Source organism: Euleptes europaea, chromosome 6 (genome assembly GCF_029931775.1).
Source record: "Euleptes europaea isolate rEulEur1 chromosome 6, rEulEur1.hap1, whole genome shotgun sequence".
Classification (NCBI taxonomy): domain Eukaryota; kingdom Metazoa; phylum Chordata; class Lepidosauria; order Squamata; family Sphaerodactylidae; genus Euleptes; species Euleptes europaea.
Genome location: NC_079317.1, coordinates 51058043 through 51202221, shown reverse-complemented (window position 1 = coordinate 51202221; position 144179 = coordinate 51058043). Strand labels below are relative to the sequence as shown.

Genomic DNA, 144179 nt, shown 5'->3' with positions numbered 1-144179 from the left:
AGTGATGTATTAAGAGTATGAAAATGTTATAAAAAACATCGCTTTAAAAGGGTTTTTGGATGCCATGGCTAAAAATGGTTGGAAGATGTCTTCACAGCTAAAGGGGCCAAACAAAGTGTGAACAGTATTTTTTATAACAGTTTCAAACTCTTAATACATCGGTGGGAATACATAGAAAGTGCTAACAGTATTTTTTATAACATTTTCAAACTCTTAATACATCACTGGGAATACCTAGTGCGGTAACAGCCCTAGATGTAGGCAAATGCAGACTTCCCATTCCCTTAATGAGAAACCACGCTATGTACTTGCGTTGGGGGTGAGGGGATCCCTCATGTGTTACCTTGATTAGAGTGGAGGCTTAAACTTTGCAAGAGGCTGGGTAACCAGGATATCTTTTTGCTAGCAATGAGCCCCTTTTGGAAAACTCTTAATGAAGAAGCAGCTTGTGAATAAAAATGAGTGTTTGTTGTAAAAAAAAAAAGTTTCAAGTGCACACACAGCAAAAGCACACAAAAGCTTTTTTAAAATAATTTTTTATTAAAAAATGTAACGAAACATCAAAAACCAAACAAATACAGTATAAAGAAAAAAGAGAAAATTTATATATATATATATATATATATATATATATATATATATATATATATATATATATATATATATATATATATAAAATTAAAAAAAATACAAAGTACAAAAAAGTGTAAAAGGGTATTAATATATCGTAGTTAATACATTCATAATTATTGTATTGTACCAATTAAACAAAAATACCCTTTCCCCTCCACCCACCTAAAAGTGACCCTTCACCAGACTTCCGAAGAAGTGTCTAAACAGTATTTTTTACAACTAATAACACAAAAAATAAAATTGTTAAAAGACGTGTTTCTATATCTCATTAATTAATACAGTAAAGTCCATTTTTGCCAACTTTCCCCAATATGAGGTGGCCTTAAACCATGTTATTTTAAATCCTTCCATATCTTTTCCATGTAGAAATTCCGTTAATTTGGCCAAAAGCACACAAGAGATAAGAAAGTAAAAAGGATGGAGGAGTGGGACTATTAGGATGAGGTGATATTTACCATTCTAGGAGATGCGACGTTCGGATGAAAGCAGCGCTGTAGATGGGGAAAGAGAAGGGGGGGGGCAACACATAAGTGGGGTGTGTGTGCAAGGATCCAGGACACACACACAATGAATAGAAAAAAGGCCAATATTTATAGTAAAAATGAGCCCTGAGGTGGCATGAGGTAACAAAAGATTTGCCAGGAACAAAAGATTCTAATTACTCCTCTGGTAGCCCGGACAAAGATTATGATGGGTATGAGGTGATGTCAACATGTTGCAGAATGCCTATGATAGCTTGAATGATGAATGATTTTATTATTGCGGCAATAGCCAGATAAACTACAAACTTTATCAATTAAAATCGATTACGAATTTAAATAATTAAATTAAATTAAAACCTCTCTATACCAAATACAGATAAAGTTATAACAGTTAATAATCACGATATTCACAAGGCATAAAGCGATTAAAATCAATTAAAATCAATTAAAATCAATTAAAATCAATTAAAATCAATTAAAATCAATTAAAATCACTAATACCCTTCTCCGACCGAATTTTAATAGCTACAGAGCAATACTTGGCTACTTGCAAAGATCGCTGAGAGTCTCCCTCCCATAAGAGGAATTTAATTTTCTCTTCCTCTGAACTGGACTCCATCATGTGAATAAGAGGTGAAATTAGATTCTTACGAATTCCCTCATAAAAGGTACATCTAAATAGAACATGACTAGTGCTTTCCATTTCGCCGGATCCACAAGGACATGCCCACTTGGAACTTGGTAATTTCTTGTACTTCCCCTCCAGAATTGCTGAGGGCAAAGCCGACCCTCTAGCCAGAGTAAATGCTCTCCTTTGGTTATTTAGCACAATAGCAGATAAATATTTGGCTGGCGCTAAACAAAAGCGTGTTTTAATAGGGGCCAGGTACGCTGGGGAACTCATAAGCTCTGTTTGTCTCTCAATATCAAAGATCCTTTGTCTAATCAGGAGCTTTGCTTGATCTTTTTTTTGCTCTAGGAGGAATTGTGGTGCAAACCCTAGACTCTCCATTTTTTTTTCAGACTGCATCCACCATCTAGATCTATAATTGTCCAAACTAAGCAGTGGTAAGAATCCCTCTGATGCCTCATGGGCTTTTAACCAAAGGGAGATTGAGGCTAGAGTAATTTTTGCCTCGATTTTTAACATGCCTGTTTCCAAGCGGACCCAGGAATTCGAAACAAGGCGGGGGACTTGTAGGATCGCCCGAAGGAATTTGGATTGTACCTTCTCCAGAGGAGTATAACTGGATTTAGCTGAGCCTAAGATTGTGCCATATAGCATTTGGCTAATTGACTTAGCCTGAAAGAGTTTTAAAGCTGCCGGAATGCAAAAAGCTCCTTTCGTCCTGAAAAATTTTAATATATTATAGGCGGATCTCTCAGCGGTTAACGCCACCTGTCTATGATGTTCTGCTCGGAGGCCATTTGCCTGGAATGTTACACCTAGATATTTAAACGACATGACCTGCTCTAAGCTATTTCCATCTATCGACCAATTGTACTTTCTTCTGTGGCTCCCAAAGGCAAGCACTTTGGTTTTCTTATAATTTATATGAAGAGCTTCAGATTTACAAAAATTGGCTAGTCTCCTCAATGCTCTTCTCATGCCAACCTGGGTTCTAGAGAGGATCACAATGTCATCTGCATAGAGAAGTAGAGGGATACTATGCTGTGCTATTTTAGGGGGATGCAAATCCTCGGAACTTAAAAAGTCTACTATGTTGTTTATATAAAATGAGAACAGCGACGGGGCAAGCAAACAGCCTTGTCTAACACCTTTAACTGAAGGAATAGGATCTGTTAGACACCCGCTCCTATTACATCTTATTTTAATAAATGTCTGCCTGTGCAAGGCCTGAATAAGGAACAGAAGTCTCCTGTCTATGGAGGATTCTCCTAATTTGGTCCAGAGGCGGGTCCTGGAAACTGAGTCAAAGGCTGCTTTAAAATCCACGAAGGTGGCATAAAGGAATGTTGCTTTTTTAGAGCTGTATTTCTCTATAAGATGTTGTAGTATTATACAATGCTCCATCGTACCTCTCCCTTCTCTAAACCCTGCCTGGGCCTGTGTTATTATCATTTCCTGGGTAAGCCACGCTGTAAACTTTTCCAGGAGGTGACTGGCATAGACCTTCCCAATGATGTTTAATAAACTAATCGGTCTATAATTGCTGGGATCCTTCCTATTCCCTTTCTTATAAAAAGGAATCACCACCGCATTGTCCCAGCCCTTTGGAATATGACCTGTAGAATCTATGTAAGTAAACATAGACGCCAAAAGCGGAGCCCACCAGTCTTCATGTTTTTTAAGAAGCTCAGGTGGGATTCCATCTTCACCAGGGGCCTTCCCATTTTTAAGTCGTCTTATATGAGCTCTAACTTCAGCCTGTGTGACAGGGGGCCACTCTGGAGTCCCTGTTGGCAATTCCATAGTGAAGGTCTCATGGGGAGAGTCATTAAACAAACTATGAAAATAAGAATCCATGTTCTAGGAGAGATAACAGAATCTAGTGGGGTATAATCTGACCTAGAACGGTTCGAGGTCATGTGCCAGAAAAGTGTGGAGTTCTTATCTTTAGCTGCCTTAATCAATATTGACCATTGCTCTCTGACGAAGCCCTTCTTTTTTTGAGTAACTAAGAGCTTGTATTTCTTCTTATACAGCCTCACAGAATTTAATGCATCTTCTTTTAAGGGCTCTGGGGCTTCCAGGAAAACCCTATATATCGCCTCCAATGCTTTCTTAGCTCCTAGGCACTCCTTATCAAACCACGGTTTGGATATTATTGGTTTTTTGTCACTATTTTTAGGTTGACAAAATAAGATAGACCTTAAATTGTAAACCAAATTTTCATATAAAGGCATTGGAGGGTGCTCTAGTGAGGGGTTGACAAAAGCTTCACAGATTGATTGGTGGTCCTGCCTCTCTAAAAATTCTTTAAGCCTCTCAAAAAGTTGGGTTGACCATTTGGCCCTGCACTCGGTATGATTGCCAGGGGTTAAATTTACTGGGTTCCCTGGCTTAAGATGTATATGTTTTGCTGGGATACATAAATGCAAGAAAAGGGGAAGATGATCTCCCTCTAAGTAAGGAAGGATTTTAAATTCTTTTACCCCCCCTAGTAGACGGGTACAGACAAGAATATAATCGATGGTGCTGGCTTTTGAACCTGCCACAAAAGTAAATTCTCCTGGATGGTCATCGGGCCAGGAACCATTTAGAATATGAAGACTAAATTTCAGGGCAAGTTTGGCCAGACAGAGACCCGCTATATTGGAAGTTTGATCTTTAAAAATTCTTGATTTAGGATAGAAACATAATTCGACTTCAGGGTCATGTATTTGAATTTTAAATTTCTTTTCTAAACTGGCATCGTCTGGCCCCAACCGGGCATTAAAATCGCCCATTAATAAGACTCTAGCCTCCGGATGTTCTAAGGACAGGAATAGTATATACCTTTCTAATTCTTGCCAATTGCCCTCTACTTTTGCTTTACACTTCTCCGGAGGGAGATAGACATTTATAACCAATATCTCGCAGGTTTTCCATTCTATAAGTACAGCCATAGCTAACTTTTTAAGCGGACTCAATTCTTGGCATTTAACATCCATGGCAGTAGAGATCATAATACCCAACCCTCCCTTCAATCTCCCTGGCCCTTTCCCCCGGGAGGCAGCTAAGTTAAATATATGGTATCCATTCAGAAAGAGTGGAGTGTCCGTCCATGTCTCCTGCAATGCGATAATATCATATTTTTTACGATAGAAAGGGATGTCTGAGCTGTCAGAGAGGCATCGAAACCAACCAGCTACATTCCAGGAGAGTACATTTAAAATTCCATCTGGCAGACCCTCTCCGGAAGAAAACTGTTTTAGTCACATTGCTGGATTGGAGGCCTGAGAACATCTGAAGGTCTCCTCTTTTCTCTCCTTCACAAATCCTCTTGGTGAAATAGTTGGTGCCGCAGTCTCTCCCGACTCAGAAATCTCAGAGATGGTATTGGGAATTACTGAGGGCATCTCCTTCAGGAGGGAGGGAGTCTCCACTTGCCAGCCAGCTTCATCGCTAGAGGGAACCTTGACAGGACTTGGGCCTATAGTTGTTACGTAACTTTCCTCTTGGAGTTCTTGCGCCCATGATTTCTGAACTGGATTCTCAAGTAGGTCTTTTTTAGAGTAAATATCAAATAAAATGATGGAATCAAGGTCACTATCAATTCTTGCAACCATCTGGGCTAAGGTTGACTCCATAATGCCTGACATACTTTTCTCCTGTAAATCGTCAATCCTTGAAGCGATGCCACCATCCCGGGCTCTGTCTGAATTCTCATAGCTTCCTTCAGTGGACATAGTCAAAGATTCAGGTGAAGGTGATGGTAATGCTGGTTGTGACCTGAATGAGGATTCAAGTGAGGGCATGGAGGTGGAGGGGGATCTGAGACATTCCTGGGAGTCCTTTATTAAATCAATTTGGTCTCTTCTCACACCCAAAGAGTCCCTTCTTTGTGGAGTGAGTATTGGTGGGGAGACCAAGATACTCTTTCTCTCTTTTAATTCCACTGATACAGCTCTTGCCACCCTTGACCTCTTACAAGATTCTGGGGATAATTCGTTTCCATGTTTAAAATTCCCTTTTGCTTTTACACTTGCTTTTTCTCTCAGCTGTGTTGTTTTCCTGTGGGGATCACCGGCATCATTTGCTGTGCAGTTTGGTTTGTTAAATTGAGGAGAGTAGTTCCACAATGGATGACATGTCGGGTCTTCAAACACTCTGGTTGGATAAATAGAGTATCTCTTTAAAAAGTCCTTCTTATTCAGCAGTAGGGAGGGAATTCTACTTTGTCGGAACGTTAGAACCAGTCTTTTGTGATAATTCTTAGAAGGAAGCCAAAATAAACTTTCTAAATCCACCTTTGCCTTTTCCCATTGTAATAATTGGGATAGAGACTTCACTACATCTCTCTGATGATCCCATCTGTGGTGGTTAATTCTAGAATCCCCAATGAACAGGGCCACCTTTTTCCCCTGTAAAAAGCGATTTTTCTTAATGTTGTTCAGGTGAGGGAAGATTTTCACTGCAGAGCTGTCGCTACACCTACTCCGTGCTTCTTCTGTGAAGTTATCAGTCGCTGATATACCAGAGGTCGTTTTAAGTTGTTTGTTGATGCTTTTGTTTATGAGACTTCTGGGACTTAAACTTCCGGCCCACACTCTGCTTTGCTTCTCGTGTTGTTTCTCAGCCGAAGGGTTCACTACATTCACTACATTCTTCAGTTCATCTAATTTGATGTTTATTTGGTCAAGCTTCTCATATAAGTTCATCAGGGTTTCCCTTATGAGGAGAGTATGCTTTGCTAGCAGCTCCAATTCATTTGTCTCTCTCCCTGGGCTTTGAAGCTCATTAAGTGGGGGGGAATTCCTCCCTAATTCTTTACTAGGCGTAGGAGAGCTTTCCTCTCCTTCAGTTTCCAAAGCTAGGAATCTGTTAGATAACAACACTGGGTCTCCAACCGGCTCTATTTCTCCAGCTTGCAAAAAGTTATCTATTTTAAGTTGATTACCTGCTTTGAAGGACATCTGCTCTTCTAATGCCAAGCGTCTCCGTTTCTTATTCCCCATTAGCAGAGTTTATTGCTGCAAGCTCAGTTCTTTAATTTCCAAACTTTCCAAACTTTAGTCTTTGAACTTCCGCAGTTCAAAACAGCCAAAAGTTGCTCCCGCAGCTTTACCAAAGAAATTAGAATAAATTTAAAAAGATAAAAGCATAGTGGTGGGAGAGACTCAGAGCTTTGCTGCTGCTCCGTCAGCCATCTTGTACCCATCCCTATGGTAGCTTTATTAATGACCGGTGATTGCTTTAGTATAGATTTTTAAATGAGTGTGAATGTCTGGAAGTTTCCCAGGATGGGTGTGAGTCTGGTGGAGATAGTTGGCTTAATCTCCTCTGCATGTTAGATGAGGCTTGAGAGTGTATCAGATATGTAAAAGGTCTAGTCAGACCTTTCTGAATAGTCCCTAATTGCTGATGGGATTAAGGTGTTCGCTATCAGTTCAGGTGTCTGCTTGGAGCGCTTCATTTGGTATGTGAGGGAGGCGCTACTTACTCCCTATTATTTTCAGCCTTTCACACCTCAAGGCCAGGGAAAATGTAAAGCAACCCATTACTGCCTGTCAGCTTCAAGGTTTCACACAGGTCACAATGTGGATTCCAGGATCCCCTGAGAGTATGGTTCACTTTTGCCCAGCTCTTTGTGTTAGCCATGATCCTATATGCCTCAACGGCTGGGGCAGTTTGGGTTCCAAAACATGCAGGGGTTGTGCTCACAGTGCAAGTGGACTGTGCTCATGTTGTCCATCCTAAGGCTGTGTACATGTATATTTGTTTCCATATAGTGGTACTGATGATCACTGAAAAGTGTTACTACCTAGCAACCTAGGTACCAGACATAGCCCTTGAACTCTCCCAGTGATGTTGCAGCCAAGGCATCCGTAGTTGCTCTTGCCCTTTCTTTGGGAAGCAGGACTCTAGGGGAGCTGCACAGGTGACAGAAGAAGCAGGTAAGAGGAGCAGGGGAGGGCTAAAGGTCTGTGTTAGGTTGTGAGGTGGCATTGAAGTCCTCCAAGAAGTTCATGACTTGGTATATTTCCATGGCAGAAGTATGTAAAGATGGGGAAGGATGAGCGATAATGGGAGTTTTTGTGCCAGAGCCCATATGGGGCAGTGGTTAGAATGTAAGACACCTGGGTTCAAATCCTCAGCTTTGTGACCTTGGGCCAGAAACAATCTCAGCCTCATTTACCTTACAGGATTGTTGTGAGGAAAAAATGGGAGAAGGGAGAGTTAGGTACATGCTGCTTGAAGCTCCTTAAAGGAGAGGTGGGATAAAAATATTCTAGGTGGAGTAATGCAAGTGTCAGGATTTTTGAAGGACAGGGGTTGATCATGATAAATCTGGTTTTAAGCTGGTATCAATGAACCTAGAAAGACCCCTGATTTTTCTGACAGATGCATGGCTGTTTCTGAACTAGAAATCCAGTTTCAGTCCTCAGATGTGCTTGTATATATGCATGTATTTCTTTATGTAAAGTATTTATATCTCACCTTAGCCAAATCTGCTAGAACAGTTGTGCTCCACCAGTTGGTCTCTGAAACAGACCTGTCTTGCGTGCCTTTCTCTAAATGCAGCCATTGAAGGCACCCTCTGCACCCACACTGGTGGGACATTCCAGTCCAGAGGAATTGGACCTACCAGCGAGAAAGCCCATGACATGTCAATGTACTGACAATGCAAGAATATCCAGTGTTCTAGGGTCACTTCCATTTGAGTAGTAAATCAGAGATCCGGGGTATACATTTCTCCTAAGGTCCCACATCTTGCCCAATCATTTGTGCTGAGTTGGAAAAGAGTAAAGACGGGACAGGTGATAGATCAGGAGCAGAGTTTTCTGTCTTCACTGCATCTCTGCCTAACTTTGTAAAGTGAGTCAAACATACAAGTACTTTATTACTGAAAGTCTGAGATGTTATAGTTAGTTATGCTAAAGAAACAGATTGTATTCCTCTTGTTAAAGCCCCCACTGACCCTTGTTGCGTACTTAGAGCTGAATTCACACAGTGAGTAAACAGAGTAAACAATTGTGAGCTCAAAAATGCATGACTGACTTCTTCAAATAGAAATCTGTGAAAATTAATTGCAGTACGGTTTGCAGAAATACAGAAATGCTTGATTGTTCAGTGTAACCAGCTGACTTATTGAGAAAGACCCTCACGTGTCATTTAATAGTTTGGCTTTCTTATTTAAAACCTGGCTTTCTTCTGCTTTCTCAATACTCAACATGTAAATATGATGCACATTAAGCTGACTACTCAAAAGAGCTTTGTAAGGAACTGAGATAAAAGTAACAAGCTAGTAAAATGCTCACATACATTGTGCCAATTTTGTACCAACAACAATGGCCTAAGGCTTCCACGTAGGAACAATTTCTCTAGCATGAGCTTTCTGGCGGTCTTAGCTATGGGGCAACCATGGCAGCTGCCTCGGGCCCAACACTGGGAGGTCCCCCGACCACTGTGCAGTTCTCCTGGTTGCCACTACTATCTCTGCTGCTTCCCCAGCCACAGCAGCAACAGTAAGAGACAAAGGCTCTGCCCCCTCCAACCACCATGCAACGACCAAGGCAAGGGGGCAGAGGGAGAAGGTGAGCTGTGTGGTGCTCTCACTCACTTCCCCATTGAGCCAGCCAGCCCCAGTCATGCAAACGATCAAGATGAGCTGCCTGGCTGGGACTGGATGGTGGATGGGTGGGCAGGTGAATGAGCAGGAGGGGAAACAAGAGGGCAAAATAAAACAAGTGCATCTCTAATTAACTCCACTCCCCCCCCATTGTTATAATTAGTCGATATACATTTTTTTTTCTGGTGAGAAAATGCAGTCTTCATCTAGGAAGGAAACTACCACTTAAAGGTTTTTAAAAGATTACCTATAGTTTGAAGAACAGATCAGAATAGAAGAAGAAGAGATGGTTTTTATATACTGACTTTCTCTTCCACTTAAGGGGAATCAAACCAGCTTACAACCTTCCCTTCCCCACAACAGACTCCCTGTGAGGTAGGTGGGACTGAGAGAGCTCTAACAGAGCTATGACTTGCCCAAGGTCGCCCAGCTGGCTTCGTGTGTAGGAGTGGGGAAACAAATCCAGTTCACCAGATTAGCCTCCGCCGTTCATGTGGAGGAGTGAGGAATCAAACCCGGTTCTCCAGATCAGAGTCCACCACTCTTAACCACTACACCACGCTGGCTCCAGGGTTGCCAGGTCCCTCTTTGCCAGTTGAGGGAGTTTTTTGGGGCAGCCTGGGGAGGGCAGGGTTTGGGCAGGGGAGTGACTTCAGTGCCATAGAATCCAATGGCCAAAGCGGCAGTTTTCTCCAGGTGAACTGAACTCTATCAGCTCAGCTGGAGATCGGTTGTAATAGCAGGAGATCTCCAGCTAGTACCTGGAGGTTGGTAACTCTAGATTAGAATGCTATGATTTGCTGCATAAAGAGTGATTTATTGGTGGGATGCTTCCAGAGACTAGTTTGGCTACAAACAAATAGCAAAAAATAATCTTTTTGTAATCAACTGTTAGGTTGGGCACTTCTTCTCTAAGGGCGTATTAGAGCAGCATGTGTTGTCCCCCTAATTGTCTCATGGTTGATCCAGGAGACTTTTCTGGAGATAAGCAGGCCTTCAAAAAGACATTTGCATCTGTAATGAAGAGCTTGCATAGTTTTCAAAATCTGCAGAATACAATCCATGTTACCATTTTTACTGTGAAAAAGAGAAGTTGGGAACCTACCTGTTGGAACTGTGTGTGGTGGACAGGTAATTAGAGTCTCCAGGTGGGGCCCTTAGATCTCCTGGAATTACCATAGATCTCCAGACTACAGAGATCAGTTCTCTGGGAGAAAAACGGCTGCTTTGGAGAGTGGCATCTATGGCATTATACCCCACTGAAGTTCCTCCCCTCTCCAAACCCCACTCTCCCCAGGTTCCATCTCCAGGAATTTCCCAACTTGGCAACTCTAATACTAGTGAGGTTTGGCTATGCTGGTTTTGAGAATTCCATACAGAAGTTCATTCTAACTTGGTTAGTAAACTTGTGAGTAGCCATCTGCCTAATTGCCTTTGGCAAGAAGGAATCACCCTAGACTAGATAGTTGCAGAGGGTAGTCACGTTGGTTTGCACTAGAACAGCTAGATCAAGGCCAGATCTTGGGGTGTGTGGGGGGGGGCATGAAGAAGAGTAGTGCCACCACTATGCTGCGGCACGGGCACAGCTGCCTGCCCATGGCACAGCTGGTACATGTACTGCCGCCCAGCATCTAGCCACCCACCCTTCCTTGTTGCATGCACTGTGCACGAGCATGTGGCAGTGTCGCAGCGACCGTCCCTCTGGCCGCCAGTGCCTGGCTCCAGCTTGTGCAACACCCCCTCCCTCCCCCCAACCTGGGCGCTCCTTCCCCCAGCTCCAGGCCTGAGCCAGATTCAAGTCCAGTAGCGCCTTTTTTTTGCTGTCAAGTCTCAGCTGATTTATGGCAACCCATTAGGGATTTCAAGGCAAGAGACATTGTGGTTCACCACTGCCTGCCTCTGTGTCATGGCCCCGGTATTCTGTAGAGGTCTCCCATCCAAATACTTGCCAGGGTTGAGGCTGAGAGTGTTTCCATGGCAGAGTGGGGATTTGAATCTGGATTTCCTAGATTCTACTCCAACACTTTAATCACTAAACATGCTGGCTCTCTTAGAGACCAACACAATTTTTTTTGCGGGGGGGGGGGATAAGCTTTCAAGAATCAAAGCTCCTTTCATCAGATACCCCAGCTAGGGTTGCCAACTCCAGGTTGGGAATTTCCTGGAGATTTGGGAGTGGAACATGGAGACAGCAGGATCTGGGGAGGGAACTCAGCAGGGTGATGATGCCATACAGTCCACCCTCCAAAGCAGCCATTTTCTTCAGGGGAACTGATCACTGTAGCCTGGAGAGGAGTTGTAATTCCAGGAGCTCTCCAGGCCCCTCCTGCCGGTTGGCAACCCTACTGCTGACAGACGGCCTCCAGGGAAGCTAAAAGAGCTACTTCCTTTAGGAGGCCATTTTTGTAGGCTAAGAACTTACTTGCAAGACTGCATATTACCATTCCTGTGACATATGCTTGTTAAATGTACACCATCATTTCTGATCTTGTGTCGTTCTGCATTGAAAGATATTATTAACAACCCGATAATTGCTGTACAGACCTACGGATGCTCTTTGTTTCCTACACTATTGCATACTTCATTTTCTGTAATGAGTTGTTGTACTGAGTTTACTATATTGAGTTTAATAAGAATTTTGTTGCCCAAAATCAGAAGATCAGGAATGATGATGTGCACCAAATAAGCATATCTTACAGGAATGCTAGTAAACTACCTTGCAATTAAGTCTTTAACAGTGCAATCCTATGCAGAGTTACTCCACTCGAAGCCCAAGAGGAAGAACAGGCCAGGAACATTTTTCTCACTGGGGAAAACCCTAGGATAATCACAGCTAGGGTTGCCAACCTCCAGGTAGTAGTTGGAGATCTCCTGCTATTCCAACTGATCTCCAGCCGATAGAGATCGGTTCACTTGGAGGAAATGGCCCCTTTGGCAATTGGACTCTATGGCATTGAAGTCCCTCCCCTCCAAAACCCCACCCTCCTCAGGTTCCGCCCCAAAAACCTCCCATTGGTGGCGAAAAGGGACCTGGCAACCCTAATCACAGCACAGAAGGCCCCAATTTGTTTCTGAGATTGTTTACTGAATGTCTTACCCAAACTTTTGCCCAGAAATGTAGTATTCATCCTTTTAAAGAGCCTTCAAGGGCCCAATCCAGCCCGCGAGCCTTATGTTTTGTCACGCCTGGTTTAGGGCGTAAGATTATGAGGGGGCTCCAAATAAAAAATATAATTAACAATGCCATGTCATCCTAAGAAGAGTTATAACCTTGTAAACTCATTAACAGACACACTCTTTTTCATATTAAAAACATGGACCTACTGTAATGGGAGCTGATGAAGTCTTTGGGTATATAGTCACGCTACTGTCAAGTCACTAGGTAAAGGTGCTTATTTTATCCAGTCTTGCCTCTGTCTTAAAAGCCAAAGGGAAGAGATTATACCAAGGCAGCTGCAGGAAAATGACTGCTAAGTTTTTTCAGATTGGCTCTTCCAACTGAATGCTAATGTTTAAATAAGTGTTAATAATTCATGCCATTCCACTCCTTGAATTGCTGAGGGAGCGGAATGTACAGGGGGTGAAACCATGAGGGCTTTAGGACCCATGAGAGTCTCCCAGAACAGGCGGTGGGAATTCTTCTATAAGCCAGCAAGAGCCCTAGCGTTAACATCAGAGCTTTTGCAGAGCCTTAGCGCGGAGGAGTGACACAGAGAAGAGGGCCAGGACAGGCAGCAAGCAGAGGCATGGATTTCTGTCCACAGCTGGTCACCTCCCTTCAGCTGGTGCTCTGGACCACCACACTAGGTAAGACTTTTTGTGGTGGGTTTTCAACCTTTCTGCTACAGAGTGCCCCTGTGCCTTCGACTTGAATTCCTTTCTCATTTGATTTTACCTTTTTGAAAGTTCATTTTCAATCAATGTTGAAAAGGGAGGGAGATAATTATAAGGCAGCTGTCACTTAGGACCTTTGGACCCTGTGCTTATCACCGCCAAGCAGATTTGATCATGGACATTATGCGTGGTACTTTTGATTTGGAAGACAAATGCTGAGTTGTGGGTTTTGAAGGCTGCGGAGAGCTTTTGCGAGCGCATGGTGATTCAGACATGAAATGAATTGCTGTATCTTACACTCGTGCTGAAAATGCTCACTTCTTGTTTCAGCTTTTCCTGGAGTGAAATGAGAGATTGCCTTGGATAGATGATGTATAGCGGCTGAATGCTTTTTAGGGTGAAGAAGAAATTTGAGTAAAATGGAGAAACTTTAGAAAGCAATATCAGGAAAGCAAGGGGAAGCATGTGTGGATGGGAAAGAGGGGAGAGAGATCAGAGATCTGGCAGGAAGGGGTGTGACAGCTATCCGAGGAGTCCGAGGAGTGGTATATAAGATGAGTTTCAAATAGAGGCTTTCTTCACCATTGCCAGCTTTACTTTTGGACCTGCAAGAAATGGATGAAGTCAGGGTGGTTTGGAAGCTGCAGAGGAGGGAAGCAGAACTGGATGAGTAGAAAGATTTTGAAATTCTCTTGATTTGATGGATGGCAGAAGAGGGAATGTATTGTTTTATTTGTTCAGTTTTTACCTTGTGTTTCAGCCAGACATGCTCTCAAAGCTGCTGACTAACAATCCAGTTTAAAAATGCCTAATAAGCTGCAATCTAATAGGACAATAATAGAGTAAATCCGTATTTTGAATATCTCATGGTACGCAATAGCTGCCTTTAAGGCTGGTTAAGTACCAAAACAGCCTGAGACTTGATGGATTACAGAAGATTGTAAACCCCTGAGGGTAGGGGAACACTGTTAATTTTTTTCCTGTGTAAAACACATTAAGTTAAAAAATGTAGCATTGGTATACTGAAAACAAAGAAACTATTAGCAGCCTCTAGTCCTTTTTGTTAGATGAAATAAAGTATTTATTAATACCATTCTGATTTCTTTTCCCCCCACCTCACCTCTGATTTGCTGTTATGCCCGTGCGGCATTCTGACATTGCTTAGTGTTGTTTGTCACAGAGAGAGGATGTTTTTAAAATTATTTATTAGTTTGGCAGTAGGAGGTCCCTGATTTCCGCCCACACTTGAGGAAATACATCTGTTTATTTTTTCTGCTTTATAAACTGTTTCAAGCAAGCCACCCTCTTATTTCTGTGAGGCAATTTCATTTTTAAAATCAATATCACACACCCCAGATAACCTACAAGAACCAATGAACTCTGACCGTGAAAGCCTTCGACAATAATATCAACTATATTTCATAGTTGCTTATGAGATTTTGTGCCTTGCCATTCTGAAGTTGTGATGGGGGCAACTTCATCCTTTAATGCTGTCACAGAGTTGTGCAGAACTCTGTGTCTTCCTGGTTAAAATCTGCCAAACGTTACTCTACAGTACAGAATGTTTGGTTTTTGTGCAGTGGTCCCAGATTACCTGTTGGTTTAATCTGTAGTTTAAATAGCACCAAGGAGGGAAAGTTAAAAGGAATATGTTTACTAAAGAATATTTGAAGAGAGAAGTATTCTATGTCTAACCTTCCGACAAAGCTACCCTCACTCATCCAAGGGGAGAGCCAGCCTTAAAAAAGGCTTCACTAGGGTCATGCTATTGGTTATAGAATTTTACACCCTGAAAATCACAGTGCATAGTATCCTGTTGTTTTTACAGTAAGTTTCTAGCTTTCATGTGGCATAAAAGCTACCCTTGGAACTGGAACCAATTCCTGGTGAAATGGACAGGGAAGAAATTTCTTATGTTAAGTACAACTTCGGCTTCTGACCTGAAGCTCCCTGTGTCTCTAGAGACGATGTTTTCATGGGGGGATGGGGGGATGTGGTCCTCTCTATCTCCATGTTTAAACCCCAGATATAGATTGTTAAGAGCAGTTATGAGCATCCCTGGTAAACTTACCCCACCAACTGATGCAGACCATGGAAGAGAGCCAGCGTGGTGTAGTGGGTAAGAGCTGCTGACTCTAATCTGGAGGGAAGGGAAGGTGATTGCAAGCCGCTTTGAGACTCCTTAAAGGTACAGAAAAGCAGGGTATAAAAACCAACTCTTCTTCATAAACCCAATAAAATAAGCCTCTATAGCATAAGTTCTTCTTCTTCATGAAGTTATAATGGAACTTCACAATGTTAGCCTGTGAAGTTCAGGGTTTTAAATGCCATTTAAACAGGTAGTGTGCTGTGTTATGTGACCAGAGTGGTCTCTACCTCTGCCTTCCACTGACAGACTGAACCCGTGACCTTCTAAATGTGGTTATTTCATATTAGATATCAGGAGAACAGGATTTAAAAACCAGTAAATTTTATTGATTAACAGGGATAGGGGAAATATGGATGTTCAGTAAAGAGGGTTAAAACTATTTTCAGGAATCACACAGCTTTTGTTGGGTTCATTAATTTATAATGTTTCAGTTCTCAACTTCTGGGTGCAGAGAACAGCTACAGCCAAGCTTTTATTGTTGAGGTGAATATTGGCTATCTCTCAACCTCAGGAGTCTCATAGCATAAATGTGATATCCTCCCAGAAACTACAAATTGTCAGCCAGCTTCCCTCAGAAACTGGGCCCTGAGACGGCCACAGTCTCTTCCCAAAGCATTCCCTAAACTAGCTTGGTTTCTCCCAAAAGCCAGACTCTGAGACCAAAATAGTCTCCTGAGATAGGTTCTCTCCAACCTAACACTCAGGAGACTCAAATCTTATCTCCAAACATTCTCTGTTTTAGCCTGATTACACTCAAGACAGAGAAGGGATCCCACCAGCCTTACTCTCTGAAGCCTCAGACCTCTCTGATCTGATCTGACAGTTTGTCCTTTGTTCAGCCATCCATGGGCCCTGATTGGCTGTTAGCTGCTATATACACACTCCAAACAGGCGTATAGGGGATTGTTGACTGACGGAAAGGGGCAGGACCCTTGCCCATCGGTCACAGCCCACTTACTGTTTCACCCACAGAAGATCACCCCTGCTGTCCTTCCTGCCCAGTGCTAGAGAATGTCCCCAATCCCTGCTGTATCCCAACATCTGATTGTAATATTAATAAGATGAATTTATTTGTAGAAATGCTTTGCTTATGCAGGAGTGTTTGGTGATGTATGTTGTCAAAGGTGTCCTGATTCAAAAGGCCCAAGCTAGCCTGATCTCATCAGATATTGAAAGCTAAGTAGGGTGAGTCCTGGTTAGTACTTGGATAGGAGACCACCAAGGAAGGCCAGGGTTGATACACAGAAGCAGGCAATGGCAAACCACCTGTGAACATCTGTTGCCTTGAAAACTCTTTGAGGTTTCCATAAGTTGGCTGCAACGTGATGGCACTTTCCACCATCACTTTGTCAAAAGCCTTTTGTAAGTATATAATGTCTACCAGATCACCCTTATCCACATCCTTGTTAACCTGCTCAAATAACTTCAAGTGTTTGATGCAGCAGGACTATGCTGATTCTCTCACAGCAAGCTTTGTTCCTTAGGGTGTTTAATAATTCTCTCTTTAATAACAGTTTCTACTAATTTAACTGGCTGTGGCCTATAATTCCCTGGATCCCTCCTGAACCCCTTTTTAAAAACTGTTGTGACATTTGCTATTTTCCAGTGGTACTGCTCACAAGGTAATATAAGCAACAAGTCATTCAGTACAGGCATTCATCAAACTGTGTCTTCAGATTCTGTTTGACAGACTAACTAATCATAGTGAATGGCCTGGTCTGCATCAGAACCATCAACTAACCATAGTTACTTTAATTAAGCCATGGTTTCACAAGATGATGAAGAAGAAGAGCTGGTTTTTATATGCTGACTTTCTCTACCACTTAAGGCAGAATCAAACTGGATTACAATCACCTTCCTTTCCCTTCCCCACAACAGACACCCTGTGAGGTAGGTGAGGCTGAGAGAGCGTGACTGGTCCAAGGTCACCCAGCTGCCTTCATGTGTAGGAGTGCGGAAACAAATCCAGTTCACCAGATTAGCCTCCGCTGCTCATGTGGAGGAGTGGGGAATCAAACCCGGTTCTCCAGCTCAGACTCCACTGCTCCAAACCACCGCTCTTAACCACTACACCACAGTGGCTCTCATATGTGATGCATATGTGGTCCCTCTCCTAAAGCAAAACAGGCTATAAGATACTAGAAACTAAGAAAGAAAAAGACTAACTGCATTGCCATTCTTAAAAATGGCATCTTGCTATTTTCCATTTGTGTTGTACTGTCTTTGCAACATTGGGAGAGCTATTCCTATTAGGAGAGCCAGTGTGGTGTAGTGGTTAAGAGCGGTGGACTCTAATCTGGAGAACCGGGTTTGATTCCCCACCCCTAAACATGAAGCTTGCTGGGTGACCCCTCTATGAACTTTCTCAGCCCCACTTACCTCACAAGGTGTCTGTTGTGGGGAGGGGAAGGGAAGGTGATTGTAAGCTGCTTTGAGACTCCTTAAAGGTAGAGAAAAAGGGGGTATAAAAACCAACTCTTCTTCATAAACCCAATAAAATAAGTCCCTATAGCATACATTTCAGTGGTGATTGCTACTGGGTCATTGTATCCTCCTTAAAGAAAGCTCAAAATGTTTCTTATCCTGTGTACTAAAATAATATTCATAGAGTCTCAAGAAAATCCATTTGTAGCAGACAGCACCTTAATGAGTAGGTATAGGAGAATGGATTGTTCTGCTTCATGGTCTCTGTATAATTCAGTCGCTTTGTAGATTATGTTTCAAGAGTCATCCAAGTCACTCTTTCAGCCTTTCTTACTTTGTGCAGTGAAACCTGTGAGACTTGAGAGGAAGATGACTTATGCTTATTATGAGACCTGTTTCTTCCATACATTCTTTGTCTTCACCCCAACTGTAAAAGGTAGAAACTGCCTATCTGTCTTTCCCTGACTGCTTACTTGCTACAGGCAATCTTTGGGCTAGAAAAAAGGGGGAAAATGTTAAAGGCAGACCATACATTAATACATATATTAGAGTGCTTACAGTCTGCATGAACCCAAAGTCTGTGTAATTCTTGTCTGTTAAATTTTTATCACTTCATTTCTTCAAGGACTTCAGGGTTTCTTCTAGGGTGGCCAGCTCTGGGTTGGGAAATTCCTGGAGATTTGGAGGGGGGGTGGAGCCTGAGGAGGGCAGGGTTTGGGGAGTGGAGGGACTTCAGTGGGGTATAATGCCATAGAGCCTACCTTCCAAAGTGGCAATTTTCTCCAGGTGAACTGATCTCTGTCGCCCAGAGATCAGTTGTAATAGCGGGAGATCTCCAGCTGCCACCTGGAGGTTGACAATCCTAGTTTCTTCCTTTCTCCATTTTATCCTTACCAGAACTCCATGAAATACACAGGCTGAGAGACTGCTAAGCTAAGATTGAACTAAGATTGAAACCATTGCACTTTGATGGCTGAGTGAACCAGGTCTCCTCAAGTCCTGTAGTTTGGAGTACCAGGGTATAGTGGGGGGCCTTCAAGTATCCTGTTTTGGGAGAAAATGGGGAATGAAAGGCAAATGCAGTCTTGGGCTGCATCAACAGAAGTATAGTGTCCAGATCACTTGTAAAAGGCAAATGCAGTCTTGGGCTGCATCAACAGAAGTATAGTGTCCAGATCACACGAAGTGATGGTATTGCTTTACTCTGCTCTGGTTAGACCTCAACTAGAGTACTGTGTTCAGTTTTGGGCACCACAATTTAAGAAAGATGTAGACAAGCTGGAACGTGTCCAGAGAAGGGCAACAAAGATGGTGAGAGGTCTGGAAACAGTCCTATGAGGAAAGGTTGAAAGAGCTGGGTATGTTTAGCCTGAAGAGGAGAAGACTGAGAGGGGATATGATAACCATGCTCAAGTACTTGAAGGGCTGTCATATAGAGGAGGGTGCCGAGTTGTTTTCTGTTGCTCAAGAAGGTCGGACCAGAACCAACGGGTTGAAATTAAATCAAAAGAGTTTCCGTCTAGACATTAGGAAGAATTTTCTAACAGAGCGGTTCCTCAGTGGAACAGGCTTCCTCGGGAAGTGGTAAGCTCTCCTTCCCTGGAGGTTTTTAAGAAGAGGTTAGATGGCCATCTGTCAGCAATGCTGATTCTGTGACCTTAGGCAGATGATGAAAGGGAGGGCATCTTGGCCATCTTCTGGTCACTAGGGGTGTGGAGGGGGGAGGTAGTTGTGAATTTCCTGCATTGTGCAGGGGACTTGATGGCCCTGGTGGTCCCTTCCAACTCTATGATTCTATGAAAAGGAGTGCATTGCATAAAAACTGGAAGTGATAAGGCAGGCACTCTAGCATTTTGCAAAAACTCTATGGTAAAACCAGGGCCCACCCCACCCCATTTCCTCCCAGGGACTACTGACTGTGTCCTGGCAACGCTACTTGTAATCTAAGCACAAGTTTAGTGATTGGGTTCATGAGAACAAGTTTCTACAGTTCAAGGATTAAAGGCGGTGCAGCTGCTCTCTATGTCTGTGACAGTTTGTGTATAGACAAATAAGCCTTGTGTGAATCAATCCGAATTCACAGGTTAGGAAAAGAAAATGAGTGGAGTAGGAAGAAGAGTATAGATTCTGACATATTAGAGATCATCATCTGCAAGTTCCTTTTGGTCACATTTTGAGATTCTTAATGGTCTTTTTGTCAAGTTGTAACTGTGAAATAGCAACGGTTTCTGGATCATGTGCTGTAACTTAAACAGGAAAAGAATCTAGTTTATTTTTGTTTCTATTTAATATATTTATTTTGTTGGACAGGCATGCATAACTCCAACACTTTGTTCTTATGATCCACCAACACTTGTGCTTATGATCCACCCCCTATGGTTGAACTTTTCCTCCAACTGAGATATTATGAAGGAGCTTTCCAATGCTTCTCTCCTTCCAGACTGTATGTGCATGTCTTTTAGCAGACAGGAGGACACAGTGCACCAGGATCCCAGCATGGCCATTGATCGATATAGGGTTGCCACATGGCCTCCTTCCATTATTGAAGCTCATCCTGGCATTATAGCATAGAACTTACTACCAGCTGGCATGAGAGAGCTTGTTGATGCAGAGAAATGACAGTGAGGAATCCTCACGTGTTACGGAGAGAAAAAGAGAAAGGCTAGTGGCAGGCGTGACAAGAAGCCTGCAAAGAGCGGCTGATGAATGAAAGCTTTACTGAGGGATGGATGACAGAAAAGGCTTCAGTTTTCTAATGAAGCACTGGTGACAGATAAGGTAGCAGAGTCCCAAGGGCCAGAGATGGCTTTAGACCTGGACAATACATGCATGTCTTAGCAGACAGGAGGACAGACTGTACTAGGAGCCCAGCATATGATTGCCACATGGCCTGCTTTAGCAGGCAACCACGCACCACCAGCCTCCACCCCTCACTAATTTTCAAACTAGTAGCAGGGGCAAAAATGGAGGGGGGAGGTCAGCATCAAACAGTGTTGCAGTGGAACTTTCAGGAGAGTGCTTAAAAGTGACATCACCATGTTGCATGATGCTTTCAGAATTTCTCTAGTATCTGTGGCTTCTACTAGAGTATTGCATGTCACAGTGAGGTCACTTCCAGGTACTTGCCCAAAAGTGACATTGTGGCATTGCATGATGCTGTTTTTGCCAGTCTCTGCCCTCCAACCTCCTGCTGGTTGCCAGAGAAGAGCTGGCAACTTTAGATAGATATAAACCATAATGTATACTATCTATTGTCATGCTGGGCTTCTAGTGCTGTGTGTTCTCCTGTCAGTTAAAAGGCATACACACTCATGAAGCCTGTCACATACACTGAGAAGAAACCTGATAGTAGCCACATTACACTTGTCAGGGTTCTTTCTGTTAGATTGTGTGTGTATATATATATATATATATATATATAAAGTGCCATCAAGTTGCAGCTGACTTATGGTGACCCCTTATGGGTTTTTCAAGGCAAAAGACTAACAGAGGTGGTTTTGCCATTGCCTTCCTCTGCAGAGTTTTCTTTGGTGGTCTCCAGTCCAAGTACTGATCTAGGTTAGCTTCTGAGATCTGATGAGATCAGGCTATGCCATACCATTCCACATCCTCCATGGCATTATGTGTGTGTAAAGTGCTCTCAAGTCGCAGCTGACTTATGGTGACCCCTTATGGAGTTTCCAAGGCAAGAGACTAACAGAGGTGGTTTGCCAGTGCCTTCCTCTGCATAGGAACCCTGATATTCCTTGGTGGTCTCCCATCCAAATACTAACCAGGGCTGACCCTGCTTAGCTTCTGACATCTGACGAGATCAGGCTATACCATGCTGCCTTCCCTCCCTTCTTTAAGATTAGAGCTTGTTTATTAGAGTTGCCAGTCAATGCCTGGCAACTTGCAGGGGATTGTGGGGGCACAGCACTACAAGACAATTTTTTAAAAAGCATAACCTCAAATACTTACCAGATGTCGATAGGGGAAGTGACAAGGGTATCTCTAGGAATCACTGGAAACTCTGGGGTAAAATACTTCACTCACTTCTTGTATCAAGGATAATTTAATAAGCAAACATTCCTCATGCACAATGCAGAAAGAACAAGTTCCAATTTTATGGGCCTGCATTTTTTCTCCATTTGGGGGCCCATAAAATTGGACTCCCTGACCTAATCTTTACTATACTTGGGAATTCATGTAAGGAGAGTCACCAGCAGTTTTGCTTCAAATTTGGTGACTCTACCTTGAAAAATAGCCCCCCAGAGCCTCTCAAAGATCCCCCATTGACATAACATTGAGCTATGTCAGAACTGAGAATCACAGAGAGAAAATTTTCCCAGCATAAAGAAACTATTGGGAAATCTTTGCAGGTCTCGGGTGTGTGTGTTGAGGTAGAGGCTCCAAATTTTCAGTGTTGTTGCTGGTGACTCTCCTTACAAGAACCCCAAAGTTTGGTGAAGATTGGGTCAGGGGGTCTAATTTTATAGGTCCCCATTTTTCTCCATTGGACCCCTGATCCAATCTTTATCAAACTTGAGAGTTCTTCTAAGGAGAGCTACCTGAAGCTATGTTGAAAAATCGGTGGTTCTACCTTAACACCCCCCCCAGAGCCCCACAAAAATTTCCGAGAGGGTTTAATAGACCCAAAAATTTCAGATATTCGGAAAAAACTGGGGGGAAATCCGATATTAGTACGGGGATTTGCCTTTCTTTTTTTTAAAAAGATTTTTTAAAAAATTGTGGGTCTATTAAACCCAAATCTGAGAAATACCAGGAAAAAAATTGGTGCACGCTCCTAGAAGGGAGTATTATTTTTTCCAGTTCATTTTTTGGTTTTCTGCAAGTTCTCTTGCTCTGATTCTCCAACTGGGCCAGTTCACCGTCCTTGGGCCACCTGATGGGCAGTGGCTTCCCATACTGATCCCAATCTTAGTGCAGACATCCAATTTACATAGCCTACTGCAGCCAAGAACTCATGAGTTCAAGTAATCTGCTGGTCTCGTCCTCACCAGCAGCTGGAATTACCGGGTTGCACCAGTGACTGCCCCTTTGAAAGCTCTGTGGATACAGCCGGTGATAGTTTCCAAGGTTTCTCTTGTTTCTATGTCTTCACTGCTGGCTGATACTGAAAAGGAAAATGACTCATGATCAATAGTACAATTGTTGGAGCAGAAAGTTTATCACCTGAAATGGCTGTATTCTCCATTGGTGCATAGAGGGGTAAATACCTTATTTGTTTCATTGTGGTTTTTATTGTCATTTTTTGTGGTTTTTGTAATCCCCTTATTATACACTCCATACTTATACTGTGTCCTCCTAAAATGCAGTTTGGTGTGTGTGTGTGTGGGGGGGTGGGATACTCCCTGAATGACTTTTAGCCCTTTTAAATATACAAGTACCCATATTGTATGAATCTTTTTTTTGCTACCATTGCTAAAAGCAGGGTAGGGAAAGAGTTATTCCCCTATCACCAGCATCATTGCTTCAATCCATATATTCCCCCCCCCCCCGTGTGCTGATTTTTATGGCCAAAATGTCATCAGGGGATCACAAAACTCCAGTGTCCCATGTATACTTTCAAAGAGTACTGGTATTACATGCAACACTGTATTTCTTTTATCTTTACATCAAATATATTATAATTATAAATTTTAGGTTTAAGGCACTACTTCAAAAACAGCACAAAACAAAACATGCATTTGCAAGTTTTGAATGTAGCGCTACCTACAATCTTTTTCTAAATAGTGACAGCAAAAAACAATGTTTTAAAACAAAGTCCCTGCTTCTCTAGATAGACCAGCCACTAGAGGGAGATGAACCATATGATTTCAGAAGTGTGTAATTACAAAAGTCCCAAAGCCAGGGTTTCTTCTAAGATTCCAACCCTCGTCCACTCTATGAACGTGCAGCGTATGGATCAAGGTGTGGAATTGTCTCATCTCATAACTGTCAAAACCTTTTTATGTAGCATACACACAATTTATACAGCTTAGGGTCTAACCACGTGTGCATTACTGAAACTCCCAGGATTTTCTAAAACTTAATTGTCAGACTTTGGGGGCCTGATTTGAACTGGGACCATGGTGTGAGGGTGGTGTTTGTCTTGCACCATTTTCCTGACTTGAAATGAACGACTATGTTCCCCATTGGTGTAACGTATTGATAGGGATGTACACAAATTTCTCCAATGAAGCAAATAGTAACTCACTAGGGACCTCTTAGATGGTGAAACTGGCACTGGGAAAGCCTCCCCTTCAGCTGTGGTCCCAATCCAAATCGGGGCCCTGAACTCCTGATAATTAACTTAGAAAACAATCTGGTAGTTGCAGAAATGTGCATATCCTGAAATAATTGATTCCTCCCTTGTATTACCCAGATCTTTGAAAATTCGTTTCTAAAAATCTTAGGTATATCTTGTTATGACAGAGGAATCCAGGATAATTTGCTAACACTCAGGGAGGCCCTGATCGCAGAGAAAACATTCTTCCTTGGAACAAAGCAATAAACACAGATTTCAGGCTGAGAGGAGATCAGTTTCCTTTTATGGAGGCAAATAGACAGGATGGTGATGGCCATTTGCCCACCTGCTGGGAAGGGGCAAGATAGATGGCTATTTGGGTATCCTGAGTTGGGCCACCAGTGTTTTGGGATGTGCACCTTGATTTGATTAGGGAAGAGATGCAGAGCAATACATGTAGGGACTTAAAGCTAATTTCATGACAGGTCAAAGTGAAACCCTCCCAGCTGGGAGAAGTAGAGTTAAAAGAGCTGGATACCCCGTGAGTAGGGTTGTCAACTTCCAAGAAGGGCCTGAAGATCTCCAGGAATTACAACTGATCTCCAGACTACATACATCGCTTATTTATTTATTATTTATTTATTTAAAACATATATTTAACTTCTTATGGAGAAAATGGAAGGTGGACTGCATAGCATTATGCCCTACTGAGGTTCCTCCTAGGGGTGTGCATTCAGTAAAGCCAGGCCAAATAAATAGCCCAAAAACCCTTACTGGTATTTTTCGGCTAGAAAAAAAAGGTGTTTTAAACTGTAGCCAACAATCCTGATCCTGAAAAAGCCGGAAAAAATCAGCTTTTTTCATTATAATTTCAGGACTGCCAACTACAGCTGTAGAAAGGGAAGAAAACCCTACTAAAAGTGGGGGGGACACCCACTTCGACACATTTGTGCCGTGTTCCACAGGGCTTTAAAGTTTAACCCAGCCCCTCAGCTCCATTATAGCCTATGGGAAATTTCCATAAGAGTAGTCCAGCAGTGGAATCACATGCCAACAGAGGTGGTGAGCTCCCCCTCACTGTCAGTCTTCAAGCAGCGGTTGGATGAACACTTGTTAGGGATGCTTTAGGTTGATCCTGCATTGAGCAGGGGGTTGGACTAGATGGTTTATATGGCCCCTTCCAACTCTATGATTCCATGATGTCACTGCTCATCTACACTAGGGATGTGCATTAGGCTAAAGCTGAACCGACCCCTCTCCCTCCCCCCACAAAAAAATAGCTTATTGGTATTTTCTGGATGTTTTTATTCCAGAAAAAATGGTGGCAATTTTAAGGGAGCCGAAAGTAGATGTTGGAATTGCTAGAAACTCTATTGTAAAAACATTGTGTTTCCTCCAATTCCAAAGCTACTCTATGTCACTTTCAGCAAGCACTTCCAGTAAGTACATATCATAGATCCCCACCTCCGCTGGCACTTGGCAGCTCTGTTGCCTACTCTGGCTTGGGAAATTCTGGGCAATTTGGGGTGGGGTACCTGAGGAGGTTGAGTTTGGGGAGGACAGGGAGCTCTATATATTGCAGAGGACAGAGTTTGGGGAGGGAGATCTATGTCTTTCCTTAGAGTCCACCTTCTGAAGCTGCCATTTTCTCCAGGGGTACTTATCTATGTAGTCTGGAGATCAGCTGTAATTCCAGGAGAAATCCAGGCCCCACCTTGAGGCTGGTTACCCTATGTAGATCTCCGAACTAAAGAGATGGGTTCCCCTGGAGAAAATGGCTGCTTTGTGGGATAGACTCTATGACATTATACCCTGCTGAGGTCCCTCCCCTCTCCAAACCCTACCCTTTCCAGGCTCTACCCCCAAATCATCAGGAATTTCCCAACTCCTAGTTGGCAACCCTAGACTTCTGCTTGAAAAGTGCTCTCTGAATGCTGGAAGGTTGCAAATCTGCCCATGATTTTGATCCAATGAAAGGGGTTCTACTTTTCATGCTAGTATTGGACAGTCAGCTCAGAATTAGCACTCCCTCCAATGAACATATCTATGTTTCTAAAGGAGGATTACTGCAAGGCATGTCCTTTCCAGTTAGCAGGCCACCCATAGAGACTAGAATTTCATCTGTAACCAAAAGTAATCGGATATGTGTTACAGTCTGGGACAGACTCTTCTGTGCCTAGCCCAAATCCAGCAGACAATAATCACTGGTGACTAGGATTTGTATGTGGCTGCTGGTATTAGACTTGAAACTTCATGCCTTTCCTATTATTCATAGTTGGAAATTTAAAATCCAGGTGCTGAGTAAACAGCCAAGGGCCAAACATGCCAAAAAGTACAGGAGGTTGTAAAACTGACAAGAGTTGCTCTATATATCGTAGGCTGCCTGAAGGGGTAACTTTTTCCATAGTGAGACGTTAGAGCATCTGTGGGCTTAAGAAAAAGTTTTCCCCAAGGCATTCTGAGGATCCTTTGCCAATACATGCATGGGCACTTGTTACCTCACAATCTGTTTTGATGAAAGAGCATGTCATTTTGAAACAGTATTTCCAGGTAGGGAATTTCTCTCATAGGGGTTTAGGGTCTGTGGAACTCTGTGACTCCACCTGTCAGCTCATTCTGGGTTCTTAAGGCAGTGGAAGGCATATCAAGATATACCCTATCCTGTCGCTACAAGGTACAGGGATGCAAAATAGAAAAAGGACACATGGGATGCCTTCTAAGTCAAATGGAATAAGTACATGAAATAGTGACTGCGTCCTCCCAAATGATGCTGCTGTACAAAGCATTCAGCATTTGTGCTAATGCTTGGTCTGATGTCTTATCTGTCACTGGCTAAGTAACACATAACAATTTCAAAAACAATATATTCCTTTTCCATTCCAATTCACAAATTACCCCATCTACTTGTAGCAAAAAGAGGATGCCTGATGAGGAGAGGGATTAGACTTTGGTGCCTTTTTGGCATTGCCAAATTCCCTGCTTTGGAAGGTTACTTACATTTTCCTTACAGTGATCTGCAATCCAACTACACATCCCTTTCTTGGCTTTATAATAATGTTAGTGCTGCCTGATTAGAAGGGATATCATAGTTATAGAGTATATGGGTTCAGGCAGGCTGAGAAAATGCAAACTATAAAGGGCAGCATAATGTTAAAGTGTGGGTTTTCTTCCACACCATGCACACACACACAATCAGGAGTCTGGGGGGACACAACATGGGGTTGCCATTGGTGACTGTGTGATGTCACTTCTGGGGAAAACCCTGTGTGATGTCACTTCTGGGGAAAACCCAGAAGTGATGCCACGCCTTTCTAGGATTCTCCAGAAATTCAATGGTAAAACCATAGCATTTCCTGTGATTCCTAGAGAGGACTGACATCATTTCCAGGTTTTCTCTGGAAGTGAAATCATTTCATCATTGGCAGCCTTCCCCCCCCCCCCCATTACTTTTCTCCCACTGGCCACAGGAACTGTGGCGGGATACAGGAGCTGGGGTGGCAGATCCCCTGCCTCCAACAGGAAGATGGCAGCCCTGACACACAAATATGCGCCACCTGTGAAAACAACTTTGTTTTCCTTTTGAGTGAAATGGTAGGCAAAATTGTTACCACATTTTGATCACCATGACTTCACAGCTGTAGCTCAAACTGTAGAACGTCCTCTTAAATGGAGTTTGGCGCAACATTTACCTCTAGGATAAAAGTTCAAAACCCACCTTTTTTGTACAGTATATATACAGTTAATTTTTAGATCTGACTTTTGAGGGAACTGTGAATTTGCAGATTGTTTGAATTTTTTTAGTCATTTGGCTGTAAGATGCTTTGTGTGCAGGAGGGTATTAATGGTGTAAGGTTTTTAAAATGAGTAAGGCTTGCAGTGGGCCAGTCAAAACTTGCTCCAGAGTCTACATCTGGTTTTCTTGTTGCTAATTGGCCATCCCTGCCCAAATAGCTGTATCTTTTGTGAGGACACAGGGACTTGGGGTTTTTTTTTTTGTTGTTGTTCCCTTTCATTGGTATGGCAGCTACTTCATATAGGGTCACTAGCTCCAGGTTGGAAAATTCCTGGAGATTTATTTATGTATTTGATCAGATTTATACCCTACCATTCCTTCGACAAGCAAGGCTTGTGGTGGCTTACAATGAAGTAAAATACAATTCAATGGACAATCTGAAAAACAATAGTAATTATACATATATAATAAATATATAAAAGGTAATGGTCCCCTGTGCAAGCACCGGGTAATTACTGACCCATGGGGTGACGTCACATCTCGACGTTTACTAGGCAGACTTTGTTTACAGGGTGGTTTGCCAGTGCCTGCCCCAGTCATCTCCCTTTTACCCCCAGCAAGCTGGGTCCTTCTTTTACCGACCTTGGAAGGATGGAAGGCTGAGTCAACCTTGAGCCAGCTACCTGAAACCAACTTCCGTTGGGATCGAACTCAGGTCATGAGCAGAGCTTGGACTGCAGTACTGCAGCTTACCACTCTGTGCCACGGTACCTGGAGGTTGGCAACCCTACATAAGGTAGGCTCCCCTTGGCTTGCATGGAGCCAGCTTAAGTTAACAATAAGGAACTCTGAAGATATACACAGAAAAAGTTAATAGAGGTTTTCCCTTGTGCCTGTAAAAGAAACATGTCAGTGCTGAGTGTGAGAGGCTGTTTCTAGTAGCTGGATTTTTTGGTACAGTCTTTGCTTAATCAATTCAGCTACGGTCAAAAATGAAGAGGGGAATTTTCCCAAGAGCCTTTGTTTCTCGAAGACACTCCTTCTGTGTTCCTCACCCTTTGATGCTAGGGCACTGATTTCATGCTGAGGTCAAGGCAGTGCGATGTGACACACTGACACTCATCTGCTGCATGCAGTTAAAGCAGCCTGAAGCATCAAGGGATAAAAAAAGAAAATTGCAACAGAAAGGCCCATATATACTTTCCCTCCCCCCAAAATGGATCAGGCTAGTGCTGGTACAGACTAGTTTCTTCTATGCCCGTAACAAGCTCTGTTTCTAAGTATACATATAGTTGCTTGCTTATGGAAACCAGGAAAATTTGCCAGAGGTTATACTCTTGCCTTTCTAACACAAGGAGAGTGGAAGAGCTTCTTTCATATTGGGAGAGGCACTTATATCAATATCTGAAACCTGAAGAAAAGAAGAGAAGCCAATATGAGCTGTCCACCATTTAATTTTGGAAATATAATTGTAAGTTTAATTTTTAAAGTATCTTCATCTGTAAAAAACAAACAAAAATTTAATCCAATTTGAGAACATTATTCCAAAAATATCACATAACATTACCCCTTTCACCTAGTGTAAAAATGATGGAATGCATGTACAAAAAGAAAGAACTGAGAGGAAAAAAACAGACGGGAAAGTACTGGTGGTGATCTAAAAAGCCACAATAGCCACAATAGTCCATGTATTTTTACAATTTGCTTCTGAGTTTTGTTTGTTGTAAAATTATTTTTTTGTCTTAATGCTAAATCTACCATCTCTTCCAACCACATTTCAATGTGAAGTGTAGTTGTAGCTTTGCATTTTTGGCAATTAGAGCGGCTCGTATAATTTTTTGACCTTAGGTAAGATTGTTTGTCATCATTTAAAAGTTAAAAAAATTCTAGAAGAAGATTCAAAGGTCTGAGTTCCACATTTATGTCTACTATATATTTGTAATAATGGGGCAAGTGTAAAAGCATGTGTAAAAGAGTTTTGTTAGGGGTGTCTTGCATCTCCAGCAATTAGTGTTGTTTAACACACTAAATTTTACAGAATCTATCTGGTGTCCATCATACATGAAAAATTAACTTCTTAAAAAATCAATTGTAATAGTAAATCTAGAGATGATACTTTAGCTATTTTAAGTATCTTCATTGATTATTATCAATCAATAATGTAATGAGAGCCAATGTGGTGTAGTGGTTAAGGTGCCAGACTAGGACCTAGGACCAGTCACACACTCTCAGCCCTTACGCTGGCTAGTATTTGGATGGGAGACTTCTTGGTAATACCAGGGTAGTGATGCAGAGGCACACAATGGCAAACCACCTCTTAATACAGGGTAGGGTTGCCAACCTACAGGTACTAAGGAAAGAAACCCCAATGCTATAACAGTATAGTTGATATGGAAAAAATAGCACTAGGCTCAAGGATATATGCAAATTACAAATTTATATATATATTAATATCAACTTAATTACACTAACTATAGTATGTGCCTAAACTACCACTGATGAAACCCCTAGGGGCAAAAACGCGGAAGTACAATCCAGAAGGCGTTCCTTTTAATCCTTTCTGGCGAAGAAGAAATTTATTCTCAAGAACAATATTGCCAATCTTAGCCTTGCATGCATATAAACAATTGCTTACCAGTCTATTGTTTTGATATTACAAAACTGTGGAAATTGAAAAATTTGTATAATAAGTCTACAAAGAACTGGTATTTTTGTGAAAAGTATTTGTAAAAATGTCTTGTCTGTTTATGCATTCACAATGGTGGTAGTTTAGGCACATACTATAGTTAGTGCAATTAAGTTGATATTAATATATATATATAAATTTGTAATTTGCATATATCCTTGAGCCTAGTGCTATTTTTTCATATCAACCTACAGGTACTAGCTAGAGATCAGCTCACCTGGAGAAAATGGCCGCTTTGGCAATTGGACTCTATGGCACTGAAGTCCCTCCTCTCCCCAAACCCCACCCTCCTCAGGCTCCGCCCCCCCTCCAGTAGCGAAGAGGAACTTGGCAACCCTAATACAGGGGTGTCAAACATATGGCCTGCGGGCCAGATCCAGCCCCTCAAGAGTTTTTATCCGGCCTGCAAGCCAGCCAAGGCAGCCACACACACCCACTCCCGATCTGGGCTTTAAATGTGTCTTCTGTTAAGTTTGTATCTCCGGTACCTGGCATTAACTTTTATGGTACGCATGGCCTGGCCCAACCAAGTGACATTTATGTCATATCTGGCCCTCTTAATAAATGAGTTCGATACCCCTGTCCTAACATCTCTTGCACTACGAGGATCGCCATAAATCAGCTGTGACTTGACAGCCAAAAAAATTGATTGTAATAGCTGAATCATGAGGCACAATTCAGCAGACCATTTTTCGTCACCCTGCATATGAAATTGGAAACTCTGTCTATGCTGCTTTAGAATGAGCGTTTAAGAGATTTTATGTCCCTTACTCCAGCAATTGCACAACCTTACAGTTCTTTGTACTAATCAGGGATCTGCCTTCATGCACAAATCTAGCCTGCCTTGGCAGTGGTGATAACTAATATGCTATCCATTCATTTTTTCCCCTGCCAAGAGAAAACTCTTGAATTAATATGTAGTGCTGCTTTTAGAAATTCCGGTAATGTCCTCCAATAAATAAAAAGCTGCACTTTCAGAGAGAGCAGCTGGCAAGTAAACCAACAGTGCAACCAACTATACTGACAGGGCGGTTTGTTTGGATTTCCCTCATTTTTGCCTCTTAAATGGGGCTCTGGGACAATAAAGCCAGTGATTCTTTAAAGCAGACAAAAGCTAGTGGTAGGGATGTTCCCTGTACCACAGCTGCTACGTTTTCTAATCATCACCATTACGACACTTGCTGCATCTTTACTAATTGACGCTTCCAAACTATCTTCAAAGCATGTTGTTGGGAGATATTTGAGATGTCTAAAGCTGATCTCCTATGCATACTGGTTTGGACTTACTTCTGAGAAAGTTAGGGTTAGAATGTATAGCTGCTGACCCATTCATACTTCACTAAGTTTCATAGACGGGCACGGACCTGGGGCAAAGAGGGCCCAGGGCAGGAGGGGAGGGAGTGTGCCATGTGCGTGTGCGCATGCCTGCACATGCTGAAGCCAGGCATTGGTGGTCCCAGGAGTGGAGAGAAACACACCGGGCTGGGCTTGCAGCAGCTGCCCCCGCAGAAAAAAAGTGAGGGAGCAGTGGCCAGTATGAGCTGAGGGCGGACTGGCGGCATGCACACCAGCTGGGCTGCGGGCAGGCAGCTGTGCCCGTGCTGCAGTGTGGCTGTGCTCCTTCTCCCCATGCCCAAACTCCCCATGCCCATGTTGGCGCTCTCCTTCTCCTTGCAGCAGGGCAAGTGCCTCCACCAGACCCCCCTCCCAAGATCCAGCCCTGTTCATAGAAACCAATACAATCCCAGTTAGATCAGCAGCCCAAATCATACCTCTGGAGATTATGAGGACTTCTGTTTCTCCTCAGCAAAATGTGGCGGGACAACCCCACTGACCATCAGGCACTGCTCCACCCTGCCATCTGAAGAGTCTAGGCACCAGCCATCTGGGTCCCTGACAGGGTCTGCACAACCATCTCCGGCTTTCCACACCCTTGGAGGATTCTCTCTCTCTCTTTCAGTATACCACTGCTGGCTAAGAGATATTTAACTGACAGGATTCAAGACATGAGAGAAAAACAAATAAGAACCTTCTCCATGGGAACTACTGGTGGTGGAAAGTGCAGTCAAGTTGCAGCTGGCTTATGGCCACCCCTCAGGGTTTTCAAAGCAAGAGACATTCAGAAGTGGTTTGCCATTGCCTGCCTCTGCGTAGTGACACTGGAATTCCTTGGTAGTCTCCCATCCAAATACTAACCAGGATCAGCTCTGTTTAGCTTCCAAGATCTGACAAGATCGTGCTAGCCTGGGCTATCCAGGACAGGGCATGGGGACTTCTACTCATGCATTAACTGAACAGATGCAAAGCAACAGACTAAGACCACAGGGCCCAGGGCCTTGCTTCATTTTTCTCTCTCCTAGACAAACTTTGTTGTTGTCTCAGAAGACAGCCTGAGGAAATCAGGGAAAGAAATATTTTTGGTGACATTTTTGTAGTAATTAACAGGATGAGATGCAAAACAACTAGTAGACAGCACAACAATCAAGGTGCTCAATTTGCATCATTAGCAAACATCTCGCGCAATATGTAAATATGGTTACATGGCTTTGGGGAACTTGAATATTGGCATCCCTTCTTTTTCTGCTTTTAGAAGAGTCTGCAAGTGGCTCTTGGTTAATGACAGGAGGAGTCTGTTTTATGATGATGTTGTCTACAGATAGCATATGCCAGGGGAGTTGAACTAATTTGTTACAAGGGCCAGATATGACATTAATGTCACTTGGTTGAGCCGGGTCATGCCTTGCCAGCCCAGACTGAGAGTGGGTGGGGGTGTGTGGCTGCCTCAGCTGGCTTGCGGGCCGGATCCGGCCCTCAGGCCTTACGTTTGACACCCCAGGCACATGTTGTTTTCATCAGTTTTAGTTGTATTTTTAATTGACTGATGGTATGGGAAGAAAGGCAGCTTACAATTGTTTAAATAAATAGCCTGTCCCCTGGCTTAGTTTATGTGGAAACTGCTATAAGACTTTATTTTAACATTACATGTTACACGTGGGTTTCCCTAATGGACCTGACAGTTCCCCCAGGATCATTTCAGGATGGGAAAATGGTGAGGGAAGGAGGGTGAATCCCCTTTTCCACACACCATGATCCCAGCCGGAGTTGAGTACCACATGTGAGGGAACTGAGGAGAACTTGCAGCTCACATCTGACTGTTACACAGGGTGGGGAGCCCAGAATCAGCCTCCAGTTTTTAGTGATGAGAAACAAGAGAGAGAGAGAAGGATGAGGCTAGAGAACTCACGGAGATGGTTTTCTGGGAGATATACAGCCACCTATTGGGAGGGGAGATATAACTCTGGGCGATTATTTATGTCAGGAAATTCTCTTATGTGAGGGAGTAGATTAGTCTGCAATCTTAAACACACTATAGAGCAAGTCCCATTGAACAAAATGGGATTTATTTCTGAATATGCTTGTTTAGGATTATACTGTTAGGCTACAGTCCTAAAAACACTTTCTTGGGAGCAAGTCCCATTGAAGACCACGGAACTTACTTCGAAGTAGGCTGGTTTAGGATTGGTCCCTTAATGTCGCACTTTAAATGTATCTTTTTAAAAAGATACACTATTTGTAATAAATAAAAAGCTCATCACTTAGTGAAACAGACAAAATAGACTATTCTATATTCGCTTTGTATATATCTATGATACCTTTGGAAATAGACAACTGTTCCCAGTAAAGACTGTATTTCTGCAGCGAGTTAGAATTTTAAGCTGGAGAGAAGCCTGTTTGTCTACTAGAAAATGATTGCCAACCTCTAACTTAATTTGGGTACTGAATTTATTAATTTTTATACTCTAGAAGAGGTTCTAATATTGGCATTGTACAATTCTGGTTTTGTACAGTTAAACAATGAGTTAGCTTATATTGATGTATGTATAACCATTGTATGGTCCAATAAATAACCAGAATAAGCCCATCCGCCATCAGGGCTTCAAGTGTCCATATCTCCCCACTTCTAGTTCCTTCTTTGTGGACTGATTTTATTGTCTAGTTTGACACTCATATTCAAAATCTGATTGAGAGGTCAGGAGGTAACTATAGCCAATTTGGAGATTGACAATGGAAAAGCTTCTCATATGACAACAGTATTAATTTTTCATAATCCTGACCTGGGTCAGATGTAAAGGTTGGAGAACACTGCATATTTAATACTGCATGAAGGGCAAAACAAGCTGTTCTAAGAGACACCAAGTCCAACATCTGATCCTACCTTCAGTCTCTATACCAGCTCTTTGTCACTGCCTTTTTAACCCTGAGCAAGTGGCTTGTTGTTATTAGTCACTGTAATAACCTAGTTCCTTGATCTCTGTTCATTGTGACAGAGTGACTGCCATTTCGTTTTATTTCAAAAATGGCTCCCCCCCCCCATTTTCCAAATGATTTGCTTTGCATTCCATTTCCATTGCTGAGGAAATGAGGCACTAGCCACATGTCTTGTTGCCAGCTCTTCCAACTGGATGAACAATGAGGAAATAGGAATCATCCTTTCTTAAGTAACTTGATTAGTAGAGTGGCTTCTTTGAGGAAGATGAATTAGGCTCTCCTTCTTACACTACTAATGACATTTCCCACATATCCTACAGCAAATAGCTTAATAAGGTTAAAAGATCAGGATGCCCCCAGGACAGTTCCTGAGTCTTTGCCACTCAGTTCTGGCCACACTAAAGACAGAAGTGTTCCTGACCCTTTTCCCGCCAAGAAGACCCTGATGTAAGCCATGATGCAAAGTTACTTTGCTTGGTTTTAGCTTGGTCATTGGAAGAGCTGAACAGATACAGCATTGTCCCAGTGCTCAATTTTTACTTGTAAGCCAGAAAAAAAAAGAAAAGAATGATTATCCTCTGTGAGGTCTATGCCACTTTATGCCCACTATATGCCCTGGGGGCATCCTGATTACAATAATTCTCAGCTGCCCTAGCTAGAAGAGTTTCCTCCTGGTTACAGGTGAAGTTCTAGCTGTGTCTAATAAATAAGTGTGCCTTATTACAACTACATGCAAAGAGGTAATTCTCAGGTTAAATTTTTATTTGTGTGCAGATTCTGTGCCGAGGAAAAAGTCATTTATTGAATGTCTGCCCATCATGCATTATAAATATGCAGAAATATACATTAAAAGCTTATTGTCATGTTGTTTGTTGTTGAATGTAGATTATAAAAATGAAGCAGTGATCTTGCTACTCCTTTCCAGATTTCAGGGTTTTTTTTAAAAAAAAAATATATATTTTACTGTAGACCAACCTATCTCATATTTACTCAGTTAATACAGTTGTGTTCATTTGGCATGTTTGGGCCAGCTGGAAACATGAATGTTGAAACATTTCAGGAGAGAGCTCGATGTTGTGTTGTTGTTGGGATTTTTTTTCCCTATTCAAGGTTTCAGACATCCAGATTTTTAAGTTTGCATGGGTTTCATCCTCAAAAGGTTTCTACATGGACATCAAAATGAAAGATAAATAGATGTTTCCTAACTGCTGAGAGGTAAAAATTTGAGCAGATGTAGGCTTTTGAATATTAAAGAAGCTTCTTTAAAACGAAATATAGCCTCTTTATTAATAAGGGCTCTTGCCATCTGAGGTTACAAGGGTGGCAACTTGAGAAGGGGTTTTCTTGGTTATGGAACCAAGATTATGGAATTCTCTCCCCAGGAAGATTTGTCTATCCCCTTTGACCATCATCTTCTGCCTGCAGATGGAGATATAACTAGGGTCATGCAAAATAAATTTGGTGAATTTCGGGTTTGGGTTTATTAGACTCGATTTTTTCCGGTAAACTTAGAATAAGCCAAATACCTATTCCAGTAAAGGTGTATTTCAGCTTTATTTCTGGGTTTACCAAAAAAATTTGGGTCCATTATACTCTATGGGGATTTTGCATCTGAGCAAAGGCTAATAGCCGAACCTGAAAAAGTCGAATAATTATTCAGCTTTTTCGGGAATTGCCTAGTCGGCTTCAGGCAGATTCCCACGTTTTGGTATTCGGTCTACCCAAAACCCTAATATTGCCAAAACGGCTAATTTTGGGTTTATTTTCAGTTTGGGTATATTAATATGCACAACCCTAGATGTAACGGTTTCATTTGGTGTTCCCTCACTGACCCTCCTTCCTGTTTATATGTTACTTTGATTGCTGTTTTTAATTGTTTTATAATATGTATTTTTTAAAGCTTATTGTAATGGTTTTCATAGTTTTTTACCTCGGGGACACTATGTTGGCAGCATAAAAGGTGCCTATATTTCATTTATACTGCATAAAAAGGTAGCATAAATAAAATAAAAAGCTGCTTACAACAGTATATAAAAATCAGGTGAAAACACATAAACTATTGTGACATGCATTCGATGGTCAGATTTGAGGGATATTGTGGAGACAAACATGGAACTCCATCAAAATCATGGAATGTGGACCTTTGAAATAAGATGTAGAAGTAAGGTGGAAAGGAGTTTGAACCAATAACCCTATCAATCTTATTCACTCCTTGCTCCCTCAAAAAGAAAAAGCCACTCCAAAGACCATTAAGGGGCAAGTCAGTTTAAATGATGTTCTTGAACTGTGAATTTAGGGAGGAAAACAAACCAAATTAGTTTCTAGATAAATTTAGATCTGGGGGGGGGGGGTCTTAGTGATGGAAGGGAAGTGTACTATCATTCAGAAGTGTTATGGCCCTGGGGAAAGTGGGAAGAACAAAGGTTTCCCTCACAACAAAGAAAGAAAACAGTCCACTGGTCTGGCAGACATGTGATGAACATTATCAGCAGGATTTACAGACAGAGCTCCAAATAAAAGCTTAAGTTGTCTTTAGAGGAGGATTGAAGAGGGGTAGAGGAGGAAAGTCTTTTAATCTTTTAACAAAACAAACCACTTTTGCCTGTGGGTTTTAAAGAAGGTTGGGGTTTTGGGGGGAGTTGGCTGTCTCTCTGTTTATAGACACAAGACTAAATTTTACCAGTAGAGTTGCTACAGTTATGCAAAATTCAGCTCAGGAGCAATTCTTGTGTACATACATTAAACAGGTCTGCAAATTCACTCATTACAGTTGCCATGGTGAGCATCCCTCTCCCTACTGGTAAATGTGAAGCTGAATGGAATAGGAAAGAGCCTGCACACCTTTTTCTAGCCCAGAACTGAGAAGGTGGTGGCAAGAGAGTTTGTTCTCTTCACTTTCCTGGGTCTTTTATGCATGGCTGTTTCCCTCACCATCATCCCTCCAATGACGTCAGGTCTTTGTTTGGATTATGCATGCCGTTTCCGACCGTCAGAGGTTGCCTCGCTCCCCCTGTGTTTGCCCATGTTTTCAGAGACCTCCTTTATCTCAAATTTGAAAATGCAGGCAAAACGCGGGGAAACGCAGGGGGAGAGCAAGGCTACCTCTGATGGTCGGAAACAGTATGCATAATCAAAACAAAGACCCGAAGTCATTGGAGGAGTGACAGCGCGTGAAACAGCCATGCATAAAAGACCCTGGACTCCAACTACCCCAAATATATGTGACATCACAGACTTGCTTTTCCCTCATGGTAGAGGAGCAGATTAGATGAAGAGAAATTTTTGCTGGTTACAAAAGCCAGACAAAATGAGTGGGCCACCCTGCGTATAATGTCCCCATTATCTTTTACAATGGGAAGAGGTCAACCAGTATGTGAATTTTGTATATATTTTAGGCCATGTTCTCTTACCTTTACTCTTGTAGAACTGTATTTACTATGTGTTGGTGGTTGTATTCAGCTGTCATGATAAACCATGGTTTATAAACTAATGTATTTATTCCAACTGTGGGCCGGAGCCACTGGAAGAGAGACAAAGAGGCAATTTTACTTGATTCCCCATCATGGCTGCAGCCTCTTGTCTGTGGTGCATTTTGCTTGCAAGGATTTTCTGATTCTCCAAGAGGAATTCTGAACTATGTGGCAGACTGTTTTAGGAAGGGGAAGGGGAGAAAGATCCACTCCACCATCACTTTCTGGGAGCTCTTCTGTGAACCCAACTCTGGGTTTGTGACGACATCCTAACCATGACTGCCCAACCAACAAAGATTTCAAATCAGGGTGTTTTTTATTGATTTGCTAATCCTGGGTTGTATAACCATGGTTTATCATCTGAATAAAAAAAAAACCAGTTTCATTTAATTATGCTGCCTTCCATGATTTCCATGACACAAAAATGTCACTATAGAGGGTGCCAGAAACCCTAATCACTCCAGTGGCTTTCAGATACCACAAGTAATTTTTCAAACCGCTTCTTATCTCCATCAACTTTCAGATATTTCCTCCAGACCTACCTCCTTGCTACAGTGAAACTCACAAAGCATTGTGGTGTAGCTCTAGCCATTCCCAAGAGGAGAGGAAAAGAAAGCAAGTGGACTAAATAATTTAGGTCATTAGAACTGTGTTTATTGAGTGATAAAGCCCTCTCCTGTGCTATCTACTTTTCAGTTGCCATAAATAAATAGCTTTTAATTTAGATCGGGGGGGGGTATACAGCTGCATGGCAGGAGAACCTGACTGACTGGCCCATGATGCTGTAACAAATAGCTGCAGATGTATTTGGGATGTGCTTGTTGCTCAGTAGACTCAAGAGCAGCCCAAAGGCCTGTGAATGGGTACGTCCTCACTTTCCCCACCTGCAGACCAATAGTGAGAAGGCTGCATACACAGTAATGTCTTGCCAGGAGCCAGGCAATGCAGAGGCACTTGGGATACAGGAGAGGGGGGGAACTGACAAGGAGAAAATAACCAAACAAATCATGGATTGCTTCATATGCCTGATAGACAAACAGTGCCGTCCTAAGAAAGTCTATTCAGTGGGGCTTATTCCTAGGAATGTGTCCTTAGAATGGCACTGTAACCACTATTTGTTGCACAAACTGTGGTGTATTGAAAGTGGACCTATCAATTTTTCTCCAATCTGATAGCACCATTACAGTGGTACATAGTTTTATGTTCATTTTTATTTTGGAGTATTACTTTGACGAAAATCAAACTAGCCCAGTATGCATATAAAAGTTCTGGGTTACTTTCCTCACCAGTTTTACTGGAAGCTGTTCCTGTAATCCAGCCTGTTCCAGTGAAATTTCAGTAAGACTAAAAACATAGGAGTAAGTTGATCAAGTTCTTGTAATTGATTCAACAAGCCATTCTTCCTGTCCTGAAAGACAGGGCTTCCTTGGTCTCCAGTGATCTCTCCAACAGCGGCCCCTTTCTCGGCCCACTTTCTCCAGTGGTGTTTTTCCAGAGCTACTAACGTAGTCCAGGTGAATCAGCAGTCTTCATTAATAGGTATCGCCTGTCCCAGACATTTCTTGATGTTCAGATTTCTCCCTTTTTCTTCCATTTTCGTGTACCGCTTTATAATGCCCACATCAGCTCGGAAATCTCTGTACCATTTCATAATGCAAGGTGACATCTCAGCAGATTGAATCCTTTGTGTTGTATGAAAAATGCATCCTCTTTTCACCAAAGGAAATTTGCACAGTTAGATCATTTTCTCACATTTTAAGCATGGTAATATCTTTTTCACTGTTATTTCTTTGCTCAAGATTCCACTTTCCTTTTGTACTTCTCCGGCTTTTCCTTGAGTCTCAGGGAGTTTCTCATTTCGTGTTGCCTCCCCTCCCCCAGTTTGCAACCATGTAACTTAATTTGTATTGTTTAGTCAATGCAAGGAGAGCCAGCATGGTTAAGGTATCAGACTAGGACCTGAGAAACCCAGGTTCGAATCCCCACCCTGCCATGGAAACTTGCTGGGTAGCCTTCGGCCAGCCGCACACTTTCAAGCCTCGACCTTGGCAAGTATCTGGATGGGAGACTTCCACAGGATACCAGGGGTGTGACACAGAGGCAGGCAATGGCAAACCGTCTCTCGCCTTGAAAACCCTATGGGGTCGCCACAAGTCAGCTGTGATTTGACAGCAAAAGATGAAGTCCATGTCAATAGTGTTTTCTGGTTATTCTTCTGTTGGTGGGTGAGATTGTTGTTACTGATTGATTTTACTAATGCACTGTTCATTGTTCCATTTCATAATGAAGTTCTTAAATAAGAGCGGTTGTAAATCTTTTTTTATTAATTGGGTGGGTATTCAGACTACAACTTTTATTTAAGATAGAGCAAAAATCCAGGATCCTGGAAGGCCAAGCATTAGTGTTTGTGCTTAGGAAACTGATCTGTTTTTTTTCTGGCCTGTAAATATGGATAGCATTAAAATAATCGATCTTTGCAGAGGTTCCAGCCTCCAGGTGGGACCTAGGGATCCCCCAGAATTACAGCTCATCTCCAGACTACAGAGATCAGTTCCCCTGGAGAAAACTGATGCTTTGGAGAGTGGACTGTATAACATTGTACCCCACTGAGGTCCCTGTCCTCCCCAGGCTCCATCGCCAAATCTCTAGGAGTTGTTCAACCTGGAGCTGGCAGCCCTACTCCCCCAACCCCCTCCAGAGGCCAGGGGGAACCTGGCAACCTTAGCATGCACCTAGGAATTTGACAGCATAATCCTATAACTGGTCTGTTAACTGCTTAGGATGGCAATTAATCCTCAGGCCAGCATAAAATGGAGATATGCTGATGTAGCACCCTGCCAGTGTTGCAGTGGCATAAATCTGATGCCAAAATGAGTGGGCATCCCAGGGGAGGAGCATGGCTTAGTTGGTATCCTTAGTCCCCCATCAAGTACTGGAGGGAGGAAATGGGGGTGGGTGGGAAGTGATTTTACCATAGAGTTTTAGCAAATCTTAGAGCCAGAGTGATACTGGCATGTCGGACCCTACCCTATAATTGTTCCTAGGGGTTGCTGGCTCCTGCCTGGCAACCCTAAGTAAGGGTCAGGCTTCTACAGGTTCACAGTCCCCCTGATGTCTGCTAGTGTGTGATAAACCATATAGGCAACATGATGGGGAGGAGAGTCTGAGAACAAGAGTTGCTGGGATACATAGCAGTAGGCATGAGCCCAGTGAAAAAATTGCTTCATTGGAAGGGTTTGGCAAAATGCTGGGCATCTGGGGCTGTCAGTCAGTATGAGCATCCCAACTACAATTATTGGCTCTGATGGTACAAAATCTCAGCTGTGCGTCTGTCTCCTTCCAGGCTTGTTTAATAGTTAGTCTCAGGTAGAGCTTGCACTGGGACTCAGCATGCTCCAGCAGTGCAGCTCCACAGATCTCTGCCTTTGTCTGCAGTCACTCCTCCCCTGTTACAGCCAGGACCAATGTATGCCCAGTTGGCTGTGTGATCAGAGGAAAGGTCTGAGGTATATGACTCTAATCCTGTCTCCTTCTTTTTATAGACAGTCCCAACAAAGTTGTAGTCAACTCCTTATTTTCTGTGTTGTTTTCCATCTCTTTTTAGACCTGATTTGTGGTGATTTTTCAGAAACTCATAGCATTTGCACCTCCAGAACTTTGTGGACTATCAAAACACTATTGAAGCTTCCTAGGGCTACTATCCCTTTAGAATGCCCTCATTCTAGGGTTGTCAGGTCCCTCTTCACCACCAGTGGGAGGTTTTTGGGGCAGAGCCTAAAGAGGGTGGGATTTGGGGAGGGGAGGGACTTCAATGCCATAGTGTCCAATTGCCAAAGCGCCCATTTTCTCCAGGTGAACTGTTCTCTGTCAGTTGGAGATCAGTTGTAATAGCAGGAGATCTCCAGCTAGTACCTGAAGGTTGGCAACCCTACCTCGTTCACTTCTTCCAACTTAGTTACTTCCTGTTCTCTCCTACTGCCTGCATTAATGAATCAATTGTAAATTATCATCTCTTGTACCCTTGTGAGTTAAATATTGTTTTACACTTTGTAGTCTGCGACAGCCACTGCTCATGCTGTTAAAATTTTTATTTTTCATTCATGCTACTGTGATTTAAAAAAAAAAAACCCAATAAAATAAGAAAAATATGTGCAGTGAGTTTGGCTGGCTACAGTGCAACCCCCCCCCCAAAAAAAAGAAACAGTACTTCAGCTCATCCCCAACCCCCTAATTCATAGGGGACAGAAATTGTGAATTAATTTTGATTTATGATTTCCTGGAGAGAAAAGAAATCAATTAGGCTGAAAATAGATGATAAAAAGAAGAAAAAAGCAGGGAGAAGGAGGGCTTTTACTGAGGGAGCTATAGTAGAAATTTACCTGGTCATAGTGTGACACGAGTGTGTAACAGCAGTTTTGATCAGGAGACATGGGGAATCCTGTCACTACTTATAATACTCAAGGCCTAGTCATGAAAATATATTGGCCCCTCAAGCAAGGTATCACTGGTGGAAGCTCATGGGCCGTGCTTGGAAGAATCTGGAATTTTTTTACCTCAATACCAGCTAATTGGTGGAACACCGTTTTTTTAGTCAGAACAGGATAAAGCTAACTAGTGGGCAATGTCGTGGCAATTTGTTAACTTTTTGGTTAACTTTTAGGGAGCTGAAAGACTTGGCCTAATCCTGTTTTCTTCCACTCCTATAAGAGTGCATATCAAGGCAGTGCCTGACCGCTGGGTTTCCCGCAAGCAAACTACTAGGTTTATTTTACTGAAGTATCTTAAACTTTCGTAAGTATGAGCAAACTACCCAAAGGACCTTGTTGACACTGAAAGCATTTGTAATGGCTTCTGCTGATTCTACATATTCAATACACATTATACCAAAAATGTATAATATTCAGTTTTTTCAAATTAATGGCATTGCTGTTTTAATAAAATTGGATCCACATGTAGTGAATTTGATAGTAAGCAGACTAATTTCTTGAGGTTTGGATCTTAGGAGTTTGTTTATTGGCTTAGATGCAAGAAAAATGGATGATGCAGGTGAAGAATATAAATGGATAACTTTCTGACTCCCAATTTATAACAATCACATTAGCTTTGCTGTAACGAGCAGAACATAGCATCAATGCGACTACTGCAGCATCCCTTTGCTGGTAAGGGTTGCAGGGTCCTTTGCAAGAACGCCTCTCGGGTTGCCCATTTTGGGTTTGGAAATTCCTGGAGATTTTGGGGGAGGAGCCTGGGGAAGGCAGGGCTTGGGTTGGGGAAGGACCTCAGCAGGATATAATCCCATAGTGTGCACCTTCCAGAGCAGTAGGGTTGCCAGCTCATGGTTGGGAAATACCTGGAGATTTTTGGGGTGGCGCCTGAGGAAGGAGGGGTTTGGCAAGGGGGGAGGACTTTAATTCCATAGAGCCCAATTGCCAAAGTGGCCATTTTCTCCTGGGGAACTGATCTCTATCGGCTGGAGATCAGTTGTAATAGCAGGAGATCTCCAGCTAGTACTTGGAGGTTGGCAACCCTACAGAGCAGCCATTTTCTCTCTGTCATCTGGAGATCAGTTGAAATTCTGGAAGATTTCCAGGCCCCATCTGGAGGTTGGCAACCCTACTCTCCACCCCAAACTTTTGGGTATTTCCACCAGGCACTGATGCTTTAGATAAGCATCATTTTTAATGGAGAAAGTAATAAATAACTACATTCCTCCATGTAAACATTGTTGGATCATTATTCATATTTTAATCAAACGTTAAGAATTTCAAACATGGAAAATTGTTACCTGTATGAAAATGAAATCTTGAGCTCTTTCTGTTTTTACTGTTGTACTTTTGCCTTTATTGCAGTTGCTCCTGCTGCATCCAGACAATATGGGGAAAGTCCCTCCTTCTCGTATGCACCTCCAAGGCTTTTTCCAAGCAGAAATGGGATGGTTTCATCTGATCAGTCTTCTCATCCAGGTACTAGAGTGCTTGTTCTCAAGAACTTTTCCAGGGAGAGGAGCTGAGCAGCCTTTCTCCATAGTGAGAATATGGGCATAATGTTGCTTCCATATTAACATTTGGGCTTTTGAAGGTCTGTCTCAGCATACAGAATTCATTTGCACCCAGTGTTTATTTCATGGTTAAAAGCAGTAAACCAAGAAAGTAAACTAGCTAAGAATATGTTCACACAGACGTCGTTTTCCACCATAGGCTGGTTTTGTTTTACTAAGCTCCATTTGGGAGGAGCTGTGGCTTAGTGGCAGAGGAACTGCTGTGCACGCAGAAGGTCCTGATTCAACCCCCAGTATCGTCAGTTAAAGACAGCAGGTGTTGTGAAATTCATCTGCCTGACTCCCCAGAGAGCTGCTGCAGCCAATCTGTGTAAACAATGCTGAGCTAGATGGGCCAATAGTCTGACTGTGTATAAGGCATCTTCATATGTCCATATGAGTGTCACAATGAACTTGATCCAAAAATCACTCCATAGTAAGTAGCACACCTATATGGAACTTCATAACAATCTGTTGGAAACAGCTTAAATTTGGCTTTGGCTAATATGCATATTTTTGTAGTGATTGTCTCTTTCATAGCTACTGGTCACTCAGTTTCACCCTGGACTTCCTTGGTCTCTACACCAAAGACTCTGTCTACAAAAGCAAAAGCAAACACTGGTTACACAAAACACAGCAGGGTGTTACCTTCATCATTAATTACATCATTAATTATTTTGCTGAGTGATTCAGTTCCCTAGATTATAAACAGCAAGTCTGTGCATAATTATAGAGCTGGGGTGTGTATCCCTGTCACGTGTACCGAACAGCAGCACACTGGACCATTTTACTCAGCATGCAGGGCTGGTTTCTTTGCCCAAGTGGGTTGAGGCAAGCCCCTAAGACGGTTAGAAGCACAAGCTGGGACTCAGCTTAGTCCTAGTGTGTCTGTCCAAGCACAGCCTTTGTCTCTTCCCCCAGTCCTTGTTTGTCAGCACAGCAACATCTTCAGAGTTAGACAACGAGGATTTTTTTTTGGCACTTGGACTAAAACAAAGATTGCCCACCTCTGTCCTAGACAGTACTCTGCTAGATCTGTAAAATATATGCAAAAATTTCTTACTGGGACATAGATGTGTTTTGTGAGAATGACCAGTGGAACGTTCAGTCCAATATTATGTTGACCAATGAATAGGGTTGCCAGGTCCCTCTTTGCCACTGGCGGAAGGTTTTTGGGGTGGAGCCTGAGGAGGGCGGGGTTTAGGGAGGGGAGGGACTTCAATACTATAGAGTCCAATTGCCAAAGCAGCCATTTTCTCCTGGTGAATTGATCTCTATCAGCTGGAGATCAGTTGTAATAGTGGGAGATCTCCAGCTAGCACCTGGAGGTTGGCAACCCTACCAATGAATCACTTACTAGTGCCATAGCAGAAGGAAAGTCTGGAGTTTATTGCCATGAACCAAAGTCCTTTTGAAAGTTTATATCGCCTAGTTGCCAGACTACATAGAAGGAGTCAGTGTGCATCTGGTTTGGCATACTGTTTCTCACAGAGGCCAGCCAAATGCTTCTTAGAAACCCACCATCAGAGAATGAATGCAACCTCTTTCTGCTGTTGTTTGCTTCCAAAGATGGACTGACCCTTTAACTCACTGGAAAAGTTCCCAGTGGTCCAAAGCCCTGGAGGGCCAGTGGGAGCCAGACCCAAGCTGAACCAAGTGGCACCCACAGCAAGAGCCTTATCCCATTGTCATTATCACTATGAACCCTGTCCAAGCCAAGCAGACCCTGTCGCACCGCCTGTCTCAAGGGGTTGCTTGGTTGATTTTGCTCCAGAGCTGTTTTACTGTCTCTGTCTGCTATTGATTGTCTACCCTACTCTTCCATAGCAACTCGTATTCAGCCTGATAGTCCTTCTGAACCTGGAGGCGACGTTCTCATTTAGGCATCATGTCCTTGAAAAACCGATTTTCTGTGAATTTTCCTAATCCCTTTCAAAGCCCCTAAGTCAGAGGCCATCTCTATATCTTGTGGCAGCAAATTATATGTTCTGTGAAGAAGTGTAATATACCTGCAAGGCATGCAAAAAAAAAACTTGTGTACCAGGCTAGAGTTACCAAAATACAAGTGGGGGAGGAGTAGACAGAAGAAATTGCAGTGTGCACGTGGAACAAATTATTGGGAAATCCTCCCAAGGGCTTGAACATGCCAGTGTCCCCATCTCTCTGTCCCCTCCTTTTGAGTATCTCTCAGCTTTTCTTAGCATTACATGCTCCCGTAGCCTATTCTATTCACTCTTTCTCTTTGGAGGTGGGGTGATGGTCTTTAGTCAATTTACAGAAATCCTATGTTTCTGTGTTCCTATGGCATCCCTTCAGTGTGTAGTTACAGAAGTGGCACAGAAGCCAGCAGCTTTTCTATTAGATATAGGGGACCAGTGCCTCCTCCTAAGCACGTCTGAGGATCTGATTAGTCGAGGTACAGCTTGTTCCAAGTGCTCTCAAATGGTGTGGGCAACATTTTGCAATCCTGTAATAAACCAGACATGAAAAGCATATAATACAATCTTGCAACAACAACAAAAAAACCCTCTACTTTATACTTCCTCTGTATTCTGTCTCTGTCATTTCCCACTTCTATAAATAATCCGATTGATTCAGCCATATTGCTTTAGAAAAGGATTCATCGGCCACCCGTTTCCCCCTAGAAATCTTTTGTTTGTTCCCCAGAGATCCGTCATTTCAACGAAATAACTGTGCTATGTAAAAATAGACTGTATGGTCTTAATCAGGTCTTACTAGAAATTTGCATTTGTCTATTTTTCAAGCCACAGTCGTGGAGGCTTCATGTAGCATATGTTGTAAATTTGTGAGAAGGCAGGCAGTTTATCTAATGCCTGCATTTTACTGGAGCATGAAATGCCTTAACAAAATCACAGATTCGTATGATGGCATGACATGGTTGGTTTGAAAGAAAAAGCAAATCCCCACTCCCAAGACATATACATTAGAGAAGATATTTTCCTTTCATGTCACAGTCAGAGAAAGAAGGTAATATATTCTTGAATAACTGATAAATATCCAGATATACAATTAATGAAAACCATATTTGTTCTGATGTGGATGAATAGATTTTGCTCAAGGCTAATCATACTTCAGATAAATTGCTTTCTTGCTTTGTGTTCTTTGTGGAGCTGTCTCCACAAAGGAAATAGGCATGGATCGTGTGCATCATAGCAAAACGGGGTCTTGATACTCCTTCTTGAACAGCATTTTTAGAAAACATTCTAGCACCAAAAATGCAACATGACAGCCTATGTTTTCCTATATTATATTCTATTTTATACACACATGCACGCGCTAGCAAGTCTAGATGAAATATTCTTAAACATAATTGCATTGAGGGGCATTGCTGTGTTTCTCCTTTGCCAACCACCACATTTTCATTAGGAAAAACTTCAAGCATGCGATGTTGCTTGAAATATTTCTGAATTAAAACTTAGTGCCTTCTGCACACCAATGCATCTGTACTGTGCACCTGTATTGTGTCCCTCAAAATAATGGATATGTTGGGTGAAAGAAAGTGCTGCTAAATTATACATAGATGATGCTAGACTGGCATGTATGCTGTGTCACTGGAATGTTTCAGAGGGTAGCCATGTTGGTCTGTAGTAGATAGGGTTGCCAACCTCCAGGTACTAGCTGGAGATCTCCTGCTATTACAACTGATCTCCAGCTGATAGAGATCAGTTCACCTGGAGAAAATGGCTGCTTTGGCAATTGGACTCTGTGGCATTGAAATCTCTCCCCTCCCCAAACCCTGCCCTCCTCAGGCTCCACCCCCAAAGTCTCCAGGTTCTTCCCAACCCGGAGCTAACAACCCTAGTAGTAGAACAGCTAGGTATGAGTCCAATAGCACCTTAGAGACCAACAAGATTTTCAGGGTATAAGCTTTCCATAAGTAAAGCTCCCTTCATCAGACTCTCAAAGTTATACCCTGAAAATATACTCTCAAAGTTATACCCTGAAAATATACCCTGAAAATCTTGTTGGTCTCTAAGATGCTACTGGACTTGGGTCTAACTGGTCTCTGGAATGTGGTGACTATAATGTAAAAATCAGCCCTGAACATTATTAATTTTGCATAGCAAACATCTTTGACGCAGCACCTGTGCAAAAGCCACTGCATGTCCTGTGCAATTGCGCTGGAGTGCAGAAAATGCTGGGTTTTGTTGGTGCCCATCAGTATTTGCTCTTGAAAATTTTTTCATCATTTTTCTTTGTTAGCTCTTTTGTGGCACAAAAGATCACCTAAAAGCTGACATCACAATTTAAAGGTGAAGACAGATTAATATATAAAAAAGAGAACCTTTAGAATGTCCCCTAAAGTCATCAGGTAAGCTCAGCTTCATCCCAGCTCAGCAACTAAAATGACAGATGTACACATATTGGTGAACTGAATGCTAGCTTAGCTATCAGTCTTGACCCTTCCCAGTAATAATATTAGCATAACAATGCCCTGTTGATTCTTCTGTGTTTCCAATGACAGAAACCCCATGTAACTTTGGACGGAATTGCTCCTGGGTTACATCAATGGATGCCTCTGGAAAACCAGACTGGACGTTATCTTCAGTGGTTGCTTTGACTTCACAGGAACAGCAGCAGATCATGGAGAACAGCTCATCCAACAGAGATCTAAAAGGTTGTTGTTTGTACATCTTGGGGTTAACTGTCTTTTCCTTCATTTAGTTGGATCCACAGAAGTACCCTGCACTGTACTTGAGAGTGCAAAGCACCAAACAAAAATTAATGGTTGAAAGCGAATTGATTTTTCATATTAGTCAGTCTTTGGCTCATGCAAATGGCACTGACATACAGAATATTTTCCATATGAAAACTCTCCATTCATTACACTGCATCATGTGCTAAATGCTGTTTATGTATTAAAATAATTATAATGGGTACAATAGATATATTGTAGGATTTAAATAGAGCCTCCATTGCAAAGAACTAGCTCTTCCTTCCTTCATGAGAATCCTGCACACTTCCTCCCATAGGAAGTAAAAACCCAGGACCAGCTGACACCAAGAACCAATTCATGTTGTTAGCAGTGGTGTGGGAACTGCTTCTCCAGGGCTGCTTCTTGTGCTTCTCCAGAAATGCTGGCTGCAGGAACTGTGGGACCTAGCCCAATGACATGGTTTGCTATCACCCAGTTCTCCTTCTCCCTCCCCATAACAAAGATGGTTAGTAAGGAACCACATCATTGCCCACACCCATGTGGTGTCTCCTTCCCCTCCCTGACATTTGCCATTGAAGAAGAAGAGTTGGTTTTTATACCCTGGTTTCCTCTACCTTTAAGGAGTCTCAAACCGGTGTTTGCTTCCTCTCCCCATAGCAGACACCTATGAGGTAGGTGGGGCTGAAAGAGTCCGGAGAGAACTGTGACTGGCCCAAGGTCCCCAGCGGGCTTTATGTGGAGGAATGGGGAAACCAACCTGGTCCACCAGATTAGAGTCCGTCACTCATGTGAAGGAGTGTGGAATCAAACCTGGTTCTCCAGATTAGAGTCCTCCGCTCCTAACCACTACACCACACTGGACAGGCATGAGGGGAAAAGGATTTTTTTCATATCTCATTGAGCTTTGGAGCAGGCAAAACCTGTGTTGGTCTCTTCTACTGCATCTTCTGGTTCCAGCACTAAGCATAAAAGGGGAGAAGTGTCCCATGGTTCTCTGTATGGGAGAAGGGAAGGGGCAGCTCATTTGGTCACATTGAGTTATGGAGGAGGCTGCCTATTTCAGAGCTGAACAGTTAGACAGAAGAACAGTTCATTCTGTTTCAAAGCTCAGCACAACAAAGTGAACTGCCCCTTCTCCTCTCCCACTCAGAAGAGAGATAGGGATTTTTCTCTCTCTTGGGCTAAGCTTTTGAAGTAGGTTTTGCCGCTGCTCTAAAGCTCATTGCAAGGTAGTAGGTAGAGCTCATCCAAGAGCTGCAGTTTGCAAATGGAAGGAATCTATGAATAGCTGGGTTTCCTGCCTTCCCAAAGGCCTACCTCTTCTAGGTGACAGGTACTCCTCAGGCCTTGTAATGTATTTGCCTTGTAATCTTTGTTCTTGACTTGGCTATGCTTAGGGTTGCCAGGTGCCCAGTGGTGGCAGGCAAACCCTCGACAATTTGCCCCTCTGCCCGCCGATCACTTGAGGGTCGGCTGGCAAATGTGCATGCGCGCGCCGGTGCGCACATGCGGCACTTCCGGTTTACAACCGGTTTACAACCGGAAGTGCCACCTTGTGAGGGGCCTTTTCCTCTTAGTTTGAGTGGTAAAGGGCTGCTTTACCACTCAAACTAAGGAAAAGGCCCCTCGCAAGGCGGCACCTCCGGTTGTAAACCAGAAGTGCCCCGCATGCGCAATTGCGCCCACAGCCCAATAGCCTCCTGCCAGAGCAAAGGAGGGACCTGGTAAGCCTAGCTATGCTGCCTCATGCTGTATCTTCCCACATGTTTTAAAGCCATCTAATATTTAAAATCATAACGTGAACCTAAGCCTCTCTCAAATTCTCTGCAGGCACTCACCTTTTCAAATATATATACATTTCCCTCCATTTTTAGATGTGGGCCTGTGGCCCAATGTCTCTCTTTGAGAAGAAGTTCAGATCTTCATTTGAGGCCTTTCCTCTCCTGCCTCTTTTCTCTGAGGCAGGAGTGTTGTTCCAAGAATCGTGCCCGCTTTCTTGTGGGACCCCAGTTTTATTTGCCTGGGGCTGAGCCTATTGGTACCAAGTAAAAGATGTACATGCTCGACCAGGCTTTTTGTTGATTCTTGTCTTCCCTTTTCCTTGAAACTACTGTGGGTTGATTTTACATGATCTTTTTAAACTTGATCTGCTGCTTCAAAACTGGCTCCCCCACCCACCACCCACCCAGTGCGTGTAATTCTGCTGCTTTTATCGGTAATCTGGTATATGGGAGTAAATCCTATTGGACTCAGTAGAGTTTAGCTCTGAATTGTTGTATATAACATTATGTTATCCATTGGGAAACTCTGGTTGCAAAGCGTCTCGCTCAATCCTAAATAGAGTTGTACCATTCTAATCCTATTGACATCAATGGATTTAGAAAAGTATAACTCTGCTTGATAAGGCACAGTGAATATATTACTGTTTCAGCCCACTTGTTTCTACCCTATTCCTCCCCCAACTCAATTTCTTTTTGTCCTCTTTGTCTTCCTCTTCCTACTTCTCATTACCTTTCTCTGTGTGTTTTCTTCTTTCCTTCATCCTTAGGCTCATGGTTTTCAGTCAGACTCTCTCTTTTTTGCTTCCTTTTTGCTATAAACTCATTTTTTCCTTGTTTTCTTCTTCTTCCTCATAGGGAGCATTCTTTTGCTGAACTTCAGCAGGAGCTCAGAGAAGTGCAGGTTCAGCCTCCACAGCCCAGTCCTGCCCTGGAGCTCTGATTCCTGTATGTTGGAACTGGCGGCGTATGTGCAGGACGCCACTCTAGCAGGACTTTCTGCGGAAATTCAATATGTGGATTCTAACTACAGCATCACCATGCCTCTGCAAGAGGGCCAGGAAGAAGATGCATGGTAAGATTTATTCTTCCAATTTATTAAAAGTTTCATTGATAGGTCTCCCCCGGTCCTTTTGATTTTATCTAGGGATGACTGTGTTTCTCTGAGCCAAAGTTAATCTGGGAGTATTTATGGAGCAGGTTCCCTTGGATGGAAGCCCTCGTGGCTGTTAGGCACACGCCCAGGATTAGAGTTTTCAGGGGATGGGTTGGACCCTTTAGGATCTTTTCATCCACATTTTGAAAACCTTCTGGTTTCAAGTAGCAACCACAGTGCAGATGAAATAACTGGATCCTACCAAATCCAGGCAACAAGTGAAGTTCAGCAGGGGCACTAGAGCTAAAAGAGAATTTCCCCAGAGTTCAAATCGCCTTTCTTTACAAGCAGAAGTCCTTCTTCCATGTGCTCAGTAGGGTATAATGCCATAATGTGCACCCTCCACAGCAGCCATTTTTTCCAGGGGAACTGATCTTTGTCATTTGGAGTTCAGTTGTAATTCTGGGAGACTGCCAGGCCCCACCTGGAGATTGGCAACCCTACATGGAGGCCATGACAGAAACTTGCCGCTGACATCCAGTGTGTTGAAGAAGAGGAGGAGGGAGAAGAATTGGCAACTATATCCCGCTTTTCTCTACCTTAAGGAATCTCAAACTGGCTTACAATCGCAATCCCTTCCTCTCCCCACAACAGGTACCTTGTGAGGTGGGAGAGGCTGAGAGTAGGGTTGCCAATGACCAGGTAGTAGCTGGAGATCTCCTGCTTTTACAACTGATCTTCAGCCGATAGAGATCAGTTCACCTAGAGAAAATGGCCACTTTGGCAATTGGACTCTATGGCATTGAAGTCCCTCACCTCCCCAAACCCCGCCCTTCTTAGGCTCTGCCCCAAAACCTCCCACCGATAATGAAGAAGGACCTGGAAACCATAGCTGAGAGAGTTCTGAGAGAACTGAGACTGGCCCAAGGTCACCCAGCAGGCTTCACGTGAAGGAGTAGGGAATCGAACCCTGTTCTACCAGATTAGAGTCCGCCACTCTTAACCATTACACTGTGCTGGCTTTAGTTGGTACTGAGGAGTCCAGAGGTTCATGTGGCTCTGACTGTATTTACATGTAAGGAGGAAAAAACAATGATATTTTTAATCCCTGTAAATGCATTTTCAGAGGACACATTACAGAGTGATTTATTAGGGGCAAAGTTTACAGAAGCTTCAGTTGCGAAACCTCATCAGCGCTTGGTGGTGGAGTGCTCAGTGAAAGTAACCAGTAATCCTCAAGAGAAGAGTTTGAATCCAGAGTGCCTGACACAGAATACGAAAGTAATGTAATACACAGAATACTATTTCAATTTTGTGTATTCATTACAGGCTCCTCCCTGTCTTGTTTAGAAAGAAAAACCCACAAAGGCATTCTTAGGCAATCCAACCTTTAAAGTGCATAAAAATCTAATTTTAGAATGTGAAGCAGTCCCTCAGTTTATTTTGCAAAGAAGAGATGCAGAGGTGTGTGCTGCCGTCTGTATTCCATTACTCTCTCATACAACTTAATGGCAAACGTGACTCCCCAAAGGGTCTTGTAAAAATATAATGAGAAGCAATCCAGGGAGACGTTTCTAGTTGCATCAGCTGACCTTGCTTGAACCTGTTTGTGAAACCAGACTTAGCTGTGACTCATCACACTAGTTCAGACCAAAGCTCAACATTCTTACTTGTAGCAAGGGATTGCTTTGCCTTGATTTCTTCTTTACTCTTCCTTCCAATTCAGGAGTTGTCTGTGCTGGAAAGACAAATCCTGCCTTTTTGTTCAAACATAGGAAAGCACGTAAGGCTCCTGTTCTGAAACCACTTGTGAAGAACAGTGGAAATAGCCAGGAGCATTTTCACAAATGCTTCTTGGAATCTCTTGTGTCAGTGACAGAAAACTGCTTAAATCACGTTCCAGTGTTTGCTACATAGTTGCTGCTGCTGCCTTGTAGTAGCACTACTTACTTCTTGCATCAAATTGAACTTTGTATGCTTCTTCAAACTTGTTTTCTTTAGCTTCATTTTGCCCAGAAACCTGTTGAGCCACTCACCGCGACTTTAATATCTGTATTTACAAGTAGAGTAATATTAGCCAGCTTATAGTAAGTTGTGTTCTCGTGACACAAAATCAATAGTAAAAGTATTGCCAGGCTGAGCTTATCTGAATTCTTGCTGCGACAATCCATCTTCTGCTGTGTATACAAAGGGCTTTGTTCTGGGTTCCATTAAGGAAATTAAATTGGCTCTGAATAGCTTCTGCTTGGACTGAGTGTAGCAGAGGGCTTATTTATGGCACGGGGAGAAGCTGCTGCAGTTAAATCTGGAAGATGAGGGTTGCCAAAATCCAGCTGCATGAGGAAATACCTGAGCAAAGATCCATCATACCAGTAGATAGTTCACACATTTATTTTTGAAGATATAAAGCTACTTCTCATTCTTTCACATTCTGTACGCTGTTCTGTAAAGAACTGGGATGATCCAAAGATCATTCAACCAAACAAGTTGTCCCCGTCCTTTTGCATGTCTGCATGCAATCTGAACTGAGTTGGGCTGGGGCAGTGAAATCAAGTGATGTGGCTATTTGGCTTGGGGTCACAGTGGGGTGCTGGAGATTGGCCACTCTCTTGGAATAGATAGCCATCAACAGTGATTGTTCCTTCCAGGAAAATAAGCTTAAGTGAGAGGCCTTCCCACCTAGATGTTGAGGGATTCAGGTGGGATCTTTAGGAACCACAGGACTCCACACAGTAGTGGCCCAATGACCTAAATGTGATATCTGTAAATATTATAGCCTAAACTTGATATCTGTAAATATTATAAAAAGCCCAAGAGTTACTTGGCAGGGGTGTTCTTTGTGTTCTGCAGGGTTGCTCAGGTTCAGTCATGAGCTGTGCCCTGGGTCCAAGGAACGGGACCCCAGTGTGAGAGAGACCCTGATGCAAGCAAATGCTTAGTAAATAGCTATACCTGTTTAATCTTTTCTTTTGAGCTTGACTTCTAAGCCAGTACTCCCTGTCTCCACTGCTTTATTCCCTTTTCTCATTAGAATAAACTTCATATTTGTTTTTTTGCTTTTAATGGGTTTGGCTACTGGGTTTTCACTGCACTTTGCATATGCTCAGGGATTATTCAGTGATGCAATTGTTGCCTTTTTTTTGTTTTCCTCTGTTGTTTGTTTATTCAGTGCTAATCAGAGTGCTGAGGCTTTGGTGAAACCCTGTGCCTAATCCCTTGGGCTTTGGGGAGCATATTCTAGGTTTGGTGGCATTGCTGCATCTTCCCTTTCCCCTATCCATGATTGGGTAGGGGACAAAGTCCACTCCCAAGTCACCACAAAATCGTATCGTGGAGAAAAATGTATTGGTGCTGCTAGGGCCCTGCACTGTCTAGAGTGCTGAGAGTCTATATCCGTCACACAATGTACTCACGATTAAATTTTGGAAGGCTGTTTGATATAATTGACCATAGTGGTAATGGAGAGTGACTCAGTGCTATGAGTTCCTGGCTACAGCAATACACTATAACAAAGTGATCTGACGATGAATTGGAGCTGTTGAGCCTGAGATATGAGCAGCAGCAGCAGCAAAAGCAAAAAAAGGGGGGGAAAGTGGTGGTAGTTCATTACTGGGGGATCTATTGTACTGAACAAACAGATGTAGGATAAGGCATAAAAGATAGGCAGCTTGTTTTCTCTCTGTGTGTGTGGTCTTTTATGCATGGGAATTTAACCTTGGGCTCGATGCTCTCTTGACCCAGCCTTTTCTGATCCGAATTCTCAAAATCCCATGTATGGTGGTTCTTTTCCCCAAAGAAATGTCTAGAGCAGGGGTCTCAAAACTGCGACTCCAGAGCCGCATGCGGCTCTTTGGCCCGTTGAGTGCGGCTCTCCGAACTTGGTTCGGAGCCCCTGCTCTTGCGCTTGCTCGTGCCGGCAGCCGGGCTGCGGAGCCGGCACGCCTGAGAGAGAGAGCGGGCGCGCTGTCTCCCCCCCACACACCATGGAGAATGGCCGGGTCCCCCTTTCCCTTTCCCTCAATGGTTGGGAGGCTAAAGCCTCCCCTCCCCTCTAGCCACACGATTGCTGGGCGGGCGGCTCGGCGGTTCCTGCCCCCCCGCTCCCTATCAGCTGTTGGGCCGGGCGGGCTTCCTTTGGTAGACCTGGCCTCCGGCTGAGTCCCATTGGGAGGCCATGTCTACCCACTGGCTTTCTTGGCAGTACACCTGGACTCCGAGGAGGGGGAAAAGTCCCCCTTCAGAGGCCAGGTCTACCAATTGGCTTCTATGGGCCTCTGGAGGCCAGGTCTACTGCCAAGAAAGCCAATGGGTAGACCTGGCCTCCCAATGGGACTCAGCCAGAGGCCAGGTCTACCAATAGGCTTTTATGGCGGTAGACCAGGCCTCCAGACGAGGACTCCGGACGGGGAGGGGGAAATGGCAGGGACTTACAATTTAATTTTTATCAATAAATAAGATCACTATTAAGTATGATATCAAGTTTTATTCAGTGTACCTATAGTTTAATTAAGACTTAAAACTTTAATTAAAGTTTATTAAGTTAATAAACAGTGTACCTACCTATATAGTTTAAGTTTAAGAAATTTGGCTCTCAAAAGAAATCTCAATCGTTGTACTGTTGATATTTGGCTCTTTTGACTAATGAGTTTGCCGACCCCTGGTCTAGAGTATCAGGAGAACCGCAGAATCACCAGCAGAAATCCAGGAGCATCTGAGTCCCTGCCCCTTGAAAACGCTGCACCCATTAGAGTGGGAAATTCACTAGTGAGAGATGACAGTGCTTTATAAGGGGGTGTGCCCATCCGTCACCTGTCCAAAATGGAAAGTTGAGCTGTTTTCTCCAAGCCCCCTCCACTGGATTTTGTTCTGTTGGAGGCTAGTATTATTTATTTACTTCATTTATACCTCACCTTTGTCTCCAATGGGGACCCAAAGCAGCTTACATTCTAGGGTTGCCAGCTCTGGCTTGGGAAATTCTTGGAGCTGTGGGGATGGTGATGTGGGAGGCCAGAGTCTGGGCACTGGAGGGAACTCAGTGGGGATATGATGCCATAGAGTCCGCGCTCCAAAGCTGTCATTTCCTCTAAGGGAATTGACCTCTGTAGTTTGGCGACCAGTTGTAATTCCAGGAAATTTCCAGGCTCCACCTCTCCTCCATTTTATCCTGACAATATCCTGTGAGGTAGGTTAGCCTAAGAGTATCTGACTAGCCAAATGGAAACTAGCAAGTTTCCATGGCAGAATGGGGATTTTAGTCTGCATCTCCCAGATCCAATTCAACATTCTATCTACTATACCTTACTGGCACTCAATAATGAGTACATTTTAGCCAAACATTAGATGGGTGGGTAGGCTTACCAGGTGACGTGGCTCCATCGGCTGGAGCCTTTCTATATCACACGGTGTGCGCACGCCTGGTGTGATGCGCGTGCAGCCCACGCAACGCGCCTACATTACTTCCGGGTTTACTCAGAAGCGACACGGACGCTCTATCAATGTCGGCTGAAACTCTATGGTTTCCATAGAGTTTCTGCGGAGGTTGCTAGAGTGTGTCGTGCATACACAAGTTGCCTGCCGGCCCTCAGCTGGTTGGCAGGCAGCCCAGTGGATTGGCGGAATTTTACCCGCCACCAACCGGGCACTTGGCAACCCTCTGGGTGGGAGTTATTTTAAAATATCAATTCCTGCAAACACTGCTGGCCATTTCAGCAATAATGTAACAGAACATGTTTTCCCACTCTGAAGACCAGCAAGAAGAATTGTTCTCACTCTGTTTTGGTTTCATAGAAAAATTTGGCTACATGGTTCCACAATGGTATTATGCTGGCTGCATGACTGGCCAGATAGAGAGAGGACATTTTTGTTCATTTAGAAAATGGCACCAAAACCGTTGCCAAGCACCGCAGTATGCAGGAGTAATACAGTTGAAAAAAGGTGGGGCTTTGAGGCGATCTTTCAGAAAAGAAAGATTTCAGGCCTCTCAAAACTCACCTTTTTACACCAAAATATTTGCCTGTAAGGTTTTGAATAAGCTACAATAAGCCAGAAAGCACCAGAAGTGACACCGACATGTTGCTGGCAATGCAAGGAGACCTACACCTCCTCTTGCTGTTGGGAAGCCCCTCTGGCAAGCTGATCGGTGCCAGGGAAGGGCTCCTAGAGAGGGGGTTCCCCTTCTTCGGGCATGAGCCTGACAACCCCACTCTCAGAGTCTTAGGCCATGGGGAGGGGAGGGACTTCAATGCCATAGAGTCCAATTGCCAGAGCGGCCATTTTCTCCAGGTGAACTGATCTCGGTCGGCTGGAGATCTGTTGTAACAGCGGGAGATCTCCAACTTGTACCTGGAGGTTGGCAACCCTACCTGGAGAAAAATGGCCACTTTGGCAATTGGACTCTATGGCATTGAAGTCCCTCCCCTCTCCAAACCCCGCTCTTCTCAGGCTCCACCCTCAAAATCTCCAGGTATTTCCGAACCTGGAGCTGGCAATCCTATGCACCACGCAGGAGCAACAAGTTACAGAGGTTAGAATAAGGAAGCCAGGTTTTCTGTTTTAGTGGGAGGCATCCTGGTAGCTCCCCCTCTTCTCTGCCAGTGTTTCCAATTGGGGAAAATGCAGGGGTACCAGTGCACAACATCACTTTTGGTGAAAACTGGAAGTGACATCATAATGTTGGAGGTCATAGAATTTTGGGTGAATCCTAGAGCATCAACCCTGATGTTATGACGCCACTTTTATTTTTCACCAGAAGTGATGTCGCACGTTGACATGATGACAGGACACATGTTCCCGCCCCTCCAATCCTTCTGGCCAGTTGCCAGCTGCAGACGGAAACCGTTGCTTGGACAGGCCCTGGTTGGATTTAATTATTCACTTTTGAATGCGGCCATAAAATAGCAAATCCCTGGGCATGCTAAGGTTACTGAGTTGCAATGAGATATGCTTGATCACTATCTTTCAATATCTTGCATCACTGAGAATGAAACAGAATATTAAGCCTTTTTATAAACTTTAAGAAAAAGGATCCATGCTGGTAGAAGTAGAATAAGGTTATGAAGACATCAGAAACCTCTAGAAAGGAAGAAGTTCTTGGTTCACTGTTCTACATTGTAGTAAAAGCCATGAGAAACCCCTGGCTTTTGTCACATTCAAAGTGGGAAAGGCATGAACTGAGATTTTTTTTCAGACAACCAGGATGGCTTTTGCAATAAACTGAGCAATACTGAGCAAGGCTTTTTACCCCCGCCTTGAAATGGTGGTTGCAATTAGTGGTTCTGTTGCAAAGAGGGTATCTATGAGCCCAGAGTCTGCTGGGGAGGGCAGGCTATAAGTCTAATAAAATAAATAAAATGTCTATTCATTCCTTTTCATTGTACCTGCTGAACTATTTGCTGGTTTTGTTTAATCTACTCTCATTAGGGGTTATTGAATGGATGAGACTGCATGTAAGATTTGTAAATTCGCTGATGGCGCTAATTTGTTCATGCACAAATGCCATCTGCATTCCAGGAGATCAGTCAGGAGTTCCTCTATTACAGAGAAGGGTCTAGCTTTGAAATCTGAAACAAATTTGACATAACAGGAATTGATCTCTTCCTGTGTAGAAAATGAGAACTAGCACTATAAACTGTAGCCAGTCTTCTCCTTGCAGATATTTGTGTTTGCTTTCCCTGCATAGTACACCTTTACCATAAATCATAGTACACATTTACCATAAAAATGTTTCTTAAAATTAAGAAATATTCCCAGGAATTTTTGTTTGTTGATATTTTGTTGTTGATAGCAATGCTGCTATTTATGTCTGGTTGGTGTGAGCATTCACCTGTTACCCATTCATGATACGTACCAGAATTTAGAATTTACTTGAAAAACAACATTTGAAATTAGGGGTAAACACCAGTTTATAGAGAGTTGAAGATAGTATTGCAGCCTTTGGAACAGGGGTGGGGAATGTCAGGCCCAGGGGCCCAGGCTCGTGAAATCATTTGGTCTGGCCCTTCTTGGGTCCTGGCAGATCTCTAGCTCAGAAGGATTTAAGACTGGCAATCCGCCCTCTCCCGTGGACAGGAATAGCCTCTATTCAAGGCAGATGTGAGTTTGTTTTGCCAAGAAAAGGAACCTTTTTTTCCCCTTGCAGAAGAGTCGTTAGCTATGGAGCTGCTAGGACTGCCCAAGATACTATGTTAACCCTTTCCCACTCGGGCCATGGAGAAACATATTCCCTCTGTACTACAAGATGGCTGGGGGAGGAAGTGGTGACAATGGAGGGGTTAAAGGAGGCAGGGCCAGAATGCACGTGCGGGGGGGAGTTCTTAGCCAGTGGGTCCTCGTTTCATCCCTGCAGGCAGAGGTAGCAGGAGCAGGCTGTAGAATCCAGCCCCGACCATGCGGAGCAGGAGCAACTCCAGCGTGCGGCTCAATGGCTACGCCCGGCTGGTGCAACAGACCATCCTGTGCCACCAGATGGGCCAGTATGCCACTGGTTGGATGCCTGCCTGCTTACCTATGCGGGGGAGTCATCTGGGGCAGCTGCCTGCTTGGGGCTTGGTTGACTAATTTTTAAATTGATAATTTTGTATGGCCCGTGAATGATGTTATAAATATCCAAATGGCCCTTGGAGGAAAAAAGGTTCCCCACCCCTGCCTTGGAATATAACTCCTATCTACTGTTTATGCAAACAAGTTTGGTAAATTTTTGAAACACTGCCCTGACGTGGAAGCAAGTGGTTTAGGAGTTCCTCCAGGACATAACCACCAGCAGTCTTGCTTTATAAGAAACAGTGTCTTGTATTTACAGTGCACAGATAAAACATACCATCACGTACACTACTCCACTACTACTTCCAGGCTGTAATTGATTTGTATTTGAGTGTGTTACAGAAGCACAGTTACATAGCCTTATATATACCCACTGCACCTGATCTGCATTAAGGCCACCTGTGGACCTTCCCAAGCATTACATCAGCAAACTGCCCAGATCTGGATTACTGCAGTTCCCTTTGGTACCAGCAAGGCTATTGCTTCTGCTGACATCATCTTTGGCCTCTCAGATCTCCAAGATCTGACAGCTCTCACACAGCTGTTACTTGTCAGATTATTACAATCAACTTGATACTCTGACATGCCCCCCCCAAATTTACCAGCAGTAGAGGGATGGATGTGTACATTATGGGATTGTCTAACTAGAAATTAAACATTTAACTTTACTGAAATAATCCAACAGATAACATTGGAATCTCTGTGAGCTGTTGTAATTTGCTGTTGTAATTAATGCTTGCATTGGTGACTTTTCTATAGGGTTATTTAAGCAAAATAGTTAAACAGTGATCTCTAAGAAGTTCCACATGCCTGATGCAAGCTGCTATATTATGGTGGCTAAAATGTTTGAAGCAGGAATTCCTTAGTTCAAGTCTCTCCTGAAGCAAGCCAGCATCCGTAGTCCTCTGTTTTCAATGTTAAGATAATAAATCAACGTACCATACAGATAGGGTTGCCATCTCTGGGTTGGGAAATACCTTGAGATTTTGGGGATGGAGCCTGAGGAGGGTGGGTTTGGGGAGGGGAGGGACTTCAAGGGGTATAATGCCATAGAGTTTGCCTTCCAAAGCAGCCATTTTCTCCAGGTGAACTGATCTCTGATGCCTGATCTCCAGCCACCACCTGGAGGCTGGCAACTCTATATACAGAATTGTTGTAGGAATAATTGAGATGCTGTAATGTGAAGCATTTTGAACATTCAGAAGCACTGTATAAATATTAAATATTATTAGCATGATAACTGCTTGACTGTGTGCAGGATGAAGTGGAAAGTTCTGGTGGGATCAATTGGACGAATGGACAGGCCCTTTGAAATCACCCTGCTGTATTCAAGCTGTGGAAGAAAGAGTTCGGGTCTTTTGGCTTTGGGCTCTTTGCAGTTCAGAAATTGCTTTCATGGTATGTGTTCACGTAGCTGTTCAAATCTGGAAAATCCAGATATTTGTTTCATATAATCATTGAGCAAAAAGAACCTCAGGGCTGGCTGTACATCCAAAACAAAACTCAGCATCATGCAATGGGGTAGATAACTAAATGCTGAACTTGACTGTTACTTTTATAAAAACTATTTTTGCAGAAAGGAATCCTTAAGTCCAAAACTTTTTAGTAGTATTTTAAAATGAAGAAAAAGACAAACTTGTCCATATGTTATAATAATGTCAATATAGTATCAACATAAATATGTAAATGCAAGTATTTCCTCAATTAAATCAAGTGCAAATGAAGTCAAGTCCTAAATTCATTTAAATCTTAAGTTGTCAGTTGTCAATCACTGTAAGCACAAGGAACATAATTTTAATGGATGCTTACAAGGAATTAAAATAAGCATATTGGTTTTGTGGATATATTTCTAGCTTTATTAGATTTTATAATTCTCCTTTATTACTGTTCCCAGTCCCCTTTCCCTTTTTTATTTTTAAAAACCATATCCTAAGTAAGGGATTTATTCTTGCTGTGGGTCAGATGCTTTAAATTCTTATACCAGGGAATTGTTTAGTACAACATTTATAAAAGTGGAAGGGACCACGAGTGATTTAAGCTGAACCAGATGATTTATCAACATGCTGTTGAACGGTATAATGCAGATGCAAAGACATATGATGACAGGATGGGGGGAGTATTTGAAAAATAGGCAACAAATTTTCCTTATTGATGACCCAATGGCCATCCCAAGGGAATCTCAGGGCAGGAAGCAGTGGTAAATCTACCACCTGAAAAGGTCACCTCTTTGTTATCCTCAGACTGAACTTCTAAGGCTTACTTATTATCTTCTAAAACTGAAATAATATGTTGCCTGTCTTTAAAAAAATATCTTATAGCACTAAATACAAATATCAGTGAAGAAATCAAAATCTACACGACAGCTAGTTTTTTTTAAAAAAAGAAATAGTTTCTGTCCTGTTTCTGTAACTTTTCAGTGCTTATTCACCCTTGATTGGCCTTGAGTTAGAGCTGGTTCACCCTTATTTGTTCATCATTCTTTTTGACTGTATTATAGTTTGCAAGTGTGAATCAGTTATCCTAAATTAATCACTGTAGAATGTTCATATCAGATGTGAATTCAAATAGAGCCCTTCCCATAGTCACCTCAGATCCCGAAAGTGACCAAATACCATTAGAGCGGTATTTGTTGGGGGTTTAATAGATTGGGGGACTGCTCAGATCCTCAGACCCAAGTCACAAAGTGAGTTCTCCTTTCTGCAGGGCACTTTGCCAACTCTGCAAGAGCTCTTGTGTATAGATTCATTCAGTTCTGTTTGTGCTGATTTCAAGAATTCACTCTTCATCATGAAGCCCCATTCATGATGTCATTATCTTCCACTGCTTCCATTGTCAAATGACTAAAGAAGAAAGGGCTCATAATGGGGCACTCACAGTCTTCATCAAGGCATTTGTTCGGACTTCCTGGTTCTGTTGTTTTCTCTGTAGACAAAGATGAGCCACATCTTTCTGAATACAACAAGGGTTCTACTGTCCGTTGCCCAAATGGAGGCTGCATCAGCCACCTGCAGGTGTGTGATTTTGACAGTGATTGCTCCACCAAGGAAGGTGATAGATCTGTCTGTGGTGAGTGTAAATCTATTCCTTCTCCCAACTGTTTCTTTCAGGAGGTTTCTATCTATCAGCTTAGTTGTGTGACATTTTCAAATTCATTCCCTCCTGCCTTTCTAGTCCCCAAAAGCAGCAAGGGAAGACAGGTGGGACCAGCACCGCCTACAGGGCCTTTAGCTGAATCCCTCCTCTGTATAGAACCCCCTCCCCACCAAGAAGTCACCCCATGTCTCATTCTGCTCTGGGTCCTAGCTGCCCCCTCTTTTCTTGCTAGTACCCCCAGCTGCTTCCCAGGTAGGTAGTTGCCAGCTGGAGCACAGGCTGCAGCAATCAAGACCTTTCAACTGTACATCTTTTTTATGTGATGTTACTGTGGTTTTTTATGAAACTTTGTATTTAACCTTCTTGTTTTTATTGTAATATGTCTCGGGGACCTTGCATAAGAACAGATGGTAGAATATAAATACAAAAATAAATAATTACATAAAAATAAACTTGGTTTTAGCAACGAAGGCTAAATTACAGGGCATGAAATGGTGACCAAAAGTAATGTCTTGGTAGAAATGTAGACTTTGCATAATGAAATGAGACCACAAGTAATGTCTTGGTAGAAATGTAGACTTTGCATAATTTTGTTTCCTGGCCAAACTCAACAAGAGAAAGACTAGTTCATTCATAACACTCATTCTCTTTTTTTCCCATAGTAAGTTTTTTGTTCCCCACCCCAACTCTTCTTCACAGAAAATTTCCCAGAGGGAGCACACTGCTCTTTTGAGGAAGGGGCCTGTGGCTGGACATTGGAGGGCAACATGAATTGTTCCTGGTCGATTAAGAGCTTTTCAAAGATGCATAAAGATCCAAATGGAGGCTCTGCCTTGCAGGCTACCGAAGGTATGCTCCACCTTTCCCATTCTTCAGTTTGGCCTGACATACAGAACTGTTCTAAAGAAGCAGAGACAGAGAATGTGTGAGTGACATATGGTTCCAGTCTCTATATTTCTAGGTCACATCAAAGAATTTGGGATAGGAGATATACATATCTCTACCCTCCTACCCCTCGCATGAAAGCTGAAACAGGCAGGAGAGGAAGTCTGGGTCATATATGTTCTCTGTCACCAGTCCCTTTGAAGTAGCCTATAGCTTTTTGGCAAAATTATTTCAAGAAGTCTGGAGTATTTCTGTCAAATACTTTCTGAAACCTGAGTTAGTCCAATGGTGTAAAGTGGTAGTGTTCAAAGTTGGAGTTTTAGTCATATTGGATTATGTTCCATACCAAAGAATCAAACAAGGTGGGGTCCTGTGAGAAATCCTGGCTGGACTCAGCATTTCTTCTTGCCCAAAACAGTTGGTGCAGGATGGACATAATGGTTGGAGAATTGGGGGGGGATGTTGAAATGTACCAGCAGAGGGGTTTAAATCCCACTTTCTGTGTTGTGTTGCCAGCCTTGAATCTAAGCAACAGAGCACCTTGGTAGTGGCTGAGAGCGGGGTGGGGGGATGTTTTGGTGCTGGTGACACAGCGGGGATTTAACATTGCCGGTACAGCAGCCAAGAGGGGAATCCCTTTTCTCCCAGTACTGTCCAATAGTACTGTCCAATACAGTTCAGCCTATGTCGGTCAGAAATGAAGCCCCCAAGGCATTTATTTAAAATATTTATACCCAGCTGTTTCTATTAGGAGGCAGCTTACAGAATTCCAATAAAACAGTAGAAACCAGCGGCACAGAAACGTATGTCAAAGTAATATTTATCTGTATACCTTGAAGTTCCCAGAATATTCAGGAAGCCTCACAGCCAGCAAAGTGTGAAACCCCTCAAGTATGGGGAAGAGAGTTCCATCCACAGGCTTTCTGTACCACGTAACATTAGGGTGATATTAAGTAAGGAACTGTTATGCTGAATCCTACAGCTAATTTAGCTTCATAGTGTTTCACAAGAAGTGATCAGGAGGACACCTTGCAGAAAAGGTGCCAACTATTGAACACATGGGTACTGTTGTCATGTTCTGGCATTTGGACTAGTAGTGGCACATGTAACCTCTCTGTGGTGTTTGGTCACCAAGCTCACTGAATGAGTGGACCTGCCAGTCACTGGACTGCTTTAATAGCCTGTGAGAACCTCCAGTATCATTCAGAGATTATATGTTGTGAAGAAATGCCCTGCACCCCAGAAGCCTCATCAAATAGGTCTGTATTTTATCTATGTTCAGAGGTTACTGAGTGCTGCTCCTCCATCCCTTATGTTAACAGGACTCAAAAGGAAGACTGAGGGGGAAAGGGGAATGAGTCAGCTCTTTAGAAATGCTGATCACCTCCCCCCAAGAAAGAACAAAGAGATGAAAGACAAGATATTTGCTGTTAGGGAGGAGAAAGAACCAGTGGGCTATAAAGACCCCAGACCACACACAAGGGGTTCTAACTTTGCTTTCTCAGCCAGTTCAGACTTCAGTTTTTGTTTCAATGGCAACAATGTTCATGCACATCTGGACAAAGGAAGGATGCTCCATCCATGAACCAGAGGGATGGACCCTTTCAGAATGCTCATAACTTCGAACGCAACTCCGAGGGCAGTGGGGCTTCTTCCAGGATCAGATGAACATGCCTATTATATTAGGTGCTGTGGATCACAGGCAGGACAGTGCTGCTGCAGTTGTCTTGTTTGTAGGCTTCCTAGAGGCACCTGGTTGGCCACTATGTTGGACAGACTGCTGGATTTGATGGACCTTGGTCTGATCCAGCATGGCCTTTCTTATGTTCTCAACTTCAAGAATTAACAACCTATCCTTAACTTTAACATCTCTCCCCCCACCCCCACCCCAATCAAATCACATATGACTTATGGCAACTCCTGGGAGGCTTTTCCAGGCAAGAGATATTCAGAGGCAGTTTACCATTGCCTCCCTCTGCGTCACAACCTTAGTATTCCTTGAAGGTCTCCCATCCAAATACTTGCCAGGGTTGACCCTGCTTAGCTTCTGAGATCTGAAAAGATCAGGCTTGCCTTGGCTATCCAGGTCAGGGATAAGTAAAGAATAGGCTCAGAGGAACTGTGGTTATTCATATTTTCTTTAGAATCCTGGCTCAGATGTGCTGTGCATTCCTAGCAATCTGGACGTATTTTGTATGATCTCTGGAATTATTTCACACCCAGTTTGGACACCCTTACCCAGAAGAGAAAAAAAACAGGGGGAGAGGGCTGAAATTAGTCCCACCATTCCCTGGGTGCATTTGTGCATCTATCAATCACCACAGAGGCTAGAGTGAGGAGGCAAATGGGAGATGCAGTTGCAGAGCGAACCCTTTTAATGGCTACACTGTAAAAGGGTGCTGAAATACTAGCTCTTTAGCAAGAGATGCTCTCTTGAAGGTCTAGGAAATGACAGCAACCCAGAGAGAATGAAAAGGGGTAGCAAAGAAAGAAGGAGAGCCAGGCTGGATGGAGGATCCAGGAAGGCTGCATAGCTTTTTCTCTTCTGAGTGACAGGAACAGAGCTTGTGAGAGCCATTATGCCACACACATCAACTGTGTAATTAGTCTAATCAACATGCTAGGTCCCTCATGAAGTGAGAACCTTTTAGAATCTACTCTGCCTCTCGCACAACTTTTAGTAAATTCTGGGTCAATTTTTCTGCGAGTTCAGCCAAAGTACATCCTCAGATCCACTACAAAAATCCAATTAAAACTTCTTTTTTTCAGGTCACATGCTGTATCTGCATGCAGACAGTGATCACACAGATGTTGCTGCCAGAGCGTATAGTGCCAGTCTGCCAGCAAGTCTTGCCAGTGGAGCCTACCAGGTACATTCGCCCTCTTATCCATATGTAACTGATCCTCATTGCATGGAGATGTATGAAATCTATTTCTTATTTATTTATTAAAATGTACATTCTATCTCTTCAGGCTATAACCATTCCTGTTTCAAGCAACCCTTTTAAGTTATGTAGAAAATTAAATAGAATCACATAAGAAATCTTTGTAAGGTTAGAGTTGACATGGAGGTCAATATTATCTTTGATGCGAGAAGGTTTTGTTGTGCCCTATCAATGAGTCTGATGTTGCTTAATTTGGAAGAAAAAGCACTCTATGAATAATTGAATATTATTGCTGCTACTTCTACTGTACAACACATAGCATCAGATGCATGTTAGATGCCGTGAGATTATTTTCCTATTCAATCTAGTGCAAGAGACCTGCTGTGCTATTTATGTGCCCCAATCTCATTATCATACTGTACAGGTGCAGAAATTGGTAGTGGATAAAGAATACAGCTTCTCACTCTGAGGAGGAGGGCATCTTGCAATGGTTGATTCCTACCAATTGCTTGGGGAGGCAGGAACAATTTAGAAACATAGAAGCACAGAGCTGGAAGGGACCTTAAGGGTCATCTAGTCCAACCCACTGCAAAACGCAGGAAAATCACAATTACTTCCTCCCTCCCCCAGTAGTAAGTGCTCCATCAAACAGAATATCTTCCTACAAAGTACAGCCAGGTTTGGGACTCTGGAGGTGGATATGTTCGCCTCATCAACCAGTTATCAAATACCAAGATTCTTCTGCAGATACCATCACCTTCTGTCAGAAAGAGCGGATGCTCTAACCTCTCCTTGGCCCAAGAGCCTACTGTATGCCTGCCCACCCCACCCGGTGATCCTGAAAGCTCTACAGAAGAGGAGTCAGAGGTGATTTTTGTAACTTCAGATTGGCCTTGCATACCAAGTTTACTTCCTTAGTGGAACTCTTGGTAAAGGTAAAGGAATATTCTAGTGAGTCTGGACATGATGCAACAGGGCCCAGTATGACACCCAGATCCTGAGTGGCTCCATCTGACTGTGTGGCTCTTGAGAAGACCTCTGTTCCTCAGTGGTCTCAGATACCACCATGGCCTCCAGGAAGGCCTCAACAAGGCACATCTACAATATCACATGGAAAGCCTTTGCAAGGTCATGCCAATGCAAGTATGTCAACCCCCTCAACCCTGGCCTGGGCCATCTGTTGGCCTTCCTTCAAGAGGGCATTCATTAAAAGGTAAAAGCATCCACCCTTTGTCGCCAGTTAGCAGTTATTGTCACAAACGTATGTAGATGGTGTCCCTATATAAAGACATCCTCATATTGTCTGCTTCCTCAAAGGGGTCATGCAGATCAGCCCTCCTATAGTCCACAGATTCCCTTCATGGAGACTGCATATAGTCCTTTTGAGTCTAACTAAACTTCCCTTCAACAAGACAATACAAGAGTCACTGGAAAAGACAATCATGCTAGGAAAAATCATGCTTGAAGGCAGCAAGAAAAGAGGAAGAATCAACAAGAAATGGATTGACTCTATAAAGGAAGCCACAGCCCTCAGTTTACGAGACCTGAGCAAGACTGTAAAAGATAGGACATTTTGGAAGACATTAATTCATAGGGTCACCATGAGTCGGAAGTGACTTGACGGCACTTAACATACACACAAACCTTACTTTGATCTCCTGAGGAATGTTTCTCTTAAATGGCTGCATATGAAAACTCTGTTCCTCATAATGGTAACTTTGGCTAGAAGAGTGTTGGAACTGGGAGCCTTGTTGGCTGGAAAGGGCTTATGTGTCTTCCATAAGGACAAGGTGGTGGTCAGGCCAGATCCCACCTTCATTCCCAAGGTGAATTCAGCCTTTTACTGGAGTCAAGAGAGCCATCTCCCATCCTTCTGTCTGCATTCCAGCCACCCCAAGGTGAGAGAGTGGCACTCCTTAGATCTCGGGAGAGTCCTCAAAATCTACCTCTGGCATACTGAGTCCATCAAGAAGATGGACTTTCTTTTCATTTCTTTAACAGCCCCTAATAAAGGGAAGAAGATATCCAGATCATCTATCAGCTACACAATTTGCCCGTGCATCGCTCATGCCTACAAGGTAAGTAACATCTCAGTTCCAGCAGGGATCATGGCCCACTCTGAGTAATGCAGACACAAATACAGCTTTTGACTATCAGGCCTCAGTGGAAGACATATGCAAGGTGGCCACATAGTCTTCGATATCGACCTTTGTTAGGCACTACAAACGTAACTCCTTCTGTTCGGCCGATGCTGCATTTCGATGTGGAGTAGTGCAGCATGTGGTTGAAGATCATTAATTTCCACCCGTCACTTGGGACACTGCTGTTGGAAGTCCCATTCCAACATGCCCTTCTCCTTAGAGTGAGAACGGAACCTTGGATACTTACCGTGAGGATTCCTTCTGCTCTGAAGTTAGGAGGCCATCTTGTCCCACCAACCCCTGCTCATATTGCTCCTCTGGTTATTACACATTTGCTTCTAACCATGACTTACCTGTTTTGATCGATATTTCTTCTTGGTTCTGTTCCTTCCTGTTATTGGTTTCATTAGCTTGTGAAGTAACCAAACTGAAACTGAGCAACTCCCACCCAGGAGACAGGAAGTTGAAGAAATTGTTCCTGCCTCCCTGAGCAATTTGTGGGAATCACCCATTCCAAGATGCCCTCCTAATCTCAGCATAGAAGGAATCCTCACAATAAATGTCTCAGGTTCCATTCTCAAGAAATCAAGTAGTCTAGTCCGGAAGAAGAGGATCAAATTATATGAAATAAGCAAGTATGTACATTTGTTAAATCTGTATAGCTGCCAGAATGGAGCCTGGTGCAGAATTTAGCATTGGTGAGAGGTAGAATAGACTGATCTGATATGAAATGGAGAAGGAAAAGATTCTTGGAAGAGATTCTGTTCTGACTGAAGGTGATTTCACTTGCACAAGTAGAAACCATGATCTCATTTCAGGGGTTCTTCATGAGGGTGGTTGGAGAGGATCCACTGATTCTTTTTTCCTAATAGTAGTACTTATGTTCAGACTGCCATTCAACCAGTAGGCATATCATACTGTACTGTTTATCTGTGTCTAACAAGTCAGGCAATTCACTATGTATCCTGGCTGGGGGGAAAGACGAAATGACTCTAGCTATTTACAGAATATTTTGGTGCAAGCACAATTACAATACAAAGCATTAATTTGTTAGCTGCGGTGGAACGATGTCCTATTTCTTCCACCTGGAGCTCCTGATTTTGTCCCCAGTTTTCTACAATGTGGAGTGATGCCGCCTTCAGTCTGGATAGCAAACTATTTACTGACTGTTAGCATTATTGTATTTCGAATAATTTTCTAAAATCAGAAGGCACAGACTTAATTCATATACACAAAATCACCCATGTAGCCCAGTCCCATGGCCTTTATCACAAGGAAGATGTAATGTATCAGCCGATACAGCTCTCTGGAGCTGATATGTGTGATCATGGGAACACATTTTCTATCTCCATTTTTCATGCAAATTGCAATCTCAAAGCTATAGAAATCTTGCCAACTCGTCCATTACGTGTCCCATGTAGGGGTGGCCTCTTTAGAGATTATACACTGAAGCCTACAGTTTTCAAACCTGGTTCATATATTGAAAAAGTTCTCATTCACAACTGTTTTCTGGCACTTTATTTCTCTGTCACCTTCCATGTTAGGTTCAATTCTCGGTGTACGTTTTTGGCCGCTATAATGGCACCATCTCACTGTCTGCTCCAGAAGAGGCAGGTGCTTTTAATGCCTCACCACTGGTGTGGGAAAGGAAAGGGAGCTGGAGTGATCACTGGTTTCTCATAACTGCAAAAATGCCAGCGCTTGAGAAGGGGTAAGCACAACAACATCAGCAATATATTATTATAATGATAATAAGCTCCATCAATGTGTCTTATGCTTTACAGAGGAGGACAATCCAGTCCAATTCATTACCATGGTATGTGTAAATTATACATGTCAGTGTAAACATGGTCCATTTTCCAGTCCATACCCATGGTCCATACCCATGCTAAAATATTCAAACTACTTTATTCAAAGGAAACCTCTGCCCTTGCACCATCTCTCACTTCTAAGAGCTGTTGGCTTTGATTTTATGTCCAGTGTAAAGAAACTCTCAGACCTAGACACTGATGCACACTACAATACTAAGGGACCTGTAACTAAGGCTCAAACTAAATGTTATGATGTTTAATTAGTCCAGACCCAACTTACATTCCCAAGAGTCACACAAGAGCTATGGGGAATTGCCTTTTAAAGAGCCGCCCACATGGGACTGTTAATGCTAAGGACCACTGGGGGGGGGGGTTCCTGCCTTCCCTCCTATGCCTTTTTCCCAAGCCAAAAGGGCCCTAGGGGTGTTATTTGCCTAATTTCAGAGCTGTATATGCAGTATGCCATGATCCAACTGTTTAAGCGTCATAATGTCTGGTTTGAACCTTACTGGTAAGGCACTGCTGCAAACTTGAAAAGAACACAGAGATCTAATGTGATCGATTCTGCTTGTGACTAAACAACGATTAATCACTAGTTAACAATCTGATGACCAGACGCTGTGTGTGGAGAGTCTTCTGTCTGGATTACCTATTATATTCTAATTAAAACAACTGGATTAGATGCAGTCCTGCCTCTTCTGCCCATAGACACACATTATGGAGACACCGGATGGATCCAGGGTTCCCATGCTGTGTAACAGTCATGTGTGAGTTGCAAGTTCTCCTCAATTCCCATTTACTTGGTGCCCAATTCAGATGGCAACTCATGGAGAAGAGGCTGCAGCCTTCCCCCCCATTTTCCAAACTTGAAACAGTCCTGGGGGTGATATTTTGCCTGCTGGGGAAACCCACAAGCATACCCACAGGTTTCCTCGATGGGCCAAATAGTACACAACCAGGACCCTTGCAGGTGGTTTGTATGTGGGGGGGAGCTGAAGCCCCTGATCCACATATGCCACAGTCACAATCTGAATGGAGCAATGCAAAACCTTGTCATCTGTGTATACCAAGGTGAATCTCAGTAGGAATACCCCAAAACAGAATTTTGAAATGAGGGAGAGAGGGAGGGAGAGGGAGGGAGAGATTGTAAATGCAAACAAATAACTTTATGGTATACAAAATAAAAAAAATGTAAAGCCCCTACTGTGGGGGTGGGGAACCTTTTTCTTGCCAAGGGCCATTTGCGCATTTATAACATCATTCGGGGGCCATTCCAGGCGTAGATCTCCCGTGGGGGGGAGAGGCTAGGGCTGCCAGGTCTCCAGCCACCACCTGGAGATTGGCAACCCTAGGAGAGGCTATGCAGAGGAGGGAGAGAGGGAAGGAAGGAAGGCTAGGAAGGAAAGCTAGGGTTGCCAGGTCTCCAGGGAGGGAGGGAGGGAGGGAGGGAAGGGAAAGGAAAGGAAAAAGAGGAAGGCTAGGAAGGAAAGCTAGGGTTGCCAGGTCTCCAGGGAGGGAGGGAGGGAGGAAAGGAAGTGAGGAAGTAAGGAAGGAAGGGAAGGGAAGGGAAGGGAAGGAAAGGAAAGGAAGGGAAAGGAAAAGAAAAGAAAAGAAAAAAGAAAAGAAGGAAGGTTAGGAAGGAAAGCTAGGGTTGCCAGGTCACCAGGGAGGGAGGGAGGGAGGGAGGGAGGGAGGGAGGGAAGGAAGGGAAAGGAAAAGAAGGAAGGCTAGGAAGGAAAGCTAGGTTTGCCAGGAAGGAAGGCAGGCAGGCAGGCAGGCAGGCAGGCTGGCTGGCTGGCTAGCTAGGAAAGAAAGCTAGGGTTGCCAGGACTCCAGGGAGGGAGGGAAGGAAGGGAAAGGAAAAGAAGGAAGGCTAGGAAGGAAAGCTAGGGTTGCGAAGGAAGGAAGGAAGGAAGGAAGGAAGGAAGGAAGGAAGGAAGGAAGGAAGGAAGGAAGGAAGGAAGGAAGGAAAGGAGGCTAGGAAGGAAAGCCAGGGTTGCCAGGTCTCCAGGCCTTGCCGCTAATCAGTTGTTTTTTCTAAGCAGCTGTTTGGCGCAAGGCAGGAGGACGGGGCGCTGCTCGCAGCCTCTTTTACCGTCGTTGCTTCCCTTGTTTCAGTGCTCATCTGGGGGTGCTTTTTTTCTCCAGTGCCCCAGTTGCTCATGATGTCATCACACCGGATGCTCTCCCTCCCTTCCCCTGCCTGCTTCCACCCGCCCACACCTGAGAGTGAGCGGGCAACACGAGCAATCACCAGTAGATTGCCCACCTTAAGCTGGCACTAGGGAACCCTAGCTGGCAACCCTGCTATCCCTACAGAAATCATAAGATTTCACCATTACCATTAAATAGATGTTATGGTGCTGAGAGGATAACCAAGATGATTAAGGAGTTGGAGCACCTTTCTCATGAAGAAGGCTAAAGAGACTGGGACTTTTCAGTTTAGAAAAAAAAATCTAAGGGGATCGTGTTAGATGTGATAAAATTATGCATGGGTAGAAAAATATTTTTTCCTTTTCTCCCTTAATACTAGAGGTTGATGGGCAATATGTTCAGGATGTACAAGAGGAATTACTTCTTTACTCAACAAGTAATTAAATTGTGGATTTCACTGTCAGTGGACACAGTGATGGCCAGTTTACTATAAAAGGGATTCTATAAAACCTTAAAAGTTTACTATAAAAGGGACAGATTAATGGAGGATAGGTCTAACGATGGCTACTGGCCATGATGGCCTCCATGTGCTGAGGCAATATTTGAAAACCTGCACTAGAAGACCACATCATGGGAAGGCTTTGGCCTATGTGCCCTATTCGTTGGTCCTCCAGGACAGCTGGTTGGCTCCTGTTTGAAGCAGGAAGCTGGACTAGATGGACCACTGATCTGATGTAGCTGGGCACTTTGTAGGTTTTCACTGGCACAGGCAGTCCTGGTATGCCAGGTGCTTTTAATATGCTCTAGATGTACTACATATTTAAGCATCTGTTTATGGTTCTACATCAAGACAATTCAGCTTGTGTTCATTAAGACGGAAACCTTCAGGAGCCTATTTTCAGCCACCCTTAATTAGCAGTATATGGAAAGTTTTCTTAATTCATTGCTTTATTTTAAGAGTACCGCTGCTGCCAGTGTTGTTATCTAGCACCAGCCTGCTGTCAGTGATGATAGTGCTACTTACCTAAATGGCTGTAAACAACTTAGAGTGGTATGTTAAGCCTTTTCCTAGGATGATTGTGGAGTAATGAGTAGGACTGTCTTGATGGGGAAATAAGGGTTCTGTGAATTTGTTATGGCTATATATTCAAATACATTTCCTGCAGCCTAATTTAATAATCAGTTCTTCCCTATGGAACCTGATAAATTTGACAGCGTATGGAACACAATTATAGTTTATTTTCAGTTTCCCCGTGTGAGTTGCTTGTCATTATGCAACATTTGGATAATCTAAAAGAAAATCTGATTCATTCTACAACTTCTGATGTGTTGGTTTTATTTCAACATATTCTTCTCTCTTTGTATGTCTCCTCCAAACAAATGTTATGTGATGAAGGTTTCAGCTGCAGTTCTTGGCCACCTGGGGCTGGAATTCACATGCTGACATTGCCGTGGACAACATAACCTTTGGTCTAGACTGCTTCCCTGATGGTAAGTTATTTATAATCATTGGAGTTTCGACTAGGTAGCCATTGTGCCAATTTATTCATTCATTTGTATTGCACCACTTCTATCCCATCAACAATGATTCAAGGCAGCTTACAAAACAAGTAATCACCAGGAGTATATTATGAATGGAAAAACAAGCGTAAGCATCATCAACTACACACTAAAAGCAACTATATGGTGCTCTCTCTCTGACTACGGAGACTAGAGTGATTCATTCACCCACTATCAAAATCCCAACAGCCCTGGAAAGCCATTGGAATCGGGCCTCCTTGGGAATCAGACTGACCTCAAGAGTGTTGGGAATTCTGAGTTGATTTAAGAACTTAAATGATCTGGAAATATATGAGTGAATAGAAAACTATATATTGTTTAAGAAATATTATGAATAAATTAAATGAATTTAGAAACTTATGACAGTGAACATATTAAATTAACAATTTATGCATGGTGGATATCCTGTAAAAATCTAAACATAAATAACTATGGTCAAATAAATGAAGATCTAATATTATAATCTTATTAGAAATGATAAGGGTGAATTATTAAGTTGTCTCTCCTCTCTGCTTCATAATTTCATAATTTATGCTGCCAAAGAAGGATGTTGGAAGAGAATAGCAATATTTTGAGCAAGAACTAATATATTTGACGTAAAATAGATTATGCAAGATTTTGTAAGATTAAGCTAGAATGAACTCTGACCAAGATGTAACAGTCTGTGTTGTGTTTGTATGGTGTGTATGTGTTAGATGTCTAATGTTTGTGATTTCTAAGTATAAAATTTTTTAAAAATATTTTAAATAAAGAGGGTTGGTGCCACAGCTGAAGACCACCATGTTTGGGCTGTTGCAGATTGAATTATTCTGAGGGAGGGGGCAGAGCAGTTGAACTTCTAGAGAAGGAAGACAGCTGAAATCCAAAGAATAGTAGTGCATGTATGTACATATTAACAAATATTTTAAAGGCATCTTCAGCATCCCCCCAGAAAGAAAAATATCGTCTAAATAAAGACCAGCTCAGGTACCAAAAAACAGGGACACTTGTGTATTTATCTTTGACTATGCAGATCAAGATATACATGTTTCTTACAATAGTTGAGTTCATAACTCTCACTTGAATTCCTGTAACCTGGCATTGTTTTGCCTCTGAGTATAAGCCATTTCATTCATCATCTCATCCTTTTAATTAAATTAGATCTTGGAGAAGCCCAGCAGCTCTGCTTTGCTTTCAGTAATAAAATTACTTCTCTCTTTGCCAGGAGAAGTTTCAGATGTCACTGACAGATACAATTAATAGCCAGGCAAGGGAGGTTATACTGGGAGCTTTGCGGAAGGAAGGAAAGAAGGAAGCACAGCGAACAGGAAAGAGCAATTTGCTTCTTGGTTAAGAGGGAAATGCTAATTTCGTTATATGTTCCGGCTGTGCAATTCACCACTCTTGAGAATGTCCTATAGGAACTGTGAGACCCTGTGTTTGAAGGGATGAAGTTTAAAGATCAACAGACATAGCAGGGCCTGAATCATAGGCATTTGGATTGAGGGACAGACAATGAAATCACACTGGTACAGCATCATGCTAACAGAAGAAGTGTAGGTTTCTACACCCCACTTCCCTCTACCTTAAGGAGTCTCAAAGTGGCTTACAATCACATTCCCTTCTTCTCCTCACAACACACACCTTATAAGGCAGATGAGGCTGAGAGAGTTCTGAGAGAACTGTGACTAGCCCTACGAAATGGAGTTAGCAGCGAAATCAACTGTGGGGGGGGGTTAGTCCAATGCTCCCACGTTCCTTTGTAGTCAAAATACAGTAAAAAAAATTAAAAAGTAAAAGCAGGGAAATGATTGGCAGGAAGGGAGGGGAGGGGGAATGGGAGGGAAATGGGTAACAAAGTGGGTGTGGACAATGGAGGGGCAGAGAAATGAATATGGCATCCCAAACTCGTCCGCACCTCGGGGGAAGTTGTCTTGGAAACGGACTAAAGAGAAACATTGTCATGTAAGTGTTGGTTGAAAACACAGAGATTAAACGGTTGGAAAATGTATCCAGTACCAAATGGAGGCAAAAAGGTGCAGACACAAAAGGATTAAATGTTTCATTAAATGTTGCAAATAATTAGTGTGGGAACGGCCTTTGTTTCCCATTCTTTGTTTAGAATTCTGAGCCAGGACCTGCTGACTGAGCAGCATAGTGGCTGCTCTGGTTTTCCCTTAGCACTGCATTCAGCCTTGCCTGGGAACTAGTTTTCTAACTTGTTGCCGTCTTCCACACTCTGTCTTCATAACTTGCCATTGAAAATCATAGGATGTGCAGGTCTCCTGAGGGAATTTTTTGTGCCAGGCAAACAGCTGCTGATATCAGACTCTTAATTTACTGTTTTAATTGGTGTTAGAAGCACTTGGCAGGCACTGTGAACAGCTTCTGAATAAGGCACATATGGTAGACTGGAGGAGTCTTTTTGTAAGCCCATATGGCAGCTCTCTAGTTGTTGCCAAGCAGTGGTACTAAAAGTGGACAGGAGCTGCCTTGCCTTTCCTAAGTATAATTCGGCATTTGTGCTTTAGTTGGTCAGGGGTTCGCTTTCATGATATTGGTTAACTTGCTGTAGAATCTTTTAAATGGTTGGCAGATCTTTGCAGATAATTACAACCGTGCCTAAAGATTCTGTTTTTAACCAAGATTGCTATTTAAATATGGTGAATATTTTGGATGTTTCACCTCATTTCTATTTTTAAAAATATTGTTTATTGTTGGTTCTTGTAGGTTATCTGGGCTGTGTGACAGTGGTCTTGGTATTTTCTTTCCTGACACCAGCAGCTGTGGCAGGCATCTTCAGAGGAATAACACTTGAGTGTGACTCCTCTGAAGATGCCTGCCACAGCTGCTGGCGAAACGTCAGGAAAAAAAATACCAAGACCACAGTCACACAGCCCGGATAACCTACAAGAACCAATGAACTCTGACCTTGAAAGCCTTCGACAATATTGTTTATTGTTGTTGATGATGATGTTTAGTATATGAGAACAGCAAGAACAAGATTTTTGGTTTCTTATTTATTCATGTTGTGCAGAGAATTGTGCTAAGAGGTGCTGAGCTATCAATTCCCTCCACCCCCCCGTGCCATACAACAGCTGGGATTCAGTTGAACAGACCTGCTTTTGACAAAGCTCCTTCAGCTTGATGGATCCTGGCCTATCCAGACATAGCTTCTGTTAGTTTGTATGAAAGTGATGCAGTGACATTTCCCAGATACAGCACTGCTGAGGCTTCAGCAGATGGGGGTCAGCAGGCCTCCACAGTTCATGTACCAGCTCAGCCCATAGTGGTGGTGGGGGGACCAGCATAGGTGCAAACTATGGGGGGGCTGAGGGGCTCGAGCCGCCCTGAACTTGGCCGGGGGGCTAAGGGCCCACCCCCCGGGCGACCAGTGCCCACATGAGGGGCTCAGTTACAGTGTCAGCTGAAGCACAGTTCTGTCCTACCTTCCTGTTTTATCATATTACAATTTCCATGATACTTTGGGGGCATTGTTCATGTTTGCTGGTATGTATTTGTGTATTAAGAATTATTAAGACCAGCAAACATATCTACTTGGCTCCAGGTACCCCAACCATATCAAACAGTCCATTGTCTATAGCCAAGCCCTGTGCTAGAGTTGCATCTGCTCCAACCCCTCAGACAGAGATACTCCAGCCCCAGCCCCCCCCCCCAGGAAACTGGAAAGTCTACGCCCCTGGGGACCAGGGTGTTTGCCACCACATATTTTCATAGACTGCACAAAGTCTTCCTTTGGGGCCAAATTAGAATCCAAAGCTGCTGTCTGGATTCTTGGAACTAGGGTTGCCAACTCTTAGTTGGGAAATACCTGGAGATTTTGGGGGTAGAGCCTGGAGAAGCCTTGGTTTGGGGAGGCGAGGGACCTCAGCTGAGTATAATGCCATAGAGTCCACCATTCAAAGCAGCCATTTTCTCCCAGAGAACTGATCAGATTGTCTAGAGATCAATTGTAATAACTGGAGATCTCTAGGAGGGTGGCAACCTTATTTGGAACATGATGAAGTGGGATGGTAAAATGATCTTATTTCTATTTGGGGGTGGTGAAACAAGACTGGAGAAGTTGTAAATGTAGTGACTTGAGAGCTGGCCCAGCTGACTAAATTCAACATCCCCTTAGTAGAACAAGGTACCCACAGGATATGTTAAGCCCCAGTGGTGTGGGTAGGAAGTACTTCCAATATGGGCACTAGTCATGTATACTGCACTCAGTTTTCCTAGAGTGTTTGCTCTAGGGCAGGGGTCGCCAAACTCATTAGTCAAGAGAGCCAAATATCAACAGTACAAGAATTGAGATTTCTTTTGAGAGCCAAATTTTTTAAACTCAAACTATATAGGTAGGTACACTGTTTATTAACTTAATAAACTTTAATTAAAATTTAGCAGGAGTGGAAACCAGTAGAGCACCTACTGCACAGTGGGATGGTGAATGGCTGTGGGGAGAGTGTAAACCCCCCCCCGTTCCTTTTGAAAGAGGCACAATTAAGTGACATGACTCAAAATATATGAGATGTCATAGTGATTGTATTCTCCAAATTGAAATCATCTGAAACCTTCTGCCCCCCCACTTCCCCCTTGTGGAATACAATTGCTGGAGGTTTTGCTTTCAGCTTTTTTTAGCCTACTGATGGGAGACAAAGAGAAGCATGCAAAAGACATTCTTAAAGATACAAAGCTGGTTGTGCAGTCTTCTCTTCGAAGGGCCTCTGTAACTCAAGTTACAACTAAAGCAACTTCTCCAGTGGCATCAACATCTGTCACTGCTAAGATATTTCCAAAGTCTAAACCAGAAGTGACATTGACCTCTGTATTTGAATTGCTTACTAAGACTCATCAAGATGTTACAGAAATGAAGCAGGAGTTATCCCAGAACACAATTACTACATCTCAAAATTCGGCTGCAATTGCTTCTTTGCAGGATACAATCACATCGCTGTCAGGCAAGATAAGGTTGAAACCAAGCTTAAGAAAAATGCACAGGAAACCAAAGAAATTAAGAAGAAGGTGGATACCCTTGAGATGTCAATAGCAGCTTCAACTGACAGAGAACAAACACATTTAGACCAAATGGCGATGATGGAGCTTAAGATAAAAGAATCCTTGATACGCATTCGTGGTTTAAGAGAAAAAGTGGAAGACCGGGATCTACGTGGGTATCTGACAGTTCTTTTGGCTGATTTTTTACAAGAATCTGGAGAAGTGATTGAAGGAATGATTGTGACAGCATACAGGATAAACTCTGCATATGCAACCAGGAACAAAGTACCAAGGGATTGCCTGCTTCAACTGTTTTCAAGAAGTCACTGAGATTTGATACTTAATCAACACTTCAAGACACCGCTCAAAGTTGGAGAAGAGCCTTTGAGATTGATGAAGGAAATACCTGCAAGGTTACTGATGAAAAGGAAAGATTATAGGGAGATTGCTCAACGTTTGAGACTTAGTGGCATCCAGTTTAGATGGGAATTTCCGCACGGAATCTCTTTCATCTTTAAATCAAAGAGGTTCAAGTTCACAGATGTGGATAAGGCTGCACAGTTTCTACGTAGATATGATGCGGAATTGGTTAAACCTATTAAACCAACCAAACAAGATCAAACCAGAGAATTTACAGAGGAAGAAAAGGCATCTGAAGCATCAGGAGGTGGAGAATTACCTATAGATCCACCAGAGGACTCTCTAAGTGATGATCCTGAAGGCTGAACTAATTAACAAGGGGGGGGGAAGGGAGGCAGTGGGAAATAGGGATTTTTAATTTGTTTAGTGGAAGAATATGGGATCTAACCGAATTTTGATATGTTACAGGTTTTATCTTGGAATGTTAATGGATTGAATTCGCCTAACAAAAGAAGCAAAATATTTCACCAACTACAAAAGGTTAAAGCTAATGTTATTTGCTTACAGGAAACACACATACTTCCAAAAGATATATTTAGATTGAAACAAGCAAGGTTGGGTACACTTTTTACAGCATGTAATGAAAGCAGAAAAACTAATGGAATAGCTATGTTTGTACCTGCTTTGTTAGAACCGAAAGTTATCTATCAAGATATTGAGGGAAGAATTTTAATGGTGGAAATAATATGTGGCTTCCAGAAGATAATGCTTGTGGGTCTATATGCGCATAATGTAAACCAAAAAAATATTTTTTGACAAATTGTCAACATTGCTAGCTGAATATGCTACAGAGAAAATGATATGGATGGGGGATTTTAATGGTGTTATGGCACCTAAATTAGACAGATCAGGGGAAAAGAAAAAAGCATCCAATGAAGGAAAATTGCCAAGGGTTTTTAATGCTCTTACAGATCAATGGGATATGTTTGATGTCTGGAGATTGGCACATGGTAATAAGAAGGGTTATACTTTTTTTTCACAGAGACACCTTACATATTCCAGGATAGATATGTTATGGTTATCGAAGGGCTTAATAGAAAAATCAGAAGCTGCAGAGATCCTGCCAAGGGTTTTGTCAGACCACAATCCGATATTAGTTAAAATTAAATTGGGAGTTAGAGGATGTAAAATCTGGAGGATTAATGATTTTCTATTAAAAAATACTAAAATAGTTACCAAAATGAAGTTGCAGATTCAGAATTACTTTAAAGAAAATGCAGATAAGGGTACTCGTGAAGATATAGTTTGGGATGCTGGTAAAGCAGTAATTAGAGGATTATTGATTCAACAAAATACAAGATGGTATAGAGAAAGGGAGAAAAAGATAAAATATATACTAGATGAAATAAAACAAGGGGAACGTTGTTTAAGTAGAGTACAAGATAAAGCAGCCAAACAGGAACAGCAGGATAAGATCAGAAATTGCCAACAGCAATATGAATTCATAATTGCAGAAGAAATTGAAAGAAAAGTTATGTATAACAAACAAAGATTTTTTGAACATGCAAATAAACCGGGTAAAATGCTAGCATGGCAACTTAAGCAAAAAGACAAAAGAGTACCAATACTTCAAATTAAAAGGAAGGGTAAGGTAACAAGAATTAAAGAGGAGATATTAGAAACATTTGTTGAATTTTATACAAACTTATACAGGGAAAACGTAATCTCAGAGGTAGAAATAGATGAATATTTTGCCAAATGGTACTGGGTGGAAATAACACAGGAGAATAAAGATCTTTTGGATTCCCCAATAACTAAGGAGGAATTGGAAGAAGTAATAAACAAGAGTAAAGCGAATAAATCTCCCGGACCGGATGGTTTTAATGCGTATTATTATAAAATTTTCAAGGAACAGTTAACCCCTTATCTATTGGATGTGATGAACCTAGGAATGACAAAAGGTATTATCCCCCAAACCTGGAAACAGGCAAATATAGCATTGATACCAAAGGCAAATTCTGATATACTGGAAGTCAAGAACTATAGGCCTATTTCATTGTTAAATACTGATTATAAATTATTTGTAGCAATTTTAGCTACTAGATTAAAAAGGGTACTGAATCAAATAATACATGAGGATCAGGCCTGCTTTTTACCAGGAAGATTGATTAGTCAGAATGTAAGGGTGGTAATAGATCTTTTGGAGTATGCAGAACAAGATACTACACCAATAGCCTTGATATTTTTAGATGCTGAAAAAGCTTTTGATAATGTTAATTGGCAGTTTTTGATTAAGGTATTGAATTATATGGATTTTGGCGAAAAGTTTAAAACTGCTATAAATGGAATTTACACACAACAAACTGCTAATTTGATTATAAATGGATCATTATCACCAAAGATTGAAATTTAAAGGGGAACGAGACAGGGGTGTTCTCTTTCCCCTTTATTGTTCATTTTAGTATTAGAATTATTATTGAATAATCTTAGAAAAGTTGAGGATGTAGTTGGAATACGAATAGGTAGTAATCATTATAAACTTAAGGCATATGCAGATGATTTAGTATCTTTTTTGACTGATCTAATTGAACAAATTGACAGATGGAAGGAAATTTTGGAGGTTTATGGAAAGCTTTCAGGTTTTAAAATTAATAAAACTAAAACAAAGATTTTAACCAAAAATATGACTCTCTCACAACAACGATTATTAATCAAAAAGACGGGGTTTAATATTGAAAACAAAATTAAATATTTAGGTATATGGATATCGAATAACAATCTCAATTTATTTCAAGACAATTATGTAAATCAATGGCAAAAGATAAAGAAAGACTTGATAAATTGGGGGAAATTGCCATTATCATTGTGGGGAAGAATTTCGGTAATCAAAATGATGTTACTACCCAAAATGCTTTTTCTGTTTCAAAACCTACCAATATTGAAAGGTGTACAGATATTTGAAGATTGGAAAAAAGATATTATTAGATTTTTGTGGGGTAAAGAGAGACATAGGATTGCATACAATAATTTAATAGAATTAAAGGAAACAGGAGGATTGGGATTACCAGATTTGAGAATGTATTATCAAGCGGCGTGTTTCACCTGGATCAAAAACTGGATTTTCTTAGAGAATCCGAAGTTATTAGAATTAGAAGGATTCAATTTGCGATTCGGGTGGCACGCCTACTCATGGTATGAGAAGGAGAAAGTAAATAAAGATTTTAATTTTCATATTATTAGAAAAAATTTATTAAAAATATGGAATAAATACAAATTAGCTTTTGAAAGTAAAACTCCTGGTTGGATTAATCCTATAGAAGCATTTTTGAGAAGAGGTGCACACTTAAATTTGGATGGTAAGGTTTATAGGGAAATGATAGAATTTAAAGATGGGAAGTGGTTACTGAAATCGAGAGAAGAACTTCAAATTAAAGACTGGTTTATGTATTATAAATTAAAGGATGTTTTTAATAAGGACAATAGGTTGGGTTATAATCAAACTAAATCTAACTTTGAGATTATATTAGCCAAGGGCAACAAGGGATTGATAGGTAGGGTTTATAAATTACTTATAGAAATAAACTTAGAACAGGAAAGGATTAAACCAGTGATGTTGAAATGGATGCGAGATTTGGGGCATAATATAGATCTGGAAATATGGGAAAAGTTATGGAAAAAAGAGTTTAAGTTTACCATCTCAAATGAAATAAGAGAAAATTTATATAAAATGTTTTATAGATGGTATATAACTCCAGTATTATTAAGCAAAATGAAAAAAGATGGTAAGGCCTCTTGTTGGAAGTGTGGTACGGATATAGGTACATTTCTGCATGTTTGGTGGTTTTGTAAAAAAATTAGGAGGTTTTGGAGATTAGTTTTGAATGAAACAAATAATTTGATTAAGTCCAAAATTAAGAGAGATCCCGTTTTTTGTTTATTGGGTATTTCAAAACAAGATTTAGATCTAGGTGACAGAGTCATATGTCAATATAGTTTTGCTGCGGTAAGAATCACAATTGCTAAAAAATGGAAGCAAATAAATAAACCTTCAATTAAAGAGTGGAGAGAAAAACTATGGTTGTATATGCGGATGGCCAAACTTACAGCTTTTCTACATGATAAAGATATGGAGGATTTTAAATCTATATGGTCAAAGGCCGCCGCATATTGGGATAAATCGGCAAAAACGGATTTTGAAACTGTACTTAACGAATTGTAGTATTATGTGATTCTTAATTAACTATAAGATGAGAATTTTTTTTTTTATGTAGTGTCATAACACCCCAACGGAAGTCCAATGGTGATGGGCACTGAGGTGGGGGCTGGGACTCAGGGCACTATGGAGATATATATTAAGAGAATGTATCTTTTAATTATTAGATAATTAGTGCTCTTTGTATTTCTGTTTGGTTGTTTTGTTTGTATTTTATGTTTTTTTTCTTTTTTGTATGTTTTATTAAAAATTTAATAAAAAAATTATATATATATATATATTAAAAAAAAGAGGCACAAAGTAGCAGGAAGAGGGGAAACCTGTAGTAATAGGCCAGGGGAGGGCTAACAATTGCCAGACAAAAAGGCCTATTGTTTTCTCCCCCCCCCCCCATCACCCAGCGAGGGTCCAGATATCCAGGGATCCCAGGCACAGAGGAAGAGGCCAGCAGGTCCCCAGTCTGTGTGTGTTCCATGCAAACAAACAAGTGGAGATGCACAGTCCATCCATCCTTCCCCCTGCCATGGACATGCCAGTTCCCTCCTGGCCAGAGGGAGGGGCAGGTGCTCACTCCCCCCACCATTCTGGGACCGACGGGCTCCAGATTCAGGGCAGGCAGGCGGGTGCCCGGGCAAGGTGGCTTGGCTGGAGGAGCCCCCCCCCCCCGGCTGGGGGGCAGGCAGGCAGGGCCGCGCGCCCAGGCAGCTTCCACGGGGGGGGGGAGAAAGGAGAGTCCCCCAACTGCCCCTTCCTCCCTCCCTCGAGGCCACGGCGCCTCCCTCCTCCCAGGGGCGGCCTGAGCACGGCCTTGGGCCCGCTCTGCAGCCCTGGAGGTGAGAGCGGCCGTACCAAAAGAGAGGCCCGCGCAGCAGGGAGAGGGGCGGTGGCTGCCGCCAGAGCAGCTCGCTCTCTGCCTCCCCCTCCCCTCCGGGCTGCGGGCGGCCTCAAGCGAGAATGGCGCCGCACGGGGCTTCCTCATCTGGGCGAAGCGTGTCCAAAGCAATGAGAATTTCTCTCGAGCCTTTCTGAAGAGGGACTCGAGGAGCCGACAGCAGAAGCCAAGAGGCAGCGGGTGGGCTTACCGTGCAAATATTGAAACAGCGGCTGCTCCCTCCGCTGTTTAAGAAACCCCCAAGCCCTATAGCAGGCCAGCCAGCAGCAGCAGCACGTGGTCGCTCCTTTGTAATTCGAGCGCCTCCTGCACAGACTCTCTCCCCACAGCAGGCCCGCCAGCAGCAGCGGCACGTGGTCGCTCCTACGTAACCCAAGCGCCTCCTGCGCAGACTCTCTCCCGCCCCCCGCCCCTTTCGCTACTCAGCCGGGCCCAGACATGGAAAGAGCCGCACTCAAGGGCTCAAAGAGCCGCATGCGGCTTGGGAGCCGCACTTTTGTGACCCGTGCTCTAGGGGAAGTAGACTCCCATGCCTATTTCACAGCACGTGCTGGATAGCATGAGGCTTCAAAAGCCTTTTCTTCATGTGTCTCATCTATGTAGGAATGAGTCAGTGGGTAGAACCATTAACTGATCATCCTGCAGCCCTTGCTCGGCTCAAAAAACTAGGTGTCAGCCAAGGATATGATATTGGGTACATCATCTTAATATATATTTATCTTTGATTACAAATCCATGAATCAGAAGAATTCACAATTAATGTAGATAACTTGAGCATTGATGGGGGTAAGGAATGTAATTGTAATTCTGTGGACATGATGTAGAGGTAGCCAATAAGAATTTGAGGGTGTTTGGAGAAGGAGGAAATGCTGTTTGTTTGGATATGAAGAACTGCCTGAGGGTAGCCGCTGGGCTGCTGCTGTGCTAAAGATCAAGCCAGTGATACTGATCAAGGCTGTGATCTATTGAAGTGACTGGGTTTATTGTGTGACTCTGGTGTCAGCGGCTGAGCTGGAAGGAGACTGTGACCTTTAGTTTCCTAAGAAGTGCTATTGACGGCCAAGAAGACCAAGGACCTCTTTGTACTCAGCATAAAAAAACTTGATTCAGTTTTCCTTTCATCCAGATAGTTTATTTTATATTAATTTCTGGTTTTGTCATAGTTGTTGGTGAGATACTTTATTGGAAAAGCTTTCTGTCTGACCACATAGTTTAGAAACCATCCAGGACAAGTAGACTTCACTGTCCCATTCTATAGTGCTAGAATGTCCAGGTAGTGACATAGAAAGGGCTTCTCATCTCCTGATCTTTTCCATCACTGATGACCTGCCAAGACTGGCTCTCAGAAAACAGGGTAATTATCTGAAAGTGATTAATAGAGGTTTAATGAGTATTTACCTCTATTGCATGAAAAACTTCCAGTGCCCATTTCTAAAAGTTAAGCATCTAGGAAAGGAGCAGGACATATTTTCTCCACATTGTTGGCAACCCAAAAGTGTATGTACTCAGGATGGATACAAATGAGAAACTAACTTCATAATTAAGTGAAAATTAGTTCATAATAGCTGGATATTCTATATTTAGAGAAACATGACAATTCAAGAAGGTGTTTTCCCCCATTACTTTGGGTATCTTCCATATGGATTATCTGCCCCACATTTATTGCGTTTGAGAAGTGTTTTTTTTCCTGATTCCCCACAGCATCATGGTAAATTTGTGCACCTCCAGGGATTTCCCTAGGGTTTCTCTGATCTTTCTCAAACCTCTTTTGCTCTGAAATGTTGGGAAAGATTGCAGTAAAGTTGGAATAACCACTGTGTGTATGGGGAAATTTGAATTTTCCAGCTCACATGGCAGCTATTTTCACTGATGCTGTCCCCACCATAGCCATTTCCTGCCCTTGCTACTGGGGGGGCGGGCTTTTTTAAAAACTTAAATTGGCACTAGATTATCGCTATATTGATAGACCATTGTAATAATAGGTGCAGCTGGCTCTCTGAATTCCTAGCCTGAATAGGTGCAGCTGGTTCTCTGAATTCCTAGCAGAAATACAAGGGAAAAGACATACGTTTGTTACAATGGTGTATCAATATAATGGTAATCTAGTGCCTTTAAAAAAAAAATTGCAAATGCCCTTCGGGCCCAGGTGAGGCAGGGTGAGCACTTCTGGGGAGCTGGGGCAGTGAAATTGTAGGGAAACCTGCCCATATTGTTGCAGTGTTTAATCTGCAGCTGCACCAGCAACAGGGAAACCACAAAAATCCCATCCCTGTGTGGAAGACACCCTTGTTTGTAACCACTATACATTCTTCACACATACCTTATTGACGCAGGCAACCTCTGATGATAAACTCTGTGATAGCACTCCCTTCTTAGATTTCCATACCTGTTTCCAGCGGCAGTTCATAGTTCTTTCTGTTATTATGCTGCATTTGCTAACAGTTTAACATTTTAGTAGTTATAAATTATGTGAGAATTCCATTATATCACAGTAACTCAGGAAATTGCTAGTTTGGGCTAATTTCTGTGACATCCGGAATTCTGTGACATCACAGCAGCTCAGACAATGGCTAGAGAGATCTGACATACTATAGAAGAAGAAGAGTTAGTTTTTATATGCAGTTTTCTCTCCCTTTTTAAAGGAGAATCAAACTCGCTTACAATCTCCTTCCTCTCTCCACAACAGACACTTTGTGAGGTAGGTGAGGCTGAGAGAGCTCTAAGAGAACTGTAACTAGCCCAAGGTCACCCAGCTGGTTTCCTGTATAGGAGTGGGGAAAACAACCCGGTTCACCAGATTAGAGTCCACCACTCCTAACCACTACACAATGCTGGATCTCTTATAGTTGATAATTATAAACTATAGCTTATAGTTTTTGTACCTTTTTCAGTTATTGTAATTTTGGAGGGTTGGGAAAATTTGTAGTGTTTTTTGTGAAGTTTTTTGAGAGCTGGGGGGAAAACCTGCTGGTTTTGTGCTTCAATTTGACCCCTTACTCATTTTTGTATAACTGTGGGACATACAGGAAAATGATATCCACATTGTGCGGGGAGGGCAGGGTTATAATAGCTCAAACTATATTTGAAAGAACTTTCCTTTTCATTTTCTATCTCCTCTCTGGCAGTGCCACCTTCAGCTGAGTTACACCATTCTAGGCCCATTCATTTCAATGGGCTTAGACAGGAGCCTTGTAGATAGAATTGCCTTGGTTTCATAGAATTATTTGGCTTATTCTCCATCTGAATCCTTCCTTTTTTCTTCTCCTTTTCCCCTTCTCATTAATTCCCAAATTGTGGCAGGAAGAAGACAAAGCCACACTGATGGAAAGCAACACGATCAATGGGAAATTCTCCTACAGGATGGGCATCTCTTTAACCCATTGGAAGAACCTCTTCCTTTAGGTGACTTGTTTACCCACTATGTATCCACAATATTGCTTTGTCACTAGCTTACTGCCAAGGGCCAAAATAGATGGGACCTGAAAGAGTTGTTATTTTTTAAAGGCGAATAACAGCCATGGCAAGTGGATAGGGAGTCAGATCTTGGTCTTGACTAGAGTTGCCAGGTCCCTCTTTGCCACCGAAGGGAGGTTTTTGGGGCGGAGCCTGAGAAGGGCGGGGTTTGGGGAGGGACTTCAGTGCCATAGAGTCCAATTGTCAAAGTGGACCTTTTTCTCCAGGGAAACTGATCTCTATCGGCTGGAGATCAGTTGTAATAGCAGGAGATCTCCAGCTAGTACCTGGAGGTTGGCAACCCTAGTCTTGGCCTTTCGGGTAATGGTGTTAATTCTTTTCCCATGCCATTTTCCTGTCCCCAGAGGTGCTATTTACTCCTTGATGGGCCTATATAGCGCTTGTGTGTTTCCTCCCGCAGAACAAATAGCAGCTGTGGGAAGAAGAGATTTCCATCAGGAAAATAGCACAGAGGATATAGCTTATTTTTTTTAATCCTCACTTGTTTGTGAGGGAGATTTATGACAGGCAAATTGGGAAGGTGACACCTCAGTTCCAACTCCAGATTTTATTTGATGTTGTAGAAGAAGTGCCTACTGTTCTCTGGTGGTTCATTCCCTGCGGAGCTAGCGGGCCTCGAGGGCCGACTCAAGCACAGTGCGATAGTACCTATTACAACACTAATATTTCAGTGACTGTGGAGAAAGAGGGACCGCTACGAGGGGTGCAAGTGTGGAAAGTGCCAGCATCCAACCGCTATACGTGAGTATCATTGTGGGATAGCAGTAAGAGTAATACTTAGCTTTTTAATACCAAATATCCAGAGCACTTAAAATACTTAATATCTCAATATTTATGGTAGCTCTGTTGAGTTCACTAGTATATTTCCATAGTACATATATGGGAATAACTGTCAGTGGCTTGCTTAAGGTTGTAATGCTTCGACTCCAGTGCCCAACTTGCCACGCTTACTCCCAACTCAGGCATACAGCCCTTAAATAAATAAGCAAGGCCCAGCCCTGCTCAGAAGCTGGGGGGGGGGAGTTATTTTGGTTGAGGTGAACCCAGTAGGAATCCGCTGTTTCCCCACCCCCTCATAAGCAGGGTTTAGAGCATTTCTTTTCAGTAGCTGCCACCACCTCTAGTTGGGTGCCGTGAGGAGCATCAGACCAAGGCCGCTTTGGTAACATTAGCTACCATGGAGCTTGCAGATAGGATTCAAGGTAATCATTTATCTTGTAAACAAATGCAAGCTTTATTCTACTGGCATAATTTTAAAGAGAAGATAGACTGCAGAACTATGGGGCAGACTAATAAAAGAAACGAAACAGAGAAAGATGGCTAACCTGACCTAGAACTTACAGTACCTGAGCATCTGATCTCCCCTCTCTGTTGGGAAATTCAAATGGGTGTATGCATACAGAGGATGCTGTCTTTTACATGGTCACGCTCCCCCCACAGTCACACATATATCTCCACACACAGAAGGAACAGCTCTTTTTCATTTTTCTCTGACATGTGTGTAAAAAAGTCTTAGCCCATGTGGGTCATGCATTCTGGCAGCAACAGCCCACCAGAACCTACTCAGCCAATAGAGAGGTCCAATATATCAAAGAGTGTTTTTACTCCTGGCTATGAAAGCCTTGCCAACTGGCAAAATGAATTTTTTCCTAGCCCCAGCTTCACCACAAACACTAGTCAATCTCAATAAATGTCAGCCCCTTACGCTCTCATCCATGACAAAGGTCAACAAGTAAGTATAATTCAGAAGTGTAATTTGAAGGGTTTCTGGCTCATAGCTCATTCTTTTCACCATTGTGCTACGCTAGGTTTGTTGACAGCACTCCTTTGTTGGCTGACATCTCTCACCTCTGGTACTGTTGAGTCCACTAATAATTTCTATAGTGCTTTTAAATTGTGAAGAGCTTTGTAATCTTTATTATGTTGACCCTCACAGGAACCCATTAGGGCAGTTAACAACTGATTGTGAAAAGCCCTTTTAGGTTGTTTCTGCATGGGAGTTTAACCTGTGGTTTGTTGCTCGCTGGACCCATACTTTCCTGTTGCGAATCTGTGCACCAGCAGTCTCCAAGCTCAAAAAGAAGCATTTGAGTCTCTGCCCCTTGAAACGCTGCTTTGTAATTGGCTGTAGTACTTACTGTGAGATAAAAGACCCACCCCCACGGTGGAAAACCAATTGCTGCGTAAAAAAGCATTTTAAAAAACAGAACTCTCTAAAAGGAAGGGGGGGAAGAAACCCAAACCTCTTTTCTAAAACCCTTTGTTCTGCTCAGAAAGAACTCCGAGGAAGCAGGAAGCATTTGAATCTCCACCCCTTGACACGCTGCTTTGTAATTGGCTGTAGTGCTTTCTGTGAGAGAAACGTCACTCCCCCAAGCTTCCGTGTCCTGTGCTTTGCCTTATTCATGGGGATTTCACCTGGGCTGATCTCAGGGGAGATGGAAGAATCGGGTTAATAGAGGATCGGGAAGTCCCGGGTTTTGTGAGGGCTGGCCACGAGGTCACCTCTAATGAATGGAAAACCGAGACAGACCAGGGACTAATATGAGTGAAAGTACCCATGCATAAACAACCTTAGATTTCTAGTGATATTAGGAACACATATAATGCACAGCTTGGCTCATCGTTCTCAGGCAGATATATTTTGGCACTCCATGAAACATTAAAATTGCTAGCGCACACATTGTCCCCCAACATAAGGCCCTAAATCTTCTGATCTTTTCTGCCGTTGAAGCAGCTAAAAGCTACTTATTGCCATAACTGCAACAACCATTCTAATCAGAGGTCTCCTGCTCTTCCACTGACTGTAGCCCTGATATATATATGTATATGCTGTTAAGTCACAACCACTCTATGATGACCCCAGCAAGGGGCTTTCAAGGCAACTGGGAAGCCGAGATGGTTTGCCAATGCAATCCTGATAGGACCTCTACCCTGGCCTTGTGCCCTCTAACAGCTATTGTCTTAGCTCTCCTAGAATTAGATTTTATTTACTAATAAGGCAAAGCCATTAAAACATTCATATTGATTACAAGGTAGAATTAAAAGATACAGTATCTAAAACTACAGGATATATAATTTTTAAATAGATAAATAAATTAGCTAAAAACCTCAGATTCTCCTGGTGACTGTCTTCTACTCTATCTGGAGCACCAGGACCACCATCTTTTCTTCAGCCCTTGCATCCTTTGAGAAACAGAACTCTCTGTATTAAGGGATATAGAAAAGGGAAAGGGCTTCTGTTGTTTGCCAAAACACTGCCCTAAAGAAGGTCTTGAGCCATCTAGTGGTCAGGGCAATCCTTGCTCTTGAAGGGAGTGACTTGGATCTGATTTCATTCTGTTAAGTGAGGATTTGGCCTTCTTTCTCTCAGAGATAGACCCCTCACTAACAAAAAGGAATCACTGGATCCAACCTGGTGTTCTGCTACCACAGCACACTTTGGGAGTACATAGTCGAAATCACTTTGGAGACCACTATGTAAGCCCAGGAACATTGGCTTGGTGTGGAGAGATCACAGCTGGAGCCCATTTTGCAGCTGGCTGTGATGCTGTACAGTTTTTTCCTAATTGTTGTGGCTTTCCCCCCAGGATTTCAGCATACGGAGCAGCTGGAGGAAAAGGAGCCAAGAACCACAACACGAGATCCCACGGGGTCTTTATTTCAGCCAATTTCCAGCTCGAGAAAGATGAGCTCCTGTACATCTTAGTGGGACAACAGGGAGAAGATGCCTGTCCAGGGGTGAGGGATTTAGACTTTCAATACTTGGGAACAATCACTTCAGATATACTGTCAAAGGGTGGGTGGGTTAGAGCATTTCTAGGAGGCAGTTTCCCCCACCAAAGGTAGCAGCTTTAAAACAGGGAATGGGACAGAAATTAGCTCAAAGAAGATCACTAGTATGGCACTAACTTTGGCACTATCATTTCTGTCTTTCCACCAAGTGCCTTGTGATGTAGCCAGCCGGCGCTGGTAATAGCCAGGATAGGGAATAGCAGTGTTTCCATGTGGTTTGCAAATGTCAGTAGAGCTGACTTTTTCTATCTCAGAACAAAGTCCAGGTCCAGCAGCACCTTAGAGACCAACAGCATTTCCCAGGGTATCTTTTGTGTGTCAAAGCTCACTTTGTCAGATTAAAATATCCCTTAGAGCATTTCTACACCACAAAGCTGTATCCGTTTTATACCATCGTCGTAACTTCCCCCAAAGAAACATAGGAATTGTAGTTGGTGAGGTGGTAAGAGTTCTGTTTAGAAGTTCTTCCTCCTGTCTTCCAGAACTATAATTCTCAGGATTTTCTGAAAGAAAAGATATTTGTGAAACCAGCTGAAGCCTGTAGTGTACACACACACACACACTTTTTGATTCATTCTTTGCATTGAGACACTATAATCCTATGCACAGTTACTCAAGTCTAAATTCATTGACTTCACTTAGAGCGCAATCCTATGCAGAGTGACTGTACTCTTGGTGACTTGGGGGAATTCTAAGGGCCATACATTCAGCAGAACCATGATAACGGTTTTCCGAACTGTACCACTTCAAGGTTGAAGGATGCATGTTTGAATGCTCTACCATTTCAAACAGATCTTTGCACATACAAAAGTCTCCTCTTGCTATGGAGGATCCAGTTTCTGCTGCTCAGGCTGTTTTTTTCTGTGTGAGGAATTAGAAATTGTTGGTTGGGGGTACTGTCCAGGAAGAATTGTATTTATTATTTTATTTAGAAATTTTTATGCTAGCTCTCCAGGACCCTGTTCAAGGTGGCTTACAAAATAAAAACCAAAAAAAAAAAAAAGGATTAAAAACATTAATTAAAATCCAGTGTAGCACTTCACTTGCTTAATGCAGAAACTGTCTCTAAGAGAGATTGAAATGACAAGACCATGCGAAAAGTGAAAAAAAAAAATGAGAAACTGTCCCAGTAAATCCTTTTTAAAATATTGATTCTGGAATTCAAAATTAGCTTGTCAGCTTGGTTTCTCCTTTTGTATGCTTTTATGAAGCTACCACCTGCTGCCATTACTCTCAACTTTATAGCTCTGTGTTTAGCAAAGTCTTCTACCAAGCTATTTATGTCTTTACTATTATTTACACAATAGTTTTGACAGATCACCATCAAGAACAAATCCCCATTGTGTTCAAAGGAAGATTCTCTCCTTTCTCTTCTTCTTAATGAAGCAGCCACACATGGTTACTAGCTGTGATCTGCATGCTGGCCTTCATGGAAAACATATTTCTCCACAGACTGGGTTTTGCTGCTTTTTAGCTCTTTGGCTCTGCACAAAGGGAGCACAAAAGTAATTTCTACCAGCCAAGACTCTAGGACTCAAGGCCAGATCACATACAATTTTATAGGGGTTTTTCTATTCCTCTAATGAGCATTTAGATATTCTCTGCAGAGAGAAAAACAAAGATCAAACAGCTATGAACATCTGGGTCTCAATTAAACAATGTAAACTATCCTCATAGCATAGTACAGAAGAATGATATGTGAACCCAGATATAGACAGGCTTTTCCCAATGCTGATATTTATTCGTATTTTACTCCTGGGCCCATCTAATATTGACTGTTATGGGTATGGCATGGTCACCTAACATGGCATGCATGGGAACCATGGCATGCATGGGCACCATGGCACCCACCTTTGTGTTTCCTGCCCATTCTGCTTCTTATACCATTCTTCCCCAAATGAAACAGCCAATCCAGGCTTTTCTCTACTTCATTGGAATAGGAAGTACTTCAGAAGAGCCCAGGAAGCATCACCTGTATGTCTGCCAGGATTACCCATGTGGAAGCAGCAGCCTCTATCATAGGAGGATGCATTCCTTGGAACCTCCTAATATTTTATGGAACCACCCAGTTTTTTTGTGATTGGACCTAGCCCTTTACAGCAGACATTTTATGTATGGTTCTCCCCCTGCTATTGGCAGCCATTTCATTATGGCACCCAGTACCTGTTCTCAAAACTCAAAAAATGCTCACAGGTTCTACAGTCAAGGACCCCTGCTCTAGGTAAATGTTGTAATGTCTGGAGGAGAAACTCATGTCTATTGAGTCACGAGGTTGATATGCGCTAAAAAGACAGCTTGAGGAAGGGAGAAAGAGAAAATACAGAAGATGACATGTGCCCCCCTCAAAAGCTATCTCTGAGACTAGCTATCAGTCTTCAGTGGGAAGTATTCCACCCATGGGCTACTGGTGTCCAGTCCTGCTTTGAAAGCTTCCAAGTGAAGTTCGCTGCCCGGTCAGAGTCTCTTGCTTAATGACTGCTACCACTTCAAAGGTATATTGCCATTTATGGTTCCATGTCTGTGGGATTTGCTCCAAAAGTAAAAACCACAGGCATCAAAATCTGCCGGTATTCAGGTGTCATCAAACCAAGATCATCTGCAGTACTGATGAGCTGCCACTTGTTTATTTTAAAAAGCTTTTTGTATGTGTGATTTTTGTAATAAGGAAAGTTCTTTATTACCAAATTTAATTTTAAAAAGCATTAAAAATGACATTTCCATCTAATTTTGGGTAAACTGTTCCATTCCCCTTCAGGATCCAAAGACCAATGAGGTTTTGCAACATCTAAATGCATGTAAATGTGAATAATTCATTGTTAAAATTCAGATTCCTTAAAAATTTCAAAAGAAACTCTTTTGGTTGGTAGTCTAATAATACAATACAAGGACTCTACAAGCCTTCCTCATGACAGATGTGATATTATTCACTGGCATTTGAGTCAAATATACTAGCTCAAGCCACCTTAAGCCCGATGGACAAAGCATCAGCGAAATAGGAAAATACCGGAATCCTATTTCGGGCTTAAAATATTCTAAGGAAATTCTCCTCAAAGTAAAGGGCAAATTAGCCCCAATTTTTGTTACAATATACTTTAAAATCAAGTTTTGGCTCAAAAATTCTTCGGATACATACAGCCAACATCGATCTGCAACTACTTTTGCCTGCAGTACCCTGTTTCATCTGCGGCTCAGCATGCTGCTAGTGCCGCCCCAGTGAACGGATCTCCAGCCTTCACCTGGAACTTGGCAACCGGGAGACCTCACCCGGCTGAATTTATTTTCACCACGGGACTTTGTTTGCTTCTGTTTCACTGTATAAGGTTTGATTTTTATGACTGAATTATAAAAAGTCTTATTGATGTTTCCAGTAGCCATCAGTGCTTGTTATTTTCCTTCAACTCTGTTATTATAGCACGAGGGACGATTTTTGAATAATAATATAACTGTGCTAGTCTTCAGCTGCTGTCTTCTGGTTTCCTTTCAGGGCAGCTTTCTGGCTCAGCAGATCTGCTTGGGGGAGTTGTCCATCATTGAAGAAGAATACAAGAAAGAGAAGGGCCTGACGGACTGGGCTGGAGGAGGGGGTGGGGGTGGAGGAGCCACTTACATCTTTAGGGTAAGTTTTTGTGTTGCTCGCCGGCCTTCTTTTGAAAAGCAGACATCTAAAGGTGCTTGACTAAAGGCTTCATTAAAACATTACAGTCTCCAAGTGTATACTTATAAAAACATGCACAAAGACTGTAGCATTTGTATGCTGCTTTCCACATGGTTCACTCTATTCTTCCAAGAGCACAAGGAGCCAGCCATCGCGTCCGGTGTTGGCATCAGGACTCTTCATGCCATCTGGCCAACTCACATGGGAAGCAATTTGCTAACATTATATAAAGCTTCAAGGTTGGTGTTAAAACCAAAGAGAAATTGTCATTCATGAGTCTCCACAGAAGGCTGTAACTCTGAATCAGCCCCAAGTCCTTAGTATATAGACACTCCTTGTATGTTAGACCTCTTCTGCACTGATTTGCTGGAGAGGGGGCATTTAACTTCAAAGAGCTAATATATGTTCTGAAGTACTCAGAATTCTGTTAGAGATATCCAGTTCCCCCTCAGGCAACAACAGTTACAAGAATTCCTTGGACAGAGGGAATGACTGTTAAAATGGAGAGTAGATAAGCCCTTAATGATGCTGAATTTAGGCTTGCAAGGCCTGTGCACTCAAATTTCAGGAGCTATGGGAGGTGGAGCTTGAAAGTGGGCAATGTTGCAGATTGAACTGAAATCACAGCCCCCCACACACACACATACAATGCTCTAGGAATTCCCCTAATCTCTATGGCAATGACCATAGTGACTGGAGAAATTCCTAGAGTGTCTCTACTCACTTGATTAAGTGCAGGCAATTAGGAGCAGGTGTTCCCCCTTCACAGGTGGCCACCTGGCAGCCTGAACTCCGTCAAAACAGACCATTTCTGATTAGATCCTATCTGCATTCTTAAAATTCTAATAGAAGATGTGCGTATGGTCAGTCTGGATCAGTTTTGTGAGACTTAGCACTACCTACTCCCACGTAGTTTTACTGTTCAAAACTAACCATCTTCCCTTGTAGTTATTAGCCCTCAAAGTTTTTTTTTTTTTACCTTTGAGGGCTAATAATAGGTTGCATGTGTCTGTTTTGATCAGGTTGGATCTCTATTCCTTGCTCCCCACAGGGCCCTGATAAGGCCCTCACGTGGCTTAGATTAGAATTTTTTAAAAAATTCTGAGAGGGTCTGATCAAATCTCCCAGCATATCATTATCTGACCCTGAGTCCAAAACTTAGAAGCAGTGCCGGATTTACATATAAGCTAAACAAGCTATAGCTTAGGGGCCCACTCTCTTGGGGGCCCCAAAAAATTTAAAGGGGAAAAAACTGGATGTACATTTCCAAAATATAAGATAAAAAACAAATAAAATAAAACCTACATACAGCAACAGTGTTTTGTGTTGTGTAGGCTCCTATGATGTAAGTAATGGGCCCCGCCTGCTAGCCTGCTCCCTAAAATATCACTGGTTTGCTCATTTCTATATATAGGGTGCCTACATTCAGTTCAACAATTACTTTGATAAAATTTACATATTTTGTTATGTGCAAATGGCTTTAGATACCTATTAGGTCCATAAATGACCATATAGCATATATTCAACACAAAAACAGCGACTATTTGTTGTTGACAAAGGGCAGCTGGACATATAAAGGGCCCCATTACTGACAATAGCTTAGGGCCTCATCAAACCTAAATCCGGCCCTGGAAGTGAATAGTTTTCTCAGGTGAGGGCTCACACATTATATCGAGCAGTACAACTGTTTTGAAGAACCACAAATTTATATGGTGCTTATTTACTTATAAGTACAAATGATTGCATTTTTCATGCATCGGTCAATTCAGGACTCCCTAGCCTTCCTCACTGAATTACTATTCCAAGGGTTCCCTGGAGAGAGAAAATGTCTGTTAAGCTGGTTTAAGTCTTCATAAGGCTGAAAAATCCTTATAGCTGATATTTCAAAGGATTTTGAACCTACTACTAGAATATGATCTCAAAGCTAGATTCCTAGCTCCATGACATAATTGCTGCTGCCTATGGAATTCATGTGCAAGTTTGCTCAGTGTTGTTGCATTACCTTTCGTGCTTATAGGAGGGGGGAAATGTTCCAACCAATCATATCTGATTTTTTTCCTTTTTAAAAAATTGACACCTGATGTTGAAGCTGTTGCACTTTCTCAACTTTGTCAATGCATTCATTGTGTTTGTATGTGTGTGTGCCTTCTTGAGCAGCAGAAGGATGGAGCTTTTGAACCCTTGCTCATTGCCGCAGGAGGAGGAGGAAAGGGTTACTTGAAATATCAGGATGGTTCCTTAGAAGATGTCTTTTTGGAAAAGTATGTGAATAGCACCACAGTACCTGGAGTAAATGGAAGAACTGGGGCAGCAGGTAAGGATCTTTAGAAGAGATAGATGATAGATAGATAGATAGATAGATAGATAGATAGATAGATAGATAGATAGATAGATAGATAGATAGATATGAGACAGCTGCTGATACTTTAATGGGAACAGCCCAATAACTTTACAAAAATTGTCTCCAAATTTCAACACAAAGCCAGGGTAATATATTGCGGTTTTGGGCTCCCAAAGAAAATTTTGCATAGGAATTAAAGAACAGTCCAGAGTAAAAAAAAGTAATGAGATAATCTTGGGGACAGTGAAAAGAATCTAGTGGAAAACATGGTCAATGAATGACAATAGTACATTACTGCAAATGTATTGGGTAGCATGAAGGAACAGGTTAGATTTCAAAGCCAAGGACAGCAAAATTGAGTTTGCTCAGTAGAGAATTATTTTCATCCTTACAGCAGTTTTGTTAGAGGCACATACGTTCAGAAACAGTAGTGATTCTTGTATTTATTTATTAATTTAAAAATATACTATATCATTGCTTTTTGGCTCAAGGTGGTTTACAAATCCAAATTTTAAACATATAATGTACAATAAAACCTCCAATACCCCCCCCCCAATTATCTATAATTCATTGGGAGTCATGAGTTTCACTTTTCAAGAGCTTTCAGCCAGTTTCAAAGAAAGATTTCATTTCATGCTTCCACAATTCCTGAATCTCCTAAGCAATCCTCAAAAAAGGCAACAGGCCTTTGTTTATCTACTGGCAACATCTGGAACTCTATATAGCTCTTACAGCTTTTGGAGAAGAAAGTTGTCTAGTCCCCACCCCCCGTAACACATTTTAAACTGGTTATTGATAGATTTTGTAGCAGTAAATTCTTTAAGATAATTATATGCGGTATGAAGAAATGCTGTCTTATGTCTGCCTTGAATCTGACATTAATTGCACTGGGTGACTCTCAGAGCTAGTTATGAGAGAGGGAGAAAAAATAATCTATAACCACTTTCTCCACACTGTTCTTAAATCTATCAACCTCTATTATGTCTCTCCCTCTGCTATTTTAAAAAAAATAAATAAACCAACACCAGTTTCTCTCTCTGCTCTAGGCATGGGCTAATCCATTAAGGAAGCATTGGGTGATTTAAATGGGCCCTGGCTTCGTTTATTTGACTTTAAAAGTACACTTCACAGCCATTAATGTTTATATGGTAGTTTTGACCTGAAGAATTATTCAGTATAAAAATCCATTTCTATTAAGTCTAAGTCTCGTAATTGTATGCACACTTACTTGGGAGTGAGTCCATTGAACTCAGAGGGGTTTTCTTGGAAGTGAACTACAATAGAATTCAGCTACCTACAAGTACCTCTAATTATGTGATACTTTTTGATACTCACATAACAATTTCCATTTGACTATTGTTGTGTCACATGTTATCACAACAACCATTACAAGAACCATTACAAGGTAATTAGCCTTACCATTACAAGGTAAGCAGATCAGTGTTCTTGTCACCATTAAGTAGTCTGAAATGGTAGCTTAAAACCATCCATTGAGTTTGTGGCAGTGTGGAGGATTTAGTTGGGGGTTATCTCATAGCACATGCTCTTTAGTACTGTACTGTACTATTACAGTATATTTTGAGAGTCAAAGAATGCAAGGGTATATGGGGGGACTTTGAGTTTACACTCTTATGTATGTACACTTAATGAGGAATAAGCCCCATCAGATTTCCTTCTCAGTAAATATGGAAAGGGTCACTCTGCAGCAAGCATTTTCTGTGCTTTTATTGCATTCTGTGAAATGAAATCATGGCCTCTTAGATTGCCTCTTACGTTTGCCTCTACAGGTGGAGGAGGTGGTTGGGAAGATATTACCCACTTTTCTTGGGCTGGAAAATCTCTGCTGGAGGGTGGAGAAGGTGGCACAGCCTGCCGCCAAGCAGTGGACAAACTCCAGTGGGCCACATCAGGTGGCTTTGGTGGTGGTGGAGGTGCTTGCACATCTGGTGGAGGAGGTGGAGGATACAAAGGTGGGTCAGGCTAGATCTTCATTATGCATAATCAAAATGCATTATATTAGCTGGTGTTTGGTATAATCAGCTAAGAAAAGATATACCAAAAAGGTTATTACATATACTATTCCAGCAAACCAGGGAGAAGGCCTGAGAAATTATGGACATGTGCATTAATTGGGAATGTCCACATCTGTCCCAGATATCTACCTTCTATAAGCTCTTGGGGACTTGAACTGGCCAATTTCCTCATCTGCCTCTGTTTTTCTCCTTGCTTTAACTGAGTCTCACCTGCTCAGTATTTCAAAGGCACTGAGCATGGTTAGTCCTCATCTGGCAAGGTTTTGTAGTCTGACTTCTTCCCTTTTTTCTAATTTGCAAACTATTCTTTTTCTGTATACCCAGGAAGTTCCCTGAGAATGCAGACTCCCTTTTTTGTAGGTGGGCCTCTGCCTTTGCCTTCTCATACCTGTTTGACAGAAAAAGTTTCTTTTAAAAAGGGCCTACAACAACACCCTTGGGGGGGGGGGAAATAAACAATTTGGAAATTTATGCGTGCATGAACCTTAGGAGTTTAAGTAGCCAAAATTCTCAACTTCCTTGTGACTATTTTACTTTAACAGATTCTAAGCTGATATCAGTATTTCATATTTCCTGACACCTGCTCTGTCGTCACCAGACATGCTCAATTTACAAAGCCTTCGCTTTTTGCATCTCAAATATGGACATACTACTCCTACCTTGCCTGTAGATATCCTGGGTTTGCCTCTTTTATAATTGGGATGAGCTGTCTTTACTACTGGATACAGTAACAAGCTGAGAGCTTGCAAGGAATTATAGGGGGAGGCTAAGCATGCCTGGGTATTTTGGGTAGTGTACAATCATTTAAGAAAGCTAAAATAATGGAAATGGAGGATATTGCTATGAATGGATAATGGTTTTTAGGTTGCCCAGAATTTTGAAAGAGTAAGAACTAAAGGGTTTTCCTTGGACACTAGGACATATATGATCGTAAGTTAGGATCCCATGATCCTGCCACTCATCTAGGTGGAGCTTGAGAAGGCTAATGAGGTCTCCCTAGCTCAGGGCACATGATTTTCCTGATTATGGTCATGAATTCAGTCCCTAGCACCCAAGTTAAAGACTCTGAATAAACAGGGCTAGGAAGAGCCTTTGCTTGAGAGCTTGGAGAGCTGCTGCTAGGTAAACAGTACTGGGATAGATGGACTAGGCAGGTAACGTCATTTCATCTTCATTCTTGAAGACATAATGGAATTTTCACAACTAAAAAGTTAGAACACCTTTGGAACATATCACTCGTGAATGGTGTTAATACACTGAAGACAGAGAGAGAGCCATTTTAAAATCAAGTATACGTCTCAGCTAATATAGAGTTTGCTTACTTGCTTTACAGATACTGGGAATTGATAAACTCCATGTAACACTTGCAAGAATAGCTTGACAATAATCCATATGTTAAGCCTAGCTTTTAAGCTTCTTGAGACAAACTGAGATACCAGACAACCCGTGGATTCCCCATTGCACCCTCTAGGGATGATATGAAATACTGGCTGTTTCTTTTTCTCTCAGGTGGTAATGCCTCTGAAACTGATGATATCACAGCTGATGGACAACATGGCATTTCCTTTGTGAATCCAATTGGAGAGATCTTCTTGCGTCCCTTGGCAGGCAAGATATTTGCACTCTCTCAGCAACTTCCCACCCTAGTGCACAGTGGTCTGGATCCAGCAATCTGTCAGCAGAAGGTGATGACAGTTGCGGATCTTCCTGTGTTCTTCTGTCCCCAACAGTTCCTTCTGTTTATTCCTGGAGCCACAGGACTCATGTAGACTGGTAGCCATGTGGGCTGGGAGGCTACAACGGAGAGGAGGAAGGGGACAACGTTGCCCTTTCTGCCTCTTTCCCTTCCTTTCTACCTGCATAATTATTAGTTGACTTGAAGCTGTGACCCCAGGAATAACGTTTCCTGGGGTCAGAAAGGGCAGTTGGGGGGGGGGAAGGAAACATGGGAAAGATTCATGATCCTTGTATATGGGGATCGCTGAATCTAACTTATCGTCTTCTTATGTTTGCTCTTATCTATTCACTGTACATTTTCCCATCCATATACTATTTTTGTGCTCCTCTTACATAGACAGAGGGTTTGGGGAGGGGTTCTATATGTCCCATACCCGCAAGCACTGTGCCAGTCAGAATGCTTGTTCAGCTGCAGACAAGAGGATTAGTGCTTTTGCAGACATTATGGTGATATAGACCAAACAGAGACTTGGCAAGGAATTTCTGAACAAAATCCTGTGCATCTTTAACACTCAGTGTTACATATCCCACACTATCAGCTTAGTCTATGGCTCCAGCCATTTCTTATATCATGCCCCCCAGTAGGCTTACCCTGTGAGTTAGGCTAGTCCAATGCAGTATTTCGGTACCAGGGCTCCAGTATATATCCATATTGGCTGTAGGCATTGACATTCAACATTCTGCACACATTGGAGACTACTTGCATAGTAAGTATAATACGAACACTTTGCCTGCCACATTTTGTGCTGCCACATGGACATGTTTTTTAGTGGCTTCCACATAGGGGCATATGATCATATGATCATGATTGCTATATTTGATTCTGGACACTCTTCATAGTGCATATCCCTATTGGTTGTTGGAAGTATTTCTGGTTTTTCTAGGTGCTAGGGATCAGAGGAAAGACAGGAAATAACTCATTTCCTTTCCTGCTTTCTGGAATGGGTAATATTTGTTCTTTATTAGTGGACCGGAATGGCATCATTTAAAACCTAGCTTTTCCTTCTCATTCAGTTATGGAAAGCCATGGTGAAGTGGTGATTGAAATCTACTTGAACTGCACCCATTGCCAGTCAGGTATCTGCAAGCCAGGTCCTGACACCACCCTGCCAATCTGTATTTGTGGGATGGGAACCATCTTAGCCAGTGACAATGTCTCTTGTACAGGTAATATTCTCTCAAAATAAAATATTGTTTCATTGCTTGTTTTCTCCCACTTTTTCCATGCATGGTTCAACGGTTATAAACATATCTACACTATGGAATCGAACTGGCTTCATAATATTTTTCTTTTTCTGAGTAATTCAAGGAACTGAGAAGCTGCTCTCGTTTTTTTCGGCAGAAGATGGCCAACCGGCAGCTGAGGTCTTTCTAGCTGTCTGCAGCCTTTCCCCAGTTTGGAGGGTTTCTAGCCTTTGGGCTAGTACTGGAATCTCAGAAAGTTCTTTTCTGAGATCCCCCCCCCCCAATTTGATTTGGGGGTCCACAAGTTCTGGGTGGCTTCAATTTTAAAGCGGGTGCCAGGCAAAGCCGAAGAAAGGTCAGGAATCTTTCCTGAGCTGGCCAGGCAGCCACCATTCCCCCCTCTTTTCTTCTATCCCCGTCCCCCTCGCTTCTTTTATTTACGAATGCTCCGAGCCATGCTGGATCTGACTGCTAATGTAAAAGGGAACTAACTCTAAAGAAAACCTATTAAATAATCTGACCAAAAAGACTGTAAGTAACCAATTATTATTAATTCAACAATTTATTAATTCTAATTTTGTGTGTGTGTGTGTGTGTGTATAGATAGATAGATAGATAGATAGATAGATAGATAGATAGATAGATAGATAGATATACACACACACATACACACTAATTTAGCTAATCAACAAATATACCAATCAAATCTGTTGTGATCATCTATGGTACACAGTTATAAAACTATTGTAGAATAGTGAGGAAGTGGCATAGAGGGTTTAGTTAACTTTGAAAGTCTATAAAGTCAAGCTTTGAAATTATTTATGAAATCACTGGTTTATAATTGAGTACTTTGTAGCTATTTTAATAATTAAATATCTGTTAAGAGTATGAAAAAGTATCTGAATATATCAAAACAAAGAAAATCTCCAAGATTTATTGTTATGACAAGAGGCCCAACTGAGCAATTACAAACATCTTTGGAGAAGCTTCCTGAAGCTCCTGAATCTGAGTCAGAAGACCAACCCCAACTGACAACAAAACCAAAGACAACAAAGGATATGAAGCAAAAAGAAATACCGGCTATACAAACTTTAAATTTTATTTCAAAGATGGACGACTTGAAAGATTTTATGCGACATCTAATTGAAGACAATACAAAGAAGTCTGTAGAAATACAAGAAACTCTTTCAAGAATAGAAAGAAAGATTGACGACAACACAAAAGACATTAAAGCCTTACAGCAAAGACAGAAGGTATTTGAGGATGAATTGGCTGGACAAAGAGACATTCTGGAACTTCACGAAACCAAACATAAAGAATCAGAAGACAATTTTGACCTCCAAGAGATAATTAATCGTGAGAATAATCTAAAATTTAGAGGCTTTGAGGAGCATTTTGGGTCCTACTTCATGAACAATATGCCCTACGAGATCATTTATTACAGACAGAGAATATCTATAGAACAAATTCTTCATACACCAGAAGAAAGAAAGTACCAAGAGATAAGTTGGTGAAATTTACTCATCAAAGAGCAAGAGACAAGATTCTCTGTTTACAAAGGGAAGATCCATTGACCTACAAAGATAAAATGATCCAAGTTTTTTCTGATCTACCACCCAGTGTAATACAAAAAAGAAAGCAATTTGACGAACTTAGGACTTTATTACACCAAAAATCAATTTGTTTTCGCTGGATTGCACCATACGTATTACGGGTCTCATTATCTTCAGGGATGAGAATTGTTAGAAATAAAGAAGCAGACATTCTTATAGAGGAACTTTCCTTCTAACCATTGACATCCTCCACCAGAGGACCAGAAAGTGCAAATCAACAATTAAGAACTAATTCAAGCGCTAAAAACACAGAGAAGACAAAGTTTAAGAGACACTGTTAGACAGCTTTCTCATCTAGAGCTTTTGATTTCATGTCAAAAGCAATGGGAAGTAAAGTGCCTGCTCGACACTGTTAAAGAAATACTTTCCCCAGAATCGTTTCAGTGGTTCTTCAGGAACAGGACTCAAATGCAGTTCAACCTTTAACTATTGAGGGAGAGAAATTAGAACACGAAAGTGCAAATTAGACAAAGTGAGCTCTCTTAGTTAAGATGGATAATCTTAAAATAACATCAATTAATATTAACGGGCTGAATTCACCAATTAAAAGAAAGAAAACTTTCCAGAAACTTGTTAAATTATCGTCAGATGTGATTTGTCTACAAGAAACTCACATAAAACAAAAATATGACAGTCTTCTTCAGTGTAAGGCCTTAGGTTTATTATATTCTTCTTGTCATCTAAAAGAAAAGGAGTTTCCACTTATGTTAAGGGAAACAAATTGACAATCCTTGATGTAAAAGATGAAAAAGAGAGTTTCATCACAAGGGGTGTATGGAAACAAATTAACCGTTGCAAACATATACGCCTCCAACAATGCAAAGGAAAAGCTGAAAAAAAATTATTGGAATTCTACAAGATTTTCACCAAGGGGAAATTTTGATTTTTGGAGATATGAACGGTGTAATGGATCCAAAATTAGATAAAATGGGTCAAGTGAAAGGAAATAAATGACCAAAAATTGTTTTTAGATTTTTGGAAGACTGGAACCTGATTGACGTTTGGAGATTCAAGCATACAAAGAAAAGGATTTTACTTTTTATTCTAACAGACATGACATTTATTCAAGGATTGATTTGGGCTGGATTTCTAAAGCTCTGATTAACAAAATAGACCAATTAAACATCCTCCCTGGAACATTTGCAGACCATAAGCCTTTTCAGATTTCATTTCACTCTGATATGAAAGGTCTGAGAAGATGGCGGCTGAATTATAATCTACTACTCCGCAAAACTATATTGCTGCAGTATCAAGCTGAATTAAAAGAATTTTTTGATATTAATAGCACATCAGGAATGTCACCAAGAATCATATGGGATGCAAGTAAAGCGTTCATTTAAAAAAAATAATTTTATTATTATTTTTCAAAATTATTAAACACAAAGTTCAAGAGTTAGTATAAACAAAGAATAAAATATAAAATGCAATAGAAAACATTGTTAAGTATGATCAAAAATATATTGAATTCCCCTACACCTCCCTCCATCTATTGATTAATTAGTAATCTGTTTTGCATAAACTTCTAATCCTAATATCAATCTCTTTGGCATTTATATTCTTTAAAGAGAATGATTAATGATTAATACAATCATAAAAAAGAAGAAAAGAAAAAAATAGTAAATCTCACTAATAATAAATGGATCAGAACAATAGGAAACATTTAGTTGTTTTCATTAAAAATTAATTATTTTGTAAACGCTCCATTTCTCCCAAACACTCATTTTAATACAAATTATATTTCTAGTATATTGATATGTTATTTCATTTCCATTAAAACCAAGCCTTTTAACCAATTCCTGTTTAATCCCTTCTAAAAGACAAGCCAGACTCTTTCAAATCAGTTCCGTTGTCAGGAATTTCTAGCATTTTTTTCTTTTTTTCATTAAGACTAGACATCGAAGAGCATCCTTCGAAGTTGTTGGTAAGATTTCTTCTTCTGGTGAATGATCTTCATAGTAGATCTGCGTTGCAGTTTCTTCCATCTCAAAGTCAATAAAGGAGATCCCCAAAGCTACCGTTTTTCTACCCTTCAAGTCCTCCAAGCTGGTGTTAAAAAGTTCCTCAGGCAGATTAAAAAAACAAAGATCTAAGTCACTCACATTCAGATCCATTGTTGCCAGCTGGACTACTGCAGTTTGTTTGTTGTCATTCTCCATTTCCTTTGCAAGGTTCTTCTGTTCTTCGTCTTTCTTGTCATCTGAAGAACCCTCTGATCTCACCTCCGACCTCATTGTGATGATTTGAATTTTTATAACTTTAAGGTCATCTAAGATAAAATCCGGTTTTTGGTTCATCAAAGCAGAAAATTGATCCAGCTGTTTAATCAAACGTTCCATGGTTGCTACTTCTGAAAAGTTCTGTTGAGACTTAGTTGGTAAAGTCCCTACAAAGACCGGTGTTATAAATAGCAGAGAAGTGCTGCAGGAATCAGTGTCGTAAACCTTCCGTCTTCCTTTTGTTCAGGAACTTGGGAGGTATTTGCCAGTTGCACGATGATGCCACACTTTCGATTCCAAGTTCTCTGCTACTCTCGCGATGATAGATTATTTCCAGGAAGGACGTGGCAGGAAGACTTAGTGTAGTTAGAAAGACGACACCTCGCGATGTGGGAGGATTACTCCTCCTCCCTCCTCTTTATACGTCGTAGTTTCTGATTGGTAGCAGAGACGTCTTTCAAAAAATCTTAGTTCTTGTGTCTTCCCACCGATCAAACTGATAAGATTCTTGCCGATTTATCTGATCTTTTCTTGTTTTCAAAGAGTCATTTAAACATTAAGTGGGGAGAGACAGATTCGGCAGATGTATTTAGCAATCTCCTGGTGCTTCCAGATCCAGGTAAAACAAAAGAGTTCTTTTAACTTACTCAGATTTTAGGATAGTAGGTATTCTTGCTTCTGTGTAGTTGCTTAGATGGTGATAGATAGGGGAGATCTGACCCTAATTCCAAAGAGACGTTTTCGGCAGTGTTTCCCCCTCAGGCTGGCGGGACCTCTTCCAGGATTCCGAGAGTCGTCCAAAGACTCTCTCAGCAAAACTGGGGGTCAGACCGCTCTTGAAGGCAGCAGGGGTGTTCCTGTTCCTCGGTCCACTAATTAGAACCAGGGTGGGGTGCAAAAATTTGCCCCCAAGTTCAAACGTTTCTTGGTTCTCTCGGGAGCCCCCGAGAAACGTGGCGCTCAGATCAGCGTCCCTAGCAGAAGTCGCAAGTGAAGCGTTCATGAGAGGAATCATAGAATCATAGAGTTGGAAGGGACCACCAGGGTCATCAACCCACTGTACAATGCAGGAAATTTACAACTATCTCCCCCCACACCCCCAATGATCCTCACTACATGCCCAGAAGATGACCAAGATGTGTTCCCTCTCATCATCTGCTTAAGGTTATAGAATCAGCATTGCTGACAGATGGCCATCTAACCTCTTCTTAAAAACCTTCAGGGAAGGAGAGCTTACCACCTCCCAAGGAAGCCTGTTCCACTGAGGAACCGCTTTAACTGTTAGAAAATTCTTCCTAATGTTATAACTATAACAACATTACTTATGATTTAGTTTTTTATATTACTTTTATTGTTGTTTGTTAACATGGAAAATTTATATTATAAAAACCAATAAAATTTTCAAAAAAAAGAAAAAGAAATTTCTTCCTAATGTCTAGATGGAACTCAACCCGTTGTTCCTGGTCCGACCTTCTGGGGCAACAGAAAACAACTCGGCACCCTCCTCTATATGACAGCCCTTCAAGTACATTAAGATGGTTATCATTTCCCTTCTCAGTCTTCTCCTCTTCAGGCTAAGCATACCCAGCTCCTTCAACCTTTCTTCATAGGATTTGGTCTCCAGACCCCTCACCATCTTTGTTGCCCTACTCTGAACACATTCCAGCTTGTCTACATCTTTCTTAAATTGCAGTGCCCAAAACTGAACATAGTACTCTAGGTGAGGTCTAACCAGAGCAGAGTAAAGTGATACCAGCACTTCACGTGATCTGGACAGTATACTTCTGTTGATACAGCCCAAGATCGCATTTGCTTTTTTAGGTACCGCATCACACTGCTGACTCATGTTCAGTATTTGGTCTACTAAGACCCCTAGATCCTTTTTGCACACACTGCTGCTAAGACCAAGTCTCCCCCATCCTATAAGTATGCATTTTATTTTTCCTACCTAAATGCAGAACTTTACATTTATCTGTGTTGAAGTGCATTTTATTAGTTTTAGCCCAATTCTCCAGCCTGTCAAGATCATCTTGTATCATGGCTCTGTCTTCTACTGTATTTGCTACCCCTCCCAATTTAGTATCGTCTGCAAATTTAATAAGCATCCCCTCCTTCCACTTCCTAAATGAGTCTTTTTTATTTCTCAAACCTTTAAAAAGCTGTTTATGGAGCCATCCTGGCCTCTTTAGGCTCCTCCCATTTTTCCTTCTCATAGGAATGGTTTGTGATTGTGCCTTCAATATTTCATTTTTAAGAAACTCCCACCCTTCTTGAACTCCCTTCTCCTTAAGTATTTCTGACCATGGGATTCTACCCAGCATAAGTTTAAGTGTGTTAAAATTAGCTCTCCTAAAGTTCAACCTATATGTCTGACTACGTTCAGTTTTCCCTTTCCCCAAGATTGTAAATTCCAAGATTACATGGTCACTACTACCCAGAGTGCCTACTACTTTAACCTCATCAACCAGTTCTTCCCTGTTGGTGAGAATCTAGTCTAAGATACCAGATCCCCTTGTTTCCCTGTCCACTTTCTGGCATAACAAGTTGTCAGCAAGACAAGTCAGGAATTTATTGGATCTTGCATTTTTAGCAGAGTTGGACTTCCAACAGATATCCGGGTAATTAAAATCTCCCATGACCACCATGTCCTGTCTCTTTGAGAATTTTGTAATCTGGTCTAGGAGTGTCTCATCCAAGTCCTCTGCCTGGTTTGGTGGTCGATAGCAGACCCCCACCATAATATCATGATTATTTCTTACTCCTTTTATTTTTACCCATAGTCTCTCGACTGAACTACCATGCTCAGCTTCATGTACTTCTTCACAAGTGTACACATCTTTGACATACAATGCTACTCCTCCCACCTTCTTTATCTGTCTATCCCTCATTATCTCGCACTGGGTTTTAGAACTCCAGGGCACATTGTTTCCACTGGCAGTCCCTTCTCATTATTTGTTATTTACCATATGAATCTCAAAAAATAGGAGGGCATGTATTTTTCAGTCTATTTCATTGAATGAAGTGCATTTGTTTCACGATTATGAGTATGGATGGCTATCAGATTTTGCTACAACATGTGTTATGTCAAGATCCATTGCCTACCTTCATCTGGAGGGCAGAATAAAAACCCAGACCTCTGTCATGGTGTATCAATGGCTATTATCTCGGATAGGATATACAAATGAAGTATAGGTCTGGTTAGTGAAGCTGGAGATGAACAACATTGTCTTTCCTTGTGAACTTTCAAGGAGGTGACTACTGTTGCTAACAGAGTGCTGAGCTGGTTGAATCCTGGATCAGATTTAGGTTAGGGAATTTTTACTGCTGTGGTAAAGCACAGAACGAACCTTCAACAAGCTTGTCTCATCCCATCCCATGGTCTCCTCGATAAACACAACTGGTGTAACTTGATTCTATGCATATTTATTCAGATACATGTCCTGCTGCTAGCTACAACTTGCATTTGAGACCTGGGGCCCTAGACGTCCACCTCAAAGTCTGGATCTGATGGCACCCCTGGGCAGTTCTTATGTTTTTGTGCCAGAAGCACTGTATAGGAGTATCACGATCCCTTGTGTGCGTGCTGAGGGAAAGACTGCTTGTCAAAATGTTTGTTTGGAGTTTTAATTTTTTTTCCTAGTCCCCTTTACTTATTTTACCTCAGTAGGAGTGAGACATCAGAGGCTTTTTCAAGTTAACAATCACATAACAGTGATTTATTGAACACTGTACAGGGGGTGGATTTGAAGGGGAAATAGCGCATATGAAAAGCATAGAACCAGAGATATTTTATAAGTTTCACTTCAGAGAAGGCATGGATCTTAGATGGCTTAGATGGTACAGAATTACATTTCTTACTTAAGTCCCCAAATTTCTTTCAGTTCTCAGAACTTCTTATAGATGTTACTATTCAGACTCTGCTGCCTAGCTATCAGGGAAGTTAGAGATTATACAACCTGTCTTCCCCAGAGAACAAAGAAGTATGGAGATTTCAGATCTTTCTTCCTGTTCTCACTATAGAACTACCCCACTCCAGTGACACTAATCCCGTAACAAAACACTGCATGTGGAATATCTCCTTCCCAGAGCCTATTCCCTTTAGTGACCTGAGAAAGGGCCCTTTTCCTCCCAATCTCTGCCTGTCACTCCACAGGATTTGTTTTACACCCAGTTTAGGCAAATCTGAACCCTCAGGTTCTCAGAGTCAAACACAGCTTCTGATCACACAGGTTACCAAAACCAGAACCCAATTCCTTTCTTCAGAACTCAGAGAGTGAGCTCCTTAGCTCCGCCCACTCCCTTTCTCTGCGCTTCTCTCAAAGATGAACCCTTTGTTCATCACAAGGAGCTATAGGCAAATGCTAATAGGCTCTTATATGTTTCCAGAAGGACACCTGCCTTTCTCACTCCTCTTGACTGTGGTTGCAATTATTGTCGTGCTTGGAATGGCTCTCACGTGTGGCAGCCTATCGATTGGTAAGAAACATCATTCTTATGTATCTGCAAATCTCATCTGATCATATTTCTGCCTTTTTATCTAGCCTGTATGAGGACTACACTGGAAGACCTAAGCCTAACAGGAGAACTTTTCACGCTGCCTTTCTACCCAATTTGGGACCTCAAGGCAGCTGACAATAAAAAAAATGCACAATTGTACAGAATATAAAAACAATACACAGATAGATATATAAAACAACACTGAAAAACATAAAAAGGAAGGAGGGTCCAAAAGGGAATGCCAGATTTAAAAAAGGTCTTCCACTGGCAGATGATAATGATAGAGGTGGGCAGACAATTCTTTCTGGGGAAGGAATTCCACAATTTTGGTGCTACAATTGAGAAGGCCCTTCCTCGTGTTGCCTCCCATATCACTTCAGATAAAAGGAGCACTGTAAGCAAGGCCTTCAAAGATGACTGTAATAAGCTGTAAGGTTCATATGGCAGTAGGGAGTCCTTAAGGTATGCCGATCTCAAACCTTTTAGGGCTTTAAAGATCTATACCAACACCCTGAATGGGTCCCAGAAGCAAAACTGAAAATTACTGTAGATGGAACAAGACTGTCATGAAATAGTCCCTATGACCCACTCTAGTCAACATTCCTGTCGCAGAATTCTGTATCAATTAGAAGAAGAGTTGGTGTTTGTATCCCGATTTTCTCTACCTTTTTAAGGAGACTCAACCCGGCTTACAATTGCCTTCCCTGCCTCTCCCCAAAATAGACACCTTAAGAGGTAGGTGGAACTGAGAGAGTTCAGAGAGAACTGTGACTAGTAGGGGTGTGCACAATTTTTTTCAGTATTTTTCGGGTTTGAGTTTATCAAACCCGGAAATTTTCAAAAAATCCAGAAAACCCGGATTTTCCCAAAAAAAAAAACAGTTTTAATAAACCTGAATCCGGAAAATTCCCGAAAAAAAGTATCTTTCAGATCCACCCTGCCGGCCTTCTCCAGGGTCTGGAGAAGTGACGTGGTGTGGATTTCTGTAAAAATCCTGATGAGCTTTGAGTCTTATGACCCTTTTTCACAGACACAGAAGATTATTCAAGTATCAGTCTTGCCTCTCAGTGTTTGGAACTTCCTAAATTCTTGGATTCACCCTAGCAAATGGCCCATAAGCTCTAAAACTCATCACAGTTTTTACAGAAGCAGGGAGAAGTTTTTTAGGCTTAACTAAGCACTATGGATTTATTATAAAAGCTGTACAGTTCATCACTTTTGTGTACCACAGCTGTTTTCAGTGGGCAGTTCTTTTATGCAGTCACCAATTTATAGCTTAAAATTTTGCAACAGAATCACACAGTTGCACGGGTCTTGGGAAGGAAAGTTGTTTTTCATGACGCATAACAATGTCTGCTCTTTACTGAGAACATATTCTGACATAGACTTTACGGGTAAGATCTGCCAGTTGAACAGATGGCTTTCCTGCCTCACAATCCTGCATTGCTCTAGAAAGGATCACAATAAAATTAGCAAATGTTAACTAAAAACCACAGGCAGAACTTCTGAAATGTTACTGCGTTTGTTGTTCTGCCATATTTCAGCTCTTCTCTGCTGCATCCAGATGTTGTTCTTTTTCACCATTATTTCTGCACTATCCTCCTTCAGTTTATCATCGCAAGAAGCAACAGCTGGAAGGGGCCCATGCACGTTTGCAGAGTCCCGAATACAAGCTGAGTAAAATCCGTACCTCCACCATCATGACCGATTACAACCCCAACTACAGTTTTGCAGGAAAGGCAGCCACCCTCAGCGAACTCAAGGAGATCCCAAGGAAGAACATCTCTCTGCTCCGGTAAGGCTAGGAGCATTATAATCTTTGGCCACTGAAGATGGCAGCTTTGTTTGAATTCTAACGACTCTTGGGTCAGCATGCTAACAAAAAGATTTAGAATTATGCATTGTTTGATTAGAAAAGGGGCAACTCTGTCACAGGTAGGGTTTCCAGGTCCCTCTTTGCCACTGGCAGGAGGTTTTGGGGGGCAGAGCCTGAGGAGGGCGGGGTTTGGGGAGGGGAGGGACTTCAATGCCATAGAGTTCAATTGCCAAAGCGGCCATTTTCTCCAGGTGAACTGATCTCTATCCAAGTATTAGCAGGAGATCTCCAGCTAGTACTTGGAGGTTGGCAAATCTGTCACAGGACTCACTTTTGATTGGGACTGTTTATTTATTTATTGCTTTTTAAATTCTGTTCTTCCTTCAAGGAACTCAGGGCAGCATTCACAGTGCTCCTCAGTTTTATTCTTATGACAACCCTATGAGGTTTGTTAGGCTGCAAGAGAATTACTAGGCCAAGGTCACTCAGTGAGACTCACAGTCAGCAGGGATTTGTGTCTCCTGATTTCTAGTCCAACTGCACCATACTTCATCCATCAACACAGCTTGAATGATGATGGGTAGACATGCTAGTCTGTTGGAACAAAATAGTATGAAGCTCATGAAAGCTTATACTGGAGTCAATTTTGTTAATAATTTAAGGTACCACTGGACTCCTGATTGGTTTAATAGTCTGAATGCTGCAAAAAAAATTGTTAGTGAGATCTTTGAAAGAGTGAAGTAGTTATTTTTTTTTTCTGGGTTCTAGCCGAGAGAACAGGATCTGAATGTATGTGGGAGTAGAAGGGTAGAGCCAGAGAGATTTGGAACACAAAGGGAACTGAGATTTGTACTAAGCCACTGAGTGGCTTCAACTTGGCCCAAATCTCTAATAATTTCTAACTAGAAATGTCAATGGGATTTAAAAAGTCTGTGTGGTGGATTACAGTCTTTATATTGTCGAAGGCTTTCACGGTCAGAGTTCATTGGTTCTTGTAGGTTATCCGGGCTGTGTAACCGTGGTCTTGGAATTTTCTTTCCTGACGTTTCGCCAGCAACTGTGGCAGGCATCTTCAGAGTAGTAACACTGAAGGACAGTGTCTTTATATTTATTAATCACTGCTCACCTAGTTTAGCTTTTTAAGAAACTTGCTCTTTTTAAAAGCTGAAGGTCCTGAGACAAGTTTTTTTTTTAAAGCTGAAAATAGGTGGGCAGTGATCACCGTACACAGTTGAAATGAGCAGATTTTTCAGTGCAGGTCATATTCTACACATGACTTCTCAGCCTGTAAGACCTTTTGCCTCCCCTGAACTTGCACTTTCTGGTTCTGTTTATTTGAATAAATGGTGTTGTGAATGTGCCTTTTTCGGATCCATAATGTTTCCCCTTCTCTTTATCCACACTTTTTTAATATCATCACTTTCATTTCAGTAGGTTCTGTGATCTCACATGCTATGGGGAGGGCCAGCCCTAGAATGGGAAGGAACCATTGTCATTCCTCTGACCCACAAGGTTCCTTCTGCCTGCCATTACTAGGCCAGCTTGAGTTCTATCCCTGTGGGAGTAGTTCCCATGCTGGTTCAGTAGCACCTGAACTAGCTCCAGGTCAGGAAATACCTGGAGATTTTGAGGGCGGAACCTGAGGAGGGTGAGGTTTGGGGAGGGGAGGGACTTCAATGCCATAGAGTCCAATTGCCAAAGCAGCTATTTTCTCCAGGTGAACTGATCTCTATCAACCTGAGGTCAACTGTAATAGCAGGAGATCTCCAGCTAGTACCTGGAGGATGGCAATCCTAACCTGAACTGTACTGCATAGAAGTCTACCTCTACATACTTGAAAAACTGTTCATCGGGGAGCAGTGCGTAGTGTTACCAGCACAAACTCTTCTAATGAATGACTTACCAAACAGTGGCAGCTTCCATATGGTGTGTTTTAAGGCAACCACCACATAGTGATCGATGGATAATTCCCAGTGGCATAACTCCAGGGTGCCTTTTTATAGGGAACGTAGAATAATAGGATTTTTTCGCAATGAGGAAACTGACCCTGCCATACTTGCTTGGGAACTTCTGACCATTGAGCATACAAGAGTGTTTTTGTTTGGTACAGACAGGGTTAATTCTCTCTCTCTCTCTCTCTCTCTCTCCCTCTCTCTCCCTCTCTCTCCCTCTCCCCCTCTCCCCCTCTCCCCCTCTCTCTCCCTCTCCCCCTCTCTCTCCCTCTCCCCCTCTCTCCCTCTCTCCCTCCCTCCCTCCCTTCCTTTCAGGGCACTTGGACATGGGGCATTTGGCGAAGTTTACAAAGGCACCGTGGTCGGAATCACAGGAGATCCCAGCCCTCTGCAAGTGGCTATCAAGGTTGGTGTCAACAACCAATAGCCAGAAATTAGCATTATAAGGACAGCAGCTGTCATGAATGAATAATTCCTGTAGTCAAGATATTTATGCTAATATCTACAATATATTTTTAATTCTTGTCTCTAACTCTTTTGGCCCGTAAATAGAATGAAATTGGGTGCTTTTCTTTTGCCTGTCCCTCCTCTTTTCTTTTGGTCACCAGTCCCTCACTGCTGCCACCACCTCCTCCTCCTGCTGCTGCTGCTACTGCTGGATATGAAAACATCCCACAACAAAGAACCTAAGATGGCTATAGGGTGCCATGTAAGCATGTGTGTAAAATGTCATCAAGTCGCAGCCAACATATGGCAACTCAGTAGGGTTTTCAAGGCAAGAGACTAACAGAGGTGGTTTGCCAGTGCCTTCCTCTGCATAGCAATCCTGGGCTTCCTTGGTGGTCTCCCATCCAAGTAGTAACCAGGGCTGACCCTATTTAGCTTTTGAGATCTGACAAGATCTGACTAGCCTGGGTCATCCAGGTCAGGGCAATACAGAACATAGTACACCAAAAAAACAAAGTGATATCAATTTGTCTTTGTTAAAGGTTTCACTGATGATCCCAAATTCTTGCCCATAAATCATTTTGCTCACACATGGTTACTTCCATTTGGCTATGCCATATTTGAAGAACCATCTTCTTCCATATGTTCCTGTATGCCAACCATGGTCTTCAGGCAGCCATCCCACAATTTAGGGTGGCCCATCTGGCACTGAGAAGAGCCTGGGCCTTTTCCATTGTGGCTCCTGCTCAGTAGAATGGGCTTCCTGAAAAGGTGAGGGGAGTTCTCGCCTTGAAGGCTCTTGCAAGGCCTGCTTTCAAGGGGAGGGTTGAATGGCAGACATCTTTTAAGGGTGGGGGAAAGGAGAGATTTGGGGTTTGCTATTTTATTCTGGTTTTAACTAGAAATGTTTTTTAACTATTGTATGCCACTTTGAACAATGAGGAAAGGTGGGGTATAAATATTTTAATAATTAATAAATATCTATAGTATAGACTAATATGCACACTGTAGTATTGAATGAGAACCTAGAAATTCCCAGGTCCAAGGAAAAGCCTTTTATATCCTTGTATTGCTCACCAAAATGATAGGAAAGGTAACAGTCATAGTCAGAAAGAGGACTTCTAGAAATTTCTAGTTGCTAGAATTAAGACAGCTGATACTGATCTTATCTAGCATGGAAGTTCTTTGGTTTTCAAACAAAAGAGATAAGTCAGGATCACTTGATAGAAATGAATTATGCTTTCAGTGTTAAAGATAACCTGACTATTCATCCTTTTCTTTTTAAACCAGTAGAGCACTCAAAACAGAGCTTAGTTTACCCCTGAAGTATACAACAAACTATTAATAGGAACAAAATAAAAATTGATTTTGACTTGGTTTTGATTGTATAGAGACAGACTGTAGCTGACTTTTGTGTGGGTGAGTATAACACTCTCTGAAAACCCATGTGAATGTACATAATTCCACACACCAGCTTTCTCTCTCTCTCCTCTCCTACCCTTTAGTCATTCTTACTCAGACTCTACAGAAGAATCTCCTACAAATCTGTATGACCTTGGATTGGAAAATAGGTTGTTGCAGATAATAAGTTTGTATTCAGTGTCTTAAGTATCCAGTGCACACAGGCAATGTCACAGATATGATAATTATTGTTTTAAGGATTTGTCTTAAAGGGCAGTTTAGGTGTTGTGTTATATTTTAGCCTGAGGGGTTCTTTTTCCAGCCAAAAGGCAGAATAAAATATGAAACCATAACAAACTGGAGAGATGATCCGATTAAAACTTCAGCCGTCTCATTATTGTGTGCCAATAACATTGTTTGTTTTATAATGGAACCAAACTTTTTCTCTCATTCCCTACAGACATTGCCAGAAATTTGTTCTGAACAAGATGAAATGGATTTCCTGATGGAAGCACTTATAATAAGGTGCATTTTAAACTCTCCTACTTGGGAGCATCACACGGTTTACCAGATATGGCTAGAAAATAATGCATCTTGGGGGATTTCACACCAGTTTCAATGAAATAAGAATAGCAGTAAGCGTACAAGCAGAGGGGTCTTTCACATTTTAAAGGGAAAATTTGTGATTTCCCCTTCAGTGCACAGCTCTTAGTAAATTTAAACATAAACAAGGAGCGAATCTGGATTGTCCTGACTTGATTCGAAAATCAGATACAAGTCATATTCCTTCAAATATTTCACATATGAAAATAGGAACAGCCTGAAGTACCTCTCATACAGAAAATATTGGAGGGGGAGTGAACTGTAGTTTGGTTTCAGTCCTTTTACACCATCTTAGGAACTGTTACAGAACATGGCTGTAGATAAATTCTTTAAATAAATTAAAATTACAACCCCAAGAACCCATGCAGTGTGGACAGTACGTAAGACTACCAACCCCCATATAAATCAAGATCTTCCTCAGAGGTCCTTCCACATTTATTCACTATTAAAGTTTACCTTTCCTTTTATCCCTTAGAAGCTCCTTGATCAATTGATCTTGAGCAGCATATATCTAGTGTTGGAGGGATATAAGGACTGAAACAAATCTTGCCACTGACAATGTAGCCTTGGGGTGGCAAATATATTCCAGGGGCTACTCAGGTTTTTAATCTGAAAATTACCCCAGTAGCCCTTGAATATATTTGCCACCTTTGGTGTGAAAAAAGTTGACAATAGTACCAACCCCAGGTTTAATTTTGTTGGACACTGCTTTTTGATGGGCATTCTAATTTAGGTTATGGGAAAAAAGAATGCCAAGGTAAACAAACTCCTTGACTTGGTCGACCTCAAAGCCATCTAATACCCAGTGAAAAAGAGGCATACTTACATGCTACACTGTCCCTTAAAAATTCCCAAGAAAGATATCACAGTAGCCACAAAATCAAACAAATAACAATAAACCAGACATGAAAACAAAAGGAAATAAATACCCAAATATAAACATATGAGGCTGCCCACACTTATTTTATTTGCAAACTGGGGGTCTACAAGGAGTCATGGGAACAATTCTGTAAGTGCATAGTACAACTTTAGTAAATGATTTGAACTTTACATCACTGTAATACTTACTACAAATAACAGACCAGTCAGCACTATTTACCTTATGTCAGGTCTCACCTGTTGTCCTGTAGCCTGATCCGTGTCGACGTCCCCCTTTTCCCCTTTTTCCTCTTTGTTTCCTCCCTTCTCTACTCCGCTCGCTCTCTGGTAACCAGGCTCGCCCCCTTTTCCCTCTTAGCCTGCTTGCTTCGCCTCAGACTTCCGAGTTTAGAGACCGCTCGTCCCACTTGGCACTCGTGGCTTCTTTGGAAGGCGACCACCCAGCTTCTTTGGGGTCGTCTCCTAAGCCCGTCTCCTCCTCGGCCAGCAAGCCTAAACCTCTCTTAAGCTTTTCCCCCTAGAACCTGCCCCACCCACCAATTAACCCCCTTTCCTTTCTTCACCGCCTGCAGGTGTTGTTTCATCACATCTGCCGGTCCTAGCTCTCTCTTCCCTTTAACCCTCTGTTTCCCTCCTGTCCTATTGTCTATCTTCCCTCTGTCTCCCCAAACCTTGTCTTCCTCTCCATTTGACTTCTCCTGCGGTCTTTCCCTCTCTCTCTGCCTTCTCTCTGTTTCCTCTCCTTCCCCCCCCTGCGGAGAGGCCGGTAGGCACTCTCCGCCCGAAGTGCCGGGCTTGGCACACCTTATTACAAACAATTCAATCCTAGATTTAAAATCTGCTCCATTGATAATTAACTGTGCTAGAGGAAAAAACAGCAACTCTGGTTAACATCCCTAGGTCTAATATTTTGCTTTATATCCTAACACTAACTTATGTCTTACCTAACACTCCTTATATCTTAACACTAACCTATAAAATATTAAAAATAGTATACAACCTAAACGTTGGACAGTGTTGCAATTTTAATCTCTTCCTCTACTTTACAACATTCCAGTAATTAATAAGCAGCCTCCACCTTTGCCCAAATAAGACCCAATAATGTGTTTTAGTCTTTTTTAAAAAGATCAGCTGATTTCTGTATTATATGCATAAGTTATTCTGTACCAGATCTTCACGCTTTCCTGTAAGGCTAACTCCCAGACGGTTTATATCCTGAGTCTTCTACTCTGAACCCATGAGCTTAGTTATTTTTTTCTCATTATTCTCATGGACACTGACTCCTAAGAGAATTGACTTAGCAAACTTAACCTAGTATACAGAAACTTGCCAAACTGTTGTAAAATTCTAGACTGCTCCAAAAACCACATCATCTGTGTAGATCATTATTTTTGTATGTCCCTCATGATGTTTAATTCCTATAATTTGTTCTTTCTGCCTCATCTTCCTGGCGAGAACTTAGTATATAGGTTGAAGAGTAAGAATAAGAGAGGGTACCCGTGCTCCAGATTAAATGGTTGGGAAATATCTGAAGATGCTGGGGGTGGAGCCTGAGGAGGGTTGGGTTTGGGTTGGGGAAGGACTTCAGTGGGATATAATGCCACAGAGTCCACATTCCAAAGTGGCCATTTTCTCTAGGTGTTCTGATCTCTGTTGCTTGGGGATCAGTTGTAATAGCAGGAGATCTCCAGCCACAGCCTGGAGGTTGGAAACCCTGTTGATCTGAATCTATTTATTGTTCTAATCGTTAAGTCGTTTTTCAAGGATAGCTATGAAGATTTTTTAGCCACTATTTAATAGTGAAATTGGTCCACAAGATGTGCTGTTATTCATATGTTACTCATCTTTCACCATCTTTGTTGCCCATGTTTGTGATTAGAGGAGGTCTATTTGTTGCCCCTCCCAGTTACTGTACAATTTCTGGGGTTCTACAGAAGATAAGAATCAGGCAAACTATATTTTCTGGCCTTGCAAATATTATATCATTTAATTTGCCAGTTGGTGGATTATTCTTGTGATTCTAAGTAGTATTAAATAGGGTTGCCAGGTCCCCCCTCCTTACCAGCGGGAGCTTTATTGGACCGGTGCCAGATTGCTGTGATGATGTCATTCCTGGGTTTAATCCAGAAGCACCAGCATCGCACGGGACACTCCAGCACATTCCTCCAAAAACTCTATGGAAACAGTAGAGTTGTAGGAGGAGAGTGCTAGGGCATCGCTGGCACTTCCATGTGGGTCCCCCCCAGCTGGCCTACTTCCACCCACAGGCCAGCTGAGGAGAGGCGGGCAGCTCAATGAGTTGGTGGCAATTGCCCATCACCACTGGGCAGTTGGTAACCCAAGTATTAAAGCTAAAGTATACTGAATACTACCCCTCTACTTCCACATACATGCACACACCTTAAAATGAAGTGTTAATTTAAACAGGAAAGAAATTCTGAATGTGTTCCATAGAAGTCGTTACTGGAGATGGAGCATCCATTTGCTGGAGGATGACTTGACATGCAGACTCTGTAATGTGATAACCAGACATAAGCAACATAGCTGGAACAAAGCCCAGATAAACAAGTTTAAGCAGGGTTGGGACCAGGAAAATCTAGAGCACACAAGCAGGGAGCCAAGCAAAAATGCAGGAGTAGGGGGGATCCATTGGAGATTTAGGCCTGAAAGTGGCTTAGAGACGTGAGAAAGCAAGAGAAACAAAGGAATCACACTAGACAGGTTATAGGCTACTGAGGAATAGAAGGTCCTCCAGCTAAGGAGAACAAAATAGAAGCCATTTCTTTGTGCTGCAGAGACCAAGGGGATGAGTAAAAAATATGGACAAATAGACACTTGCCTTTCCCACTGTGATCCTGGTGAGCTGAGCTGAGCTGAAGGCAGGACTGAAATGATTCCTTTTGGCAGACCAAAAACCATACTGACAGCTTGTTTTTCTTCTTCTCGTTGGCTAAAAAATGAGACACACCTTAGTAAAGTTTCTTACAGGTAATTGCTCTTCAAAATAAATGTGAAAGATTACATATTTATGGCTAGGCTGAAGAACCAGAATTGCTCTCTGTGTGTCTCTGTCACTCCCTGAATGTCTGGAAGAAAAACACTCCGTTTGCGGCAGGTTACCTTTCCCCCAATCAGCTTCAACAAGCCCCTGGGCCTAAACAGATAACAACTGTCTACTTCCTTCACAAACTGATGGAGTTCTGAGTGACAGTTCTGAGTGAGGAATACTTGTGCATTGTTTTTTAAAACATGCCTTGCAGATATTTTCAAAAATTGTAATTTATTAGTTGCCCCCATTCACGAGAAAACTATAAATTCACATCCAGCATAGACTAGCTTTTTTGAAAATTATAATTTGGATGTTTGTTTAAGTACTAAAAGATTACAGGTTATGTTGTAAGAAATTCAGATTTATTGAAAATGGTAACCCTGAAGACTTTGGGTTGGGTAATAATACAGTGGCACTCTAGATAATTAATTCTTTGAAACACTGCTGATACCAACCAATTTGCCAGGTGCATCAGAAAGACAATAAAGTGCAAAGCAGTAATGAAATTATTTATTTTGCTGCATTTTTATCGTGTCCTGCCTCCAAGCTCAAGGTGGCAAACAGCAGTCTCCTTTCTTCCATTTTATCCTCACAACAACCCCGTAAGGTAGGTTAGGCTGAAAGAGATAGAAAGAGGCCCAAGGTCACTCAGTAAGTTTAATGGCTGAGTGGGGAGAGGAACCTGTTTCTCTCAGACCCTTGTCCAACATTCTAACCACTGTACTGTTTTGGATTATCATTAGGGTTGCCAGGTCCCTCTTTGCCACCAGCGGGAGGTTTTTAGGGCAGAGCTTGAGGAGGGCGGGATTTGGGGAGGGACTTAATGCCATAGAGTGCAATTGCCAAAGCGGCCATTTTCTCCAGATGAACTGATCTCTATCAGCTGGAGATCTGTCGTAATAGCAGGAGATCTCCAGCTAGTACCTTGAGGTTGGCAACCCTAGTTATCACCCTCACTCTGCCTGTGCTCCAGACAACACAGATATATTGCAAGAAACATTGTATAGAAGCCCAATGGATTCCAAGCTGTTTATTACCTCTTGTATTAACTTTGCTTTCAAGGGTCACTGACTCATATTTAATTCATATTCATTGGGTACAGCTCTTGCAATCCATTGGACAAAGCACAACATCACAGCCACCACAATCAGAGCAAGGGGGCTTTGCTAAAGAATGGCTTTGAATGTCTCGTTTGTGACATAGTTTTAATTGTAAGCCACCTCGAGGAGGACTCTGGAGTGTTGGCGTAGAAATATCCTAAAGAGATAAATAGGTATGGGGATATTTGTGATTTTTGAAATTCAGCATTCCATGCACTGAAAACTAAAGTCAGAAACCAACCTGTAAAATTTTGGGTGGTCCAGCGCTTAACAGCATAACCAAGGCTCTATAAAACAGCACTAAGACTTCTGGGACGGAAGCTTCAGAAATGTTATTTGCTACCATATATCAGGTGCCTGGGGCTGAGGAGTGTGATATTGATTGTGGCTATGGTTCTGGAAAGGAAGATTCTTGCCCTTTCCATACTATTTTAAAAAATGGTTCTTCTGGGCTGCTTTAAGTCCCAGCACAAAGAGACGGGTAGAGCAGAAACAACAAGTTCCTTAGAGCTTCCAATAGCCTGGGGTGGGGAGGGAGCAGATTTTCAATATTTGCTAAAGGCAGATGTGCACTGCAGCATTTGGGGACAGTCAGGTGGTACAGCCTCAAATGGTCAAATAAACCTCCTTTTTAAAAAAAATAATAACCGTCATGACATTAATGCATTGGGAAGGGCTGCCTACCCTACGGATGTGCTCCATTAAGGAAGCATTTGTACTCAAATAATAAAATACAATAATAAAAAATAAAACAAATGCTGCAAAGTCGCAACATGATGCAGAAGAGTGAGTTGTTGTGTGCTGCTTGTGGTGTTAACAGGCAACACCTCGTTGAGATGCGCAGCCACACATTTCATTGTGTGTGCAGTGCAAATGCTTGCTGGAGGAAGAAGCAATGTTCCAGGCACAAAACATTTGTGGGATGAGTACCTGGAAAAAAGGGTCCCCCTCAGCAGGGGTTCTGCCTTGAGAGAGGCCAGCTATATCCCAAAATACAAATGAATGTAGTGTGCGGAAATGTATGTAACAACAATGTAACAACAAATGAACAAAGAATGTATGTAACAACAATGTAACAACAAATGAACAAAGAATGTAACAACAAATGAATGTAGTGTGCGGAAAAACAATCTAGATAGGGTCTAATACCATAGGGAGTTCCATCTATGACACCATTATGTGGTAAAGTTTAGGCAATTTCACACAGATTCCTTTTAAAAAAATGTAGGTATTAGATCAGCAACTGACAGCCCCTGGGCCAAATCAACCTGCTGACTACCAATTAGCCTCCAGTGGCAAGAGGAGTCTATGAAAAAAGTGGTAACTGTGACTTTGGGACTTGCCAGTATCCTCCTTTAGGGAGCAGAAATTAGGGCCTGATTGCTTTCTCAGCATGGTCCTCCAATAAAATTAGTTGCTGACCAGGGATTTAGGTCCCTTTAGTGGCACAGCTCTGTGTAAAATTAAAAGGATAATGTCATGTATTTCACCAAAGCATAAGAAGTAGTTCGGGAGGCAACCATTAAGTAGGGAAGTAAGTCTCATTGTATTCAGTGGGCTTACTTCCAGGAAAGTGTTTGACAGACCGGCACCTAGGTCAAGGATTTTAGCCAATGTCTAACATAGATATCCATTGTCCCTCTTCTCTACCCATGGGGTGCTGATTTTGCAGCAAGTTCAACCATCAGAATATTGTGCAGTGTGTTGGGGTGAGCCTGCAGACCTTGCCTCGCTTCATCCTGTTGGAGCTTATGACTGGTGGAGACATGAAGAGCTTCCTCCGGCAGAATCGCCCTCGGGTGGTAAGCCTGCCCTTTCCCCCCTTCCTGCTTCTTTTGTGTCCAATAACACTTTGGAACAAGGCTTACTGTTGCATGCCCAGCTCCTGCTGCTGCTGATTCTTCCCTTGCTGTGGGAAAATGAGGAGGGGGGTTCATTATGGGATTTATTATGTTTGAAAGTAAAAAATGGAATTACAAGGAGGAGGAGAATTGGTTTTTATACCCGCTTTTCTCTACCTTTACGGAGTCTCAAAGCGGCTTACAATCACCTTTCTTCCTCTCCCCACAACAGACACTTTGTGGGATAAAAGCTATTGATGGGGATAAACTATTGATGATCAGAGTTTTAGCCTGAAAACGGAATGTAACTCCTGTTCAAGTGATGCTAAAATCCAGTTTAGTTTAAGTTACAAACAAAAAAAACACTCACGTGTAACTCCACTGACTTAAAGGGTGAAATTCCATTTTGTAGAAATTTAAAGGAGCTGATTCAGTAGCAATGACATGTGTACACAGGACCATTTATTCAAACGGCCCAGAGGGCTGTTAGTGTAGGTAAGTTGGAAGAGTGTACCCAGAGTAATGCTGACACACACACAAGGCTAGCGGCTGGTTTTGTTCCGTACTTGCACAAGTCATTTCCACAGAAAGCTGTGGGTGGCGTTTCCATCACATCTCTTATCACCAACAGTATGATTCACAAATACATTCGGTGACTTGAATAAGAAAGTTTCCTGATTATTTCATTACTGGAAAACTGGCTTTGGACATTTTTTAAAAAAATGCTGGCCCCCAAAAGACAAAAGTGTAAATATGGTTGTAGGAATTAAGTTTGAAGAGGCAATAATTTCCACATCACCAGTCAGGCTGGTTCTTATTGTGGCCCCTTTCAGAACGTGACAATACATTCCAGAACACTCTAGGCTGGTGCACTTCCACTATGAGTGTTAATTCAAGACCAGCCCCAAATGTATCTGGTGTTCTTATTTGTGCTGTGGAAAGCTGGGTTAGCTTGCCAAGCTCTGGTAGCAATTTCCTCTGGTTAACTGTACTGCCTTTGGCAGAAAGAGACAGCTCAAATAATGGCAAGCAGTTCTATATGGAATGTATGAACAGCCTTACTGCATAGAGCAGATGCATGAATCTCTTTTTCAGTTCCTCAGGGTTATACTGGTAAAAACCAGGAATAACAGGGCAATATTCTAATGCCCTGCCTGCTTTCACCATTTCCTAATCCTTATGCAATATCTTTATAAAGGCTGGATCAACTCCAGAAGAGTTCTGTTCACAGACAGGCAAAGGAAGTTGGATGAGGCCACAATAATATTCAAATCATACCAATTTACTGTGCCTGAGGTTGTTCATCTTCAGGAAGTGGCCTAATTTGCCCAGTGGGAAGGCAAACCTTCTGCGCCTGAGGAGAAAAGAGGCTTGTGGGCATGTTCAGGCAACCAATCGAGCTTGAACTAAAAGGAATAGATTATGAATTGCAGATATTTAGCACAACCTATAATTCAAAGGCCTGTGGTGCAGTGTGGTAAGCTGCAATACTGCAGTCCAAGCTCTGCTCACGACCTGAGTCCGATCTAAACAGAAGTTGGTTTCAGGTAGCCGGCTCAAGGTTGACTCAGCCTTCCATCCTTCCGAGGTCGGTAAAATGAGTACCCAGCTTGCTGGGGGTCAAGGGAAGAGGACTGGGGAAGGCACTGGCAAACCACCCCGTAAACAAAGTCAGCCTAGGAAACGTCGGGATGTGATGTCACCCCATGGGTCAGGAATAACCTGGTGCTTGCACAGGGGACCTTTACCTTTATAATTCAAAGGGCAGAACAAGATGTTGCATAACTCACTCAGTAGCAAAGGCAAAGAAACTCGTAGAATGATGACATCACATTACCTTAAGGTTGCCAGCTCTGGTTTGGGAAATACCTGGAGATTTTGGGGGTGGAGCCTGAGGAGGGCAGGGTTTGGGGAGGGGAGGGACTTCAATGGGGTATAATGCCATAGAGTCTACCTTCCAAAGCGGCCATTTTCTCCAGGTGAACTGATCTCTGTTGCCTGGAGATGAGTTGTAATAACAGATCTCCAGCCACCACCTGGAGATTGGCAACCCTACATACATTTCTCTTGAACTACTGCATTCCTAATTTCCCCCTTGATATCCTGGTCTGTATCTTTTTAATGCTGGTCTGTCGTAATTGTTGGAGCTCCATCACAACTAGGGCTGCCAGGTCCCCTCTCCCCTCCGGCGAGAGGCTATGGGGCTGTGTTTGGGATTGCGCATGTGCGCGTCACTTCCGGTTTACAACCAAAAGTGCCGCCTCATGAGGCGGCTTTTCCCTCTTCGTTTGAGTGGTAAAGGGCCGCTTTACCACTCAAACTAAGAGGGAAAAGCCCCTCGTGAGGCGGCACTTCCGGTTGTTGGTCGGCGGGCAGAGGGGCGAATTGCCGGGGGGTTGCCACCACCTGGCAACCCTAATCACAACTCTAATGTTTTCAGATGTCAAGTGAAATACTGATGCTGCCACATTTCGTCTGAAGGTGTGGCTTGTAATATGCCTGGTGATGGGTTATGTAACCCCACATTTTTCGATGGCCAGGTTGCCCCCTCCCTCTGCTGTGGAGCTCTTGGAAATTGCAGTAACTCCTGCTATGTTTCAAGACAAAAAAGACACACACACACACCTTGACAATTTCTAGAGCTGTAGGCATGTTAAACTGTTACAGAAAAAAAAAGAATTTAGTGGGAACTGTAAAGATGGAACAGATTATTGGATGGGGAACTTATGCCATAATAACTCTGTTTGCTGAGAAAAGAATGATTTCCCTTTTCTGGAGATAAAGGGGAGTAGCACAATAAAGGGGGAAAGGGTGGCCTTTTGGCATTTCCCCCAACAGTAGCAATGAAAGGCACTCCAGTGAGTACAGGGGGGGGGGGTATTTCCCCACATTACTAACATTTTTGAAGTAGGTAATCTCATTGCATGGAGTTACATGTTGCATCGCTAGCAAGAAATCAGGCTATCTAGTTGCATAGCTTTTAACTAATAGGATTGCCAGCTCTGGGTTAGGAAATACCTGGAGGTTTTGGGGGCGGAGCCTGAGGAGGGTGGGGTTTGAGGAGGGACTTCAATGCCATAGAGTCCAATTGCCCAAGCGGCCATTTTCTCCAGGAGAATTAATCTCTATTGGCTGGAGATCAGTTGTAATACCTTCTCTTCTTCATCTTAACCACCTGGAGGCTGGCAACCCTATTAACTAATAAAATTGAGTTTTTGTTATTTGGAAGCACCCTGCATCTTGGGTCACAAATCCTTACGGGTGTTTCAGTCATGCTATAGAAACTGGGGAATCTCTTTTAGACCGAAACCCAGTCTGTTTTGCATAACTCTAACCTCCGAGAGAAAAAATGTTCCTGTACCTTGCAAAGATACGACATCATTCACCAAGCTGATTACACACGAATTTTAAATCTCTGGAATGCTAATTGCATGGTTAAAGGCAGTAAGGTGAACAAGTTAACTACAAGGGAGGCAGAAGGAAGCACAGATTTTCTTGACAGATTTAGAAGGCCTCAGTCAACTTTAAGTGGTTATTCTTCTCTAAGCTGCACTCTCCTAAATCACTGGAAAAGTAACTTATGCAGGGCTGTTTTCCGAGAGACACACCAAGGAATTTTCTCCCTGGGGAAAGATGTAAGGAGGTGGAACTCATTAGCTCAGCTCCCTGAGTTCTGGGAGGCTGAATTCCTTTTGCGCTACAATCTGCATCAGGTCTGCCACACAGTTCGCATTCCAAGGATTCTTAAGTGACTAGTCTGCTAATTTGACTGCTCCAGTTTACTTCTTCCTGTAACTGTAAAAGCCAAAGAGAACTTGGGTGTGTATGTGTCTGTTTGTTCAAACAGAGAGTCTTTCCTTTCTGTTTTATAGACCTGAATCCTATTCCTCTTACAAGGCCCAGCCCGTTTGAGCATGGAATAGTGCTGGCACAGGGTTTTCAGCACACTTGCCCAGGCAAAGAGAAATTGTAGGGGTAGCACTGCTGGGTTTAATTTTTTTTCAGATAACAGTTGTGGAGATGGGCAACCCATTCCTGAAGGGGAAGGTGGATGTGCTGCCGCCGGGAGCGGCACAGCCACGCTGCCTCCACAGAGGCTTCCCGGCCGCCACGGAGAAAAGAAAACAAATTGAAATGTAAAATGGGGGAAATGCCCCCATAGAAAACAGCAAGGCTATGCCACCTAAAAAGGTGGCATAGCAACATTGCAACTCGTGGGGGCGTTCCCAGGCCGAAAGGGGTTAGGGTGCTGCCTAAAGGCAGCTCCGCCCCCTGAAACGGCCACCCACATGCCGGTGCGGGCTCCCGCTTCCAGGATTTCATTGCTGGTGTGGCTGCACTGGCGGCAGAACCCCACATTTAAAAAAAAAATTCAGCCATTATATTGATATATTGATATAAACATGTGCAAAAAAATAAAAGTGTGTGTGTACTGGGCCACCACTGATGATGTCACCAATTATGACAGCAAACTCCAAAAATGCTAGAACTCGAATTCATGCAGTGAAGTTGATAGACAGTTCAGGTCAGATGGAAGAAAGTACTTCATACAATACACACAGTTCTGGCTTGGGGAACTCACTGAGTAGGGTTGGCCAATAGCGTAACTGGCTGTAAAAGTACACTATGCATCAGTGTTATTAGCCATGATGTTTAAATCTGATCTCCATGTTCACAGGTGAATATCAGTTTCTGGAAGCAGCACCCAAGAGCAGCTCTGTGATGCTGCAGTGAGTCTTACAGAGCATTTAGTCGGGCACTTTAAGAAACAGGATCCTGGATGATGGACTATTTGCCTTATCCATCAGGGTCTTATGTTCCTAATTTCTTGTTTATCTTCCTCTTTCTTAATGATACCTGCTGCAGAACCAGCCATCCACTTTGACGATGCAGGATCTGCTTAACATAGCCAGGGACATTGCTTGTGGCTGCAAGTATCTTGAAGAGAATCACTTCATCCACAGGTAACAGAGGCTTTGCAGTGTAAAGAACTTCATGCTGTAGTCCTTCGTTTGCCATCAGGAGAATCATGAATGTGTTCTTCAGAACATGAACCCAGTATGGCTTAAATGTTCAAAACAGGTTTGAGTTGTACCATCTAAATTGGAAACTGTTGAAATCACAGATTTGCTTTAGATTTTATAACAGCTGTAATAGTTCTTTGTTCAGTGTGATCTTTGACAACATCTTAAAACATCTTTAAAACGGGAAATTCATCCCATGTATACTGGGGAGATTTTTTAAAAATGTCAAGTCACATTATAGGGACCCTCTAGGGTTTTCAAGGCAAGAGATGTTCAGAGGTGGTTTGCCATTGCCTCCGCGTCACCCATCCAAAATACTAGCCAAGGTCAGGGCTGAGAGTGCATGACTGGCCCAAGGTCACCCAGCAAGCTTCCATGGCACAGGTGGGGTTTTGAACCTGGGTTTCCCAGGTTCTAGTCAACCACCTTAACCTCTACACCATGCTGGCTCTTGGGAAGTATCATGAATGCTTGCAATCCTTGTAGACAACCCCATTTTAACTCCAGTAAGGAAAAAAGAGAGGGTGCTATTTTTTATTAAGGAATCAGCATGGAAGGGAGTGGAAACATTAATCCTGCTCTTCCTCAGCACCATGCTCCTGATCCATAATATCCACCTACACCTGCTTTTTGAGGCTAAACTACATGTTGGAGTATGCAACCACAGACCACTATTTAAGAGGTCATTTGGCCCAGAGGTTTTAGGGCACAGTGTGAGTAAATTGAGTAACATGTAAATATATTTAAATTAGTGAGATAGATTGCAATATGTTAGTGATAATTACAATTCTCTGCTGATGAGGAATGTCTACAGGGGCTTTCTAGTTCTGGTAACAAAATTGTATAAAATCTTTGTGATATTGGATGTCACAGACACATGAAACTGCTGTATACTGAGTCAGACCATTGGTCAGTACTGCCTAATCTAACTGGTAGCAGTTCCCAGGGCCTCAGATCAAGGTCTTTCACATCACCTGATCCTTTTAACTAGAAAGATCAGGCACTGAACCTGGATCCTTTTGCGTGCCAAACAGATACTCTTCCACTGAGCCATGGGGCCCTCATACTAGTAAATGTTGGACTTCACACATTATTTACAATGAGATACAGAGGGCCTTTGAAAATTTTATATATATATACGGTATATATATAATCTTCCTGAAGTTCTCCTTGCTGTCCACTAGATGGTGACTAAGGATGTGCTTTTTAAAAATGGTCCTTTACTGTGTTATACTATGTGAGAATGTGGATGGATATATAATAGCACCTGTAACAAGCTTGCCAGAGAACTAGGGGAGAACAGCCTAATACTGTATAATAGAACTAGTAGGAGTCATGGATTTAGAGATGATAGCTTTCTTTCTGATGCGATTGTGAACCCACACCTAATAAATGTGCTTAGAGAGCTGCTCTTGAGCTGTAGAGTGCAAATGAGACAGTGTTGATGGTTGTTTAGTTTTCTGCCACTTCATTCTCCTTAATGTATGAACCAGGCCTTACCACACCATTCAAAAACAAAAAGCGAGCACCATTTGAGAACAGGTGGGTGTTGCTCTTATTTGTACTTCAGGTGGAAACATTTCTTAGGATGGTACCGGTCCCTTAGACTGAGTCAGGTGAGGAAACAGACTTTTATGGTGCCTGTCTGTCAGCTATGGCATTAGAAACTGGACCAGCTGTTCAAAGCCAGCCAAGTGGCAAGCCCAACACTTTTTAATCCAAATTTGAAAGGAAATGTCCGTCAGAAGTGCCTGATTCGTATTTCGTTTTGACAATTTTCTACATCTGCCAATGACATTTTACAAATTCTTTCACTTGGGATGAAGTACTAATTAAACTGTGAGTTAAAATAATGAAAATGCAGATAAATAACTTTATCCGGTCTGGCCTATATATGCCACAGGATGAGGCATTAGATCAGGGATCCCCAAAGGTGACCGACACCTTTCCTGGTACCTGCCAAGAGTTTTTTAGAAAGTGGGCAGGGCCAGATGGGGGGTTTGGCCAGCAGATTGGTCATTGGAGATCTGATTGACTGGGGGATTTAAAAAACAACTTTGCTTTGGCAGCAGCTGCCACCACAGCACAAGGTTCTTTGTTGTGTATATGCAAGAAAATATTTTAAAACAATATGTTCATTTTAAAAGGCCTCCTGTTAAACCAGGGGTGTCAACAGAATGCCTGTGGGCGGGATCCAGCCCCTTGAAAGCTCTTATCTGGCCCGCTAGTCAGCTGAGGCAGCACCCCTGCATGGCCCGGCCAAGTGGCATTTATGTCATATCTGGCCCTCATAATAATTGAGTTCAACACTCCTGTGTTAAACAGAGCTTTGGCCTGAAATGCTGAAGAGCTACTATTACAGTTATGCATAACCTCACTCCCTGACATTTTGTGGTTGGCTTCACCTCTTGCAGCAGCCATTTGGTGGCTGCACCCACCCAGTGTCAGAATTTTAAAGGTGGCTGCAAGCTCAAAAGGTCGGGGACCCCGCGTTAGACTTTGGTGTGGGTTATAGAATTTTTGGATACTCCCACATTTTACTTAAAAAGCAACAATCAACAAATTGAAAACTAGCACATAAGGAAGAGACATTCTAGTCCAGATCTTAGCCAGCTATGCCAGCATTTTGTTTGCAAGGAATTTAAAACAATCCTCCACCTACAGTATGAAGTAGGTCCAATCTTTTTCAGTTCTTACTTAGTTTATGACCACCTGATTCTGTTGCATGTGTAGATTGGGTATCTGTGGAACTGGATTTTTTTTTACAGTTTTCAGGTAAATTTTGTTATTCATAGACCAGGAGATTATTAACAAATTGGTCCTTTTTTAACTTTACCTGTAGATGAACTCTGTGTAATCCAAGGGATTGTTTACCTACACCAGTAGAAGATAACATATCAAAAGTTAGCTGTTTAACCATTTTGTACCTCTTAAGATTTGGAGGGAGGACCATCAATGTAACAGTAACCTGCTTTGTTACTTTAGTGGCTGTGCAATATATGTACAAGATTTTTAAGCAAATGTCACAGCTAAACGATAACTCTAGCTTCAAGGCAAGTGCTCTCCATACTCACAGCTAAACATTTATAGCTCCTTCAGTAACCATTATGTTAATTCCAGTTGTTAATAAGGTTTTTTTTCTGCTATTGTCAATAGATTACATCCTAATCCTTTGCATACTTTGTCAGTACATGAGTTGCTTAACATGTGCCACTTGGATGCTCCTCCAAACAGTGAGGGGACTGGGGCTATGTAAGATGATTTGCTTGATCCCCTGTAAAGCTTGTACTAGTGGTGCCGCCCCTCATACACACACACACACACTCACATGTGCACAAAAACAAACACACTTGCATTGTCTTGGGCAGCCAGTTCCTTGTGATGTAGCCCCATGCTGTTGTGACATGCATGTTAACTATCCCAATCATGTGGGTGGAACAAACAGCAAGGCTTTATCCCCTTATTTTTTCACCACTTGGTTAGAAGGGAGGACAGCGATTTTTAAAAGGAATTTTTACAGGAAGGGAATGAACTCTAAAGACGAACTCTTATTTGAAAATGCAAAGAACATAATAAAACAAAAATATGATGACATCATTTTAATATTCAATGCTATTCAAAGAAATTTAGCACTGACTGTTTAGTGAGAATGTACACCTTCCCAAAAGGTGACTCTCCAGGCATGGGTGAAGAGGCAGGATTAGCAGCTTGGTTTGTAGCCTGCATAGCAGGCATCTCAGCCTTGTCTGTGGTACTCTTGAAGCAATATATTTGATGGAATCAAACATAGTGAAAAGGACATGGGGTGGAAGGGAAATCAGGGGAGGGGAGGTGGGCTGCAGTTCAGTGGGAGAGCATCTGCTTTGCAGGAAGAAGGTTCCAGGCTAATCCCAGATCATCTCCCGTTAAAAGGATGAGGTTAACAGGTGATGTGAAAAACCTCCAGCCTGCGACCCAGGAGAGCCTGTAAATGATAGTGGCTGTACTAGACCAGTGTTCTGATTCAGTAGAAGGCAGATTCATGTGTTCATATGAAATTGAGGTTTATGAAGAGAGTCACAAATGAAGAAAGAGACTCAGATCTTCAGGTAGAGGAGTAGGGCAGAGTGAGAACAGCACTTGTGGGGGGTGGCATTTTCTGTCAATTTCATATATTTAAAAAGTCCCAAGGAAGGGAGTATTTAGACTAAATAGTATGGTGAATTTGACCTATATTGAGAGATATTATTCTAAAATAAAGATGCCTTTGTTATGTTATGACATTCTTTAATACTATCCAGTTATGGTATTAATGGCAAATTGTATTTGAAGGAGAAAAATGTAAATAACTTGCAGCAGTATGGTTGGGTCTTAGCCCTAGATCAGGGTGCCTTTGCCAAAACAATAGTACTTTGTGTCCTGCTTGGGGAATTAGTTATTGTGTTTTTTAACTAAATATTTATGGTGTCAATGCAGAATTACTAATTACCATTGCGTGTATGCCCTTTTCAGGGATATAGCTGCAAGGAACTGCCTTCTGACTTGCACTGGGCCTGGTCGGGTAGCCAAGATCGGTGACTTCGGAATGGCCCGGGATATCTACAGGTAGGGTTACAAAAAGGCAGCTGTAGCTTAATGATAGCACAATATCCAGGGTGCAGATGTAATCACCGTAACATTTTCTTGTTCTACCCCTTCCTTCCTAATATTTTGGTGGGTCCCACAATAGTGTTACTTCTACCATAGTTTAGATTCAAGACCCTGGAGGGAAGAAGTGTGGAGCCTACTGGAAACGCATTATAATCAAAACCAGACATCTATGATGCTAAAGGCAATTTGCCTATTCCTGCTTCTGTGTTCACTTCCCTTCCAGCATATTCATTGCTTTTCCAGGAGAAATACTGGGCTCTGTGGGAAAAGGGGTTTCCATCTCTTCTGAATCTTCTTTTGCAGGCCTTAATTCTCTGTTTTTGGCCTTCTCAGGGCAAGCTACTACCGCAAAGGAGGGCGAGCCATGCTTCCAGTCAAGTGGATGCCTCCAGAGGCTTTCCTGGAAGGAATCTTCACCTCCAAGACTGACACTTGGTAAATGTCTGTCAGCCTCTGTTGTGAGGCAAGCAAAGGAAACCAGCTGGAGACTCTGAAATACATTGACAATGATGCCACGTGGTCAGCTGAGTCTGCTTATCCGCTTCCAGCAGGAGGGCTGTCACCAGTTCTGCCCCAGTCCCCTTCCACTGCTTGAATGGGAGAAATCAGGGAGGGGGAAATGGAATTGTCACTTCCAGACAAAAAAACAGAAAGTGACAGAACCAGTTTCCCTAGCTGAACTGTAAGACTGCAGCTTAAACCAGAGGTGTACAACTCAAACCTCTGCAAGGGCCAGTCAAACCTTTTCATTACAGAACTAGCCCTCCCCCTAAGAGTCAGCCTCATATGATCTTATGGTGAAGAAACAGCTTCATTGCTATTGCAGCAAATGCGTATGCTGTTCCTGTTGCCCCTGGCTGTGTTTGAAACTGAAATCCAAAAGGATGTCTGCTTTATCTGGAGGTGCCAGCTTGTTGCTGAGAAAACCAGCTGATATTACAAGAACTCTGGCTTAAGCCTTTTATTCATGGGCAGTTTCCACTGGATATGCTGCTTTCTCGATGCACAGAATTTGAACTCAAATTCTCAAATCTTTCTTTAATGATTCTGCTCAAATGACCCATAGGTCATTTCTCAAAACACTATGCACAGGGGCTTTTCCTCCCGAAAAAAATCCCAGAGTACTTGGGGCTAAATTTATGCATCACCAAGAAAAATGCAGAGCTTCTGAACTAATGGCATGTGTGTTATTCCCCTCCTCCTTCAAATACTGCTTTGTGATTGGATGTAGTCTATTTTTAAAAATATGTCACCAGCCCCATACCTGGCACGCAGCAGGATTCTTTCATTTTAACTGAACCAAGTAGCCACAATTCACCACAAATCCTCCCCCATCCCCAACTTGCCCCTCTGTTTTCTTTTCCCAGCCACTTTCTGTTGTTTGAATCCCCCCCGCCCTTTTGACCAAGGGCTTCCATTCTTGCATGTATCCATGTGCGTCTGTGTAGGTTCTCTGTTTGTGTCTCTCCATTATCAGCTGGGCAAGCCACTGGCAGAGGTCTGAAACTGACACACATGATGAGAAACTGGCCAAATAAGCAGCCACATAGGTTATTTGTGAATATTTCAGTGTTCTTGCTAGTCACAAACAAAAAACCCTGTTTGATCAGGCTGCGGTCTGAAACTGACCAACATTTGCTGTGAAATTGACCAATAAGCAGTCTCATAATATTTCAGCTTCAAGGGGAGGGGTTGGAAAGACAACTGGGAGGGAGAAGTGAGAATGGGCGTGGGGAGCAAACCCCAAATTGACAAGAATATACAGGACCAGTTTCAATTTGGGATTGAAGCAGACATTAAACTCGGGGTAAAACAGCATCTCCAGAACACTGGGAAAATGTGAGGGGAGAATGAGGCAACTTCTAAAGTTCAGGAAATATATGCATAATGAAAACAATGCCCCCAAGTATTTGGGATTTGTTGGTAATGGAAACAACCCATGCATAAAAGGCCTCAGTGTTTTATAGAAATCTCCATCCGCAACACCTTAGCAGCAGTTATTGATTTAATAATGCTGAGGGTGGAGAGGTCCTTGGACATTGCTATACTCTAAAGACTACACTCCCAACACATTTTGCTTCTGCTGCAAGGAACACTTCAGGAAAACAAAGTTCAGATTAGCCAAAGGAATGGCCACATATGCAAAGTAATATGTAGTTTGGGTGCTCTTATCAGAATCTGTAAAATATTGGCTTAAAAAAAAGTAAAATACCATCCCTCATGGCAACTGAGAAGCATTTGAAAATGCTAGGCAACATTTTTAAATAGCTGAAAATAAAGTTTTCTTCCTTAAAGACAACAATAGGCTCATGGCTATCTATTTGATAAAGAGAGAACATACTCCTTATATCAAAACTGCTGATTGGCATTGGCACTATTTCATCTACAGCAGGGGCAGAACTGTACTTCAGCACCTTCTTTTGCATCTGATTAATACAGCTACAGGCGCCTATTTCTGCACTAAAATGAGGGCAATTGGTTGATCAACTTTTTGTAATTACTTACTTGGTATTTCTAAGCTTTCAAAACTAACTCAGATGTTTCAGAACAGATTGTAACTCAGCCACCCTTGATGCCTGTCATGTCTGTGAAAAAGGTAGACATTTTGTAGGCAGAGGTTAATTGCTTGTGATTATTACATGAGATTAAGTCTTCTGCTTGTAATGCATTTCTAGTGTGGATATTTCCAGCTTTATACTGCTAGAACTTTAAGGTCCCTACTAAAGAATAATGGCTTGTGTTTTCTGGTCCTCTGCTTAGGTCCTTTGGAGTGCTGCTGTGGGAGATCTTCTCTTTAGGCTACATGCCTTATCCTTGCAAAACCAACCAGGAAGTACTAGAGTTTGTCACCAGCGGGGGACGAATGGATCCACCAAAGAATTGTCCAGGGCCTGTGTGAGTACATATTCCTTCTTTAGGCCAGAAATTTTTTACACTGTCTAGTTTACATTAACAATAAAGGATACTTGAATTTCATTTTGTGCATGATTGTACTGATATACCAAAAGCCAAGCAACTGATTTGTGATGGATCTATCAGCAACACATGTTACAGAAGTTCAACCTCACATGCATTTAAGGGGTTAACAAGCCAAACCTGGCAACAAGGGACATGGGGTGCCTGATGTCATAGAGTTCCTGGCTATTCCTAGAGCTACCCCATGTCACTTCCAGGTTTTCCCCAGAAGTGACATAGTGCCACTGCCACTTCTAAAAAATTTTTTCTTCTGCCATTGCTTTGAGCCCTAATTAATGATAATTTGCAGAGAACGGAAAAATCTACCTTGTGTTTTCCTTAATATGACTCTACAATTAGTGGCAGTGTGAAAATCAAAGGAGGAAGAATAGCTCAGTTTCCTTTTCATCTAATCACAAAGTTACTTGTATCTCTTTTTAAAATCCAATTTAAAATCTATTTTTGGTAACTCTTCAACCAAACTTTCCCCTCAGAAACTCTTCTCAGAAACTGAATTACTGCTTTTGAATTACTTGTTGTTTAAAGTCACCATTCTGAATCTACTCTGGCTCTCATTGAGTTGGTTTTGAAACAAGATGCTGGGAGATTGGTGAAAAGATCTTCCCAGCTTTTCTTAAATGAAAATAGCAGTTCTATTGGGCCCCTTTTGAATTACACACAGTGTGGGGAGGAGGAATGGGGGTTTAACCTTTCTCCACCCAACCCCACATGCAGTTTCACCAATCAAAACTGACCTCCTCCCACTCCTGGCTGCTAGCAAGTGTGCCAGACAGCCACCTTCTATTTTTCCTGGCTTTTTCTCCTTGTGGAGGAAATGACAATTAGGGAGAGGTGGTTTCAGTTACATGCAGAATGGAAAAGAGTAATCCATTCTGTCTAAAACTGCATACTTTTAGAACAGGCTGGGAAGATCTGTTCACACATCTCATAGCATAACCTTCAGTTGGGCCATGGGAGGAAGGGAATATACATAAAGATGGTTGTTGCTGTTTTCATCTTGCTGATGGGGTGTTTTTTTTTTTCTTGATATCTTTTATCAAGTTACCGGATCATGACTCAGTGCTGGCAGCACAGCCCTGAATATCGACCCAACTTCTCCACCATTCTGGAAAGAATCAAGTACTGCACACAGGTAAGGGGCCATTTTTTGACATATAACCTCTTTAATTTTAGTGTGGTGGTGGGCAATATATAGTCTAGTGTAATGTATGTACATCCAGTCTTTTCAGAAAATCAGCTGCTCTCATATTGGGGAAAATGAACATTCAGATACCGTCAGGGTAATGTTACACCCATGTGCATGTTGTATTGGCAGGAGAGAGCGCCTGATATGGTCTTTCACTGTTGGTACATGAAAAATCCAGCATTCTTGTGTTGCAGGACCCTGATGTGATCAACACAGAACTGCCCATTGAATGTAGCCCAACACCGGAGGATGAAGGCAACACAATGTTGCATCCAAATAGTTCCACCAGGATGGTTCCTTTGCTGGGAGACCCTTCTCTTACACCTCAGGCAAGCCCTAGAATATTAGAAGACTATAACCCAGGGCCCAAATATGTACAATATCCACAGGAGCTGCTGGTGGATAACCTTGCTAACTGGACAGCTAAAGGACCTAACATGCCTTGTGTCAGTGATTCCACCACTGGAACTTGGGCCCAGCCAACTTCCAATCAGCAACCAGAATCCACAAGTCAACCAGCACACAAGTTGAAGAATAAAACCAAAAACCTTTGGAACCCAACTTATGGGTCCTGGGTCTTGGAAAGTATTTGCCAGCCTGGACCCAGCTCCAAACTCAAAGTAACAAGAGACCGAGAAGACTCAGGATTCGATGGGAACTGCAGTTCCTCCTCCCCTAGTCCCCGGGCGTCACCAGCATCTCCAAGTCAGAACCATTCTCCTCACATTGATATTGGTGGGATCGAACTGGTGAAGCTACAGAGTTTCCCTTGTGGAAATGTGAATTATGCTTATGATGATCTTTCCTACGAAACTAATCGGTCTTCAAGCTTGGCAGCAGAGCCAGCCACACTGCTGAGGAGTGCCAGCCTTCACAGAGTTGGAAAGCTTTTCAGTAAACCAGAGAAAACCTCAAGAGAAAGGGACTCTGGCCTTTCCTTGTCCGATGATCTGAGTGTTACACCTGTATAATGGGTGTGCTCCTCCAAAAAGTAAGGACTTGGCTTTGGGATTGAGTGATGACTGCAAGAGCAATTAAAATGCCCTCTTTGTTGTTGCTGTCGTCATATTCCTCCCTTTCACCATGTTCTAGAAGAAGATGGTTTAATGTTGTGTTTATCAGGCTTGGAGCACAGTGAAAGCCCAATGCCCTTCTAAACGATAAAAAACATTAGGGCAACCTATTAAGCCAGTACTGGACCGGGGTTACAAAAGATAATGATGTCTTTGTTACAAAAGATTCAGAGTCTAATGGTCCATGGAGGCAGTCCTACACAACTCACATTGGTGGAAAAAAATAATCTCTATAGTCAACAGAATATGTAAGAAACAGGCAAGTTACAGGTGGCTGGTCCTCCCTACAACTGATACACCTGTAAGACTAGTGTAGCAGTGGGAAATTTGACCTGCTAGGCCTGTACCACTTAGCGTGGCTGAAAAGGTAAAGTAATAAGGTGGACACACAAAGAAACAGAACCAGCGTGAAGGAAGAGAGTAGAAGATAACCAAGTATAGGGCTGTGTAAAAAAAGAAATCCAGTAAATTTCAGTTTCAGGTTTATTGGACCCGATTTTTTCTGGTAAACCCGAAATAAGCCGAATACCCATACCGTTGAATATGGGAATTTGGCTTATTTCCAGGTTTACCGGAAGAATTCAGGCCCATTTATGGGGATCTTTTTGAAGCTCCTGGGGGGCATTTTTGGAGGTAGAGCCCCCAAATTCACAGCCTAGCTTGAAGGGACTCTCGTTGCATGACCCCCGAAGTTTGGTGAAGACTGGGTAAGGGGGTACAATTTTATGGGGTCTGGAAGGGGTCATCCCCCTTCCATAGAGAAATATTGCGAAATTTGTAATATTTATTGATAAGGAAAAGTAGTTTTTAAAAGGGTTGTTATTTAAAGCAAGGCCAAAAAATAATTTTATGGGGAACCCCATCTTAACAGGTAAAGACTATTATCAGTTCTTGTGTTTTTACCAAACAGCTGATAGGCTTCAGATTACAATATGCACTCAATTTTGGCAAGTTAACCCAAGGATGGGGACACAAAAGTATTCTTTAAAAGCTTGTAGCTCCATTGCAGAACATAATTTTTGTTTGCCGTCAAGTCACATCTGACTTACGGTAACCTGTGCGGGGTTTTCAAGGTAAGAGACGTTCAGAGGTGGTTTGCCGTTGCCTGTCTCCATGTCACAACTCTGGTATTCCTTGGAGGTCTCCCATCCAAATACTTGCCAGGGTCGACCCTGCTTAGCTTCTGTGATCTGTCAAGATCAGGCTAGCCTGGGCTATCCATAGAGCTCCATACATTGGTGGCCTTATGGAAATCCCTCCTTTCCTATTAACTGTCAGTGCAGGGATACTTCTCTTTTACACATGAAAGCATTCCTCTTGCATATCCCTCAATAAAATTAAGGATCAGATATATTTAAATGTTCAGCTATATATGCTCAAAGTGCAGGCAGGATGTCTTCCACAGTGCCCAGTGTTTCCACAGGTATAGGAAACCACCTCCACTGTAATCACTGACTGCCACCTCCTCTCCAAGTTTGGCATGGGTCCTTTCACAACATGTACAGGGGGTGGATATACACATAACTGGCCACAGCATGCATGAGAAGACCTACTTTAAGTACACGTGCTCTGTTTCTTCCATACCAGCAGAACAAGAGGGAAAGTAAGGATGCATCTAGACATCTTAATGACAAAATGAAATTTTTAGCAGGTGCAAGCATCCTGTAGGAAGGACAGTAATGACCTCATTAAAGTAGCTCACTTAAAATGTTTGTTAACTACACAGTACTTTTTTCCTAAACATGTTGAGAATTATCATGACCACCTTGAGAAAACTATTACATTTCAGAATACAAATCCTAGAAATAGCCCATAGAAGCAGGTTATTTTAAGATCATAAAGAGACCTTAACATTACCTCATCCCTTATCCACCACGTACTTCCTTTACCACCCCCCTCATAATGTCCTATAAAATAGCATTCCCATTAATTCAAACTCTAAACATTTTAGTGACAATCCTAAACATTTTAAATAGGAAATAGTTCCCATTAAAATAGCAGGTGTGAACCAGTTCTACTACAGTAATTTGATAAACCTACTTTAGAGTTTAAAGCCTCACTTTTCTGAACTTTTAAAAAATTGTTCAATTCCAGTTCCATTCAGGTTCTTAATTATTATGTGCAGAAAAAAATTACTGCTATATTTTACCTTCTGTATAAAAACACACATGGGGATTTGTGTTCAATTTTAGTCATCAATGTAATAATCTTCACAACTTTCACTGACTTGAATTTGCCCTTTCCACTGGTTTATGCAAGAATTGAATTAGGCTTAAACACCTTTCTCCTATACTTTTCTTAAGTAATGTTGTTTTAGAAAAGTCAGGCCCTGGTTTATAGGTCACTGTGTTGTCATGTTATATCTGTCTGCTTTAAGTTGATAGAGAAAGGCTTTTGTAATATAAATACTAATCAAAAGGGTGTAACATTTAAAATGGTTGGCTTTCTTTTTGTGTGTGCAATTCTAACAATGGCTAGCAACATTCTGATTTTCACATCTTCCATGCAGGCCTTTCTTCCATCTTTCCTTTATTCCACATATGTTTTATCTGGGCACCAGCTAATCCAGCATCCTGTTTCATCATTATTCTAAATTGAAAACCCCTTCTCTCCTTTAATTTGGCTATACTCAATACCATTTCCTCTTTCACACTAGCAGAAAATATAGACAGAATCAAGCTTTCTATGATGACGCAGACAGACTTCATCTTCTTCATACTTAAAATTGCTTTTGATCTTTGATTACCTCTGAGGATGGCAACACCGTTTGCCATTTTACCCTTCGGGGTCAGTGTAAATAATGCGGATAACAAGCCTGCTTCTATGCAATTTCAAAATCAGATAAATGTATACTTCTATATTTGCAACACAGAAATAAAGACATCCTCCTAAATACTCCTGTTTGTGTGCTGAATGCAAGGAAAGAGGGGCAAGAGTATCACATAGATAGTTAAAAATCCAGTTTTTGTTTTTTACTTGTGGTATCATCTACACCAAACATCCAGCTCTTCCCAGATACTAGCCAATGGCTTTTAGGCAGGAGGCAGGCACATGAGTATTTATGTACTTCTCCGTCATATATAAAAATGATCTTACACAGCTTTCATGGATATTAATTAGCCATTTTCCACTGGCTGTAAGAGAGAATTAGGTTAGGTCTAAACATATCAAAATAAGTTTAAAAAAAGAACTGAAAGCATGCAGCTCCCCTTGGTATATAAACATATACATACCCTTTTGTCCCACTGTTGCCTTTGATAAAACAGATTTGCAGGGTTTTTTTTTAAATGGTACAAAGTGTACACACTACGGATAGTCTTTGATACCACCTTTCAATTATCTGGGGTGTGAGGGATGAATAATGCAAGTCTCCACCTTTCTTGAAGTAACTTACAATAAGTGGTACCAATTCAAAGGAAAGCCCTGAAGTAGGACCAGGTTCTTCAAGAGGTACAGGAGGTCTGTGACATTTCTGTGCAAATATATATACAATATAAGAACAGCGTGACCTGTTTCTATCTTCCTCATGGGGTAGCTGCGTTAAGCTGTTGTCTCAAAAACAAACAGGAGTCTCATAGCACTTTGGAGACTAGCAATATTTTATTCCAGTGTTGGCTTCTGTTGACAGTAGTCTGCCTTTAAGTAGGAAGAGGGTTCTGGCCACAAAAGCCCATGCTGTAATAAGCCTTTTAGGGTGCTGGAAGACTCTTGGCTGTGTTTGATGCAACAGATGATCTCTCTGGCATTTGTTATATGTGCAATACGATGGCAACCTTAGGGGAGGGGCCAATGTCCAGTGGTAGAGCATCTGCTTGGCATGCAGAAAGTCCCAGGTTCAATCCTTGGCATCTCCAGTTAAAGGGACTAGGCAGCTGGTGATGTGAAAGACCCCTGCCTGAGACTTTGATGGACCAAGGGTCTGATTCAGTATAAGGCAGCTTCATGTGTTCATATGTTCATTGTGCTTCTGATGGGTGCACAAAGTCTATGGGGACAGATCAATCTTTTCTTTAAGCAGGAACAGTGTGATGTGACCTTGCAGCATTCGGCTGGATTCAAAAAAGGATTCCCAGAAGGTGTTTGCAAACAGACTTTCCCATCTCTCCTTTTGCTCAGCAAACCAAAACCTCTAAAAAGCTAATTCTGGAGGTCATGGAACCCATGCAGACAAAGAACGGTGTGTCCTGCTGTGATGTGGTGAAGAGGAAGGCTAGGAGAAATCACCTCACCTGTTCTTGTATTAATGGAAGCACTGCTGGCAGAAGAGGAAGAGGAAGTGATGCCACCCGGTTCCCCTTCCTCACTGTGGCTTCTCCCCCTTTCCCAGCTGTGTGGCTTTTTGTCCACATGGGCCCCTCTTGTTTCACTGGATCCAATCCAGTATCAGAAAATGAATGAAATGAAAGCTTTTCA

At 42.2% G+C, this 144179-nt stretch overlaps 1 protein-coding gene across 1 annotated transcript; it reads left to right on the top strand.

Moving 5' to 3' along the window:
• Nucleotides 1-43277: 43277 nt before the first annotated feature.
• Nucleotides 43278-139664, top strand: LTK (leukocyte receptor tyrosine kinase). Its single transcript, XM_056851881.1, has 30 exons — nt 43278-43305; nt 43996-44109; nt 48670-48822; nt 51498-51714; nt 61532-61671; nt 63202-63339; nt 64066-64215; nt 67021-67121; nt 70822-70988; nt 74639-74733; nt 88545-88646; nt 89282-89459; nt 92309-92459; nt 95998-96129; nt 98323-98482; nt 100297-100479; nt 102052-102150; nt 103294-103446; nt 109978-110001; nt 111680-111769; nt 113399-113585; nt 115874-115964; nt 117867-117931; nt 124710-124839; nt 129745-129842; nt 134394-134486; nt 134865-134966; nt 137292-137426; nt 138549-138639; nt 138888-139664. The coding sequence occupies exons 1-30, from the start codon at nt 43278-43280 to the stop codon at nt 139662-139664; spliced, it is 4344 nt and encodes a 1447-aa protein (XP_056707859.1).
• Nucleotides 139665-144179: the final 4515 nt, after the last annotated feature.

Bases quoted from the DNA above. Each gene is read 5' to 3' on its own strand.
- LTK (XM_056851881.1), top strand. From the start codon at position 43,278: ATGCGACTACTGCAGCATCCCTTTGCTG. The intron at 98,483-100,296 runs GTAAGGATCTTT...TTGCCTCTACAG, and splicing joins TGGAAGAACTGGGGCAGCAG to GTGGAGGAGGTGGTTGGGAA. The intron at 138,640-138,887 runs GTAAGGGGCCAT...CTTGTGTTGCAG, and splicing joins GAATCAAGTACTGCACACAG to GACCCTGATGTGATCAACAC.